The following is a 124,412-nucleotide window of genomic DNA, read 5'->3' as shown; positions in this document are numbered from 1 at the left end:
TGCCAAGAGTGTGCAAAGCTGTCATCAAGGCAAAGGGGTGGCTATTTGAAGAATCTCAAATATATTAAATATATTTTGATTTGTTTAACACATTTTTGGTTACTACATGATTCCATATGTGTTATTTCATAGTTTTGATGTCTTCAATATTATTCTATAATGTAGAAAATAGTAAAAATAAAGAAAAACCCTTGTTCTAAAACTTTTGACTGGTATTGTAAGTATCAGACTAAAGCAGAAAGTACCAGTGACTCGCTCAATACGGAAGTGGTCAGATGATGCGGATGCTACACTACAGGACTGTTTTGCTAGCACAGACTGGAATATGTTCCCGGGATTCATCCAATGGCATTGAGGAGTACACCACCTCAGTCATCGGCTTCATCAATAAGTGCATCGACGACGTCGTCCCCACAGATTCTGTACGTACATATCCCAACCAGAAGCCATGGATTACAGGCAACATCTGGATCGAGCTAAAGGCTAGAGCTGCCGCTTTCAAGGAGCGGGAGACTAATCCGGACCCTGATAAGAAATCCTGCTATGCCCTCAGACAAACCATCAAACAAGCAGAGTGTCAATACAGGATTAAGATTGAATCCTACTACACCGGCTCTGATGCTCGTCGGATGTGGCAGGGCTTGAAACTATTACAAAGGGAAACCCAGACGCGAGCTGCCCAGTGACACGAGCTTACCAGATGAGCTAAATGCCTTTTATGCTCGCTTCGAGGCAAGCAACACTGAAGCATGCACGAGAGCACCAGCTGTTCTGGATGACTGTGTGATAACGCTCTCGGTAGCCGATGTGAACAAAACCTTTAAACAGGTCAACATTCACAAAGCCGCTGGGCCAGAGGGATTACCAGGACGTATACTCAAAGCATGCGTAGACCAACTGTCAAGTGTCTTCACTGACATTTTCAACCTCTCCCTGACCGAGTCTGTAATACCTACATGTTTAAAGCAGACCACCATAGGCCCTGTGCCCATGGAAATGAAGGTAACCTGCCTAAATGATTACCGCCCTGTGGCTCTCACATCAGTAGCCATGAAGTGCTTTGAAAGGCTGGTCATGGCTCACATCAACAGCATCCTCCCGGACACCCTAGACCCACTCCAATTTGTATACCGCCCCAACTGATCCACAGATGACGCAATCTGAATCGCACTCCACACTGCCCTTTCTCACCTAGACAAAAAGAACACCTATGTGAGAATGCTGTTCATTGACTACAGCTCAGCGTTCAACACCATAGTGCCTACGAAGCTCATCACTAAGCTAAGAACTCTGGGACTAAACACGTCCCTCTGCAACTGTATCCTGGACTTCCTGACGGGCCGCTCCCAGGTGGTAAGAGTAGGCAACAACACGTCTGCCATGCTGATCCTTTACACTGGGGCCCCTCAGCGGTGTGTACTTAGTCCCCTCCTGTATTCCCTGTTCACCCACGACTCCATGGCCAAACACGACTCCAACACCATCATTAAGTTTGCTGACGACACAACAGTGGTAGGCCTGATCACAGACAACGATGAGACGGCCTATAGGGAGGAGGTCAGAGAACTGGCAGCGTGGTGCCAGGGCAACAACCTCTACCTCAACGTGAGCAAGACAAAGGAGCTGACCGTGGACTACAGGAAAAGGCGGGTCGAACGGGCCCCCATTAACATCGACTGGGCTGTAGTGGAGTGGGTCGAGAGTTTCAAGTTCCTTGGTGTCCACATCACCAACCAACTCTCATGGTCCAAACATACCAAGACAGTTGTGAAGAGGGCATGACGAAACCTTTTCCCCCTCAGGAGAATGAAAAGATTTGGCATGGGTCCCCAGATCTTCAAAAGGTTCTACAGCTGCACCATCAAGAGCATCCTGACCGGTTGCATCACCGCCTGGTATGGCAACTGCTTGGCATCTGACCGTAAGGCGCTACAGAGGGTAGTGTAAACGGCCCAGTACATCACTGGGGCCAAGCTCCCTGCCATCCATGACCTATACAATAGGCGGTGTCAGAGGAAAGCCCTTAAAATTGTCAGAGTCTCCAGTCACCCAAGTCATAGACTGTTTTCTCTGCTACCGCATGGCAAGCGGTACCAGAGCACCAAGTCTAGGACCAAAAGGCTCCTCAACAGCTTCTACCCCCAAGCCATATGACTGCTGAACAATGAGTAAAATTGCCACTCGACAATTTACATTGACCCCCCCCTCCATTTTGTACACTGCTGCTACTCGCTGTTTATTATCTATGCATAGTCACTTCACCCCCACATGCATGTACAAATTACCTCAACTAACCTGTACTCCCGCACATTGACTCGGTACTGGTGCCCCCTGTATATAGCCTTGTTATTGTTATTGTGTTACTTTTTATTATAACTTTTTATTTTACTCTACTTGGTAAATATTTTCTTAACTCTTCTTGAACTGCACTGTTGGTTAAAAGAGCTTGTAATAAGCATTTCACTGTAAAGTCTACACTTGTTGTTTTCGGCTCATGTGACAAATAAAGTTTGATTTGATATTCACACCCCTGAGGAAGTACTTTGTGTAAGCACGTTTTGCGGCAATTACTGCTTTGAGTTGTCTTTGGTACGTCTGTATCAGCTTTTCCCATCTGGATTTGGGGATTTTCTCCCATTCTCCTAAATTCAATGGGGGAGCGGCGGTGAACAGCAATCTACAAGTCTTTCCACAGATTTTCAATGGCAATCAAGTCTGAGCTTTGGCTGGGAAACTCAAGGACTTTTCACATTCTTGTTCGGAAGCTATTCAAGCGTTGCTTTGGAATTATGCTTGGAGTCATTGTCCTGTTCGAACGTTAATTTTCACCCCAGTCTAAGGTTGTTTGTACTCTGAAGCAGGTTCTCATCAAGGATTTTCCTGTATTTGGCTCCATTCATTGTTCGCGTTATTCTTGCCAGTATCCCAGTCCCTGACAGTGAAAAGCATCCCCGTAGCATAATGCTGCCACCACCATGCTTCCCGGTAGGGATGGTGTTAGACAGGTGATGAGTTGCACCTGGTTTTCTCCAGACATAGCACTTTGCAATCAGGCCAAAGAGTTCAATTGGTCTCATCAGACCACAGATTTTTGGGCTTGCGGAGCGTCCTTTCTTGCAAACTGCAGGCGTGCCGTCGTGCCTTTTTCTCAGGAGTGGCTTCTGTCTGGCCACTTTCCCATAAAGCCCAAATGTTGTACTTTTGGCTGGTTCTCCCATCTCAGCCAAGGAACTTCTGTAGTTCTGTCAGACTGGTCAATGGGGTCTTGGTCACCTCCCTGAACAAAGTCCTTCTTGCCCGGTTTTTCAGTTTGGTCGGACGTCCAGCTATAGGCAGTCTGGGTAGTTCAGTATTTTTTTAATTTCCCAATGATTGAGACCACTGTGCTCTTGGAAACTTTCAACACTCTAGCAAGTGTTATTTATACCCTTCCCCTGTCACGTCCTGGCCAGTATAAGGGTTAATTGTTATTGTAGTTTGGTCAGGACGTGGCAGAGGGTATTTGGTTTATGTGGTTCGGGGTGTTTTTTTTTCTAAAAGGGCATTTGATTTAAGTATTCCGGGGTTTTTGGGCACTGTTCCTTGTTTACGTATTTCTATGTTGATCTAGTTGGTTGTATGTCTATGTTTGGTTAATTGGGGTGGACTTCCAATTGAAGGCAGCTGTGTGGTGTTGCCTTTGATTGGAAGTCCTATATTAGTTGGGTGTGTTTGTCTGTGTAATTGTGGGAGATTGTTTCTTGTTTAGCGTGAGTGAGCCTAACAGGACTGTCCAGTATATCGTGAGTGAGTTTTGTTATTTTGTATGTTCGTTTTTGAGTTTATTAAATGTTCAAAATGAACTATCTCAACTCTGCTGCATATTGGTCCTCATTTTCCGACGATGATTTCGCCATATCGTCTGACGACGAAGAAATCCCTGACAGAATCTCCCACCAAACCAGGACCAAGCAGCAGAGGAAGGAGCAGAGGAATTTCGAATTGGACAAACGGGAGAGATGGACATGGGAACAAGTTATGGCCGGAGAGGGCCCATGGAGAATGGCTGGTAAGGACCGGGAACGTTTCCGAGGATCACGACTGGCTTTGAAGCACGAGAGGCACCCCCAAGAATTTTTTGGGGGGGGGCACACGGGTAGTTTGGCTAAGCCAAGGAAGAGCCAGAAGCCAGCCATGTTTCGCTGAAGAGCGCACTATCTCACCCATACGCACGCACAGTCCGGTGCGCGTTATTCCAGCCCCTCGCAGGTGCCGTGCTAGAGCGGGCATCCAGCCTGGTAGGAGGATGCCTGCGCAGCGCATCTGGTCGCCGGTACGCCTCCGAGGACCAGGCTACCCAACTCCCGCTCTACGCACGGCTACCATCAGGCCCCTGCACAGCCCAGTCCGCCCTGTACAAGCACCCCGCTCGTACAGGGCTACTAGTTCCATCCAGCCAGGACGGGTTGTGCAGGAGGTAAGATCAAGACCGCCTGTGCGCCTCCATAGCCCTGGGTTTCCAGCTCCTGTCTCTCGTGCAGACCCGGAAGTGCGTCAGCCCAGTCCGACTCGTCCTGTTCCCGCTCCCCGCACTAGCCTGGAGGTGCGTGTTCCCAGTCTGGTACGTCCAGTACCAGCACCACGCACCAGGCTTCAAGTGTGTCATCCCAGTCCGACGTCGCTAGAACTGCCCGTCAGTCAAGAGTCGCCCGAACTGCCCGTCAGTCAAGAGTCGCCCGAACTGCCCGTCAGTCAAGAGTCGCCCGAACTGCCCGTCAGTCAAGAGTCGCCAGAGCCACCCACTAGTCAGGAGCTGCCAGAGTGGCCAGACTGCCCGGAGATGCCAGAGTGGCCAGACTGCCCGGAGATGCCAGAGTGGCCAGACTGCCCGGAGATGCCAGAGTGGCCAGACTGCCCGGAGATGCCAGAGTGGCCATACTGCCCGGAGATGCCAGAGTGGCCAGACTGCCCGGAGAGGCCAGAGTGGCCAGACTGCCCGGCGATGCCAGACTGCCCGGCGATGCCAGACTGCCCCGACTGTCTCCGGGTCTGCCAGAGTGGCCCGACTGTCTTCCGCGCCAGCCCGAGTGGCCCGACTGTCTTCCGGGCCAGCCCAAGTGGCCCGTCTACCCGGAGCTGCCGGGGTCGGTCGTCTGCCCGGAACTGCCTGAACCAGAGCCACCTCCAGATATAGGTGGGTTGGGGAGGGGGGGTGTAGCACAGTGCCGTCGTTGACGGCAGCCACCCTCCCTTCCCTCCCTTTAGTTAGGGGGATTTTTTTGTTTGTTTGGGGTTTTTGTTATTTTTTGAGGTGCTTCCGGGGTTAGCACCTTTAGGGGGGGTACTGTCACGTCCTGGCCAGTATAAGGGTTAATTGTTATTGTAGTTTGGTCAGGACGTGGCAGAGGGTATTTGGTTTATGTGGTTCGGGGTGGTGTTTTTTCTAAAAGGGCATTTGATTTAAGTATTCCGGGGTTTTTGGGCACTGTTCCTTGTTTACGTATTTCTATGTTGATCTAGTTGGTTGTATGTCTATGTTTGGTTAATTGGGGTGGACTTCCAATTGAAGGCAGCTGTGTGGTGTTGCCTTTGATTGGAAGTCCTATATTAGTTGGGTGTGTTTGTCTGTGTAATTGTGGGAGATTGTTTCTTGTTTAGCGTGAGTGAGCCTAACAGGACTGTCCAGTATATCGTGAGTGCGTTTTGTTATTTTGTATGTTCGTTTTTGAGTTTATTAAATGTTCAAAATGAACTATATCAACTCTGCCGCATATTGGTCATCTTTTTCCGACGATGATTTCGCTATATCGTCTGACGACGAAGAAATCCCTGACATCCCCAGATATATGCCTCATCACAATTCTATCTTGGAGATCTACGGACAGTTCCTTGGAGTTCACGGTATAGTTTCTGCTTTGACATGCACTGTCAACTGTGGGACTGACGGGTGTGTTTCTTTCTAAATCATGTCCAAACAATTGAATTGGCCACAGGTGGACGCCAATCAAGTTTTAGCGACATCTCAAGGATATCTCAAGAATGACCAAAGGAAATTGGGTGCACCTGAGCTCAGTTTGAAGTGTCATAGCAAAGGGGTGTGAATACTTATGTAAATGAGATATTTCTGCATTACATTTTCACTACATTTGCTAAACTTTTAAACATGTTTTCACTGTCATTATGGACTATTGTGTGTAGATGGGTGATAGAAAATATTTAGTCTATTTTGAATTCAGGCTGTAACACAACAAAATGTAGAATAATTTAAGGGGTATGAATATTTACTAAAGGCACTGTAGCTATTGTAACGGAAGTACTCAGACAGGAATTGAGTGTGCATGTATGTGTGTTTCTTTGAAGAGTGTAACTGTTTGTTTAAATCCTTTTGTATGGTTATTCCATATTCTATCTGTCTTGGGTCATTAAACATCCTTTTCTATTCAGATTCCATCCCCTTGATTCTGTGACATTTTCAAACCCATCCATAACTGGACTCTTATTGCTGTGCTAAAATAGTTTTTTTTTACTTGAAAGCTAGTAAATATCACGACAAACTAGCTCTTGTTGTTGAAGGCCAGTGAACATCACGACCCACCAAACTCCTTAACGGGGAAGTAGGCGACACTGAAAGATGCAGTAACTGACCTAGGATTTTCCCATGGCTTTCCTTAACTTGGAGACTGCCCCCCCTCTGCTGGTCATTTATGGTCCTGCCAGTGTCTCCAACCAGTAACGTACACAGGAGACGGATACGACAGGAAATATCAGTACTATATTATTGAATACAAAATCATATTGAATTGTTTTACAGAGTTTTATGATGGTTATGTAATTATAACTATTATATCGTTCTATAGTAAATACTAGATGAAATAGGACTGCAAAATGCATTGTTAGGGCTACCAGTCCTTGTTAAATGATGTATGCACGTACAGATTTTGCATACAGATATGCTGTCCTCTAAATGGGGAGAAAGGGGCTGTTTGAGTCCAGAAATGTACAAAAAGTGTCCTTTAAAAATGAAGATATGTCCTAATAAAAGGAAAAATGTCCTCAATTAAGATCATAAAGCCTAGTTTAGTTGTCCTAGAGAGAGGTCAGGTGGCCACTCCATGTTCATTGAGGCAAAGGGTGAGAGGGGACATTCCGGACTTTAAAACATCCACTTTTTACGTTCCTTATTTGTGATATTTATCCTTTTATCCGAGAGACATGTAAGTGCTTAAAATGATATAAAAGCTACAACGCATTGCTTGTTACTTTAACTTGACTAAATATAAACAAGTCTGCCACTCAAAACACATACCAAGAGGCATTTAAGGACAGACATACACATTTAAAATCTTAAGATAAAAAGGCTTTTATGATTGGATAATTACATAATAGATGCTGCATTGTCAAAATGTATCTGAGGGGAAATGGCCTGTCTTGAGTCTGGATGTGTCAACATGCTTTTTTGCAGGACCTTTTGCAGGTTATTCAGAGAACCAGAAGATGGTCACGACAAAACTACCCAAAACCTCACCCGTCCCTAGCCTTAGGAATAATGGATATTATATCACTCTAAAAACATTGCAGAATATCACCCTTTCATACCTTGCCGTGTTCAACGCTCCCTCTATTAGCCCTGACACTTCCTCTTGCTTTAGGACCTGTCCCAACAACATGTAAATGTATCTCTTCTCTCCTCTCTGCTTTTATAGCCCTATCAGACTCCTCCTCCATCATCGTCTCTCACTGTCACCTCTCATTGGAGCGAATGTCATCAGGTGATCTCTCCCTGCTCTACATTTGCCAGTCTAACTTTTATCAAATCTTATGCAGAGCAGCTCACCAGGGGGCTGCGTTCCACAAAAGTTGATTGACAGGACACTTTGAGCTGCCCGCTGGGAGGGTTTGTTGCCTGGCCCTAGGCTGAGGGCAGAGGTCAACATTTTGAGAAGAGATGGAGGCCGGGCCCGAAGAACAAGATCACAAAGACTGCTAATTATCCTCAGTTGTGTGTGTCGCCGTAGTAACCCACTGTTTTATACTCTCACTAACTCAACACAGACGGATAATGTTGTGTGTCAGCTAGTGGGTATAGCAAATACATTGTATATTTTGTGCAAAAAAATATTGAAATTATTTATTTGACAGAACTTTTCTGTGATTGAGGAAACTAGTTGATAGAATGGTAGCACTTACATTTTTTTTTTTACAGTAGTTTTATAAAAAAATAAAAATTCTACACAATTGGTAACTACATAACGTTAACAAAATGTATTTATAATTAGCAGAAACAAATAAGTTATTCAAAGGTTATTAAAATGTAATTAACATGATGTAGTCAATATGCAACTATGTGCTGTAAAATAAAGTTATATCAATAGAACTGTGGGCCTTGTCTGCCTTGTGGAGGTCTATATCAAATCAAATCAAATCAAATTTATTTTTATATAGCCCTTCGTACATCAGCTGGTATTCTCAAAGTGCTGTACAGAAACCCAGCCTAAAACCCCAAACAGCAAGCAAAGCATGTGAAAGAAGCACGGTGGCTAGGAAAAACTCCCTAGGAAAAACTCCCTAGAAAGGCCAAAAACCTAGGAAGAAACCTAGAGAGGAACCAGGCTATGAGGGGTGGCCAGTCCTCTTCTGGCTGTGCAGGGTGGATATTATAACAGAACATGGTCAAGATGTTAAAATGTTAAAATGTTCATAAATGACCAGCATGGTCAAATAATAATAATCATAGTAGTTGTCGAGGGTGCAACAAGCACGTCCGGTGAACAGGTCAGGGTTCCATAGCCGCAGGCAGAACAGTTGAAACTGGAGCAGCAGCACGGCCAGGTGGACTGGGGACAGCAAGGAGTCATCATACCAGGTAGTCCTGAGGCATGGTCCTAGGGCTCAGGTCCTCCGAGAGAAAGACAGAAAGAGGGAAAGAGAGAATTAGAGAGAGCATGTTTAAATACACACAGGACACCGGATAAGACAAGAGAAATACTCCAGATGTAACAGACTGACCCTAGCCCCCCGACACATAAACTACTGCAGCATAAATACTGGAGGCTGAGACAGGAGGGATCAGAAGACACTGTGGCCCCATCCGATGATACCCCCAGACAAGGCCAAACAGGCAGGATATAACCCCACCCACTTTGCCAAAGCACAGCCCCCACACCACTAGAGGGATGTCTCCAACCACCAACTTACCGTCCTAAGACAAGGCCGAGTATAGCCCACAACGATCTCCGCCATGGCACAACCCAAGGGGGGGGGCGCCAACCCAGACAGGAAGACCACGTCAGTGACTCAACCCACTCAAGTGACGCACCCCTCCCATGGACGGCATGGAAGAACACCAGTAGGCCAGTGACTCAGCCCCTGTAAAAGGGTTAGAGGCAGAGAATCCCAGTGGAAAGAGGGGAACCGGCAAGGCAGAGACAGCAAGGGCGGTTCGTTGCTCCAGCCTTTCCGTTCACCTTCACACTCCTGGGCCAGACTATACTTAATCATAGGACCTACTGAAGAGATAAGTCTTCAGTAAAGACTTAAAGGTTGAGACTGAGTCTGCGTCTCTCACATTGGTAGGCAGACCATTCCATAAAAATGGAGCTCTATAGGAGAAAGCCCTACCTCCAGCCGTTTGCTTAGAAATTCTAGGGACAATTAGGAGGCCTGCGTCTTGTGACCGTAGCGTACGTGTAGGTATGTACGGCAGGACCAAATCGGAAAGATAGGTAGGAGCAAGCCCATGTAATGCTTTGTAGGTTAGCAGTAAAACCTTGAAATCAGCCCTTGCCTTAACAGGAAGCCAGTGTAGGGAGGCTAGCACTGGAGTAATATGATCAAATTCTTTGGTTCTAGTCAGGATTCTAGCAGCCGTATTTAGCACTAACTGAAGTTTATTTAGTGCTTTATCCGGGTAGCCGGAAAGTAGAGCATTGCAGTAGTCCAGCCTAGAAGTAACAAAAGCATGGATTAATTTTTCTGCGTCATTTTTGTACAGAAAATTTCAGATTTTTGCAATGTTACGTAGATGGAAAAAAGCTGTCCTTGAAACAGTCTTGATATGTTCTTCAAAAGAGAGATCAGGGTCCAGAGTAACGCCGAGGTCCTTCACAGTTTTATTTGAGACGACTGTACAACCATCCAGATTAATTGTCAGATTCAACAGAAGATCTCTTTGTTTCTTGGGACCTAGAACAAGCATCTCTGTTTTGTCCGAGTTTAAAAGTAGAAAGTTTGCAGCCATCCACTTCTTTATGTCTGAAACACAGGCTTCTAGCGAGGGCAATTTTGGGGCTTCACCATGTTTCATTGAAATGTACAGCTGTGTGTCGTCCGCATAGCAGTGAAATTTAACATTATGTTTTCGAATAACATCCCCAAGAGGTAAAATATATAGTGAAAACAATAGTGGTCCTAAAACGGAACCTTGAGGAACACCGAAATTTACAATTGATTTGTCAGAGGACAAACCATTCACAGAGACAAACTGATATCTTTCCGACAGATAAGATCTAAACCAGGCTTCAGACGGTATGCATCTATAGAACTCCAGCCTATTGCATTATGGGTTACATAGTGTACACTTGTCCTTGCCTTTGTTTACATCACATATTGTTCTCTGCTATTTTTTGAAGCTACCTCCATTATAATCATTTTCTGAACAAAAGGGGATGGTTACATGGACCCAAGGTAAGCCTAACCTTGGAGTACAAAGCATGTTCAATGTACAGTTTACAGTGAAAGTACTTTTATTCCAGGGTCTTTGCAACCAATTGGAGACATAGACTGCATCAAGCCCCTTTTGTAAACAGAAACTCAAAGCCCAAGAGCTACTGTGTGCGTGAGAGCATACTTGTGTGCAGCAGTATGCTTCCGTGTGTGTGTGTGTGTGTGTGTTTGTGTATTTAGGGAGAGAGATTGGCCTGGACAGCATGTGAGCCAGATCCCTGTAATCGGGATTCATTACCAGTGTGTCATGTGAATGGGAGAGCTACTTTTCTAACCTGGCCAGACTCACCACTTGAACTCTGCCCATAGTAGCAGCGTTGCATGTTAGTACATGTTTACTGTATGCTATCTCCTCTCTGTCCATGCAGATGTCCTCAGTGAGTCAGTGTCACAGAGGGATTGAGCTTTCCCACATAGCTATGCGTTTATGTAATGTGGATATAGGATTTTTGCTTTCCTACATGTAGTATTTATCATGCTCCTAAAAGGGCTCTGAGAGAAGAACAGGATTAGGAGTAATGGGTTATGATGCAGCTATAATGCATTGTAAGACTTGTCATGCCCACGCATAGTCCCCTTATAAAGCCTTATAATCATCACATAATGATTTTGACAAATTGCTTTTTAGAATGATTTGAAAATAGTATGAAATAATATAAGCCTTATTATAAGTCATTGTATTGTTTTTGTTCAGAGTTATAGACCTTTATACCTGCAGGCTTTACTGTAGGCTAAATGTTACCAGATTACTCAACGAGCTCATTCAAAAACGAGAGATTCTGTATGATGTTTGCATCTCTATGTCGCCGGTTTATGAAATCCTTTCTCAAAGTTACTTCTCTCATATTCTGTTGTCCTACATTTCTGATGATGCGTAGACACTGTGAATGAACACAGACTGCTGAGAGACTGCAGTGCTCTACCCATCAAGGCGTGGAACTGTGTGTGTGTGTGTGTGTGTGTGCGTGAGTGTGTGCGTGCACGTACAGCGTGTGTGTGTGCGCGCATGTGCAGTATGTGTGTATGAGCCTGGTATGTAGGCCTATGAATGCGCATATATGTGTATGAGCTTGACATGTGTGTATGCGCGTCCATGCATGCACGTATGTGTGTATGAACCTGCTCTGTGTGTGCGCGTGTGTGTGTGTGTGTGTGTGCACTTCCACGCACAAAGGTTACGAACCACCCTAACATGTTATAACTACATGGTATGTGCGTGACAAACATACTTCATTGCCGCAGTAAGCAGAACTATACTGTTGACCAAAACCAGTCCGCTCACCATCTGTACATGCAGGGAACAGTGCACGGTGTGTTGCACTGCTACAAACCAATCCATACGAACATGATACCCATCATCATTATGAAATGTTATAGAGGAATATATATGGCTCATTCCCTTAGGAACAGTAATCCTAGGTTTAGACTCATTTACTCTGGACCCTTCCTGTTTGGCTCAGCTGATGGCAACAAGCATGATGACCTCATCACAGTACTTGGTCATTGGCCTAGAGACCCTGTATCATTTGGCCAATCGTAGATTGATTTGGTGACGTTAGCTTTATAGTCAACCGTTGGATGGGGAGGCGGGACAAAGCGCGCACTGACGTCAACGATAGTATATAGAGCGCTGTGATTGGCTAGATTGGCTAATGTAAAGGAGAAGAATGAAAATATCAAAGGATACAATAGGGAAAAAACGATGGATAAAAAACGTATATTCGAAATAAATAACAGAAATTGACATTCATAATGTCTAGGTTTTCGATGTCACTTGCGTGAGCGCATTGATTAGCGAAAATAAACCGCTCTAAACTTTTTTCTATCCCATTCCCCTCCCCATTTACTTGCTGGTTGAACGTCACTTGCCTCTTCTATACTGGTCATGTAAGCTACAGGTTAAATGTATTATTATTTTTTACAACAGATGTCCTTATATTACCACAACTGCAAAACCGAGCGTTAAAGAACATCAGGTCCCAAATTCCAATTTTTATAGGACCGTTATCTCCTCTGTGTGCGTTTGTAGACTGGTGAAGAGAGTTATTTTTATTCCATTCGCCCGCCTACTCCCTGTCAGCAGACCTCCCCTAAAGCACTATTGGATGCCGCAGCCCTGTCATAAACAGCTGTTTGGTGTTTTGCCACAGCACGATTCGACTAAACACGGTGTCAATCAAATACACATTGCCATGTAGTTCCTTGGATTCGTGAAATCTACTGGCTACTGTACTCAAATGTGTCCTCTGATTGGCTACATGGACTAGTGTCAAGGCTTTGGGCTTCATTCACCATTTTGCGACTGTAGAGTAGAATGTACAGAGCAGTCAGTAGTTTTTCCTCCTTTAAGTTGCTTTACAGAAGAAAGATAATGTGACAGTCTGTTAAATGTCAACCCTGGATTTCCGACTATAGGCCTACTAACGATTCCCCTACTGACTCGATAAATATCTGCATTGAAAATAATTTTGTGGTGAGTAAAACCTACAAATCTTTCTTCTGCAGCACTGCAGTAGCCTGTTTTGCTTTGTCGACCTGCTACGTTGTAGACGTTGCCAATAATAAGCACCCTTTGTAACTACTAATACAAATATATTTTCATTTTTTATAATACTCCACGGAGAGAAGTAAAGAGGGGATTGGATGCCACACTTCATGAAAAGGGAGCGGTGCGGGTGGATTGTCAGCCTAAAACTTTTCCCCCAGAAAATATTCAACGCCATAACTGCCATTATAAGACTGAGACTTCCTAGAAGTGTTTTTCTTAGGTCGCGATTGAAAGCAAACATTGAAGCGATCTGCATCACCTACATAGTTATTCGCTTTATTAACTCTACATAGGCTACTATTCGTGATACAAAATGTCTATTTGAATCTGTCCTTCGCCTGCAGGCTTGTGGGCCGCGTTTCTACGTTGTGTCCACATTTTTTGTTTTTTAAAAACTTTTTATTGTAACTTAATGTACAATGTTGCAGTTTGCACTCGCCGGTAAATTACTTTCTAAGTTGCATCCAGTAATGTCGACATTTTACAACGGTTGTCACGAATGAATTCGCAGCATAATTACTTTGGCTGCCCGTCGCACGATGTAACGTTAATGACATATTGTTAGATTGATTTAAGTAAAGCCTAAATCTGTTTGCAATACCTTTCGATGAGTTGTTCCACAGCACCATATTTTGGAATGCCGGGCCTTTTTTAACTGTTTAAATTCCCCGTGTTAAATGTTGCACGAAGAAGATTTTTCTAAGCGGCCTTGTGTTGTTAGACCTGCGTCACTGGACTTCACGGCCCTGTTGTGTAGTAAGCTGGTTGTGTAGTAAGCTGATAGTAATCGCAAAGCGCTACGACCAATAAGAGGGGTTGACACATATACGGTAACGTTACTTATTCAGCGAAACTAACAGTGACGCCATTCTCGCGTTCGTTTCGCATTTGACATCGCTTCGGTTTTAGGGTTGTAGTTTGTTTTCGATCTATTTTCAGCCGAAGTGCTTTGGTAGGTAGGCCCTACGTGAAGTTTGTCAGTTATCCGGTAAGTTCCGCTATCAGTGCAACATTCTCCAGTAGTTATCATCGTTTTATAGTTATGTGTCGATGAATCGAAATTGTAGAGGTGTAAATTCACCCCACTGTGCACACACTGGTTGAATCAACGTTTTTTTTTATTCTCCCCCACGTCGTTTAAATGAAATTACGTTTAACCAACGTAGACTATACGTTGAATTGACGTCTGTGCACATTGGGATGTTATGTGAATATTGATTTTTCATTATGGTCACATAGGATATTACCACAAGTTCTCCAATGGTGACAAATGGCAAAGCTATAACATGGTAATAGTTCAGCATGCTAAGTTTCTACAGCATAGATATGAGCAACATATATATATTTTTTTAACCTTTATTTAACTAGACAAATCTGTTAAGAACAAATTCTTATTTACAATGACGGCCTACACCGGCCAAACCCAGGACGACGCTGGGTCATTTGTGCGAGTCCCTATGGGACTCACAATCACGGCCGGTTGTGATATAGCCTGGTGTCTGTAGCGATGCCTCTAGCACCAGAGATGCTGTGTCTTAGACAGCTGTGCCACTCTGGAGCCCGAGTGAACCTTGACGGAACAGAAGATTGAACATTGACGCAATATTGATAAATGGATAAGGCTCATACATTTAGAAGGGAAATGCGTTGTACCTTCATTTATCGAAATTGTTTTAATTATGACACTCACCCACATACTTGCCGGTGTGCACTATTGAGTAAACAATGTGCACACTTCTAACTTGAAAAAAAGCGAGGCAACAAATGACATTGTGATGACAGTTCTTTGGACGCAATCTCAAGTCTCCCAAATATAATTTGTTTAACACAGGTACTGGGTTGTAACTGTGTGTATTATCAAACAGCAGTTTACGTGGAGTGTGGTCACAACAATACAGGTCTGTAGTTTCTCATTACAAGTAGATAGGTACCTTGGAGTTCTGTAGAGCTAAATGAATGAAATTACTAGACGTACATGACATTGTAAGAACCTAATATTCAATAAATATCATCATTTCTCCATGACATGTAGCATTAAATCCCAACGTGATAAAAGCAAACTCATACGCCACAATATCATTTTGTCTAGACTTTGATGTTTGTCTTTGGTCCTGCTTTGTTAGAGGATTGTTAGGCCTACAACACATGGCGCTGCCTGTTCCAATGGAAAACCCAAACCAAACCTGTTGGTTTTCAGTTTGTTTCTGTCATCAACATTTGTCAGCGTTCGAGCGACATAGATGTTTTCCCTGGCAGTGAAAAATGCCTCTAAATGAGAGAGTGGTTGTTGGTATGAAATCTAAGGAGAAAGAGAGGGCTAAAGACAGAGGATAACGAAGCAGCAGGAAGTTAGGTAATGGTCCATAACAGGAAGTGTGGATTGTAAGGGCGGATTGGTTCAGCTACGAAATAGATGAAGGTCACCACCGAGAACCAGAGAGAGAGAAAGAACGAGTGAGTAAGAGAAAGAGAGAAATGCGAGTGAACAAGAAGGAATTCCCCCTCCTCAACTGTCATAGCCAAGAAACCAGAGAGAGAGATAGAGAGAGTGTGCGTGTGTGGGTGCAGACTTGTCTGGACAAGCACTTCCAAATGTGCTCGCCACTATTCTGCTATATTGTTCTATTACTTACCACACTATGGCACACACACACAATCCATGTCTCAGTTGTCTCAAGACTTAAAGCTTTCACCTGGATTCATGTGGTCAGTCTATGTAATGGAAAGAGCAGTTTTGCCTAATATTTTGTACACTCAGTGAAATTCATGTGAAATGATTTTGTAATAAAATGGTAATACCCATTACTTCTTGAGTAGAATGATACATCACTCATATCATTAATGAATGCATTACCAAGGACACAAAATACATGGTTTTATAGAATAGGTCTGTATTCGAAATGATTTGGAAAAACTGGGCCCAGTTTTTCTTTGACAGTCACTTCTCCCCACCGCTACCTTAGCTGGTGAATAGGCTTTGTATAATGTCACAATGCATTCACCACATGAATAATCCATCCCTTGTTACGCTCTGCTCTGTTTCAGGGTCTGGAATAAGGTGGAAAGAGCTGGAGAAACAGAAAGAGGAAAGGGCGGGAGAAGAGAGAGAGAGGAGCTGGAAGAGCAGGGAAATAGAGGGAGGAGAGAGGAACAAAGATTCTGGACTCTGGAAAAATTAAGCCACTGTAAATAGTCAAGAAAACTCCCAATGCAGAGATGAAGCCGATTAAAAAACAAGGAAGGCGCTCGCCCCCGTCGACCCGAGCCAAAGGGGGGAAGAGACGGGGGACGGGGGACAGTGGAGAGAAAAGAGACTCGGACGAGAACAGAGACCGATCCCCCAAAAGTCAGACCTCACCCCAAACCTCATCTCACTCAGAGTCTTCTCAGGAGGAGTCGGTGACACTCACAACGATGGCCACGCCAGAGAGGGAGGGCCACAGAGAGGGGCCCCGGCTCCCAGAGACAACGGCCGCAGCAGCAGCTTCCCTCCCTGGGAAGTCGGAGGACTCCCGCCCGGGGAGCGTCAAGTCGCTGAGCGCCCACAGCACAGACAGCAGCAGCAGCACCGCCAGCGCCGCCAACAGCCCCAACCCCTCGTCAAACCGCAAGACGGCCACCTTCAAGGCCCGCGTCCCCAAGAAGAAGTACACCTCTGAGCACTGTGCTGCCGCCGCCGCCGCCGCCGCCAACCACGGAAACCCCGGCAACACCGGCGCGCCTCCACTGAACAGAAATAGTGCTCACTGTGACAGTAACGCCGGAAGTCAGTTGTCCAGCTTATCTTCGGGGCCCGGGTCGGCGGCGAGTGAGGGCGGTTCGCTCACTGACATCAACAGTCAGACCAGGAGACCAGTGGAGGACTACATTACCACTATAGCTCCACCACAGGACAGGGACAACACACCTGGACCCCCTCCCACAGGGGACAGAGACAGGAGAGGCCCAGAGGGAGGCAGAGAAATCTCCCCCAGCCCTGTCCGCTGCTCCTCTACAGACACGGCCAGCGAACACGACCTGGACGTGAGCGAGCCACACCGCTCAAACTCTCACCACACCAACCCCACCACCGAAGCACACACCCTGGCCCTGGTGCAACGTAGCACCCCGCACACGCCGACCCCACAGAGCCTGTCGGACGCGCTCGCCGACGCCCTGGCCAAAGGTCTAAAGAACCAGCGGGTGCTAGCCAGGCAGGCTCGGAGGAGGACTGGGAAGGGGGAAGAGGAGAACGGAGGAGGGGGGAGGGAGAGCATGGACTCAGTGTTCAGAGCGGGCGTGGTGCGGCGGGTGAGCGGCGAGCACGGCAGCCTGGAGGTGCAGCTGAACGGTGAGAAGGAGCTTTACCGCTACCCGTTCCGTGAGGGCGCCCAGGGACCCGTGGACATTATCATGGATGCCCCGCCGCCCGGCTCCCAAGCCGTCCCCATCGGCACCCCTGTGTGCGTGCCCTTCGGAGGTAACGAGGACGGCGGCACCACAGAGGCCCAGCGCCAGTGGTACCGAGAGGGCCTGGTCACCCAGGTGGACTCCCACCCGGCTGTGTCCTACCCCTATAGAGTGTTGTTAGAGGATAGAGTGCCCCCAGGGGATGAGGAAGGGGATGGCAGGGTGGGCACTCCGACCGCTGTGTGGGTGTCCCGTCAGAGCCTCCGCCTGCTGGTGCCCCCCTGGGACCTGGACCTGGGACCCTGCGGAGGGGGGCGAGAGGAAAGCGATGCCGCCGCCAAGAGAGGGCGAGAGAGGGAGAGAGAGAAAGAGGACAGGGACGAGATAGAGGTGGAGCAGGAGCTGTGTCGCCTCAGCCGTGGGATGGGGCTCAGCGCAGCCGTGGCTGGGTCCGTGTTGGGGAGGCTTTCATACCCTGGAACGGCCCCCGCCTCCTCGTCTTCCTCCACTGTCAGCTCCCCCGTCACCCCTGCCTCGGTGCTAAGTCTGGTGCCCGGAAGAGACTGGGAGCGAGAGAAGGACCTGGTGGACAGAGAGCGGGAGCTCCAGAGGAAACAAGAGAGAGATAACCGAGAGAGGGCCAAGCAGCACCACCACTTCATGCCCCTGACCCCCGAGGAGGACATAGAGGTGTCCCACTTCAGCATGGTGCCCATGGGGGCGGCGGGAGGGGCGGCCAAGGCCCTGACGGTGTCCCAGCACAGGCACATACTCTCCAAGCCGCCCCCGGGCTACCTCAGCCCCCACCTGTCCGTGGTCCGGAGCCTCGGAGGCACCCCGCTGGTGGGCCCCCACCTGGCCCTCAACCCCCACCCCCCTCCCTCCCCTACGGTGCTACTGGGGCTGGAGTCGGGAGCCCTGGCAGCGGGGGCGGCCGTCATCGCCACCCCTCAGCTCCCTCCTCTGTCCTCCTCGTCCTCCCGCGGCTCCCTGGATAAGCCGCCCTCTTCAAACTCCAACTCCCACGGTGCATCTGGAGGGGGTGGAGGCTCGTGCTCGAGTTCAACATCCTCGTCGCGCTCCCGCACCCCGCTCACGGCGGCCCAGCAGAAGTACAAGAAGGGCGACGTGGTGTGTACCCCCACGGGCATCCGCAAGAAGTTCAACGGCAAGCAGTGGAGGAGGCTGTGCTCCAGAGAGGGCTGCTCTAAGGAGTCCCAGAGAAGAGGCTACTGCTCGCGTCATCTCTCCATGAGAACTAAAGAGATGGAGGCCAGCGGAGGGGGCAGAGACCGTGGCGGGGCCAGCAGTACGGGCACCCTAACCCCGTCAGACCTGAGGCTGGGCGGCGGCCGGACCAGTTCGGAGTTCGACTGGGACAACACGTCGCGAGACAGCAGCGAAGCGAGCAGTAGGGGAGCGGATTCACGCCCCCGCCTGGTCCTGCCCTCGCTCCTGCCCCAGGACTTATCACGCTTCGACTTTGATGAGTGCGAGGCGGCCACAATGCTGGTATCTCTGGGCAGCTCCCGCTCGGGCACGCCTTCCTTCTCTCCCATCTCCAACCAGTCGCCCTTCTCACCCACGCCGTCGCCCTCGCCTTCCCCGCTTTTCGTCTTCCGCCCGGCCACCTTCAGCCCCATCACGGCGCCGCCTTCGCTCACCCCTCGCCGCCACCGCCACCTGAGCGGCACTAAGATGGGCACGCCGGGCTCGGAGCGCGAGCGCCACCTGTCGGGCATCGTACCCACCTTCCAGACCAACCTCACCTTCACCGTGCCCATGAGCCCCAGCAAGCGGAAACTTGATGCCCTTCCTCCGCCCCTGCCCCTCTCTGCCCAGGATTACACTAAGCCCGACCAGCAGTTAGGGGAGACTATTGGCCTCAGCCCAGCCGCCTTCAGGGTGCTCTCTCCTCAGAGCCAGACCACCACCCCCTCCTCCCTATCCTTCCCCCGGCCCCGGAGCGCCACCAGCCGCCCCCCATCCTCCGCCGCCTCCACCCCCCCGCCAATGCTGGTGTCCCCCACCCCTCCCTCCCCCCTGCCCCAGGACCCCAGTCCCCGCCGTGTCGTGCCCCTGCGAGACTCCCCTGTCATCGTGCGGAACCCCGACGTCCCCCTGGCCAAGTTCACAGATGGACCCCTGGTGAGGAGGGGAGGAGGAGGCCGCTCCTCCAGAGAGCACAGCCAGCCCCTGCACCTTGCCACCGGCCTCCAAGCACCCGTGCCCATCAACGGCACCGCCACCAATGGCGCAGTCCTCCTGCGAAACCCCGCCTCCACCCTTGTCCTTGTAACCTCCTCCCAGTCCCTGACCCCAGCCGTCGCCGGACACCCTGCCCACTCCAGCCCCACCCTCAGTGGTGGCTCCGCCTCCATCTCCTCTACTGGCTCCGCCCTCTCCAGCTCTGGATCGGGAGGTAGGGAGTGGGAGAGGAAGCCCGGCGGGCACCAGGATGCCATTGGAGGGGCATTGCCCCAGCCGGTAGCCTGCCACCCGTCTCCAACCGCCCTGCTGCCCCTCATCCTACCAGCCGAGTCCCCTCACCCTGCACCCCGCAAGGACATCATCATTGGACGGCCCGGGACAGGTAAGACAACAATTATTATTGGGGTGTATAGGGGTTAGTATATAGAGGTGTTTAGGATAGGGGTTAGTATATAGAGGTGTATAGGATAGGGGTTAGTATATAGAGGTGTATAGGGGTTAGTATATAGAGGTGTATAGGGGTTAGTATATAGAGGTGTTTAGGATAGGGGTTAGTATATAGAGGTGTATAGGGGTTAGTATATAGAGGTGTGTAGGGGTTAGTATATAGAGGTGTATAGGGGTTGGTATATAGAGGTGTATAGGGGTTAGTGTATAGAGGTGTATAGGGGTTAGTGTATAGAGGTGTATAGGGGTTAGTATATAGAGGTGTATAGGGGTTAGTATATAGAGGTGTATAGGGGTTAGTATATAGAGGTGTATAGGATAGGGGTTAGTATATAGAGGTGTATAGGGGTTAGTATATAGAGGTGTATATAGAGGTGTATATGGGTTAGTATATAGAGGTGTATAGGGGTTAGTATATAGAGGTGTATAGGGGTTAGTATATAGAGGTGTAAATAGAGGTGTATATGGGTTAGTATAAAGAGGTCCTCTATATACTAACCCCTATACACCTCTATATACTAACCCATATACACCTCTATATACACCTCTATATACTAACCCCTATACACCTCTATATACTAACCCCTATACACCTCTATACACTTACCCCTATACACCTCTATATACTAACCCCTATACACCTCTACATACTAACCCCAATGCACCTCTATATACTGTCATGACGTTGGCCTCTGTGAGTACAGGGAGGACAGTTGACCCCTCCCCCCTTGCACCATCCCCCAACCTACCTTCCCCTACGCAGTCCCTGTTTGAATGGGTTGTAAAACTCTAAGCGGAGAATCTCTTGCAACATGTCCCATAGAGAGACACAGGAAATTCTTCCAACAGACAGAATTGGGGAACCGAATGACATTTAGGTTCTGGAGAAGGTATGAAAGATTGGTGAAGAATCCAGCTACGAACTGGTCCGCTTGGTACAATTTTGTGATACTCAGAAGAGACAATATAGCCATATTACCATAAAACTGTTTATATAATAGCCTCAGCGATGAGACTTGCATCCACATGGTTGTATAGAATGTATTAATAAGGATAAAGCTATTTGTAATACATTGAGATGCTATGTACTGATGTTAATGTGATAGAATTGTATTTCTGTACCAAGCTTAACTCAGTCATCGGCACGCCCCCAGGGACACAGACAGGACCAGGCGTCATGTGACATGTTCACTATAAAACTATACCCTGATCTACTTTCTTCAGACCAGGCCTCCACTCCATTGCGAGTTGGCCAATAGGTTTGACCATCCAATCCATCTACTGAAAGTGAACTATACCACGTGGTTAACTTTTAGACTATTGATATTGACAGAATAAGAACAAGTCTTTGATATTAATTAATAGTCTGCAGCTAGAAATTATATCATTGAACGCGAAGACCAACGAAACATCCATTCTATGACGACATTAATGAATGTCGCTTTGAAAGATCCATTCTAACTGAGAGAGAGAGAGAGAGAGAGAGAGAGAGAGAGAGAGAGAACTCTCCAACAGAACGACTCTTCAACAAGGATCCCGACGACACACTGAGCGTAAATATATATTGATTGCAATTGTTCCCAAATGAGTGAGCTTTCATGTGCAAAGGATTAGCATATCAATTGTTAACCTCTCTAGGGTAGGTGGCACCAAATCGTCCCACCTACATAACAGCCAGTGTAATCCCGTGGCGCGTTATTCAAAAACCTCAAAAATGCAAAAACTTCAATTTTTCAAACATATGACTATTTTACACCATTTTAAAGACAAGACTCTCGTTAATCTAACCACACTGTCCGATTTCAAAAAGGCTTTACAACGAAAGCAAAACATTAGATTATGTCAGCAGAGTACCCAGCCAGAAATAATCAGACACCCATTTTTCAAGCTAGCATATAATGTCACATAAACCCAAAACCACAGCTAAATGCAGCACTAACCTTTGATGATCTTCATCAGATGACAACCCTAGGACATTATGTTATACAATACATGCATGTTTTGTTCAATCAAGTTCATATTTATATCAAAAACCAGCTTTTTACATTAGTATGTGACTAGCATGTGACTAGCATTCCCACCGAACACTGCCAGTGAATTTACTAAATTACTCACGATAAACGTTCACAAAAAGCATAACAATTATTTTAAGAATTATAGATACAGAACTCCTCTATGCACTCGATATGTCCGATTTTAAAATAGCTTTTCGGTGAAAGCACATTTTGCAATATTCTCAGTAGATAGCCCGGCATGACAAAAAAATTCTAAATATTCCATTACCGTACTTCGAAGCATGTCAACCGCTGTTTAAAATCAATTTTTATGCCATTTTTCTCATAAAAAAAGCGATAATATTCCGACCGGGAATCTGCGTTTAGGTAAACAGACGAAAGAAAATAAAGCATTCGGTCGACTCGGGCACGCGCCTAAGCCCATAGTACTCTGATCGGCCACTTGCCAAAAGCGATAATGTATTTCAGCCAGAGGCTGCCTCGATATCGTTCAGCTTTTTCCCGGGCTCTGAGAGCCTATGGGAGCCGTAGGAAGTGTCACGTTAGAGCAAAGATCCTCAGTCTTCAATAAAAAGAGCCAAGATGAAACACAACTTGTCAGACAGGCCACTTCCTGCATGGAATCTTCTCAGGTTTTGGCCTGCCATTTGAGTTCTGTTATACTCACAGACACCATTCAAACAGTTTTAGAAACTTTAGGGTGTTTTCTATCCAAAGCCAATAATTAAATGCATATTCTAGTTACTGGGCAGGAGTAGTAACCAGATTAAATCGGGTACGTTTTTTATCCGGCCGTGTCAATACTGCCCCCTAGCCCTAACAGGTTAATATTAATGAACTCTGTGTGCATCCTCAGCTGAACATTTTATGACCCATTGTTCTACAAGACACCAGCCACGCCTGTTTAGACCACTAGGGCACATTACTCTACCAATTCTTTGTGACGATAATTACTGTTTGTATACTTTCTGTGATTTACTTAGTTTAGTAGATAAATGATTTTAAGACAATTGATGTATGGATGACTCTTAGTAAAGACTGGGTTCGTGCAGATACAACAATTTACGAAGTTTGGAATGAGACTGGACGCGAGGTAAAATACACCATTTAAACCAGAAGATAATCGGCCTATACTATAATAGAATATAATATATAATGTTATAATATAGGAAACTTATATTAGGAAAATTATAACTTTGTAATCTGAATATTTTCCTTGGTGCCCCGATCTCCTAGTTAATTACAATTAAACGATTAATCAGTTTAATCGCGTGATAATAAGGACACGACAATACTAACCCCTACACACCTCTATATACTAACCCCTATACACCTCTATATACACCTCTATATACTAACCCCTAAACAACTCTATATACTAACCCCTATAGACCTCTATATACTAACCCATATACACCTCTCCATACTAACCCCTATACACCTCTATATACTAACCCCTATACACCTCTACATACTAACCCATATACACCTCTATATACTAACCCCTATACACCTCTATATACTAACCCCTATGCACCTCTAAATACTAACCCCTATATACTAACCCCTATACACATCTATATACTAACCCCTATACACCTCTATATACTAACCCCTATACACCTCTATTTGAGGTGTATAGGGGTTAGTATATAGAGGTGTATAGGGGTTAGTATTTAGAGGTGTATAGGGGTTAGTATATAGGGGTTAGTATTTAGAGGTGTATAGGGGTTAGTATATAGAGGTGTATAGGGGTTAGTATATAGAGGTGTATATGGGTTAGTATGTAGAGGTGTATAGGGGTTAGTATATAGAGGTGTATAGGGGTTAGTATATAGAGGTGTATATGGGTTAGTATGTAGAGGTGTGTAGGGGTTAGTATATAGAGGTGTATAGGGGTTAGTATATAGAGGTGTATAGGGGTTAGTATATAGATGTGTATAGGGGTTAGTATATAGAGACCTATAGGGGTTAGTGTATAGAGGTCTATATAGAGCTGTATAGGGGTTAGTATATAGATGTGTATAGGGGTTAGTATATAGAGGTGTATAGGGGTTAGTGTATAGAGGTGTATAGGGGTTAGTGTATAGAGGTGTATAGGGGTTAGTATATAGAGGTGTATAGGGGTTAGTATATAGAGGTGTATAGGGGTTAGTATATAGAGGTGTATAGGGGTTAGTATTTAGAGGTTTATTGGGGTTAGTATATAGAGGTGTATATGGGTTAGTATGTAGAGGTGTATAGGGGTTAGTATATAGAGGTGTATAGGGGTTAGTATGGAGAGGTGTATATGGGTTAGTATATAGAGGTGTATATAGAGGTGTATAGGGGTTAGTATATAGAGGTGTATAGGGGTTAGTATTTAGAGGTTTATTGGGGTTAGTATATAGAGGTGTATATAGAGGTGTATAGGGGTTAGTATATAGAGGTGTATAGGGGTTAGTATATAGAGGTGTATAGGGGTTAGTATTTAGAGCATTTATTGGGGTTAGTATATAGAGGTGTATAGGGATTAGTATATAGAGGTGTATAGGGGTTAGTATATAGAGGTGTATATAGAGGTGTATAGGGGTTAGTATATAGAGGTGTATAGGGGTTAGTATATAGATGTGAATAGAGGTGTATAGGGGTTAGTGCATAGGGGTTAGTATATAGAGGTGTATAGGGGTTGGTATATAGATGTGTATAGGAGTTAGTATATAGAGGTTAGGGGTATATAAACATCATAGTAACATACATCAGTGATAAGGGAAATGGGAAGAGTTATTATTGCAGTTATGTGACACCATTCTTCCACAAGAAATTCCATCATTTAGTGTTTTATTGACGGTGGTGGAAAAAGCTCACTCAAAGCGCTGCTCCAGAATCTCCCAGAAGTGTTCAATTGGGTTGAGATCTGGTGACTGAGACGGCCATGGCATATGGTTTACATCCTTTTCACGCTCATCAAACCATTCAGTGACCACTCGTACCCTGTAGATGGGGGCATTGTCAACCTGGAAGAGAGTGAGACCACTCCCATCAGGATAGAAATGATTCACCACAGGTTGAAGGTGATCACTCAGAATGGCTGTGTATTTATTGCCGTTTACCTTGCCCTCTAAGGGGTTGTGTGGATCTAAACCATGCCAGGAAAATGCACCCCACACCATAGCAGAGGCACCAGAACCCTCATTTACTCAAGTGTTTTCTTTATTTTGGCAGTTACGTATGTTTAAAAATGAGTGACTTCAGTGACAATAATTGTACATTTGAGTGTTGGTGAAATGGTGCAACATGGCTGCAAGAGCGCTGTGTCAGGCATAAGGTAGTATAACGTTTGTGGTTCAGTCGTCTGGTATGTCTTTCAGAATGTTTGTAGGGGTGTGGCTCAGTGTGTGTGTGTGTGTGTGTGTGTGTGTGTGTGTGGTGGGGGGGGGGGGGGGGGGGGGTCAACGAGTGTGTGATACGGGGTGTTGGTCTGTGTGCTTCAGTTTCAGTTCAACTTTGAAAAAGGGACGTGTCTAAACATGCAAGGCTGCTGTGAGCAGGGTGGACACACACAAACACACACACAGCGCTCAATATAGCAGACAATACACAACCTCGGGCAGAGTACCAAGGGCAAGTCCACCGTTTCTTTCATCCAACTGAAATAGAAAGGAGTAATAGTATTACCGTGTTGTCATGGATACTTGGTCTCTCGATAGAATTATTGCAGTCAAGTGTAGAGCTCTCTTTGCTTATTGGATCGTGCTTCTCTCCGCTCTTCTATTATACTCTATGGGGGCGAATCCTAACTTCCACTTCAAATTTTCACTTGGTCCCATTGAAGTCAATGGGAGATTAAGTGAATGTTTAAAGCGAGCCTGTCTAGACCAGTAGTCTCAAAGTGCGTGTATGAAGTAACATGCTACGCCATGACCCTGCCATATGTCATGAGGTTATTTGAGGAGGGCTCGCAGGTTCAAGACTTCAAACACTTCTGAGAACAAACCCCTCTATCCTGTAAACACAACTCAGTCATCCTTCCTCATGTACAGTATCTCACCTGGCCAACATCAAATTAAATCAAATGTTATTTGTCACATAAACAACAGGTGTAGACTAACAGTGGAATGCTTACTTAGGAGGCCCTTCCTATCAATGCGGAGAGAGAGAAAGAAAATAGAGAAATAATAATAATTGAGGTAGATACACTATATATACAAAAGTATGTGGACAACCCTTCAAATTAGTGGATTCGGCTATTTCAGCCCCACCCGTTGCTGACAGGTATATAAAATCAAGCACACTGCCATGCAATCTCCATAGACAAACATCTGGCAGTAGAATGGCCCGTACTGAAGAGCTCAGTAACTTTCAACGTGGCACCGTCATAGGATGCCACCTTTCCAACAAGTCAGTTTGTCACATTTCTACCCTGGTAGAGCTGCCCCGGTAAACTGCCCCGGACAACAACGGCTCAGCCGCGAAGTGGTAGGCCACTGGAAGCAACGTCTTCTCAAGAACTGTTCGTCTGGAGCTTCATGGAATGGGTTTCCATGGCCGATCAACCGCACACAAGTCTAAGTTCCCCATGTGCAATGCCAAGCATTGGCTGGAGTGGTGTTAAGCTCGCCGCCATTGGACTTTGGAGCAGTGGAAATGAATCACGTTTCACCATCTGGCAGTCCGACGGACGAATCTGGGTTTGGCGGATGCCAGGAGAACGCTACCTGCCCCAATGCATAGTGCCAAGCATTTCGCTACACCCACAATATCATCTGCTAAATATGTGTATGTGACCAATAAAATAAAATTTGATTTGAACTGTAAAGTTTGGTGGAGGAGGAATAATTGTCTGGGGCTGTTTTTCATGATTTGGTCAAGGCCCCTAAGTTCCAGTGAAGGGAAATCTTAACGCTACAGCAAACAATGACATTCTAGATGATTCCGTGCTTCCAACTTTTTGCCAAAAGTTTGGCGAAGGCCCTTTCCTGTTTCAGCATGACAATGTCCCCGTGCACAAAGCGAGGTCCATACAGAAATGGTTTGTCGAGATCAGTGTGGAAGAACTTGACTGGCCTGCACAGAGTCCTGACCTCAACCCCATCGAACACCTTTGTGATGAAGACAGACTGCGAGCTAGGCCTAATCGCCCAACATCAGTGCCCGACCTCACTAAAGCGCTTGTGGCTGAATGGGGGTAGAAGCTGTTCAGGGTCCTGTTGGTTCCAGACTTGGGACTTGCCGTGCTGTAGCAGAGAGAACTGACACCGCCTGGTATAGAGGTCCGGGATGGCAGGGAGCTCGGCCCCCGTGATGTACTGGTCTGTATGCACTACCCTCTGTAGCGCCTTGCGGTCGGATGCCAAGCAGTTGCCATACCAAGCGGTGATGCAGCCAGTCAAGATGCTCTCAATGGTGCAGCTATAGAACTTTTTGAAGATCTGAGGACCCATGCCAAGACTTTTCAGCCTCCTGAGGGGGAAGAGGTGTTGTCGTGCCCTTTTCGTGACTGTGTTGGTGTGTGTGGACCATAATAGATCCTTGGTGATATGAAAATGTCAAGGGATCAATCTCAGTGTGACTCAAAAATCTTAAGCAGCTCTAATGTGCAAAACCCCATATAAGTATACGTAGTTCTTGACCAACTAGGTTGTCATTGTAAAAGAGAATTTGATCTCAATTATGTACTTACTAAATATCTAAAATAATGGAAGCATATTATATACTAATCAAGACCTATGTTGCTTTTCCAATGAGACCCTATATATTAGTTTTCCCTTTAACTGTTTGACTGTATGACTGTTAACCAGTGTACTCTTAGAAAACCCTTTTTTTCTGAGAGTGTGTGTTTTCCAAAATGGTGGGTCAATTCCCAATGGGGCTGAGAGGGGCATGACTAAAGACGGCTCAGACAGGAAATATTTTGTTTTCTTAAGAGTCACAAGAGAATTGAAATGGCGGAGAATTCAGTATGGTCACGCCGTCATGGCACAAAGATGTTTGGGAACCACTGCAGTTAACCCTCACTATTTGAGACTTAAAATAAATCACCAACTATTCTTCATATTTTTCTTCCGAATCTGCCTTTTCCCTCCCACAGTATGGACCAATGTGGAGCCCCGTTCAGTGCCAGTGTTTCCTTGGCATTCATTGGTCCCTTTCCTGGAGCCCAGCCAATCGAGTGCGGCTGCCCAGCCCGCTGATGGCCAACAGCTTGTCAATCAGAGCAAAGGTGAGGATTTGTTCAATACTTCACTCGTGTTGAAATAAATAGGCCTATTCTAGTCAGGTTGCATACACAACTCATGTGTTGTACGTACTTCATTTGTAAAGATATTTAGTGTACAGTATACCGTATTGCATCATTCACTATTTGCTGCAGCACTTAAATAACTGAACAAAAATAAATAACTCCGGGTACAAATCAAAAAAATACATTGATGTTGGTGACATTCGACCTGCGTGTTTTTGCAATTACCTTGAGATCTAGTTACATGGGTTACATTGAGTTGATTATTGTGTCCAATAATCATCATTTCTCTATTAAACCATTTTAGCTTCTTAATGTAAGGGATAATCAACAAGGGGCTATGCGTTCTCTGGAAATAATGCACTGTGCAGAAGGTGGGTGCCACGACACAGAGCAGAGTGATAATTACCAACCAGTTATAGATGAGGGATGAAAAACAACCAGCGTCCACCAACTAACTCCCCTCTCTCTTGGTCAGAGCCTCGTTGTGGGGTGGCCCTAGTGAGTGACGGATGGGTGGGTCCACCAGACGCAGAGCAAGGGTCTCCATCCCGCCCACCACCCTCCTCCAATGACAACGACCCCCCAGCTGGAAGAGCAGAAAGAGGTGGAGCCGACAGCGAGACGGAGAGCGACGCGGACGACCCGTACGTTTTTTTTATAGGTTGTTTAATGGTCGTTCCAAGGTGTGTCGACTGTTGTATTGCAGGTGACACACGACGAGTGGGATGTCAAAGGAAATAATGTCGTCTGTAATCTTTGACAGCCCCACTATGGCTTTCTAGAACAGTCCATCACAAAGGCTTGCATTGCAGTAGGAAAGACCAGTTCTCTTTCAATTGCCCTGGCATCATTGATTGTTGAATTCTCGTAGTTTGATGAGAAAATGTCATAGTTGTGTTTGTATACAATAGAATGTACCACTTAAAACCACAAAATTAGCTTGGTATTTAAGTGATGAAGAAGGATAAAAGCTTTTTGCCCTCCTCAACCTTTCTTTATCCACGTACAGTATGTTACTAATGGCATATTCTCTTCAAGAAATAGCTATTAGCACAGAATTGAAGATGATTGGAAAATCTGCCCTACACATTCATACATTATTAAATGTTTCTGATTGGCAGGCCATATTCACATTAAGTTTCTGATTGGCAGGCCATATTCACATGAAGTTTCTGATTGGCAGGCCATATTTACATTAAGTTTCTGATTGGCCGGACATATTCACACTGACTTTCTGATTGGCAGGCCGCTATCACATTGAGTTTCTGATTGGCAGGTTTTTTCCGGGTGTAGCCAATGATCCTGCCCCGTCTACGGGCCCTATCAAGAGGCGCACTCAGTCCCTCAGCGCCCTTCCCAAAGATGGAGACAGAAAGGTGAGCTCTCTGCTTGTCTGTCTCTGGCTTTTATTTTCTTATCTGTGTCTCTCAGTCCAATATCTCCCACTCACATACATTATGTGTCCTTCTCTCTGTGTGCTATTAGCTCAAACTAGAAATTGCCATTATCTACAGATCGAGGATCAGATTACCTGACCTCCAATCCCAATCTCACCATTAGGGGGCAAAAAAATAACTGACCCTGTATCAGTGATTAGGGGCAAATTCGACCTACTCCTTGTGGCTCATCCCTTCCATGCACCCTCTTATCACATATATCTTTCTCTCTCTCTCTCTTAGAGGGAAAAGGACCACATTCGGCGGCCGATGAACGCATTCATGATTTTCAGCAAGCGTCACCGGGCGCTGGTTCACCAGAGGCACCCCAACCAGGACAACCGCACGGTCAGCAAGATCCTGGGCGAGTGGTGGTATGCCCTGGGGCCCAAAGAGAAGCAGAAGTACCACGACCTCGCCTTCCAGGTACATACCAATGATGTATATAAACCCTGGATGACTGACAAGGGGCGCTGTATTGAAGCTACCGCACAGCCGTCTTGGTACTCCTCCATTGTGAAAACGATTTTGATAGCTATAGAAATGCATTTATTAATGTCTACATTCATCTTCTGTTACAGACACCTTAATGCAAATTCAATTATGTTAACTAAACATAAATCTAATAAAAATATATTAAATTATTTATTTGAGAGTACTAATGTTACTGTCCCCACTACAAAAAAAAACAACTTAAATACATGTAATTTTGTCCTTGAAACATTTAATTGAAATACTGTACAATTCCTTTCATTCCTATGTACTGCTCCTCCTGGGGAGTGCCAATATGGCCGACCGGTGGCTTCAAAGCCTCTCAGTGGCCAATACATAGCATCAGCAATCCAGGGTTTATATACATCATTGGTACATATTAGAGGTCGACCGATTATGATATTTCAATGCCGATACCGATTATTATAGGACCCCCCAAAAAAAGCCGATACCGATTAATCGGACGATTTGAATATATATATTTGTAATTATGACAGTTATCACAAATAAGACACATTGCTTTCCCTGGTGCCAATTCAATGTAATAGTCCCACACTGGTGCTCTGCTTTTCTCAGCCATCTGTAAAATGAATATAATTGTACACGCACAGCTCTCTGAAGTGACAAGGATACTGAAGAATCTGCTTAGGAGACACAAATACTCTCAACTGTTTGAATAATAAGAAACTAGAGTTTAAGTTACCTGTGATGAATGTTGAAAACAAAAACTGTAATTTCTATATGCAGGAAATCTTATTTTAATAATGGGTATGGTAAGAATTGACTACCAAAGTGTGAATCATAATTCCCATGACACCTTCCAGCAAAATCTGAAAAGCCGTTCCTTCATTCATTTATTCCATAGGATATTTTTAGATTCACTTCAAATAAGGTCTGTGTTTCGTGTAGGCGTACACCACCATGCCAGTTTGATAACTGTGTAGATATCCATAGGACAAGGTAACTCTGATCAATATTGGCTAAATATAAGCACTTTTAGTTTTTTTTATAGAGTGGATTTTATTAAAATATGTTGACAAACGTTACTTTATCCTAGCCAGATTTTCACAAGGTTCAAAACGCCGAGGCGGTTTAAGCACAAAACACAGACCTTATTTGAAGTAGATCAAGACATTCTCTATGGAAGACATGAACGGTAAAATAACGAAGGAACCCCTTTCAAGTTCAGCCGCAAGTTATTACAGGAATTATGACGCGTCGACTCTTTCTCTCTATACCATTTGTATTTCATATACCTTTGTCTATTGGATGTTCTTATAGGCACTTTAGTATTGCCAGCCTAATCTCGGGAGTTGATAGGCTTGAAGTCATGAACAGCGCTGTGCCTCAAGCATTGCTAAGAGCTGCTGGCAAACACAGTAAAGTGCTGTTTGAATGAATGCTTACGAGCCTGCTGCTGCCTACCACCGCTCAGAAAGACTGCTCTATCAAATCATAGACTTAATTATAATATAATAAACACACAGAAATATGAGCCTTTGGTCATTAATATGGTCAAATCTGGAAACTATCATTTTGAAAACAAAACGTTTATTCTTTCAGTGAAATTCGTAACCGTTCCGTATTTTATCGAACGGGTGGCAACCCTAAGTCTAAATATTGCTGTTACATTGCACAACCTTCAATGTTATGTCATATTTATGGAAAATTCTGGAAAATTAATTATGGTCTTTGTTAGGAAGAAATGGTCTTCACACGAGCCTGGCGGCCCAAACTGCTGCATATACCCTGACTCTGCTTGCACTGAACGCAAAGAACTGACACAATTTCCCTAGTTAATATTGCCTGCTAACATGAATTTCTTTTAGCTAAATATGCACGTTTAAAAAAATATACTTCTGTGTATTGATTTTAAGAAAGGCATTGATGTTTATGGTTAGGTACAGTCGTGCAACGATTGTGCTTTTTTCGCAAATGCACTTTTGTTAAATCATCACCCGTTTGGGGAAGTTGAAGTAGGCTATGATTCGATAATAAATTAACAGGCACCGCATTGATAATATGCAACGCAGGACAAGCTAGTTAACCTAGTAATATCATCAACCATGTGTAGTTAACTAGTGATTATGTGAAGATTGATTGTTGTTTTATAAGATACGTTTAATGCTAGCTTGCAACTTACCTTTGCTCCTTGCAGCCACAAGGTCCTTTTGATGCTGCATTCGCCTAACAGGTGGTCAGCCTGCCACACAGTCCCCTCGTGGATTGCAATGTAATCGGCCATAATCGGCATCCAAAAAGGCAGATTTCCAATTGTTATGAAATCGGCCCTAATTAATCGGCCATGTCGATTAATCGGTCGACCTCTAATACATATACCATACAGCATAAACAGATCTGGGACCAGGCGATAACAATGATGTTAATATCAATTGATTGTATTGTTTATTGTGCCTTTCAATACACCCAAGGACTCTAAACCGGAGAATAGGATATTATGTTTTCTTTCCGTCCTTCCTTCCATCCTTTTCATGTTATGACTCTGTGTCTGACTCCATTTTCTCTCTCTCTCTCTCCCTCCATTCTCCCTCCATTCTCCCTCCCTCCCTCTCTGTCTCCCAGGTGAAAGAGGCTCACTTCAAGGCCCACCCAGACTGGAAGTGGTGCAACAAGGACAGGAGGAAGTCTATCTCTGAGGGCCGAGAGACCCCAGGGGCCAAAGAGGCACGCGAGAGGAGCATGTCGGAGAGCACAGGTCAGAGTGCGTGTGTGTGTGTGTTTGCATGTCTTTTCACTATAGGTGTGTTTTATGTGTGTTTATTTATCATCTTAAGGTTTTACACTTGACTTACAGGAAAATGTACATAGTAATGAGAGCACTTTGATGAAAAGTGTTATCTACTTATTTGTATATTTCCGTGCTCCACTCCTCTGAGGGTGCATGTGTGTGGGTGGGTTTGTTTTTTCCTGTGCTTGTACAAGCTATTTTTAAGCTTCTTGGTTGTGTTATTGTGTGATTGTGTGCGTGTATGAGTGTATTTGCTATTTTGGTATGTCTTGTATACAATGTACTCTATTGGCCTGTTTCCTGGACACTGGACTAAATGGCAAACTCATTTGAAAATCTCCATTGAATGTGCTTTTTAGTCCAGGAGTACACTTAATCTGTGTCTGGGAAACCAGCCCTGTTTAATGTGATTTTACTAAGACTATTTTACCCCCCTCCTCCGCCGTAGAGCCTGAGTCAGTGTCTCAGGGCATGGAGGTGAAGGGTGCGGCAGGTCCGGACTGGCCTGGGGGTTCTGAGCGTCATGCGGGGGCCTACAGTGGCCAGCTCCCTCGCCCCCGGGCCTTCTCCCAGAGTGCAGTACACAGCCTGGAGAGGAGGGAGCGGGCCAGAGATCTGGAGAAGGTACAGAGGACTGATATAGTTAGAGGCATCACTTTTTCTTCTGTTCTACGTGTTTTGTATGCCATTTTCTCCCCTTTTTTGTCTTTCATTTTTCTTATTTCTCCATCTTTCTTCTCTCTGTTTAGTAATAGTTATCCAGTAAAATACTGCATTATATCTCAAAGCACTTAGCATAGTAAAAAGGGAACTCACTCACCTTCACCACCAATGTATAGCACCCACACCCAAGGGATGCACGTCAGCCATTTTGAGCCAAACCTTCTATATCAGTGGAGCTAACTTCTAGCTCTGTGTTTCACTCTCAGTTGTGTCGAGAAGGGGCAGGCTCATTCCGCAGCCGCCCCCCTACTCTCTCCCTGACACAGTGTGGGGCCAGCGAGGACGTGACCAGTGACGAGGAGCGCATGGTCATCTGTGAGGAAGAGGGGGACGATGATGTCATGGGTGAGGCTGCAGTCGTATTTAGTGTGGCTACCATAGAATTAGGAAGTAGAATTTAAAAAATAAAAGCAGGAAATGCATCACCTATGCCTCTACCGCCATTCATTTCAATTAGACTGGTTTGGATTTCTCCCTGACCAAAATGGCTTCCATTATCGTTCCGTTCAGGAACTTTGAAGGTTAATGACACAGCCTTTCTAGTAATTTAATAGGATCTCTATGGTGACTACTCTGTGTGTCCACTGTCTCATTTGCTGAAATAAAATAGAGTAGATTCCCTATTCTATTTACACTGCATTCGGAAAGTATTCAGCCTTATTCTAAAATTGATTAATTAAATGTTTTTAAACAAAACTGTTTTTTTATATATTTTATCAAATTATTAAATTTTTCAAATAAAATTAAAACATATTTACATAAGTATTCAGACCCTTTGCTATGAGACTCAAAATTGACCCCAGGTGCATCCTGTTTCCATTGATCATCCTTGAGATGTTTCGACAACTTGATTGGAGTCCACCTGTGGTAAATTCAATTGATTGGACATGATTTGGAAAGGCATACCCCTGTCTATATAAGGTTCCACAGTTGACAGTGCATGTCAGAGCAAAAACCAAGCCATGAGGTCGAAGGAATTGTCCGTAGAGCTCCGAGACAGGATTAAGTCAAGGCACAAATCTAACATTTCTGCAGCATTGAAGGTCCCCAAAAACACTGTGGTCTCCATAATTCTTAAATGGAAGAAGTTTCGAACCACCAAGACTCTTCTGAAAGCTGGCCGCCCGGCCAAACTGAGCAATCGGGAGAGAAGGGTCAGGGAGGTGACCAAGAACCTGATGGTCACTCTAAGAGAGCTCCAGAGTTTCTCTGTGGAGATGGCAGAACCTTTCAGAAGCACAACCATCTCTGCAGCACTCTACCAATCAGGCCTTTATGGTGCAGTTGGAGACGGAAGCCACTCCTCAGTAAAAGGCACATAACAGCCTGCTTGGAGTTTGCCAAAAGGCACCTAAAGGACTCTCAGACCATGAGAAACAAGATGCTCTGGTCTGATGAAACCAACATTGAACTCTTTGGCCTGGGCAGGGACTGGGAGACTAGTCAGGATCGAGGGAAAGATCAACAGAGCAAAGTACAGAGAGATATTTGATGAAAACTTGCTCCAGAGTGCTCAGGACTTCAGACTGTGGCAAAGACTTGAGGCTGTAATCGCTGCCAAAGGTGCTTCAACAAAGTATTGAGTAAATGGTCTGAATACTTATGTAAATGTAATATTTCATATTTTTTTCAAATGTATCTATGTATGTATGTGTCAAAACAAAACCTGTTTTTGCTTTGTCATTATGGGGTATTGGGTGTAGATTGATAATCCATTTTAGAATAAGGCTGTAACCTAACAAAATCTGGAAAAAGTCAAGGGGTCTGAATACTTACCGAATGCACTGTATATGGTCTTAATACTGTTCTATGGCTCCTCAATGTCTTGCACATTTAGTCTATATATGTTTTACTACAGTAACTATCCTAAAGTCAACTCCCATAGCTGCTGTGTTGCTTGTCTGTCTCATATTGGTCCGTTTTTAATGGCACATTCACTATTGTTTTATTTCCATGTCTTTACTGTCCTGTCATGTCTGATTGGACCTATCGGATTCTCTTTATTTCCAGAGGACTCGTGCCCTGAGGGATCCATAGACCTCAAGTGTAAAGAGCGAGTGACTGACAGTGACGAGGATGAGCCGGATGGACAGGTACCCTACCCGTTTAGACATATAGCCTCTTAGCCCTCTGGACTGTAGGTGCTATGAACTAGTTACAATTTAGATTTCATGGGTAATGGAACTGCCAAATGAAGTAGCATATACATACTGAATTTGAACAGATATCTAAAAGATAGATATTCAATTCCCACTCTTTCCTCCCACCCATGCTAAGATGGTGTGAGTCTGATCCGTTTCCTTCCCCCACCAGTTTTGAATTCTACATCGGTGCGCTGAGAGAGTTAATTCAGGAGGGACCTTAGTTAACGTTTCTCTTTGATCTCTCCCCTTCCAGCGAGCCTTCCAGCCAGTGGTCCGCTCCTCTCTCCCCTATGCCACCAGCACCTCCCACGCCGACTCTCACTCCGACTCTACCAAGGGGAACACAGGGGGGAGCACCGGAGAGAGCTCTGAGAGGAAGAGAAAACGAGGGATGGAGGGAGGAGAAGAGGGAAGTGGAGAATCCAAAAGAGGAGGTGGAGGGGGGCAGGTTCCCTCTAATTCCATCCCTGGATCAGCGCCCTTCACCTCGACCCCCGCTCTGGGTTATGGACTCACCCAGGTGCTCGGTGCAGTCCGGATGGCCCCCACCATGGTGACCAACGTGGTATGCCCCATCGCCAGCACGCCCATCCCTATCACCAGCAAGCCAATGGAAGGCCCCATCGCCCTCAGTGCCCTCCCTGGGGAGAAGAAAGCCACGCTTCTGATTGGAGGACCGGGAGCAGTAGGCGGGCCTATCACTTCAGGGGGTGGGTACTTGTCCTCATCCTCTCCCAATCCCGTGAGTGTGGGGCCGGGGGGGATGCAGGTCACCAGTCTAGTGCTGGGAGGCGCTTTCCCCAACCAGTCTATACAGCTTATAGCCCCGCCTCAGCCTCTCTTAAGCCCCACCCACAGCGCCCTGCCACTTCCCCTCCCCCTGCTGCAGCCCCAGTTCCTTCCTGCCGCCTCTCTCACCTCCGCTGGCGGTGCCAAGCCTGGCCTCACCCAGGTGCAGTACATCCTGCCCATCCTGTCTTCTGTCAGTGCCAACCCCAAGAGCCCCTCCCCTCAGCTAACCCAGCAGCCAACCGGCGTCCTCACGCTGCCCTCCACTCCGTCCACCCATGTCTCCCAGACCAATGGAATACATTCGGGGGCAGGAGCGGGAATAAGATATGCCGCAGTGGGAGGGGTCAGTCCTGGAGCAAGAGGTGAGAGAGAGGAGTGATTGGCTGACAGGGATGGAAAAGGGGTGGACCTATGGAAAAGGGGAGGGTACTTTGCTATATACAATGGGATATGCTTACGGCCATCCAAGATTCATACAGTTGAAGTCGGAAGTTTACATACACTTAGGTTGGAGTCATTAAAACTTGTTTTTCAACCACTCCACAAATTTGTTGTTAACAATCTATAGTTTTGGCAAGTCGTTTAGGACATCTACTTTGTGCATGACACAAGTAATTTTTCCAACAATTGTTTACAGACAGATTTTTCACTTATTATTCACCATATCACAATTCCAGTGGGTCAGAAGTTTACATACACTAAGTTGACTGTGCCTTTAAACAGCTTGGAAAATTCCAGAAAATGATGTCATGGCTTTAGAAGCTTCTGATAGGCTAATTGACATCATTTGAGTCAATTGGAGGTCTACCTGTGGATGTATTTCAAGGCCTACCATCAAACTCAGTGCCTCTTTGCTTGACATCATGGGAAAATCAAAAGAAATCAGCCAAGACCTCAGAATTTTTTTTACAGACACCTGAAGGTACCGCGTTCATCTGTACAAACAATAGTACACAAGTATAAACTCCATGGGACCACGCAGCCGTCATACCGCTCAGGAAGGAGACGCGTTCTGTCTCCTAGAGATGAACGTACTTTGGTTCGAAAAGTGCAAATCAATCCCAGAACAACAGCAGAGGACCTTGTGAAGATACTGGAGGAAACCGGTACAAAGTATCTATATCCACAGTAAAACGAGTCCTATATCGACATAACCTGAAAGGCCACTCAGCAAGGAAGAAGCCACTGCTCCAAAACCGCCATAAAAAAACTAGACTACAGTTTGCAACTGCACATGGGGACAAAGATCGTACTTTTTGGAGAAATGTCCTCTCGTCTGATGAATAGAACTGTTTGGCCATAATGACCATCGTCATGTTTGGAGGAAAAAGGGGGAGGCTTGCAAGCCGAAGAACACCATCCCAACCATGAAGCACGGGGGTGGCAGCATCATGTTGTGGGGGTGCTTTGCTGCAGGAGGGACTGGTGCACTTCACAAAATAGATGGCATCATGAGAAAGGAACATCTGGTGGATATATTGAAGCAATATCTCAGGACATCAGTCAGGAAGTTAAAGCTTGGTCGCAAATGGGTCTTCCAAATGGACAATGACCCCAAGCATACTTCCAAATTTGTGGCAAAATGGCTTAAGGACAACAAAGTCAAGGTATTGGAGTGGCCATCACAAAGCCCTGACCTCAATCCTATAGAAATTTGTGGGCAGAACTGAAAAAACATGTGCGAGCAAGGAGGCCTACAAACCTGACTCAGTTACACCAGCTCTGTCAGGAGGAATGGGCCAAAATTCACCCAAATTATTGTGGGAAGCGTGTGAAAGTCTACCGAAACGTTTGACCCAAGTTAAACAATTTAAAGGCAATGCTACCAAATACTAATTGAGTGTATGTAAACTTCTGACCCACTGGGAATGTGATGAAAGAAATAAAACCTGCAATAAATCATTCTCTCTACTATTATTCTGACATTTCACATTCTTAAAATAAAGTGGTGATCCTAGCTGACCTAAGGCAGGGAATTTTTACTAGGATTAAATGTCAGGAATTGTGAAAAACTGAGTTTAAATGTATTTGGCTAAGGTGTATGTAACTTAGACTGTAGGTCTAAGTGTTATTTTTTGGGGGGAAATTAGTTGAAATCCTCTTCAATTCCAGAATAAGTGTAACCTTCTATTTAGTCTCGCATATCCCTGCTCTTTAATATTACCTGTAAGTGAGTACGTTTACATGCACACTAATAATTCAATATTCATCGGATTATGGCAGTAGACAGATTATGCAACACTTTACGCTGCTTAACTTAATCGGCGTCAGGTCAAAATCGAAGTAAGCATACACCGATTAAAACACCTGGTTTTCAGAACAATCTTTCAAATTATTAGGACATGTAAACACCTTAATCGACGTTCCAGCGGTGTATTTTATCTGTGCTAGCACCAGCCGAGCGAGCCTCCCTCTTTAGCGTGAGTGAACAGCTGAATGTATGCAAAGTAGGTTTCCGATACAAACTTTAAATGTTCGAACTCGGAACCAAATGATTCGCTGTGGGTGATCATTTTATTTTGATTGGTGATTTTCTGCATTTATCAGAGTGCCATCGGGTAGCCTGATTTCAGATGTGTCCATGTGAACAGGATTATTAGGGAAATCGTTCTTCTTGCAAAGCATTAAATGTTTTAATCAAACTGTTATGCTAATCTAACTATCTCCAATATTCACATACTCGGTGAGAGAGAGAATTCATCACCTTATGATTGTCATTAGTTGTCATGTCAATACAGTCTTACCTCAACTGGTCTCTCTCTCTCTGTCTCTCTCTCTGTCTCTCTGTTTTTTTCTTTCTCTCTCTTTCATCAGTCCAAGCCCAGTCTCCAGTCTTGCAGAGCAAGATGTTGGTTCCCATGGCAACAGTGAGAACAGGCTCTACTCCTCCTCAGCCCATCTCCCACGTGGCCCCTCCCCTTCCTGTGCAAAATGGTGCTCTACCAGGAAACAAGGTAGCGATTATTACACACAAGCATACCACATAACAGCAACTTGTAGACCTCTTTCCGGAACAAAAGGCTTGAACATCGGTCAAATACATAGGCATACACTGTGATGATAACAATATAGGCATTAAATAAACACGATGTACAGTTCAATTTGTTGTTACTACGGGAATAAAACCAGAACGCTGATGGTGCAAGTATGCATGTGGACCACTAGCCTCCTGGCTGACCTGTGTGTGTGTGTGTGTGTGTGTGTGTGTGTTGTCCTGCACAGATCATCCAGATCGCCCCCATGCCAATGGTCCAGACAAATGTCCACCCTGCTGGAGCAGTGCATCCTGGGAGTCCTTTCCCTGTATCCATGGCAACAGCCACTGTGATGACTCCGGGCATCAAACCCCCTCAGAACGTGTTGCTGACCTCGCCTCCAACAAGGTACTCACTTTAAACCTACAATAAACGTCTGGTTATACAGTATGTTCAGTGCATTCGGAAAGTATTCAGACTCCTTGACTTTTTCCACATTTTGTTACGTTACAGACTGGATTAAAAAAATAAATTTCTCATCAATCTACACACAATACCCCATAATGACAAAGTGAAAACAGGTGTTTAGAAATGTTTGCCAATGTATTCAAGTATTCAGACCCTTTGCTATGTGACTCGAAATTGAGCTCTGGGGCATCCTGTTTCCATTGATCATCCTTGAAATGTTTCTACAACTTGATTGGAGTCCACCTGTGGTAAATTCAATTGATTGGACATGATTTGGAAAGGCACCCACCTGTCTATATAAGGTTCCAGTGCATGTCAGAGCAAAAACCAGGCCATGAAGTTGAAGGAATTGTCCGTAGAGCTCCGAGACAGGATTGTGTCGAGGCACAGATCTGGGGAAGGGTACCAAAACATTTATGCAGCATTGAAGGTCCCCAAGAACACAGTGTCCTCCATCATTCTTAAATGGAAGAAGTTTGGAACCACCAAGACTCTTCCTAGAGCTGGTCGCCCGGCCAAACTGAGCAATCGGAGGAGAAGAGCCTTGGTCAAGGAGGTGACCAAGAACCCAATGGTCACTCTGACAGAGCTCCAGAGTTCCGCTGTGGAGATGGGAGAACCTTCCAGAAGGACAACCATCCCTGCAGCAATCAGGCCTTTATGATAGAGTTGCCAGACGGAAGCCACTCCTCAGTAAAAGGCACATGACAGCCTGCTTTGAGCCAAAAGTCACCTAAAGACTCAGACCATGAGAAACAAGATTCTCTGGTCTGATGAAACCAAGATTGAACTCTTGGGCCTGAATGCCAAGAGTCACGTCTGGAGGACACCTGGCATCATCCCTATGGTGGTGAAGCATGGTGGTGGCAGCATCATGCTGTGGGGTTTTTCAGAGGCAGGGACTGGGAGACAGGATCGAGGGAAAGATGAATGGAGCAAAGTACAGAGATCCTTGATGAAAACCTGCTCCAGAGCATTCAGGACCTCAGACTGGGGCAAAGTTTTACCTTCCAACAGGACAACGACCCTAAGCACACAGCCAAGACAACGCAGGAGTGGCTTCGGGTCAAGTCTCTGAATGTCCTTGAGTGGCCCAGCCAGAGCCCGGACTTGAACCCGATCGAACATCTCTGGAGAGACCTGAAATTAGCTGTGCAGCGACGGTCCCTATCTAACCTGACAGAGCTTGAGAGGATCTGCAGAGAAGAATGGGAGAAACTCCCCAAATACAGCTGTGCCAAGCTTGTAGCATCATACCCAAGAAGACTTGGGGCTGTAATCGCTGCCAAAGGTGATTCAACAAAGTACTGAGTAAAGGGTCTGAATACTTGTTTAAATGTGATATTTCAATTTATAAAAAACAGTTTTTCCTTTGTCATCATGGGGTACTGTATGTAGATTGAGGGGGGAAAAAACGATTTAATCAATTTTAGAGTAAGGCTGTAGCGTAACAAAATGTGGAAAAATTCTATGGGTCTGAATACTTTCCGAATGCACTGTATGTCCCACTATTACTTTCACATGGCATGTTTTAATTACAAGAGAACTTCAGTTGTTTTTAGTTTGTTGTGGCTGGTCAATGGACCTTCATCAGAACATTGTGTTCATAGCTAACCCATCTGCTTTTTGTCTCTTCTTCACTCTAGGATCACTTATGTCCAATCCAGCACTGGAGTGGTCTCCACGGCAACGGTCCAGGCCCCTCTCTCGCCAGGACCCGCCTACCTGCCATCGTCCCTGACGACTCTGGGCTTCACCGCCATTGCTCCGGCCGGCCAAGCCCTGATGCAGCCTCTCGTAGCGGGCCAACCGCCCTTGCTAGCCCCGGCCCTTTCCCCTGGAGCACCGGGGACCGGACGTCAACTCCTCACCGCCATCTACCCGGCCCCAAGCATCACCCTGGCGTCAGGTGTGGTTGCCATGACCTCCGTGCCCCCCAATTTGGCTCAAGAAGTGTCCGGCCAATCGTCACCCTCGGCTGTCGGCGTCCAGGGTTCAAAGGACGTGACCCGGTCACATGAAGAGGGAATGCCACACCTGACTGCAGAGATGGAGCAAAAGTCACAGGTGGAGGTCCAGGCCCAACGGAAGAACAAGGCTCAGATAAAGAAAGAGGGCATAAAGAAAGAGAACACGACGGAGGATGTCGAGGCATATAGCAAAACCGGTGCTAACTCAATGGCTATGTCCAGCAGCAATATACCAACAGGTATGTCGAAACTGTACTTTCAGTGCATCTCTTATGCTATAGTTGCCTCTTTTATAACTAGCTATGTTACAATATATTATTACTAGGAATCATGAGCCACTATTCTGTATTTTCCTGCAGGGAGTGAAGAAGACGGTGGTCGAGCCAGCCACATGAAAGAAGAGAATACGGACCATGACCGAGATTATGCCAGAGGGAATGGGGAGAGGGAGATAAAGAAAGAGAGTGGGACGCCTGAACCAGAGGAGTCCAGGGAGGCAGAGGATTGGCCCCATGAGGGCCACAACAAAGGGGACAGTGGCAACGGGGGCCACAGCAAAGAGGTACGAGACTCTGGGTTTTGCTGAAGATTAAGCACCCATCGAAAAACAATGACTTCTGTAGAGATTGCAAAACGCAATGCAAACAATTGTATTATCGCGATGCAAAATGATATTCAAGCACTTATCAAGGACGAGGCTTTCTCTCTCTCTCTCCCTCTCTCTCGCTCTCCAGGCTGGACTGAGGGAACCTCTCCACCCTCCCACAGGACTGGACCCTCCTCCGCCTCCCCCACAGACTGAAAGGGACACCCCCCCCTCAGCCAAGAAGACCAAATTCCGCCCCCCTCCACTCAAAAAGCCCTCAGACGTCGTTGAAAAGTGAGTGACAGGGATGGGGGGGAGGGGTGCAATGGGAGGAAATGAAAACACATCACCATTGCGTTGCTTCTCTCTGTGGTCACTATGTGGTAAATTGTTGACAGTTGACAGTTATTACCAAGTGGAGAAGAATTTGTAGCCAGGGAATCAGTTGGTTGGAGCTTGGTGCTTACATCACTAGCGTTGAGGGTTCGATCCAGACCCGGCGACAGGATAAAGTGACCAAGGGGGCAGTTGAAATCTGCATTTTTTGGGGGGGGCGGGGGGGGTCCTTGCATTTGGAATTACATTGGATTCTGTTTATATCACGCCGCACCACAATAAACATGAAGTTCAAATGCAGCGACTCTGAGATCATTGAGTGCTTTTGAAGTGACCGGTTGGCGCCGAAATCGGTAGCCTTTCCCCATTGCACTGCATCAGCGTCGAATAGGGGTCCCTCTAGCAGTCGTAAAGGACAAAGAGCCAACAGGAGGCATGCAGGGAGCAATTCAAATGACTGTTGGACTTATTCACACAGCGCTGGTGTTTCAAAGATGACGATGATATTTACATATGTATATATACCAAGTTCTGATTTCAAAATGTCAGCATTCAAAAGAAAAAGCCTCTCATCAGGTAAAACCTGTCTGAACCAATAAATCACAGCTGGGGGGGTACCAGGCTCAGATACAGCCTCTTAGAGTTACCCAAACATGTACTAACTACTACATCACCAAACGGGCACTTAAATACATTTGGCCACACATATATTCTTGCTCGTTCACACAACATTGAACATGACGGAGGAACCGGACACATGCTCTCCAAACGAGAAGTGGACAGGAAACTGGTAAATGCAATTCCATAAATCAAATGTTTGTGCGCTCTCCAAACAACGTTTCCACTTGGAGAAGGAGAATGGTATGAATGCGTATTATTCTGAATGACTTATCAGCGTTCCCTTAACCAACCTACATTAATGGTGGAGAATGTCGGGATTAAAAGTAACTTCCCTGATGAATATGTAGTTCACGGAGCATTGATAAACCGGGACAAACGATTGACACAATGGAACAAATGGTGCTCACGAATTAGCGCGCGTCAGTGCGCTAATAGTGGAGAGAGACGTGGCTATACAGCGTCTTCGCTTATTCTGGTCTTGGCATTCCTCACACATTGGCAGTAACCTCATAAACATTGTCAGGACGTAGCAGTGGTCATTCTCCCCTTCAACTGAAATCAATACGGTTCAGTATTTCTACCCCCCCCCCCCTTAAACGCACACACTACCCAAACTAATGGACATGTCACGGCGAGGCAGAATGGCACATTCCAAGTGAGCACTGGACACATGATGCATATTAACCAACATGGTATGGAGTACACTCCATACGGTTGCCCCCGGGGCAGATGAACACTTTGCCCAGGCCCTAAACACTATCCACTAATCTATTTGCGATGGGGCACAAACCTCCCCGCATGGGCCTTTGTTGAAGCAAGTAAGGGAGCATTATCTCCTGAAAGATGCACAGTGGACACTGGGGTTGTCTCCAGACGCCCCAGCAGTGACCCAACTTCCATGCCACACCCAGGAACATATTGCGGTGCAGTCATTTTCCCAGGGAAAGGGTCAGAGTACACCCTCTCCTCTCCAGGCTCCGGAGACACTCCTGCAGAGCCCCCCTCCCCCATTGGAACAGGAGAGAACCAGGAAGGAGACAGTTCAGTCTCCAACACGGCGTCCTTACCAGGGCCAGACTGGTAAACTTAAACCCTCCCTTACAGTATAAATCAAAAAATGACAGGCGGAGGCGTATCACATTATTCACTTAGCCTACCACAGATGAGAAGTGTTTCCCCCCCCCCCCTGCTTTTTATGGAAACCCAGAGGAGTCATACCTAACCGCCCCAGTGGTTTTCAAGAGCCCCCCTACACACACCGCGGCACTCTCTCCACAGCGGAGATCCATCTTTTTTTTTTGACCCAACCTGTCACAATCACATTTTTTTTGCTATTTTTATATAGTGAAAATAAAACTGAGGTGCACAAACCCCTTTTTTTAGCCCGACTGTACCCAACCGGGTACGGTTGGATCCCATCATGGGTCTCATAAAATCAAACTATATTTCAACTGTACAGGGTCCTGTCGGGGTCCTATTTCGAGGAGCGCTTTGCCGAGCTGCCAGAGTTCAGGCCAGAAGAGGTGCTGCCCTCTCCCACCCTCCAGAGTCTGGCCACCTCCCCCCGAGCCATACTGGGCAGCTACCGGAAGAAGAGGAGAAACTCCACAGGTGAGAGAGATTTGTTGTGATGTGAGGTTTGCCCTACATTTTTTCTTTTTAATCCGTCGTCCCCGCAGGAGGCCTTTTGCATCTTGGTAGGCCGTCATTGTAAATAAGAATTTGTTCTTAATTGACTTGCCTAGTTAAATAAAACAAAATGTTCAAAAAGTGCTTCTGCTTCCACGTAAATACATAGAATCAGTTGAGAAGAACACCCCATCATACACACTCCTCCCCACAGACAGAAAAAGTTAATAAGTTCATGTCAGGCAAGACTGCGAGTAGGTGGCAGTTCCACACAATTAAAGGGATACTTTGGGATTCTGGCAATGCTAGCACATACCCATAGACTTCCAGTCATTGCGCTAACGCTATATAACGCTTTCAATTTTGGGGCTCCCGGGTGGCGCCGAGGTCTCAGGCACTACATCTCAGTGCTAGAGGCGTAACTAAAGAGAACCTGGTTCGAATCCAGGCTGTATCACAACCGGCCGTGATTGGGAGTCCCATAGGGCGGCGTAAAATTGGTCCAGCGTCGTCCAGGTTTGGCCGGTATAGGCCGTCATTGTGAATAAGAATTTGTTCTTAACTGACTTTCCAGGTTAAATAAAAAGATATTTAGGATTAGCTCGCAAAACTTAACTTCCTTCATACTGGACACAGTGACATTAAAATGGTATCCGTAAGTTCATCTGACTTTGTGGAAGTAGATAAAGGGCTTCATTTCCAAAATCCCAAAGTATCCCTTTAAGGCCTACATGCCAGCTTCAGTACATCATTGCCGTCTACCTCTTATGTCTCCCCTGCTGTTAAGCACTTTTATTGACGGGGGACAAACTAATGTTTATAACTGTTCAGCCTGCATCTAGGCACAGTATAACGCCTAGATGCATTAGCTGGAAGTCTGCGTATGGGGTCCGATATGACCTTTCTGCCCTGTCTGACGGTCTCCTGGGAAATGAACTGGAGAGAGGAGAGGGAAGTGTCATGCCAATACTCTTCCCTGCTGTCTTGGTCAGTCTGAAGATGAAGGCCTTGAGCTGCACTGTCGGGTTAAACCTTATCCTTAAACAAGCATGACTAGGGAGAGAGTTGTCGAACATATTCAAAAGAAAATGTATTAAGAATCTAGCACGGCCACTGAAATGAATTTGAACAGATTTCTTTCCTCCGTTAAAAACAGAGGTAGAATATAATGTGATTCCGTGTTCTATTGGATTCTGTGGTTAAAACATCTTCTCTTCATCCTATATCCGCCGCCTCCTTCACTCACTCACTCCCATCTCCTTATCCTCTGTATCTTCTTCCTCCCCCTCTTCTGTATCACCCCCTTCTCATGTTCTTCCTCCTCTTCTCCTCCTCCCCTTCAGACCTGGACTCGTCTGCGGAGGACCCCAGCTCTCCCAGGAGGAAGACTGCAGCTCGGAGCCGTCTCTCCAGCTGCAGCTCGGAGCCCAACACACCAAAGAGCGAGGCCAAGTGTGAGGGGGACATCTTCACCTTCGACAGAGCTGGTATGTAGCGTGGAGTGTACGGCAGTCTGTTGTAGATTATGTCTTGTGTCCTAAATGGTACCCTATGTAGTGCACTACGTTTGGCTAGGCCCCTGTAGCTTTTTCCTTAGTTACTTTTCCCTTCCTCCTCGCATTCTTTTCCCACTCATCAGTTTGGATTCCCCCTCGGTGCCTCCTCTATTCTCCATTCTTCTCATCCCTCCCTTCTCTCAATCACCACCCTCTCCTCTCACTCCCTCTTCATAATACTCACGCTTCTCAACTATCTCTCATCCCTCCCTTCTTTCTCTCTCTCTCTCTCTCTCTCTCTCTCTCTCTCTCTCTCTCTCTCCCTCTCTCTCTCTCTCTCTCTCTCTCCTCTGTCCTGTCATTTCTTTACCGTAGGTGCTGAGTCTGAAGATGTCTTGGGGGAGATGGACAAAGTGCCGTACTCCTCTCTCCGGAGGACTCTGGACCAGCGCAGGGCTCTCGTCATGCAGCTCTTCCATGAACACGGCTTCTTCCCTTCAGGTAACCACCCGGCACCATCTGCTTCTCTCATTGGCTCATGTAGCCAAATTGTTGACTGTCATTGGTCACCTTGTATACTGGTTTTGTGGTTGAGCAAGGCCAGATTACAACCAACTAGTCCCTGATACAACCAGGCAAAGGTTGCACTGCAATTATTTTTCTTCAGAAGGGGGCTCATCTTCTTTCCCTCTCCTCTCGTCCTCTGCCCCCCCCCCCCCCCCCCCCATCTAGCTCAGGCCACTGCAGCCTTCCAGGCACGCTACTCAGACACCTTCCCCACCAAACTGTGTCTGCAGCTGAAGATCAGGGAGGTGAGGCAGAAGATCATGCAGACAGCCACGCCTGGGACCCCCGGAATCTCTGAGCCCGGCGGGTCAACAACAGGGGTCATGGGTTCAACGGACTCCGCCTCGGCCGCCATCAGTTCCTCCAATACCAACACTCGAGATGGTACAGGGACGGAGCCAGGAGAAAGAGGGCGGAGTCCCGAGGAGCCCAGGAACGTGGGCAAATTGTAGGAATGGAAAGAAGGAGAGATGGAAAGAAGGAGAAAAGCAAGAGAATGGAGAAGGTGGAGAGAAAGTGTCAAAAGAGAGAGGGGAGTGTTGTTGTGACCCACAGCATGTCCTTGTACATGTAGTAACAGGACATCAGTTTCACTTCGGCACAGTTCTGTACTGGCTGTACCCTCAGCACATTTGTAGTTTGACACAGAACATTCTGTGGTACACACCAGTGGAGGCTGGTGGGAGAAGCTATAGGAGGACAGGCTCATTGTATTGTCTGGAATGGAATAAAAGGAACGGAGTTAAGCACGTGGTTTCCATATGTTTGATACCGTTCCATTTATTCCATTCCAGCCCTAACAATGAGCCCGTCCTCCTATAGCTCCTCCCACCAGCCTCCACTGGTACACACATTCTTACTGTCTCTCTCTCTCGCGCACACACACACACACCCCACCAACTCAGACTGTTACTCTTGGGTGGCAGTCACAAGCACTGTCACACAGAAGACGACCGTACACAATGGCACTTTGTAACAATTTGTGAGGATTCAGTTTGCAGCCCTCTGTTGCCATTGACTTGACTTCCCTCCCTCCACTCCTCAGCACAGTGGTTGGGATGTATCCAATGTAACAGCCACTGAAATTCCACAGCCCCTCTATGCTGCAACAACAGACAGCACTGAACTGGACACAACGCTGCACACACACAGTCTGCCAGTCAACTCAACACTCGCCTGACAAAGCCTTTGGCCTGCACAGTTTTTAGAGATTGGAGAAAGTGAGTCAACCATTGGCTCCCGAAAAAGGGAGGCTGGACGCAGCGTGACCATTGACCAATCCCTGGCCCAATCAGTAATCAACGTCACAGACAGGCTGGGTTCCTATTGGCTGGAGAGGATGTTGTATATTGGGGTTTGCCCCCTTGTGAACGCCGTTATGAGATATGAAATATGTAAAAATTGAAGGGTGATGCGTGACAAAGCAACAAACTCAACATTGGTTGGCTGTAAACGAGCACAGAGAAAGGCTGAACGAGACAAATCGTCCATTCATTGGTCAACTCAAGAGGCTGCGGATTCCACCAAGGACTCCGGAAGCAGATGATGCGACTTGGCTCCCAAGTGACAGTTGACAAGCAAAAGTAGATTTATAACCAACGTCTAGGAGTCACCCAGTGGATATATTGCTTTATCTTGTATTGTTGCAGTGGAAATAACACGTTTTTTCTGTGGCCTGTTTTCTCTCTTGTGGCTCTCATTGGTGTTTCTCCAGCATAAACTTATATAAAAGGGGTTTGGAAACAGCCCACGCAACCCCTCTTCTAAATTTTACTTTGGGCCATTCCCCCTCTCCCATGACTGCTCAGTAGACACATAGAGGAGGGGGCAGGCAGTTTGTTTTTAAACGTTGAAATCAGGTGTTTGCACAATGTGTGGTCTTGTGACTGCAATTTAAATCAGGAAAGTATTATTTTTAGAGATTGTTTCATAGAAATAACCTTGTTGTTCAATGTTATCAATCCCCCTTCTTCCATTTGGAGCCCCTTTCCCCCTTGCTTCCTTTCCTTGCCCCTCTAACCAAGTGTTGTTAGAAAGTGCCCTTAAGCACTGGTCCAGGGTCAGTTCTGTTACGTAGCTCAGGATGGCTCTGGTTAGAGTTTAGTTCAGGGAAAACAGATCCTAGACCAGCCCCGTAGGGCATTCTCTGGAGCCCTCTCTCTTCCCTCTCTGCCACTTTATTTTTTCCTTATTAAATGGTGCAATAGGACATTTGGAATGGGTGGGTTATGTGGGTCTGTGCCATAGATATTTACAGTACAGTCAGAAGACCCATTCTAACAACTATGGCATAAGAAGAACTCTCTGAGATTGCTATATTTGAAGAGATAGAGCATAGCTAACTAACTAAAGTCAAAGACATTCAAATAGCACTTTTTGCCTCTTCACTTGTTTTTGGGAAGAGTTGGGGTAGTTATGGGTGTACCTTTATTTCTCTGTATACAGTTGGATGTGTGAAAAATATCTATATTTCCATATGTGCAAATAGATGTTGTGTGTGTGTTTGCGCACATGCATGTATGGACTCGGCCACACCCTGGTTCCTTCACATACCATACAATGACATTATCAATCATATGTTCTTCACATATACTGGAGGCAGTATTTTTACAGTCACCAGGACTATTATATGCCACCTTGACTGTTATATAATGAGATAGTCCAAGATCAAACACATAGAATTTATCAAAGATTTGTTAAGTCTTGCAAAGGTGAGGCCTGAAATGTTTCCATGAACATGCATGTGTGCACGCAAACACACAGACATACATACACACACACACATGTATGCGTGTACACTGTATGATTGTGCTTAAAATAAACTGTCCATACTTTGGAGAAGGAATTTTAGAATGAGAGAGATGAGTGTGAGCTCATAAACAGGCATGTTGACCATGTGCAATATTTCTAAGCAAAATAAACAACTAAATATTGAAAATATTAAAGACCTAACACAATATCCTTGGTCTTTGACTTTGTTCTGAGTCAGATTAGTGAAGGTGAGTGTGCTGGTTTGATGGAATCCATCTCTGTACAACTGACCCAAGATTCCAACGGAAGTGCCCCTGTAAGGTCGGTAATGACAAATAACTACTTTATCCTATGTAGATGATATGCCTAAAGGTTTAGCGAGTACTGATACTTGAAATGATGACTAGAAGAGAATCTGAATTCAGTGAACTTGAACCTGTGACTCCCCCCACACAGTCGATTATGGCTGCTTCCACAAAGTGAAATCACCAGGATTTTGAGATTCCCTTTGTTGATTGATTTTCCATACACAAGTAGACATGTCACACCAGTCCATCAGTCATGTTAAAGTGGGATTACCTGGAATTACCCGCAATTACAATGTCAAGATCTTTCCTGCCAAGGTAGGTGGAGATATGAACTCATAATCTCATGCTTGTTAATCCAAACTTAAATTGGTGTACCAGACCATTCAGAGATCTTGGGCAGTGTGTTGATTTAAAGAACCAATACCTGGGTGACACTATTTGCATTGTCCTTTAGTTGACATCAGGCACTACATTTGAGTCACTTTCCACTTCTGACATCATTGTTGTGAACCAGACACCTGGGTTCAAGGCCAGGTCAGGAAACCCCCGAATTTGCTACAATGGTGTGAGAAGTGGGAGGGCTCTGCTGTGAGGCCACCAGAGGCATGTGAAAGGTATTGAAATAAATATTAAGGATTATTTTTTAAGTCTGCTATTTGGGATTCTTTACCCCCCCCCCCCCCCCCCATTGAAACCTTAACTTTAACCCCAATGAAATGTAAAAATGGTTACAGTTAGGTAAGGGTTAAGGTTAGGCTAGGGTTTAGGGTAGCGACGTCCCAAGGATGCCGGAAACCAATGACCCTTATTTTTATGTGAAATTCTTACTCTCCTCTTATCTAAAACATAATGGGATTTGTAGTTTTCATGTCTGTACTCCCTTTCGTGTATACATTATTTTGACAGTCACGGTAGAAATCCCAGACGGAAGCGCCACCTCTGGTGAAACTCAACACTTATTTTAGCAGTGTAGTTCTATAGGTATTTTCAAAGACAAGGGAACAGTCAAATCGAACTTCATTTCCCAGGAGAAAATGCAATTTGTCAGTTTCTGCTGTCTACGAGCTCAGACAGGCAGTGCAACGGAGAACTCGTCGGAACGGTTTCAAGTCTGTCTGTTTTACAACGATTATAGCATTTGCAGTCAAAAGAGGCAACATTTAAACTCACTTGGTGTGAATCCCTAGCCCCCCGCCCGCTACCCTTGCACAGAGATATGAGCGGCAGCGGGCGGCCCAGAACTAGCTCGTTTGCTGAGCCACAAGGTAATCCCGGAGCCGCTGCAGCATCCACCGGATCAGCCGCTGCGGTGGGGAGTAGCACAGGAAAGACCGGGGTCCAGCAGGCCTCGGGGAGCAGTTCGTCTGGATGCTCTAATTTAAAGCTGGCCAGTAAGTTTATTATGATGTTTTGTGAAAAATATTGCCTTGGATGATTTTAAGACACACTGTAGTTACAGTCCAGTGTCCAATGTTGTAGCGAATGTGGTCAATTTTGAAAAAACGAGTTAACTAGTTAACTGCTTTGATTAACTGTCGTTGTCTGAACGGTTGAGTTGTCAGTTAGCAAACTAGTTACTGTAACTTGCTAACCCACGCCAAAAACCAAGTAATTCGCGCTAGCTAGCTTGCTAGGTCTAGATTAGTTATGCTAAACAAAAATAACAATTTCAAAGATTTTACTGAGCTGCAGTTCATATGATTGAGGAAATCAGTCAATTGACAAATTCAATAGGCCCTAATCTCTCGATTTCACATGACTGGGAATATAGATATGCATCTGTTGGTCACAGATACCAAAAAAAATGGGCCTCAGGCTCTCGTCATGGTATTTCTGTGCATTGAAATCGCCATCGATAACATGTAATTGTGTTCGTTGTCCGTAGCTTATGCCTGCACATACCATAACCCACCCACCACCATGGGACACTCTGTTCACAACATTGACATCAGCAAACTGCTTGCCCACACGACGCCATACACGTGGTCTGCGGATGTGAGGCTAGTTGGACCTAATGCCGAATTCTCTAAAACGAAGTTGTAGGCTGCTTATAGTAGATCAATTATCAGGCAACATCTCTGGTGGACATGCCAGCAGTCAGCATGCCAATTGCACGCTCTCTCAACTTGAGACAACTGTACATTGGCATTTTATTGTCCCCAGCACAAGCTGCACCTGTGTAATGATCATGCTGCTTAATCAGGTTCATGATATGCCACACCGGTCAGGTGAAAGGAGAAATGCTCACTAACAGGGATGTAAACACATTTTGTGTACAACATTTGAGAATGTGTATGAAACAGTTCTGGGATCTTTTATTTCAGCTCATGAAAGATGGAACCAACACTTTACATGTTGCGTTTATATTTTTGTTCAGTGTATATTAGCATGCTAGATAATTAATGACCTCGCGGTACCATACTGTAACAGCTAGCTAAATATAAAGAAAGCATAAGCAACATAAACAACCTTAGCTACGTGTGCTAAGGCATGCCAGCTAACTTGTAAGCAGCAGCCATAGCCGATGGATAACTAGCGTCTAAGATGGGTTTTAGATGGCTAGGTGTTAACTAGTTTACAAGGGGATTCAATCTATTTAGCTAACCTAGTTACAGTAGCTAGCTAACAATAGGTACATCATTTAAGTTATATCAAGCAAACGAGTCAGTGATAACTAGCTAGCTAGTTCAAACAACAATCATCTTTACCCAACGAGCTAGCTACGTGACACTACAAACGACAGGCTAACGTTAGCTATCACAGACTTGATAGGCAAGGTAGCCTAATTGTTTGTTCATAAAGGTTGACAACTAAGCTAGCCAGATAACTAGCTTTGTGCTTCCCAACACAGATTCATGTTAAGCACACCCTTACCTATTGTTCAAATTAGGTCGATAGTGGATACTTATCTATCCAGTAGCCCAGATAAGTAACCAGCCTAGAAAGATAACTCTAGTTATACAGTGACTGTTAACAGGTGATACAGAACTTGATAAAAAGTGGTGAAACATGTAACTACTAGCCAGCTGTATAATATATTATGAGCTAGTAATTCTCCAAGAAGTAGGCTAGTAGATATACAGAAGAAAGATGACAAGCTGAAATACTTGCTTACATAGTACATCAACAACTTCCATGCATCCTTTGCACGTTTTTTTACCTAGAGCATGTTTCCACTTTGCGCCTTGTAGTGCACACTGGAATTGGATGGCTTTATCCACCATGATGATCAACGTTTGTCGTGCAGAGTACATGTTGTTGGTTGTGGATCTGACTTTTCCCAGACCTTCTTCCCCCTGACTAAAGGTCTCGAAGCTTCAGCGTATGTGCAGATCACGTTCTGCACGTGTGTCTTTACTGCACAGATTTGTGGTCCCCTTCACATTTCTCACTGTCAATGGTGAATGATAATTCTTCAAGTTTTACTGGTGAAACGTCCGTATGCAGATCTCCTTGAGTTAGTGTTATTTTCGCAGTAGCTTACAGTGTTGTTTTGAGTGATGTACAGTGAGCGAATTTTGCCTGTCTTACAGTAATGTAATACTATGCAATTATATTCGGTTATGTTAGGTAGAATACTATCATTATGTGATCTTGCAGACATGGATTCAGCTTTTATCCATCTTTTATTAAATGACCACCATTCGCCAAAGTAGCCTGTTCTCTACGGATAGAGCAGAGACTGTGCGTAAAGTAGAGAATAAACACATGCGCAGAAGCTTTGGGATCTTTAGTCCGGAGGAAACAAGTTCTGGGACAAGTCTGATCTGCAGCCACATCGTATTATATGTGATGATGAAAGTTGGAGCTCAAACCTCATGGTATAAGTCAATCTTGGCGAAACACTAAGCAAAGATGTGGACAACAGGACATGCTGATGCTTTTGAAATGGTGAAGTGGTGTTCCAAATGATGACAGGTCTCCTTTTTTGTCAAGGTTTTTTAATGCTTCATGCGGGACAAGTCATTAAGATTTCTGTGGTTTGGATTTGACACTAGCAAGAATATAGGCTACTTGTCTAGCCGTTGATTGCTTTTGACTAAATTAACCTAAGTCAAATTTTGCCTCAGATCTCTGGTATTTATGGCACAAGTTCTCAGGTCCATAAATTCAACCATTTCTTTAAAAACAACAACTCCCTCTTTCTGCACGTCCAGGTGTATCAATTCCACACCCTCACATGTCTTTCTGCACGAGCACACTGTATTATGTCATCACCATTAGAGGTCGACCGATTATGATTTTTCAGCGCCGATACCGATTATTGGAGGACCAAAAAAGGCCGATACCAATTAATCGGCCAATTTTTTTTATTTATTTGTAATAATGACAATTACAACAATACTGAATGAACACTTCTTTTAGCTTAATATAATACATCAATAAAATCAATTTAGCCTCAAATAAATAATGGAACATGTTCAATTTGGTTTAAATAATGCAAAAACAAAGTGCTGGAGAAGAAAGTAAAAGTGAAATATGTGCCATGTAAGAAAGCTAACGTTTAAGTGCCTTGCTCAGAACATGGGAACATATGAAAGCTGGTGGTTCCTTTTAACATGAGTCTTCAATATTTCCAGGTAAGAAGTTTTAGGTTGTAGTTATTATAGGAATTATAGGACTATTTCTCTCTATACGATTTGTATTTCATATACCTTTGACTATTGGATGTTCTTATAGGCACTTTACTATTGCCAGTGTAACAGTATAGCTTCCGCCCCTCTCCTCGCTCCTGCCTGGGCTCGAACCAGAAACACATCGACAACAGCCACCCTCGAAGCAGCGTTACCCATGTAGAGCAAGGGGAACAACTACTCCAAGTCTCAGGGCGAGTGACATTTGAAACGCTATTAGTGCGCACCCGCTAACTAGCTAGCCATTTCACATCGGTTACACCAGCCTAATCTTGGGAGTTGACAGGCTTGAAGTCATAAACAACGCAATGCATTGCGAAGAGCTGCTGGCAAAATGCAGTAAAGTGCTCTTTGAATGAATGCTTACGAGCCTGCTGGTGCCTACCACCGCACAGTCAGACTTCTCTATCAAATCCTAGACTTAATTATAATATAATAAACACACAGAAATACGAGCCTTAGGTCATTAATATGGTCAAATCTGGAAACTCCGGAAACTATCATCTCGAAAACAAAACTTTTTTTTTTCTTTCAGTGAAATACGGAACCGGTCCGTATTTTATCGAACGGGTGGCATCCCTAAGTCTAAATATTCCTGTTACATTGCACAACCTTCAATGGTATGTCATAATTACGTAAAATTCTGGCAAATTAGTTCGCAACGAGCCAGGCAATGAACGCAAGAGCAGTGACACAGCAGTGAATTTCATGTTAGCAGGCAATATTAACTAAATATGCAAGTTTAAAAATATATACTTGTGTATTGATTTTAAAGAAAGGCATTGATGTTTATGGTTCGGTACATTGTTGCAACGACAATGCTTTTTTCGTAAATGCGCTTGTTAAATCATCACCCGTTTGTCGAAGTAGGCTGTGATTCGATGAGAAATGAATAGGCACTGCATCGATTATATGCAACGCAGGACACGTTAGATAAACTAGTAATATCATCAACCATGTGTAGTTAACTAGTGATTATGTTAAGATTTGATAGTTTTTTATAAGATAAGTTTAATGCTAGCTTGCAACTTACCTTGGCTTCTTGCTGCCCTCGCGTAACAGGTAGTCAGCCTGCCATGCAGGCTCCTCGTGGAGTGCAATGTAAGGCAGGTGGTTAGAGCGTTGAACTAGTAACCAGAGGTTGCAAAAACGAATCCCCACTGAACAAGGCAGTTAACCCCCGTTCCTAGGCTGTCATTGAAAATAAGAATGTGTTCTTAATGTTTTGTCAAGTTAAATAAAGGTGGGGGGGGGAAAATAAATAAATAATTAAATCTGCAAATCGGTGGCCAAAAATATCGATTACCGATTGTTATGAAAACTTGAAATCGGCCCTAATTAATCGGCCATTCCGATTAATCGGTCGACCTCTAATCACCATGGTGGTGTGTGTGTGTGTGTGTGTGTGTGCGCACAATCATTTGTTTGTGGGAGGCTGTGTGATATGAGCAGAGTTAGAGCAGGGTCATTCTCCGTGCAAAGTGCTAAGGTCTCCAGTTCAACCAGCGAACTGGCCCTGTCCTCATACAGGGAATGAATCTCACATGAAGTAGGCCTGCCTCAGAACTCTCTGACCCAGGCCACCAAACACAGCTCTTTGCTTCCCTGTGGCTCAGTTGGTAGAGCATGGTGTTTGCAATGCCAGCATGGTGTGTGCAACGCCAGGGTTGTGGGTTCGATTCCCACGGGGGGCCAGTACAAAAAAAAAAATGTATGCATGTATGCATTCACTACTGTAAGTCGCTCTGGATAAGAGCGTCTGCTAAATGACAAAAATGTAAAAAATGTTTGAGGTGGCCTGGAGGTAACTGTTGTTTTGAGTTCAAGTGTATTAGATGAGATCGATGATGGGCCTATTGGAGGATCGCAAGTCTTGTGTTCCTTAGGTCAAATGATGTTCAAAGGAGCACAAAATAGCCCTGTTCATCCTCCAACAAAGCAGGCGGCTACTCTAGTGGTTACACAAACATGAGGTAGTTAATAACACGGGCCCTTGGTTGAGTTCAGTAGGACATTCAGTAACTCATTTTGCAATGGCAAATAACAATTTATTGAAACAAGTCTAGATTGTATTTCACCCACTTTTAAAATGTTTTCTCCTTAACATGATCCTGTAGGCCTATTTTTCTATGCTGAGAAATTGCTTACTCTGCCTGCTGCTTGTTTTGGCTATGTAAAGGCCTGTTATCATTTGACCTAAATGCTGTCAATGCCATAAGCCTCAGCTATTTATTTTTTTAAGCATAGGACATTTTCAGACTTTTTATTGAAGAGACAGGGCGTTTAGAAGTAAGGAAGTCAGTGAGGGTATGTGAGAAAGTAGCCGTGGGTAGAGCATTCCGACCCATACCGTCACGAGCGTTGAAGGCGGCGATGTTAACCACTACACCACCCCAGGTCAAAAATGTCAATACACTTGAGCACTTGTTTACGTCACAATGTTAGAATAGGTCACTGTGACCCACATTAAGCCTACATTCCTTCAAAAGACCATGGTTCCTAATAACTGTAGAAATTAACCATATATTAGCAACAATGTCCTTGGTCATGTTCATTATGTCACGCCGTAGCAAAACAGCTTTTCTTAGAGTTCAGATAATAAGCCTACATCCCTGTTTTGGAATGTTTTCATCAGTTTCGTACCTACTGAACAAAACCCTCTTAATCTCCTCTCTTTCAAATCTGAAAAGAGGACTATTTTTTTGACACGACTTGTCCTTGTTTCCCAGGGGACAGTGGGAAGGTGACTACGGTGGTGGCCACATCTGGGCAGGGTCCCGACCGCCCACAGGAGGTGTCCTACACGGACATTAAGGTGATCGGGAATGGCTCCTTCGGTGTGGTGTACCAGGCGCGCCTCATCGACAGCCAGGAGATGGTAGCCATAAAGAAGGTGCTGCAGGATAAGAGGTTCAAGGTATGGCGGCCAGTCTCTTGGAGAAATACAGCCTTGTTGTCACCCAGAGTCACATTTGTTTATTTTCAAATCTGTAGCACATCATTTACAGTGCATTTGGAAAGTATTCAGACACCTGAATTTCCACATTTTATGTTACAGCCTTATTTTAAAAAAAAGTAATTATTTATTTTTCTCTTCCATTTACACACAATACCCCATAATGACAAATGAAAACTTGTTTTAAGAATAAAAACAGAAATACCTTATTTACATAAGTATTCAGATCATTTGCTATGAGACTCAAAATTGAGCTCAGGTGCGTCCTGTTTCCATTGATCATGCTTGAGATGTTTCTACAACTTGATTGGAATACACCAGTCATAAATTCAATTGATTGGACATGATTTGGAAAGGCACACACCTGTCTATATAAGGTCCCACAGTTGACAATGCATGTCAGAGCAAAAAGCCATGAGGTCGAACAATTTATCTGTAGAGTTCCTGAGGCAGGATTTTATTGAGCATTGAAGGGCCCCAAGAACACAGTGGCCTCATCATCTCCATCATTCTGGAAGAAGTTTGGAACCACCAAGAGTCTTCCTAGAGCTGGCAGCCTGGCCAAACTGAGCAATTGGAGTAGAAGGGCCTTGGTCAGAGAGGTGACCAAGAACCCAATGATTGCTCTGACAGAGCTCCAAAGTTCCTCTGTGGAGATGGGAGAACCTTCCAGAAGGACAACCATGTCTACAACACTCCACCACTCGGGCCTTTTATGGTAGAGTGGCCAGGGAAGCTATTCCTCAGTAAAAGGCACATGATAGCCCGCTTGGAGTTTGCCAAAAAGGCACCTAAAGGACTCTCAGACAATGAGAAACAAGATTCTCTGGTCTGATGAAACCAAGATTGAACTCTTTGACCTGAATGCCAAGCGTCACGTCTGGAGGAAACCTGGCACCATCCCAACGGTGAAGCATGGTCGTGGCAGCATCATATTGTGGGGATCTTTTTGAGCGGCAGGGACTAGGAGACGAGTCACGATCGAGGGAAAGATGACCTGAGCAAAGTACGGAGAGATCCTTGACGAAATACTCCAGAGCATTCAGGACCTCAGACCTTCCAACAGGACAACAACCCTAAACATACAGCCAAGACAACGCAGGCGTGTCTTCGGAAAAAGGCTCTGAATGTCCTTGAGTGGCCCAGCCAGAGCCCGGACTTGAACCCCATCGAACATCTCTGGAGACCGGAAAATAGCTGCAGCGACGCTCCCCATCCAACCTGACAGAGCTTGAGAGGATCTGCAGAGAAGAATGGGAGGAACTCCCCAAATACCAGTGTGTCAAGCTTGTAGCGTCATACCCAAAGGTGCTTCAACAAAGTACTGAGTAAAAACCTGTTTTTGCTTTGTCATTATGGGGTATTGTGTGTAGGGGAAAATAACAATTTAATCCATTTTAGAATAAGGCTGTAATGTAACAATGTGGAAAGTGAAAGGTTCTGAATACTTTCCGAATGTACTGAACAAAAATATAAAGATCTATGAATGTCACATGACTGGGAATACAGATATGCATCTATTGGTCACAGATAACAAAAACGGTAGGGAGCGTGGATCAAAACAACAGTCAGTATCTGGTGTGACCGCCATTTGCCTCGTGCAGCACGACACATCTCCTTCGCATAGAGTTGATCAGGTTGTGGATTGTGGCCTGTGGAATGTTGTCCCACTCTTCTTCAACGGTTGTGCGAAGTTTCTGGATATTGGCGGGAACTGAAACACGCTGTCGATCCAGAGCATCCCGAACATGCTCAATGGCTGACATGTCTGAGTATGCAGGCCATGGAAGAACTCAAATCAAATGTTATTGGTCACATACACATGGTTAGCAGATGTAAATGTGAGTGTAGCGAAGTGCTTGTGCTTCTAGTTCCGACAGTGCAGTAATATCTAACAATTCCACAACAACTCCCTAATACACACAGCCATTTTAAGGCCCAGATCACTCAGCTCCCTGCCTAGCAATGATGATGCAATGTGAAGTGGGTGGAGTCTCCTCTTTATCAAAGTTGGGTTTGCATACTACCACAGGTGAAACCATGTTTTTGTTTGAATGCAGCTCTATTGGCCATCTGGGAAGAATAAACTTGGTTAAGCTTCTATAGTGTCCGTAGAGTTTTGTTAGTCTGAAAATTAGAACCTAACAGTACATATAAATATATGGATGACTGAGCGGCATAGGCAAGATGCAATAGATTGGTAACCGGCACATTTACACCATCCACGAATTGTGTACAGATCCTTGCCCCATTGTCGTGCCCATGCTGAAACATGGGCACGACAATGGGCCTCAGGATCTCGTCACGGTATCTTGGTGCATTGAAATTGCCATCAGTAAAACGCAATTGTGTTGCCCATACCATAACTCCACTGCCATCATGGGGCACTCTGATTACAACGATGACATCAGCAAACCGCTCGCCCACACAATGTCATACACGTGATCTGCGAAATTCTCTAGAATGATGTTGGAGGCAGCTTATGATAGAGAAATTAACATTTAAATTCTCTGGCAGCAGCTCTAGTGGACATAAATGCAGTCAGCATGCCAATTGCGTGCTCCCTCAACTTGCGACATCTGTGGCATTATGTCGTGACAACTTCATGATCATGCTGTTTAATCCGTTTCTTGATATGGCACACCTGTATGTCTTGGTGAAGGAGAAATGCTCATTAACAGGGATAAACAAATTTGTGCACCACATTTTGGAGAAATGTTTTTTTGTGTGTATGGAACATTTCTAGGATCTTTTATTTCAGCTTCTGAAACAACACTTTTTACATGTTGTGTTTATATTTTTGGTCAGTGTGTGTATATATCAAAAGACACCCAGCAAGTTTAGCACTCACCAAAGTCAGATTTACTATAAGAAAAATGTTATTACCTTTGCTGTTCTTCGTCAGAATGCACTCCCAGGACTTCTACTTCAATAACAAATGTTGGTTTGGTTCAAAATAATCCATAGTTATATCCAAACAGCGGCGTTTTGTTCGTGCGTTCAAGACACTATCCGAAAGGGTAAATAAGGGTGACGAGCATGGCGCAAATCGTGACAAAAAATGTCTAAATATTCCATTACCGTACTTCGAAGCATGTCAACCGCTGTTTAAAATCATTTTTATGCCATTTTTCTCATAAAAAAGCGATAATATTCCGACAGGGAATCTGCGTTTAGGTAAACAGACGAAAGAAAATAAAGCATGGGGTCGACTCGGGCATGCGCCTAAGCCCATAGTACTCTGATCGGCCACTTGCCAAAAGCGATAATGTATTTCAGCCAGAGGCTGCCTCGATATCGTTCAGCTTTTTCCCGGGCTCTGAGAGCCTATGGGAGCCGTAGGAAGTGTCACGTTAGAGCAAAGATCCTCAGTCTTCAATAAAAAGAGCCAAGATGAAACACAACTTGTCAGACAGGCCACTTCCTGCATGGAATCTTCTCAGGTTTTGGCCTGCCATTTGAGTTCTGTTATACTCACAGACACCATTCAAACAGTTTTAGAAACTTTAGGGTGTTTTCTATCCAAAGCCAATAAGTATATGCATATTCTAGTTACTGGGCAGGAGTAGTAACCAGATTAAATCGGGTACGTTTTTTATCCGGCCGTGTCAATACTGCCCCCTAGCCCTAACAGGTTAATGCGTTTGAGCCAATCAGTTGTGCTGTGACAAAGTAGGGGTGGTACACAGAAGATAGCCCTATTATGACAAGAACAGCTCAAATAAGCAAAGAGAAACGACAGTCTATAATTACTTTAAGACATGAAGGTCAGTCAATGTGGAAAATGTCATGATGTTTTAAAAAGTTTCTTCAAGTGCAGTCGCAAAAACGATCAAGCGCTATGATGAAACTGGCTCTCATGAGGACCGCCACAGGAAAGGAAGACCCAGAGTTACCTCTGCTGCAGAGGATAAGTTAATTAAATTTACCAGCCTCAGAAATTGCAACCCAAATAAATGCTTCACAGAGTTCAAGTAACAGACACATCTCAACATCAACTGTTCAGAGGAGACTTCGTGAATCAGGCCTTCATGGTTAAATTGCTGCAAAGAAACCACTACTAATGGACACCAATAAGAAGAGACTTGCTTGGGCCAAGAAACACAAGCAATGGACATTAGACAGGTGGAAATCTGTCCTTTGGTCTGATAACTCCAAATTTGTGATTTTTGGTTCCAACCGCTGTGTCTTTGAGACGCAGAGTAGGTGAACGGATGATCTCCGCATGTGTGGTTCCCACCATGAAGCATGGAGGAGGAGGTGTGATGTTGTGGGGGTGCTTTGCTCTGGTGACACTGTCAGTGATTTATTTAGTATTCAAGGCACACTTAACCAGCATGACTACCACAGCATTCTGCAGCGATACGCCATCCCATCTGGTTTCCCCTTAGTCCCACTATCATCTGTTTTTCAACAGAACAATGACCCAAAACACATCTCCAGGCTGTGGAAGGGCTATTTGACCAAGAAGGAGAGTGATGGAGTGCTGCATCAGATGACCTGGCCTCCACAATCACCCGACCTCAACCCAATTGAGATGGTTTGGGATGAGTTGGACCGCAGAATGAAGGAAAAGCAGTCAACAAGTGCTCAGCGTGTGTGGGAACTCCTTCAAGACTGTTGGAAAAGCGTTCCGCGTGAAGCTGGTTGAGAGAATGCCAAAAGTGTGCAAAGCTGTCGTCAAGGCAAAGGGTGGCTACCTTTTGAAGAATCTCAAATATATTTTGATTTAACACTTAATTTAAAAACAATTTTTGGTTACTACATATGTGTTATTTCATAGTTTTGATGTCTTCGCTATTATTCGACAATGTAGAAAATAGTACAAAAATAAAGAAAAACCCTTGAATGAGGTGTCCAAACGTTTGACTGGTACTGTATATAAAGTTGTTTTTTAACAGACCATAACTCTGAGTCTGCTTTAGGGGGTTTTGCTATAGAAAATGTAGTATCGTGGGTCTGTATCATGGCAACACTAAATTGTCTTATCCTTTACGTCATGAGATGATGAATATCCATTTTTGGATTGGTCTCGTAAATTCCTATAATGTTATGAGTAGGCTACTTTTCTTTTTCAATACAGGACACACCTTTGTAATTTTAGAAGAAACATTTCCATATGACTTTGTGGGAGGAGATTTGTATTGTAGCCTATGTTTTTCTGTGACCGAAATGAACACTATGTCTTTACCTTACTGAACAAACACATATCCCACGCATTGTAAAGATCAATTCACTTACAGGGCAATTAGAAACCCTTGACATTTTCCACTGTTCAATTCCAGAACTGTTCTTTTGTTTAACACGTTTCCTATGCAGAACCGAGAGCTACAGATCATGCGAAAGTTGGACCACTGCAATATCGTGAGGCTACGCTTCTTCTTCTACTCTAGTGGTGAAAAGGTAGGCTGTCGTCCATTGTTTTTGGCACACCTTAATGCGGAAATGAAAATGCCGAGGACCCGAACGGTCTGTTTCCTCTTCATATGAGTCGTTCTTCCCACTACAAAGTTGGGATTTTCAAAATGCATCATTTGAGTACATATCGAGTTATGACTGGTGCAGTCATTTGGCATATAGTGATTGTCAGTTCTCTTCCCCCTATACAGAAGGATGAGGTGTATCTCAACCTGGTGCTGGACTTTGTCCCAGAGACCGTGTACAGGGTGGCCCGGCATTTCAACAAGGCCAAAAGCATCATTCCTATCATTTATGTCAAGGTAAACTCCCTCCCTTCTTTTTTCTTTCATTCTCCAACTTTTGCTCGCCTCAACGTCTTTTCATTAGACTTCGATTGTCTAGTATAACACATTCAACTATGAACTATCATTTTTTAATTTTTTAATTTACTCTCCCAAACAGGCTTGGCATTGACACAAAATAACCCTCCTTATTGATTTGTTTATGGTTCTAATTGGTCTACGTCGGCCATTTTGTGTCTCCTCAGGTGTACATGTACCAGCTTTTTCGCAGCCTGGCCTATATCCATTCCCAGGGTGTCTGCCATCGAGACATCAAACCCCAGAACCTGCTGGTGGACCCTGAAACTGCCATCCTAAAGCTCTGTGACTTTGGGAGGTAAGCTGGTCAGGTATTTCCCATTTCCCTCCACGTAGACAGTGTTTTATATACTATTGAACCGATGTGACTGACTGGTACCGAAATATTGAAGTAAACCGGGGTCATATGTGTCCTGACTGAATGTGTTGAATAAATGGGCTCAACCAGACACAATGTAAAATGGATCTATGCCCTCCCTTGAATGGGGTTGTAACACTGATCCAGTTGTATCCTTAGTTACAATCTCCTACTCACACCCTTTTCATTGTATATTTTGCCCATAATACAGCCATTGCTGATACCGTGCAGACACAGGGCTGCTTTCTATAGAAAGTATCCTGTGAACTTCTTAATTATAAATCAATAAGTATAAATCTCACTAAGATATTTACTTCAGCATGAAAAAATGATTGACACTGAGACGTGTGAGCCCCACCCCTCATTCATCGGGTTTATCAAGCACTATATAACAGTTTCCACCAATGTCAACGGGTCAGGTGACCTCATGTGGTCAGGTATAATCCTATACCGCATGGTTAGACCTGCAGGGCTCAGTATTAGCCTCTACTGCTGAACATCTACTGCTTATCTTACCAGTGACAACTGTTGCAGTGGGTAGAGATGGAAGTATTGCAAGACGACTGTATTAGAATAACCTAGACTCGCCTTAGAAGACTGCATTAGCTTAAGCTAGATTTATTTGAGAGAACTAGAATCTGTCACAGAGTGGATAGCGTTTTGTAGACTTTACCCTTTGCCAAAGCTTCATAAAAAAATGGTGGGGTTTAGGACGAATTGAGTTATTGCACACATACACTTCACAGAGTAGGTGTTCCCTTATGCTAATAAATGCTAGAAAGCACCAATGGGATCTCACTAGCTCGTGCTTGGCTCTGCCCACCTCCTTGCTTGTTCTTCCCACTATGATTAATTTTCTCCCATTGGAAACGACAGGCTCTGTTCTATCTTGGGTTAGTCTTTGGTATTAGCCTAACCTGGACTTAGCTTAGAAGACTGTATTAGCCTAACCTAGGTTTAGCTTAGAAGACTGTGTTAGTCTAACCTTCAACCTCTGCGGTTTACCCTAACTTCAGCGCGAAGCAGCTGATTCGTGGGGAGCCCAATGTGTCGTACATCTGCTCGCGGTACTACCGCGCCCCAGAGCTCATCTTCGGCGCCACCGACTACACGGCCAACATCGACATCTGGTCGGCGGGCTGCGTGCTGGCCGAACTGCTACTGGGACAGCCCATATTCCCCGGGGACAGCGGAGTGGACCAGCTAGTGGAGATCATCAAGGTGAGTAAATAGGAGGAATGTGTTTTCCTGTATGTGGTTTACACTACAGGGATAAAAATACCTGCCATTCTGATTGCGTACCAACGTTAGGACATTTGACTTATGAGAATGTTTTGTGTGACTGATGGGGGGGAAAGCTAGGGAAGTAATAATCCGTGATATAATTAAGCAATAAGAACAGCCCCACGGCTGTCAGCCAATCAGCATTCAGGGCTCGAACCACCCAGTTTCTAATAATCAGTGACGTGGAGAGATTCCAAATGATAACCATTGTGCGCTAATAACTGTGTACTTTTATGTCTGCTACTCAGGTTTTGGGAACTCCGACACGGGAACAGATCCGAGAAATGAACCCCAACTACACAGAGTTCAAATTCCCCCAAATCAAAGCACATCCCTGGACAAAGGTAAATGGTTATAAAAAATATATATAGTTATGTTTTTGTCTTTCAAGTAATGTCTTTGTTTTTTTCTGAAACTGTTTTTCATGTTGTGTGTGTGTGTACTTTTACCTCCTCTCGCAGGTGTTTAAGCCTCGCTCCCCTCCGGAGGCCGTCGCCCTGTGCTCGCGCCTGCTGGAGTACACCCCAGTCACCCGCTTCTCGCCCCTGGAGGCCTGCGCTCACGCCTTCTTCGACGAGCTGCGCCAGCCCAACGCCCGGCTGCCTAGTGGCCGACAGCTGCCCCTGCTCTTCAACTTCAGCACCACCGGTCTGTACACCTTGTTGACCCCCTGACCTTTTTGTTATCCAAAAGTGGTTGATTCAATTTCAATTCAGGGAATCAATTGAAACTCCCATTCAAGAATTGAAATAGACCTGACCGCAACTTTGTTTTGTGACCCATGCATATATTCTGCACGTCCTTTTAGGATATCTACAAACGAAGTTTAGAATATATTTGTTTGTTTTCAATGTCTGTTGTATGGCTTATGTGTTGGGATGTTTAAAATTGTAAGACTTTTACCCAATTTCAAACACTATGACCTTGCCACAGTCTTTTACCAGTTCTTTCTTATAAATCTAATGCTTTTTCCTATCTTTCTTTTTCTCTCCTATCCTTCCAGAGCTGTCAATCCAGCCCCAACTGAACTCCACCCTAATTCCTCCTCATGCCCGCGCACAGACCAATTCATCTGGTATGACCCCAATCCCCTATTCCAAACATAGTCATTGGCTACCCATGTCACTTCAGTACCACACAGTGAATAGAGTAGCTGTCAATCATTCATTCCCATATCTGCAGCTATTGTCATGGAGTAGTAATTGGCTTGCAGACATTCTAGGTTCGGTGGAGTTTTAGGCTAAATCCACATGAAATGAGGGAAATGGATAGTAAGATGACTGGTCTTACAAATGGCAAAAATAAAGTCTCTTCCCTTATCGATTCAAATATTCTTTGTCCATGTTTCTGGTCATTGTAATGCTTTCTGTAGAAGACAGCAGCCAACCAAAGGGGCACTAGCCTGAGAACCACACGTCTGTCTCTTTATGTTTTAGTAACCACACCTTTGTGCATTGTAAATGTTTGTAGTCTTCACTTAACTGGAAATCTGGAAAATGTTTTCTGATCCGTTTTAGTGGAGGTCTTACTACAATTTAGCTGCGTAGTTGCATATGTCTACAGTTTATTCTTGACTAGCAAAATCAATGTGTTATGTCCATTCAAAATATCTAACATTATCTGTCCTCTTCTCTACCACTATTCTCCACACTTCTCCCTCTATTCCTCTCATTCCTCTATCCCTCAGTAGATGGCTCTGGGTTAGACGGCTCCTCTCAGCACAGCTCAGTACCCGGATCACTCAACAACAGCACCTGAAACATCCCTGCAAACCCTCTGTTTGTCTGCCAGCCCCCCCACACACACACTATATTGCTTCTTTCTACTTCGCTGCTTGTTATTTCTCCCCATTGGTTACAAACATACCTTTTTGTACTGTACATACATTGAACAAACCATTTATAGCATTAGAGGGTATCATTAGCTGACAAGGTAGTTTTGTTACATTCAATTGAAACTAGATCAGCACTACAGGCAGAATTCGACACACACACACACACACACACACACACACACTTTCTCATGTACTGACGACACCTTAAGTATTATTCCACTCCCTGGCTGCATCTCCTTTGGCCCAGCTCTCTCTTTCTCTCTGGCTGTTTATAACACTCATGTTCCTGCTGTTGAGGGTGGCATTCGAAGGTTCAGTAGGTGGGGCAGGTCCTCTCTATAATAACGGTTGAATTTTTTTTTAAATCAAGTTTTTTTTGGGTGTGACTTTTTTATTCTAACGTGTATTTATTTGACTGAAGACTTCATGAAGAGTTCTTCCCACAACCACACACAAAGTCTACAGGAGTTTGTCTACAAGCTAATTGAGGTGTTTCCCAGTTAGTCATTTGTAGACAAATGGGATAAAATGGTTCTGGTTACCAGATGGAGGAAGAGGCTGTGTTTGTTTTAATACTTTTTATAAAATTATATTTCAAAATATGAAATGACAGCTGCTTTTTTTCTTTTTAATTGTACATTTATTTTTTATTTTTTTATTTGCTTCGATGGCACTGTGAATTTTTACATGGAAGGGGGGGTTGAAGTTTATAATTGGTAGCCATACTTGCTAGCAAATTTCCAGTGTGTGTGTGTTAAGGATCTGAAGGAAAGGTTTTGACAGATGGTGAGGCTGGTGGTGTTCGTGTGGAGACTGAGACATCCCATGATGCACATCTGTGTAGCAGCATCTCTCAAGACAGTCCCAAACTGAGCCTCCCTTTACTGTCCATGGGAAGACAAATCAAATACAGGAATGATGGTTAAGACTGCTGTGGTAGTGAAATGTCACCTTCCTATTGACTTCAATATATGGCATACCATAAAAATCTTGTATGGTGAGGTTACAAGTTGGATTTCAAAATCTGGTTCTGGCTAATTTGGCACTCATAGCATGAACTCTCCAGAACTCCTGATTTGTAAGAGGGACCTTTTTTATTTTATTTAAGTATATACACGCTGTGCTGTCAGCACACTTGTAAGAATCTTTGTCAGTGTCGCACCCATCTAGATTGTAGAGGACAAAGGGATGATCAACTATGGGTTCAGCCATGTGGACATAAATGTATCCTGTATGGAGTAGCTGACTCCAGTTTGGACATTTGAAACAGACCATGATTCCAGTTCCGTTCTGTTAATTCGAGGTTGTGTGTGTGTGTGTGTGAAGACGCGTACTCTGTTACTGGTGTAGTGTGGCCGACAGGGAGTTCATAGTAGCCCTACAGTCTTGTGCTTGTGGGAGTAAATGAGAAATTGAAGCGGGTGAGGGAATGGCTGAGTTTTTCGTTGTGTGTGATGATAATGTGTTGTTCGTGTGAATAATCGTACTCCGATCCAATCTGCACCGTTTTAAAAAGCCAGTGTTGTAGGTTTAGATCAGTTCTCAGTACTGACCACTTGAAAGCTTTCTAGTACAAGCGTGTTATGATATTGTACCACCTCTACCACCCACTTGTAGAAACAACCCTCATATGTGCTGACGTTGATTTAAAGAACACATTTTTCCTCCTTTTATCTCTCTGAAGCCATCTTCTTCCTAGCCCGGAATCCCAATTGATTTGCGTGAAATGGAGCATATTGGTTTGGATTCCTTTATTATTATTTTTTTCGCCCTGTAAATATCACCAACTTTTAATTTCCCCTCATTTATTTTTATTACAGTGTTTTTTTATTTTCCGTTACCTGTTGAAGTCGTCACGGACCAGTTTCAGTTCCATTCAAAAGTCTGTAAATACAATTAGTTTCAATGCCCTGATTTCAAGATGTAAATACCCCCCCTAAAATGTTTTTTTTTCTCCCACATTTTCCCTCCCTGTTTGTTGATGTCTCTCTCTCCGTCTCTCTCTGGTTGTTCGTCCCCCATAACGTGTGATTGTACTGTGTCTCGCCGCTTTATTTATTACCTCACTTGGTGTTCTCGTGTAGGGAGGGGTTGAGGCACCGACTGTTTTGTGGGCATTATGTAGAATGTTCCAGAATACATGTACTGTACTTGGAACCCATGACATTGGTATGTTTGGAAAGTTGGACTGAAAATGTTTGGTTGGATATATCCAGATTTGATCAGACTATCTGCGGTACGATTCCAACTAATACATTTCCCTGGTCTTTTTTATTTATTTAATTTGTACTTTTTAAATCACCTACGTACTGACCTTTTGACAGGGGAAATGTGATTCTGGGCTGTTTGAGTTCACCAGACAACCATTTGGCCAATGCACTGCCCCTGTACCCATTCATTACAATGGGCGCCCAATGTAAGAGATTTAAATTGTGTGAAAGTGTCATGTTGTGATGCAGAGAAGCCATAATAAATGTTTAAAAAAATACCCGCTGAATGTGAAGGGTAAACGTAAGGGCCTTGATGGCGACACAGGTTCGGATGGTGCAGCCAGCCTCCCTCCCTTGACAATGCCCATCACGGACAATTCCGACTTTTGCTGCTTTCAAAATGTCAGCCACAGACAAAATGCAGCGACTGCCGTACGAACCAGTTATCAACCCCCCCCCCCCCCCGTTCTGTGTGTTGATGTACATGCCTGTTTGCTGGTTTCATAACTAAATCTCAGCAGGATCAGGCTACTAGCCAATTATACTAGAAGTACCCTGTTCTGTGTATAGCAAACCAAGTGAGGTCACTTTTTAGTGTTCTGTGAGTAAAATTGTTATCAGTAATTTTTCATTCCAATCCAGTTTCTATTGTATCTTCCTGGTCAGGAGACCTGGTGTGCTTTTGGGACAGAGGGAGGAGAGGGAAGGAGGGAGAGAACCCAACTGTCTGTTTTGTCTGTATGAAATGAGCTCATTTAATAAAGTGATGAAACTCCCGTGAGCCCATGTTGTTATTGTGTCAGACTGAGTAACATGTTCGAAACATCACTTTCACATTTCACCCTTTTCGTCATTTTTGATAAAAGAACAAACATATCCTACAAATCCAGAAGTATTGATTCCTAATAGACAGCCGCTCCAATGGAAGTTTATTTCTGCATATGTACCATTTCATTATCAGTTAATTGTTTTTGGTCAACAACTAGACAGGTGCAGAGGTCCCAACAATAGAACAGTGTTTATATGGAATCGTGAAATGCAGCCACTTAGGCCAACTCTTGCTGCAACCTCGACGAAGGGGTGGATGTAAATCTGGGACACTCAAATTAGTATTATATGGTGTCGGGGCTTTTTCTGGATCCAAATGGGGCTTAGGTGGTGGCCGTGGCTAATGGTACGGTTGCCGACCAAATTCTTTTGAGGTCCTCCTGTTGGACGCAGCGATAGTTTTGCAGTTTTAACGCACATTTTCTGCAATTCACATCTTGCCACGGGGCTGAGAGAATTTGCAGTTTTAATGCAAATTTCCATTTTTTTTTTTTACAGTTTTCCATCAGGCTGAGAGGAAAATGTGCAGTTTCAAAGCAAATGCCCTGCAATTCTACATTTAATGCCAGGGGCGGGTGGAAAGCTAGTTTACTGCAATGCTATCGGAGTGTCTCAAACATAACGAAATCCATTGGGGCCCCATGCCATGACAAAATAACTTTTATAAATGCAATTTCGTTTTTTTCCCCTGACTGTTTAGCTTTTATTTTAATGATTGTTAGTTCTCAGATCTTATTTAAAAATATATCGGTCCATTTATCTTTTCTACATATTTTATCTGGTTTTAGTTGTTTAAGTTTACACTGAAAACATTTACCATCCCAAATGTTTTTTTCCAAAATAAAATGTATAGAGCGCTGTGAAAAGGTATTATCCCCCTTTCAAATGTTCTCTACTTTTGCATATTTTTGATACTGAATGTTATCAAATCAAAAGTTAATATTGGATAAAGGGAACCTGAGTGAACAAATAACACAATGACATACTTATTTAATTTATTTAATAAACAAAGTTATCCAACACCCAATGCCCCTGTGTGAAAAAGTAATTGCCCCCTTACACTCAATAACTGGTTGTGCCACCTTTAGCTGCAATGACTCCAACCAAACGCTTTGTGTAGTTGTTGATCAGTCTCTCACGTCGCTGTGGAGGAATTTTGGCCCACTCTTCCATGCAGAACTGCTTAAACTCAGCGACATTTGTGGGTTTTCAAGCATTAACTGCTCATTTCAAGTCCTGCCACAACATCTCAATTGGGATTAGGACTAGGCCATTCCAAAACTTCAAATGTGTTGCTTTTTAGCCATTTTCGTGTAGACTTGATTGTGTGTTTTGGATCATTGTCTTGCTGCATGACCCAGCTGTGCTTTAGCTTCAGCTCACAGACTGTTGGCCTGACATTCTCTTATAGGATTCTCTAATACAGAGCAGAATTAATGCTTCCTTATTTTAAGTCGTCTAGGTCCTGAGGAAGCCAACCATCACACTACCACCACCATGCTTGACCGTTGTTACTGTGGAATGCACTGTTTGATTTTCGCCAGGCATAATGGGACCCATGCCATCCAAAAAAGTTATACTTTTGACTCATCGGTCCATAGAGTATTCTTCCAAGTATCTTGATGATCATCCAGGTGCTTCCAGGTGCTTTAAAAAAAATCTATGTTGTTTGATATGAATTACTATTTGTTGTGGCTAATGTTAGCAAGGCTAGGTGTTAGGGGTTAAGGTTAGTGTTAGGATGCTTTGTTATTGTTTCGACTGTTGATTGCCCCTTTAAGGTATTTTTGTTGTAATTCGAATTGAATACCACGTCAATTCTCCACTTCAAAAGTGATGTCAATAATTTAATAGGAATTTCTATTTTAATTGGCCCCAACCCTGGATGCAAATAACATTGCCATGAACATGGTATTTGAACTTTGTTCAACCTGAACACTACTGTAGTTCCATGAAACACCATTACTAGTTAATCATTTTTTTTTAATTGATAATCTTTAATAGCTCACACGATAGGTAAACATTCCAAAGAACACTGCCATGAAAAGCCATTCATATCTGGAATTTGAACACACATCAAATCAGTTCTATGGAACACCATTACCAGCTAACAGTTGTTTTGAAATTGCAATTTTATTGTAGCTGACAGTATAAAAGTGCTCCTCTTTCTCCAGATGAACAGAACCTGCAGAACTTACCAGTGATTCACATTAACAGGTAAGTCCTCAATCCATGTACATTACGGAATAAACTGTTTACTTTGCTGTTAAGCTGTTTTTCAGAGAATCCTGGATGTTTCTAGCATTATTGCCCTCTGATTGTTACAGTACCTTGTTTTTAGGAGAACATCACCACCACCATGGCAATGTTGACCATATCTCTGCTGCTCTGTGCTGCCGTTGCTCTGAGTGGAGCAACAGGTAAGACACACAGCAAACCAAGAATATATACTTTAGTTCACACTTTACAACATTCTTTACAAAACACTCCTTTCCTGTCGATCCCTGTAACTCCAGCTAGTTGAAGTTTTTGTTGTCCAGGTGCTGAGGCCCCAGCTTCACTCTTTTTTGTTTTCCAGTTCTTGTTTCAGAGCCGTTGCTAGAGAAAAACACTGAGCAAACTGGAGACAAACACTCAGAAAAGTGTGTGCCTAGTTAGCTGCACTTGTTTTGAATTTGGCCAGTACGATAGTAGCTTTTTCACACTACTGAGTCGAGTCGGACTGCACTGGGCTGGCCTGGTTACATATCCACCATAGTTGCTGGAACTGTGCTGGGAAAGGCAATGTGAAAATAAAATATCTGAGCCAGCACATTACAGTTCGGGTCAGAAAAGGGTATAGAACAGTCCCATGAACTTTGCAAAGGCAGCTTTGATTTCATGTGTTTTCTTGTCTTTAACTGCATCCTCTATAGAGTCCCTTGAGAAAACAATGGTCTTTGAGCAGGCTTTGCATTTGGGTAATTGTAGTTTTTAATCTCTGTCCATGAAATTTGTCAGAAAATTTATCTGCAGTACTACTAGGTAGACACCTCTCACAGGTTGATGATTCTACTAATCAGAATAACAGTTGTGTGCAGGAACGTTTGTTTGTGAACAACATTACTATGACTTGTCCATTTGAATTCCTGCCTGTCTGTCCTTCCAGGAGCTAAGGGGGCAGAGGAGGGAGTAGTGCCAGCAGAGACCAGGAACCAATGCCCCACAGGCTGGTTCCAATTTGGATCGCGCTGCTTCATGTTCGTCGAGACTGCAAGGTCATGGCCCCTAGCAGAGGTATTATGGTTACTCTCTACTGTGAATTAAAGGGAAAGTTAAATTGAAATCAACTCGATTATTTGGTTTGAAGTTACCCTTAAAGGTGATTTGGCCTAATTTTTTAAATAGGCGCCGCATGTGTCATGTAAAATATTGAACCCCCCCTTGAAGTTATTGTTTCATTGGAATTTTCTTTAAGTGTGGCATATTTATTGATATACACTGCTCAAAAAAATAAAGGGAACACTAAAATAACACATCCTAGATCTGAATGAATGAAATAATCTTATTAAATACTTTTTTCTTTACATAGTTGAATGTGCTGACAACAAAATCACACAAAAATAATCAATGGAAATCCAATTTATCAACCCATGGAGGTCTAGATTTGGAGTCACACTCAAAATTAAAGTGGAAAACCACACTACAGGCTGATCCAACTTTGATGTAATGTCCTTAAAACAAGTCAAAATGAGGCTCAGTAGTGTGTATGGCCTGCACGTGCCTGTATGACCTCCCTACAACGCCTGGGCATGCTCCTGATGAGGTGGCGGATGGTCTCCTGAGGGATCTCCTCCCAGACCTGGACTAAAGCATCCGCCAACTCCTGGACAGTCTGTGGTGCAACCTGGCGTTGGTGGATGGAACGAGACATGATGTCCCAGATGTGCTCAATTGGATTCAGGTCTGGGGAACGGGCGGGCCAGTCCATAGCATCAATGCCTTCCTCTTGCAGGAACTGCTGACACACTCCAGCCACATGAGGTCTAGCATTGTCTTGCATTAGGAGGAACCCAGGGCCAACCGCACCAGCATATAGTCTCACAAGGGGTCTGAGGATCTCATCTCGGTACCTAATGGATGTCAGGCTACCTCTGGTGAGCACATGGAGGGCTGTGCGGCCCCCCAAAGAAATGCCACCCCACACCATGACTGACCCACCGCCAAACCGGTCATACTGGAGGATGTTGCAGGCAGCAGAACGTTCTCCACGGCGTCTCCAGACTGTCACGTCTGTCACATGTGCTCAGTGTGAACCTGCTTTCATCTGTGAAGAGCACAGGGCACCAGTGGCGAATTTGCCAATCTTGGTGTTCTCTGGCAAACGCCAAACGTCCTGCACGGTGTTGGGCTGTAAGCACAACCCCCACCTGTGGACGTCGGGCCCTCATACCACCCTCATGGAGTCTGTTTCTGACCGTTTGAGCAGACACATGCACATTTGTGGCCTGCTGGAGGTCATTTTGCAGGGCTCTGGCAGTGCTCCTCCTTGCACAAAGGCGGAGGTAGCGGTCCTGCTGCTGGGTTGTTGCCCTCCTACGGCCTCCTCCACGTCTCCTGATGTACTGGCCTGTCTCCTGGTAGCGCCTCCATGCTCTGGACACTACGCTGACAGACACAGCAAACCTTCTTGCCACAGCTCGCATTGATGTGCCATCCTGGATGAGCTGCACTACATGAGCCACTTGTGTGGGTTGTAGACTCCGTCTCATGCTACCACTAGAGTGGAAGCACCGCCAGCATTCAAAAGTGACCAAAACATCAGCCAGGAAGCATAGGAACTGAGAAGTGGTCACCACCTGCAGAACAACTCCTTTATTGGGGGTGTCTTGCTAATTGCCTATAATTTCCACCTGTTGTCTATTCCATTTGCACAACAGCATGTGAAATTTATTGTCAATCAGTGTTGCTTCCTAAGTGGACAGTTTGATTTCACAGAAGTGTGATTGACTTGGAGTTACATTGTGTTGTTTAAGTGTTCCCTTTATTTTTTTTAGCAGTATATTTATATTAATTAAGGCCTACTGTATATTGGAACCCGCAGGACATTGGTTAAGACAGAGATAATGTAATATCTGGAAGAGCATTTTTAAAAGAGCATTAATTGCAATGGACAAGATTTGATTGTGAGAGTCCAGAAGATAAGTTATCACAGACTGGACTACTGATTAATACTTACATTATGGAATGTCTTTGTCCCTGTCTACCTCTCACTGTAGCGCCACTGTGTGTCCCTTGGAGCAAACCTGGCGTCTGTGCATAGCTCTGCGGATGATCAATTTCTACAGGCAATTGCGGGGTGCAAGACTGGCGCTTTCTCAACTACCTGGATTGGAGGATTTGATGCTGTTCAGGTGGAGTATACTCACAGATCAGTAATATCTTTGGTATACTCATCAATTTCTCAAGGGTCACTGATAAAATCAGACCTAGGTTTGGAAGATCTTATAGATGTAGTCAACAACAACAAAAAAGGTCACTGCAGTATCTATTGGCATACTATTATAATAATAATAATAACATGGGATATCTTTGATACTGAGACCTCACTTCTTCACCACAGGACAGGCTATGGTTTTGGAGTGACGGCTCCGAATTTGATTACCAGAACTGGGCGAAAGGAGAGCCCAATAATAGCGGTGGCAGAGAGCCATGTATAGTGATCAACTGGGGAGGTACAGTAGGCCCTGTTTCATTCACTGATCCATTCATCAAATAAAGATGACACACACACACCACAAACACACTATTCTATTGTTGTGTGAACACCTGAGATTATTTGAGAGGTCATTTCTGTTCCATGTTTCCTTTTAAGACGAATACCGCTGGAACGATATAAAATGTGGAAACAGCTTTCCCTCGGTGTGCTCCAAAAGAATCTGTGAAATCCAGAAAAACTGAAACCAAAAATGCTACTCCATAGTGCCAACATCCAAATGAACACTCTTTATGGTAAAGTCAAATATTCAGTAAAGATGATTTGTACTGGTTTCGTTGTTTATTGTCAATAAAACGGGTGTAGACATTGTGTTTTCTCTTATGAGTCATTATTAAACATGAATGATACTGCTATAATTGTAATAGGATTCTTAAAAGTACAGTCTAGGATCTCAGAGTTTGTTCAAAGAATCATACAAACAATTTCAGGATAAATACAAGGTGAGATAGCCACCAGCTAGCTATTAGTAGCTGCACGTCAGGACAACCAATTTTAGCAGTTTGCATGAAAAGAGCAGAAACATGGCAACCTAATTCAAATGGGTTTCAAAAAAGAGAAGAAGTACTGGGTCATTTATTCATCCAGTCTGGAAATTCCACGAGACTGCGATGAGCCAGCCTTCAGAAAATTCAACCGAACACTTGATACCAAATGTAAAACTCCTGGTGCTGTTAGAGCAAACGCCTTGATTGCTTTGCAAAACTATCCAGTAACCCAGAAAGTTAAGGAGATTCTGAAAGAGGCATGAAAAATAACCATGTGGATAGATGGATGGAGCAAGAAAGGACTGATTGCTTCGTTTATGGGCATAGCCTGCTTCTATCACCCCACCTCCATCAAGGAAATTGAGCAAGTTGAGGAGACTAAACTGCTCGGTGTAACCGTGGATTGTAAACTGTCATGGTCAAAACGTATTGATGCAATGGTAGGCAAGGTGGGCAGAGGTCTGTCCGTAATAAAGCGCTGCTCTGCTTTCTTGACAAGGCTATCAACAAAACAAGTCCTACAGGCCCTAGTTTTGTCGCACCTGGACTACTGCCCAGTCCAGTGGAGGCTCCGTACAAGAACAATGGGAGTACCATCCTCCTCAGTGAAATTTCATAAAAATAGTGAAACTTAAAAAGGTTATCCTTTTTAGATTATACTATACTAAATACATTCATATGTCACCAAATAATTGATTAAAACACATTGTTTTGCAATGAAGGTCTATAGCAACAGTACTCTCTGGGGTAGCACCATGGTGTAGCCGGAGGACAGCTAATTTCTGTCCTCCTCTGGCTACATTGACTTCAATACAAAACCTAGGAGGCTCGTAGGCCTCAACCCCTTCAATAGACGTACATGGTAATTATGACCACTTCGTCAAAGCTTTTGCAGTATGAACAGACATGTCGTCCATCCAATCATAGGATTAGAATTAGAGAATGAACCTAGTGTGTTGTATTCGGGTTGTGCCGAATACAGGGGACGGAAGAGGTAGATTATAAATTGTTTTCTTGGTTTTAGAACTTTATTTTTGTTTCCAGTTAGTGCAATTTATTTCAATTTGCCTTGCTAACTTCAGTAGCAGTAACTAGCTAGCTACCAGCTCAAGTGTGCAGTTTTCGCCAACGCTACCGAAAATGTTGTTGACTTTTTGTTTAAGAACCCCTTTCATTCTCTGGGGTACTCGGAAAAGGTGCGAATTAAAACTGATGGTCAACCTCTGCCTGAGATCAGTTTCATGAAGAAGGATGAAAAGGTGAGGGCGTTCAATACCAACTGGTATCAAATGTATAGCTGGTTAACAGGGAGCCTTTCATCAAGCCGCCTGCATTGCTGGCCTTGCCTGCTTTTTGGAAAGTCTGAGCCTTGGGCGAAAGGGGGGTACAGTGACCTGAAGTACATTGATCGTTCAGCTAAATGCCAAAACAAAAGCAGGGAGCATATAAATGCCGACATCAGATTTAAGCTTCTGGGAAAAAGCTGAATCAATCATGACGAAGGTCTGCGTATTCAAACCGCGCAACACAACGGGAAAGTAAGAAGAAACAGGGATGTTCTCAAGCTGCATATCAACACCACTGCGTTTTGGGTCATGCAATAATTGGCTATTAGAGGACATGACACAAGGGCAACTACAAGGAGCTTGCGGCGGTAATAGTGCGTTATGATGCTTTACTTGCTGAACATATTGAACTTTCGACTGTGTTTTCTGGGATTTCGAAATCAATTCAGAATGATTTGATAGTTTCCATCGCATCATCCATTAAAAGGATCGGACTCTTTGAACAAAAACAAATTCTCCTAAAATGACATACCCAAATCTAAAAGTTAGATTACATAGAGAGGTTGACGCAGCGTATTTTTTTGTTGAGCGCACTCGAGTAGGCTTTCCACTTTACTCCAGTATTTATTTAGCAAAGATGATAACACATAATCAGACCCAAGCAAAAACTCATTCCATAAATGTTGCATCACCCTAGGCTACACCTAAGCATGAGAGATCTGACATGCTGTATGGGATGAAAACGAGACTATTTTTCAGTCTGATCAACTGTAGGTTACTATTAAGAGCAGCTGCATACAGCCTGTGCGCCCTGTTCATCTGGTCAGGGTAAACTAATTGGTAACGTTATGTGTTTATAGTCCATTTGTGTGTCAGGAGAAAATGTGAATGCGATCAAATGTGGTTTATATTCAAAATTGGGCTGGCTAGACTGCCTATACATTTTCAATCCAAAAGTATTAAGTGGAATTAATCAGTCAATATAATAGTGATGACAGATAAAAACATTTATAAAGCCTGTTGCATAGGCGTGCATGATGCAAACATGAATAAAGCAAGCTTAGCCCTGTGAGTTATACTGTCTATCAGTTGTCTCTGTGGCTGGGTAGAGGAAATCCCCCTCCTAATCTAGTCTAAATATAATTCATATGAACAAGTATAAGGTTGCTTCAGTTTGACAGGGTTTTCATCCCCCCCAGGGCCAGGAGTTTTTTAAAACCATGTGACCTGATTAGGAAAAACTGGTCCCATTATAGCCCTTATAAAACATTTTTACCACTGATTAATTACTGTCATACCTTATAGGGTCCAGAGTTTTCCTGGTTAGGTTAATTAACAGATAAGGAAAAACTCTGGGCCTCAGGGGGTAAAAATTGCCCCACCACTCTGGGACCTATGGTGCCACCAGCCTGCTTGCAGTTGTCAGTTATCGTCAGGTATGTGGATGATCAGGGCTTTATTCAGGAACGTTTCTTGGGCTACTTTGATGTGTCATGTGGGCGAGATGCGCAGTCTGTGTTTGACTTTATGAATTTTGAGATGTTTGAGTTTAACTTCATGGGGAAACTTGTAGTTCAAACCTAGGATGGCGCAGCTGTAATGGAATGTATCTGCTATTTGTATTTACAGCTAAGTCCCCTCCTGTTCCCTGATTTAAGAGGTGATGACCACTCCACTACCATTGTCAACTCTCTCCTGACATGAACTGAAGCCACGTCCCACGTGCCCGCTGATCCACTGGTAAATTGAATGTTTCCTCTCCAAGCACTGTGAGGACCCCTATCAGTTTTCTCTCATTCCTGTATGTAGAGTCAATCACATGCACAATCACGTGATTACACCTCAATGATTTTACTCCTTGCTTGGACTAACTCATTCTTAGCACTTTTGTCTAACTGTGTAGTGTGTTGTGTTATTGTTTTTTGTCTTCCCAGTCAGATCCTGTCCTGCACTGAAGTCAAGCCTCTGAACACCTCAACTCATGCCTCATACCCTCATTCAATCACTGCTGTGATCCCTTCCCAACACTGTGTAAGTAACCCATAATATTGTAATATAAATGTCTTTATTAAACGCTTTAGGTTAAAATAATTCGTCTTTGAGGATTTTTGAAACACACTTTGTCGTCTCCATGCATTCCGCGCCTATACCCTGGGTCTCCCATCCTCCTCAATTCTTCAAGTCACCAGCCTCCACTGGCCCAGTAATATGGTCAAGTGCCACAAAGAGGAAAATTACAGTTGACCCAGAACAGAGCGGCTGGCCCTTAAATGTACACGGAGAGCTCACATTAATAAGATGCATGTCAATCTCTCTTGGCGCAAAGAAGAGGAGAGATTAACTTCATCACTACTTGTATTTGTGAGAAGTATTGACATGTTGAAAGCACTAAGCTGTCTGTTTAAACGACTAGCACACAGCTCAGACACCCATGCATACCCCACAAGACATGCCACCAAAGGTCTCTTCACAGTCCCCAAGTCCAGAACAGTCTACGGGAAACATACAGTGCTATATAGAGCAATGACTACATGCAACTCTATTCCACATCAAGTAACTCATACAAGCAGTAAAATCAGCTAAAAAAAACCAGTTACAATTACACCTTATGGAACAGTGCGGGTTGTGAAGAGACACAGACACACGCCTAAGCATACACACTCTACATATGGATTTTGTATTGTAGATATGTTGTAGTAGAGTAGTGTGTAATAATGTGTTGTGAAATGTAATGTTTTATTGTATGTAATTGCCTTAATGTTGCTGGACACTTGGAAGAGTAGCAGCTGCCTTGGCATAATAACATACAAATACAAAAACAAGGCACAGCATGCATTGGTCAACAACCTCCATTAGATTTAGCATCCCCACACCGGAGAGGTAATTGACCGCACATTGAACACATGGGACATACCAGAGAAGATCCTACTCTTCGTAACTGACAACGGGCTGAACATAGTCAAGGCTATTACAGAATAGACAAGAGAATAAGTGTGATCAACAACAACCAGTGCTGGCTATAGCTTTGAACGGTGCGGCGGAAATGTCTGAATCTGAGTCGGACCTCGACGATTATTCTTATAAGGCTAGGCACCACACCCTCATTTTTTTCCCCCTTTATCATATCACAATCAACTATTACCAGTTGGATGTAGACACAAATATCATACTTTATTGTATTACAATGTTTCTGAAATATAAAAAATAAATGCAAATAAATTAATATCTCATTAAATATGTGCATATCGAGCAAGCCGATTTTTCTGGACACTGGATGAAGTCAGTCTATATTTTGGTTTAATTTTGTTAAGACACTCCAGGACCGAACTTGTCCAGAGAAGATAGTGGATAAATACTTTTTTTCATCTTTCTATCTGTTAAATACTAAAGACATGCATGTGAATAGCATTTTTGGTGCAACAGCGCCTCTTCAACCTCAGGAGGCTGAAGAAATTACATTTGTCTTGGCACCTAAGACCCTCACAAACTTTTACAGATGCGCAATTGATGGTATCCTGACGGCTTGTATCACCGCCTGGTACGGCAACTGCACCGCCCACACATCACCGGGGGCACACTGCATGCCCTCCAGGATACCTACAGCACTCAATGTCACAGGAAGGCCAAAAAGTTAATCAGACATCAACCACCCAAGCCACGGCCTGTTCACCCCGCTATCATCCAGAAGGCGAGGTCAGTACAGATGCATCAAAGCTGGGACCGAGAGACTGAAAAACAGCTTCTATCTCAAGGGCACCAGACTGTTAAATAGCCATCACTAGCCGGCTACCACCTGGTTACTCAACCCTGCACCTTAGAGGCTGCTGCCCTATGTACATAGACATGGAATCACTGGTCACTTTAATAATGGAACACTAGTCACTTTAATAATGTTTACATACTGTTTTAGTAATTTCATATGTATATACTGTATTTTAGTCAATGCCACTCCGACATTGCTCGTCCTAATATTTAGATATTTCTTGAAAATATTCTTTTACTTATAGATTTGTGTGTATTATTGTGAATTGTTAGATTATTACTGTACTGGTGGAGCTAGGAACACAAGCATTTCACTACACCCGCAATAACATCTGCTAAATATTTCTATGTGACCAATAAAATTTGACTTGATTTTATTTAATGTCAAGAATTTCTATTTTAGTTGGCCCCAACCCTGGATGCAAAACTATTCCAAATAACATTATCAGGAATATGGCATTTGAACTTTGTTCAACAGGATACTAGTTCCATGGAAAACCATCTACTAGGTAACCATTAATTTTTTTGATAATCTTTAATAGCTCACACGATAGGTAAACATTCCAAAGAACACTGCCATGAAAAGCCATTCATATCTGGAATTTGAACACACCTCAAATCAGTTCTATGGAACACCATTACCAGCTAACAGTTGTTTTGAAATGGCTATTTATTTGTAGTTGACAGTATAAAAGTGCTCCTCTTTCTCCAGATGAACAGAACCTGCAGAACTTACCAGTGATTCACATTAACAGGTAAGTCCTCAATCCATGTACATTACGTAATAAACTGTTTACTTTGCTGTTAAGCTGTTTTTCAGAGAATCCTGGATGTTTCTAGCATTATTGCCCTCTGATTGTTACAGTACCTTGTTTTTAGGAGAACATCACCACCACCATGGCAATGTTGACCATATCTCTGCTGCTCTGTGCTGCCGTTGCTCTGAATGGAGCAACAGGTAAGACACACAGCAAACCAAGAATATATACTTTAGTTCACACTTTACAACATTCTTTACAAAACACTCCTTTCCTGTCGATCCCTGTAACTCCAGCTAGTTGAAGTTTTTGTTGTCCAGGTGCTGAGGTCCCAGCTTCACTCTTTTTCGTGTACCAGTTTTAGGACTGTTCCAGGGCTTTGGTTTTGAGCAGGCTTTGCATCTGGGTAATTGTCATTTTGAAATCTCTGTCCATGAAACGTATGTCAGTAGATTAATCTGCAGTACTACTAGGTAGACACCTCTCACAGGTTGATGATTCTACTAATCAGAATAACAGTTGTGTGCAGGAGCGTTTGTTTGTGAACAACATTACTATGACTTGTGCATTTGAATTCCTGCCTGTCCTTCCAGGAGCTAAGGGGGCAGAGGAGGGAGTAGTGTCAGCAGAGACCAGGAACCAATGCCCCACAGGCTGGTTCCAATTTGGATCGCGCTGCTTCATGTTCGTCGAGACTGCAAGGTCATGGCCCCTAGCAGAGGTATTATGGTTACTCTCTACTGTGAATTAAAGGGAAAGTTAAATTGAAATCAAATCACTTATTTGGTTTGAGGTTACCCTTAAAGGTGATTTGGGACTGCATTTATATAGGGACTGCATGTGTCATGTAAAATACTGAATCTCCCCTTCAAGTTTTGTTTCATTGGAATTTTCTTTAAGCGTGGAATATTTATAGATATATTTACATTAAGGCCTACTGTATATTGAAACCTATAGGACATTGGTTAAGACAGAGATAATCTAATATCTCCTAGAGCATTTTTAAAAGAGCATTAATTGCGATGGACAATATTTGATTGTGAGAGTCCAGAAGATAAGTTATCACAGACTGGACTACTGACGAATACTTACATTATGAAATGTCTTTGTCCCTGTCTACCTCTCACTGTAGCGCCACTGTGTGTCCCTTGGAGCAAACCTGGCGTCTGTGCATAGCTCTGCGGATGATCAATTTCTACAGGAAGTGGTGGGGAGCAAGACTGGCGGTTTCTCAACTACCTGGATTGGAGGATTTGATGCTGTTCAGGTGGAGTATACTCACAGATCAGTAATATCTTTGGTATACTCATCAATATCTCAAGGGTCACTGATAAAATCAGACCTAGGTTTGGAAGATCTTATAGATGTAGTCAAAGACAAAAAAAGGTCACTGCAGTATCTATTGGCATACGATTATAATAATAATAATAACATGGGATATCTTTGATACTGAGACCTCACTTCTTCACCACAGGACAGGCTATGGTTTTGGAGTGACGGCTCCGAATTTGATTACCAGAACTGGGCGAAAGGAGAGCCCAATAATAGCGGTGGCAGAGAGCCATGTATAGTGATCAACTGGGGAGGTACAGTAGGCCCTGTTTCATTCACTGATCCATTCATCAAATAAAGATGACACACACACACCACAAACACACTATTCTATTGTTGTGTGAACACCTGAGATTATTTGAGAGGTCATTTCTGTTCCATGTTTCCTTTTAAGACGAATACCGCTGGAACGATATAAAATGTGGAAACAGCTTTCCCTCTGTGTGCTCCAAAAGAATCTGTGAAATCCAGAAAAACTGAAACTGAAACAAAAAATGCTACTCCATAGTGCCAACATCCAACTGAACAGTCTTTATGGTAAAGTCACATTTTTTGTAAAGATTATTTGTTTCTGTAAACTGTAAGTTTGAGTTAGTTGTTGTTCATAAATGTTGAGTAATGGTTTTGTTGTTTATTGTCAATAAAACGGGTGTAGACATTGTGTTTTCTCTTATAAGTCATTATTAAACATGAATGATACTGCCATAATTGTAATAGGATTCTTAAAGGTACAGTCTAGGATCTCAGAGTTTACTCAATGGTCATTTCAATTCTTGATATTTATCCGTTCATTCAAGGTTATTATAGTAAACAAAAACTGAAAATAAAAATTTAATTTGAATAAACAATTTAGTAAACTGAAATAAAATAATTAATAAAAACATTTAAAAAAATAATACAACTATTCTGAAACTATTGTCTTTGACTGCAAAATAAAATGAAAACCATCATAAATTTTCCTCCATTGGGCAAAAATCTAATGGGGTTTTCAAGCTTTTTCTCTAACAGGGATTTCCAGCTACTGAATCTGACAGGTAAATGCTGCCAGTAAATGGCAACGTTTCAAATAGGCTTAGCTTGTGCATCACTATCACTAGCTATCAGTAGCTAACAGGGAAGAAATCCGAGGGCGAGCTCCAAGTGTGAACCATAGGTGTGAACAATGGCGGCAGCAAAAGGAAACGTGCTGTATGGGATTGTTTTGAGTACGTTGCTGGAAAGGACAAAATCAAATGTATTGTAGTGTCAGGAGATGGCAGCATGTGGAACAGAGATGAAAGTGAAAACCCAACCAACTTAAAAGTTCATCTGAACAGCGCCCACAAAGAATCATACAAACAATTTCAGGATAAATCCAAGGCGAGATAGCCACCAGCTAGCTATTAGTAGCTGCTCGTCAACAGCAACCAGTAGCTGCACATCAGGGTAGCCGTGCTGCAAGCCCAGCTTCAGATGCAATCGTTAGGCAAGGGTCATTTAAGTGTAGGAAAGGATGAAACAGCATCTGTGCCACCAGTAAGTACAGATAGTAGCGTTAGTATAAATCCCCTCGCACGGTCCCCGCAGCCAGACAATTTTCTCAAGGCTTCTGGAATTAAATGCTGTCGGCATTAAATGCTGCTCAACCGGTGTCACTCATTCAGCCGACAGAAACTTTCAACCAGTTCTCCCCATTAAACAACGAGTCGGAGTCAGAGGCCCGAGCCTTCTCTGATCTCTCCACCCGTTACAGGGTCTGTGCCGCCGAAGCTTCCCACCATTAGCTCTGACAATTTGAAAACCCTAGTCATTGGCGACTCCATTACCCGCAGTATTAGACTTAAAATAATCATCCAGCAATCATACACTGTTTACCAGGGTGCGGGGCTACCGGCGTAAAGGCTAATCTGAAGAAGGTGCTGGCTAAATCTAAAACTAGAGAGTGTAGTGTCATGTCTTTGGCTATGCCGGATTAAGTGATATGACATGCTATTCTATGAAATCATTTCTCTGTAATTAATATTACCTGATTAAGCTAATCAGGTAAATAATTAACTAGAAAGTCAGGGCACCAAGAAAGAATGTTTATAGAGCTGTTATCTTCCGAATAAACTCATAAAGACCTAGTCATCTTTTACATTAATAGCAGTCAATATTTAATCGTCACCTTGTTTAGTCTCATCTGAAAGTTGTAAATTCTTGGTTATCTTCACGAACCCTGGCTAACAAGTTGAATCAGCAATACAAAATGTGGTTTAATTATTTATTTACTAAATAAATAAATATTTTTCCAACCTAATTGAGGAGAATAAGAACAATCCAACATTTCTTTTTGATACTGTCACAAAGCTAACTAAAAAGCAGCATTCCCCAAGAGAGGATGGCTTTCACTTCAGCAGTGATAAATTCATGAACTTCTTCGATGAAAAGATCATGATTATTTGAAAGCAAATGATGGACTCCTCTTTAAATCTGCATATTTCTCCAAAGCTCAGTCGTCCTGAGTCTGCACAACACTGCCAGGACCTAGGATCAATGTAGACACTAAAGTTTTTTAATCCTGTATCTCTTGACACATTCATGAACATAATGTAGTCATGGCCTCTAAACCTTCAAGCTGCATACTGGACCCTATTCCAACTAAACTACTGAAAGAGCTGCTTCCTGTGCTTGGCCCTCCTATGTTGAACATAATAAATGGCTCCCTATCCACCGGAAGTGTACCAAAGTCACTAAAAGTGGCAGTAATAAAACCTCTCTTGAAAAAGCCAAAGCTTGACCCGGAAATGTAAAAAACTATCAGCCTATATCGAATCTCCCATTCCTCTCAAACAATTTAGAAAAAGCTGTTGTGCAGCAACTCACTGCCTCCCTGAAGACAAATAATGAATACGAAATGCTTCAGTCTGGTTTTAGACCCCATCAAAGCACTGAGACTGCACTGGTGAAGGTGGTAAATTACCTTTTAATGGTGTCAGACCAAGGCTCTGCATCTGTCCTCGTGCTCCTAGACCTTAGTGCTGCTTTTGACACCATCGATCACCACATTCTTTTGGAGAGATTGGAAACTCTAATTGATCTACACGGACAAGCTCTTGCCTGGTTTAGATGTTATCTGTCGGAAAGGCGATCAGTTCGTCTCTGTGGATGGTTTGTCCTCTGACAAATCAATTAAACATTTTGGTGTTCCTCAGGGTTCCTTTTAGGACCGCTATTGTTTTCACTATATATTTTACCTCTTTGTGATGTCATTCAGAAACATAATGTTAACTTTGACTGCTACGCGGATGATACACAGCTGTACATTTTGATGTAACATGGTTAAGCCCCAAAATTACCCACCCTGAAAGCCTGTGTTTCAGAAATAAGGAAGTGGATGGCAGTAAATGTTTTACTTTTAAACTCTGACAAAACAGAGATGCTAGTTCTAGGTCCCGAGAAATAAAGAGATCTTCTGTTGGATCTGACAATTAATCTTGATGGATGTACAGTTGTCTAAAATGAAACTGTGAAGGACCTCGGCATTACTCTGGACCATGATCTCTCTTTTGACAAACATATCAAGAATATTTCAAGGACAGCTTTTTTCCATCTTCCTAACACTGCAAAAATCAGAAACGTTTTGTCCCAAAATTATGCAGAAAAGCTAATCCATGCTTTTGTCACTTCTAGATTAGACTACTGCAATGCTCTACTTTCTGGCTACCCGGATAGAGCACTAAATAAACTATATAAGGCTGCTAGAATCTTGACTGCAACCAAAAAATTGGATCATATTACTCCAGTACTAGCCTCTCTACACTGGCTTCCTATTAAGGCTAGGGCTGATTTCAAGGTTTTACTACTACCCTGCAAAGCATTACATGGGCTTGCTCATACCTATCTCTCTGATTTGATCCTGCTGTACATACCTACATGTACACTGTGGTCACAAGACGCAGGCCTCCTTATTGTACCCAGAATTTCTAAGCAAACAGCTGGAGGCAGGGCTTTCTCCTATAGAGCTCCATTTTTATGGAATGGTCTGCCTATCCATGTGAGAGACGTAGACTCGGTCTCAACCTTTAAGTCTTTATTGAAGACTCATCTCTTCAGTAGGTCCTATGATTGAGTGTTGTCTGGCCAAGGGGTGCGAGGGTGAACGGAAAGGCACTGGAGCAACGAACCACCCTTGCTGTCTCTGCCTCGCAGGTTCCCCTCTCTCCACCCTATTACGGGGGCTGAGTCCCTGGTTTACTAGTGCTCTTGCATACCGTCCCTAGGAGGGGTGTGTCACTTGAGTAGGTTGAGTCACTGACGTGATCTTCCTGTCCGGGTTGGTTCCCCCTCGGGCTCGTGCGGTGGAGGAGATCTTCGTCAGCATTGTCTCAGGGTAGTAAGTTGATGGTCTGCGGATATCCCTCTAGTGGTGTGGGGGGCTGTGCTTTGGCAAAGTGGGTGGGGTTATATCCTGCCTGGTTGGCCCTGTCCGTGGGTAATATTGGAAGGGGCCACAGTGTCTCCCAACCCCTCCTGTCTCAGCCTCCAGTATCTATGCTGCAATAGTTTGTGTCAGGGGGTTAGGGTCAGTCTGTTATATCTGGTGTAATTCTTCTGTCTTATCCGGTGTCCTGTGTGAATTTAAGTATGCTCCATCTAATTCTCTCACTCTCTCTCCCTCCCCTCCTGGAGGGCCTGAGCCCTGGGATCATGCCTCAGGACTACCTGGCCTGATGACTCCTTGCTGTCCCCAGTCCAACTGGCCATGCTTCTGCTCCAGTTTCAACTGTTCTGCCTGCGGCTATTGAACCCTGACCTGTTCACTGGACATGGTACTGTACCTTGTCCCAGACCTGCTGTTTTCAACTCTCTCTCTACTGCACCTGCTGTCTCGAACTCTGAATGCTTGGCTATGAAAAGCCAACTGACATTTACTCTCTAGGTTTCTTCCTAGGTTCCTGCCTTTCTAGGGAGTTTTTCCTAGCCACCGTTCTTCTACATCTGCATTGCTTGCTGTTTGGGGTTTTAGGCTGGGTTTCTGTATAGCACTTTGTGACATCTGCTGATTTAAAAATGGCTTCATAAATACATTTGATTGATTGAGGACAACCAACTTTAGCAGTTTGCGTGAAAAGAGAAGAAACATGGCAACCTAATTCAAATGAGTTAAAAAAAAAGAGAAGAAGCACTGGTTAATTTATGCATCCAGTCTGGCAAGCCAGCCTTCAGAAGATTCAACCAAACACTTGATACCAAATGTACATTTCCTGGTGCTGTTAGAGCAAACAGGTTGATTGATTTGAAAAACTATACAGCAACCCAGACAGTTAAGGACATTCCTGTGTGCAGACGGATGGAGCAAGAAAGGACAGACTGCTTCATTTATGGGCACATCAGCCTGCTTCTATTACCCCTCCTCCAAACAAGGAAATTGAGCAAGTTCAGGAGACTAAACTGCTTGGTGTAACCCTGGATTGTAAACTGTCATGGTCAAAACATATTGATGCAATATTAGCTAAGATGGGCAGAGGTTTGTCCGTAATAAAGCGCTGCTCTGCTTCCTTGACAAGGCTATCAACAAAACAAGTCATACAGTTGTGATGGAAATCTTCTTGTGTATATGAACGTATGTTTAACACAATGTTGCTTTTCTAATAACCAACTTGGTTGGGTTCATGCGAGTGACTGATTGATTGTACGAAGTAGGAATCCACACTATCACTGATAAGCAATTTGTCAGTATGCCCAGAACATTGCTCTGGGAACAATAAGGAGTATCTCGGTTTCAAGGTAAGAAGCCTGGTGTGGTATCAATCAGTCTCATGCAGGAACCAACCATGCTTCTATGACTTGTTTGTGTAGCAGTATAAAGGGACTGGAAAGGGAAAGGGAAGGCTTGTATTGAGAGTGCTTTATTTACTTTGAATTTGAGTGCTTAGTGTTGCATTTCCACAACACAGGCCCTAGTGTTGCTGCACCTGGACTACTGCCCAGTCATATGGCCAAGTGCCACAAAGAGGTACATTTTAGTTGTCCCAGAACAGAGCAGCTGGCCCTTCAATGTACACGGAGAGCTCACATGAATAAGATGCATGTCAATCTCTCTTGGCTCAAAGTAGAGGAGAGATTGACTTCATCACTTTACTCCACATCAAATAACTCATTCAAGCAGTAAAATCAGCTTTTAAAAAAACAGTTAAAACTACACCTTATGGAACAGTGCGGGCTGTGAAGAGACACACACACAGGCACAGACACACATATAAACACACAAACATATGGATTTTGTATTGTAGATAAGTTGTAGTAGAGTAGTGTGCAATAATGTGTTGTGAAATGTCATGTTTTAATGTAAACTCAGCAAAAAAAGAAATGTCCTCTCACTGTCAACTGCGTTTATTTTCAGCAAACTTAACGTGTAAATATTTGTATGAACATAACAAGATTCAACAACTGAGACATAAACTGAACAAGTACCACAGACATGTGACTAACAGAAATGGAATAATGTGTCCCTGAACAAAGGGGTGGTCAAAATCAAAAGTAACAGTTAAGGCAGCTGGTGGCCACACCAGATACTAAGTACTGCAGTGCATCTCCTCCTCATGGACTGCACCAGATTTTCCAGTTGTCGCTGTGAGATGTTACCTCACTCTTCCACCAAGGCACCTTCAAGTTCCCGGATATTTCTCTCACCCTCACCCCGATTCAACAGGTCCCAGATGTGCTCAATGGGATTGAGATCTGGGCTCTTCGCTGGTCATGGCAGAACACTGACATTCCTGTCTTGCAGGAAATCACGCACAGAACGAGCAGTATGGCTGGTGGCATTGTCATGCTGGAGGGTCATGTCAGGAGAAGCCTGCAGGAAGGGTACCACATGAGGGAGGAGGATGTCTTCTCTGTAATGCACAGCATTGAGATTGCCTGCAATGACAACAAGCTCAGTCCGATGATGCTGTGACACACCGCCCCAGACCATGACGGACCCTCCATCTCCAAATCGATCCCGCTCCAGATAAATGCAAATCCGACCATCACCCCTGGTGAGACAAAACCACGACTCGTCAGTGAAGAGCACTTTTTGCCAGTCCTGTCCAGCGACGGTGGGTTTGTGCCCATAGGCGACGTTGTTGCCGGTGATGTCTGGTGAGGACCTGCCTTACAACAGGCCTACAAGCCCTCAGTCCAGCCTCTCTCAGCCTATTGCGGACAGTCTGAGCACTGATGGAGGGATTGTGCGTTCCTGGTGTTACTCAGGCAGTTGTTGTTGCCATCCTGTACCTGTCCCGCAGGTGTGATGTTCGGATGTACCGATCCTGTGCAGGTGTTGTAACACGTGGTCTGCCACTGCGAGGATGATCAGCTGTCCGTCTTGTCTCCCTGTAGCACTGTCTTCGGCATCTCACAGTACGGACATTGCAATTTATTGCCCTGGCCACATCTGCAGTCCTCATGCCTCCTTGCCACATGCCTAAGGCACGTTCACGCAGATGAGCAGGGACCCTGGGCATCTTTCTTTTGGTGTTTTTCAGAATCAGTAGAAAGGCCTCTTTAGTGTCCTAAGTTTTCATAACTGTGACCTTAATTGTCTACCGTCTGTAAGCTGTTAGTGTCTTAATGACCGTTCCACAGGTGCATTTTCATGAATTTTTTATGGTTCATTGAACAAGCATGGGAAACAGTGTTTAAACCCTTTATGATCAAGATCTGTGAAGTTATTTGGATTTTTACGAGTTATCTTTGAAAGACAGGGTCCTGAGAAAGGGACGTTTCTTTTTTTGCTGAGTTTATGTAATTGCCTTAATGTTGCTGGACACTTGGAAGAGTAGCTGCTGCCTTGGTATAATAAAATACTAAATACAAAAACAAGGCACAGCATGCATTGGTCAACAACCTCCATTGGATTTAGCATCCCCACACCGGAGAGGTAATTGACCGCACATTGAACACATGGGATATACCAGAGGAGAAGATCCTACTCTTCGTAACTGACAACGGGCTGAACATAGTCAAGGCTATTACAGAATAGACAAGAGAATAACTGTGATCAACAACAACCAGTGCTGGCTATAGCTTTGAACGGTGCGGCGGAAATGTCTGAATCTGAGTCAGATTATTTTTATAGGGCTAGGCACCACACCCTCATATTTCTTCCCCTTTATCATATAACAATCAACTATTACCAGTTGGATGTAGACAAATATCATACTTTTTTGTATTACAAGGTTTCCGAAATAATGCAAATTAAGCAATATCTCATTAAATATGTACATATTGGCATATCACGCAAATCCATTTTTCTGGACACTGGATGAAGTCAGTCTATATGTTGGTTGTATTCCTTGTATTCCTACCCACTGGGAAAAAAACTGATTGAATCAATGTTGTTTCCACATAATTTCAACAACAAAAAAATCATTGTGATGATGTTGAATCAACGTGGAAAACTGATTGTGTTAGTAAAAAGTCATCAATATACGGGAATGTAGTATTTTCTTCACCCAACTTTGAACCTAAATCCAATGAGATGGTAGTTTTGGGGGGATTTCATGTTGAATTCACGTTAGTTGTCACATCCTGACCAGCAGAGGGAGCAATTGGATTAGTTTTGGTCAGGATGTGGCAGGGTTTTTGTGTGTGTGAATGGTTGTGTTGGTGATTAGGACTCCCAATTGAAGGCAGGTGTGTTGAGTTGCCTTTGATTGGGAGTCCTATATAGGAGTGTGTGTTTTTCTTTGGGGTTGTGGGTAATTGTTTCTTGTTTAGTGTGGTTGCACCTGACAGGACTGTTGGCTGTCAGTTTCCTTGTTTTTGTTCTTGTATAGTGTTCGTTCTAATTAAATTGAAGGATGAATACTAACTCTGCTGCATTTTGGTCCATTTCTGAAGACAGCTGTGACATTAGTTGACAACTCAACCAAATATAAATCAAAACTGAATATATAAATGACATCTGTTCCCAATTGGGTACTTTCACTGAAACTAAAAGGAAATAATTCAAAATGAAATAGAAAAAAAACCTCAAACTAAATAAAAACTAGTAAATCAAGTCTGAAACCTAACGAAACTAAACAGAATTTCAAATAAACATCTAAAAACTATTAGAAAAAATGTAATAACCTAGCATTGATTCTTGAAGAATATAATTCATAAATTATTCTCCATAATGACACAAAATGTCAGGAGTGCGTACTGGCGGCACAGAAGTCAGGCGCAGGAGAGCAAACTGATTGACAACGGCGCAGTTTAATAAATAAAACCACCGTAAACAGTACAAAGTCAAATGGGTAAAAACCCGTCACATACCAGCATAACGTGCACAAGCACTAACAATAAACAATTCCCGACAAGGACATGGGGGAACAGAAGGTTAAATAGAACATGTAATGAGGGAATTGAAACCAGGTGTGTGGAAAGACAAGACAAAACAAATTGAAAATTAAAAGTCGATCGGCGATGGCTAGAAGACCGGTGACGTCGACCACCGAACGTCGCCCGAACAAAGAGAGGGACCGATTTCAGAGGAAGTCATGACACAAAAGGTTTTATTACTGGACAAACAAGAATGTAAACATCTTTAAAATCTGTTCAAAACTATCATGTGGATGTCATAGACTGTCAGTCTTTGCATCAAGAGCCAAATCTATGAATTTGAGAGGTGTTACATTTCCCTTCCCTGTATACTAAGTAGTTTGGCGAACATTTAGTTGTTTTTCGAATCCCAGAATGTAGCTTTACGTTTCCAAACTCTCACTAGGTATATACAGTTGAAGTCGGAAGTTTACACTTAGGTTGGAGTCATTAAAACTCCTTTTTAAACCACTCCACAAATTTCTTGTCAACAAACTATAGTTTTGTCAAGTCGGTTAGGACATCTACTTTGTGCATGACACAAGTCATTTTTCCAACAATTGTTTACAGACAGATTATTTCACTTATAATTCACTGTATCACAATTCCAGTGGGTCAGAAGTTTACATACACTAAGTTGACTGTGCCTTTAAACCTGCTTGGAAAATTCCAGAAAATGATGTCATGGCTTTAGAAACTTCTGATAGGCTAATTGACATAATTTGAGTCAATTGGATGTGTACCTGTGGATGTATTTCAAGGCCTACCGTCAAACTCAGTGCCTCTTTGCTTGACATCATTGGAAAATCAAAAGAAATTAGCCAAGACCTCAGAAAAGAATTGTACACCTCCACAAGTCTGGTTCATCCTTGGGAGCAATTTCCAAATACCTGAAGGCACAACGTTCATCTGTAGAAACAATAGTATGCAAGTATAAACACCATGGGACCACGCAGCCGTCATACCACTCAGGAAGGAGAAGCGTTCTGTCTCCTAGAGATGAACGTACTTTGGTGCGAAAAGTGCAAATCAATCCCAGAACAACAGCAAAGGACCTTGTGAAGATGCTGGAGGAAACAGGTACAAAAGTATCTATATCCACATTAAAACAAGTCCTATATGGACACAACTTGAAAGGCCGCTCAGGAAGGAAGAAGCCACTGCTCCAATACCGCCATAAAAAAAGCCAGACTACGGTTTGCAACTGCACATGGGGACAAAGATTGTACTTTTTGGAGAAATGTCCCCTGGTCTGATGAAACAAAAATAGAACTGTTTGGCCATAATGACCATCGTCATGTTTGGAGGAAAAAGGGGGAGGCTTGCAAGCCAAAGAACACCATCCCAACCGTGAAGCATGGGGGTGGCAGCATCATGTTGTGGGAATGCTTTGCTGCAGGAGGGACTAGTGCACTTCACAAAATAGATGGCATCAATGGGAAGGAAAATTATGTGGATATATTGAAGCAACATCTCAAGACATCAGTCAGGAAGTTAAAGATTGGTCGCAAATGGGTCTTCCAAGTGGACAATGACCCTAAGCATACTTCCAAAGTTGTGGAAAAATGGCTTAAGGACAACAAAGTCAAGGTATTGGAGTGGCCATCACAAAGCCCTGACCTCAATCCTATAGATAATTTGTGGGCAGAACTGAAAAAGCATGTGCGAGCAAGGAGGCCTACAAACCTGACTCAGTTACACCAGCTCTGTCAGGAGGAATGGGCCAAAATTCACCCAACTTATTGTGGGAAGCTTGTGGAAGGCTAACCAAAACGTTTGACCCAAGTTAAACAATTTAAAGGCAATGCTACCAAATACTAATTGAGTGTATGTAAACTTCTGACCCACTGGGAATGTGATGAAAGAAATAAAAGCTGAAATAAATCATTCTCTCTACTATTATTCTGACATTTCACATTCTTAAAATAAAGTGGTGATCCTAACGGACCAAAGACAGGGAATTTTTACTAGGATTAAATGTCAGGAATTGTGAAAAACTGAGTTTAAATGTATTTGGCTAAGGTGTATGTAAACTTCTGACTTCAACTGTACATACAGTATTTAAAGTATATAAATAAAGATAAATACGAGAATGGACTACATGTGTATTTATCCTACTGTTTTAACCAAACAAATGTCCAAACTCAGTTTGTGAGTACAAGATGTGCTTATTACAGCCATATGTATTTGACTCATATTGTATGGCATGGTACTCACAGGCATGGTACTTATTCCCTCCATGAACAGCTCGCAAGTATAATTACATCAACATGATCATGGTAATTAACCAATTCTGTTTTGTGAATATGATATAGTATAATAATATAATATTATAGCCTGTTATTATCATGTTATCATTACATTATTAAACACAAAAACTGTTTTCGGTGAGAATCTAGGTGGGTCTGAAGCCGAAAAATAAAGGAAATTCACGAGTACAAGGCTCCTGACTGGCGCAGTGGTCTAAGACACTGCTTCACAGTGCAAGAGGCGTCACTGCAGTACCTGGTTCGAATTCAGGCTGTATCATATCCGGCCGTGATTGGGAGTCCCATAGGGCAGCGCACAATTGGCCCAGCGTTGTCCGGGTTTAGCCTGGGTAGGCCGTCATTGTAAAAAAGAATAAGAACTGACTTGCCTAGTTAAATAAAGGTTAAATAAAAATATTCTAAAGGCCTAACTTCACCCATGCTCTACCAAGGTTTTCCAGTACACAGCTTGACCTACTACAGTAGCTATGTTGGTCAAATGTACTTCAAACAACATGTAGGCAGGTTGCTTAAGATTTAAACCTTCTCAACACCACAAAAAATATGCTGGTACACCTAGAGTAGCCTGACCCACACGCGCTTCACACCGGATGCCATTTTGAATAGTTCCCTGTGTGTTTATGCTGGAGACTTACCGCAACTCAATCCCCTCTTTCCATTTTCTTGTGAAAGTGGTGTTTTCTACACATGAGAGGATCCTGACAAGAGAATTGTCTCAAAATGGTCTGTAAAAAAATATAGAATCTACAGCTATCACTCCAGAACCACACCTGGTTCTGTGGGGAAGAACAGTGAAGTCTCAGACTCATTCCCATAGAGTAAAAACAAGGCCAGTGGATAATACATTGAGCATTTGCTCCAGTGTCTACCTCTCAAAGAGCTTCCAAACCTAGATTTGACTTTATGAGTCTTGGCTTTAGAGATATCGATAAGTACTCTACATGAACAGCATCAGCTCCTCCAATCCATGTTTTGGTGAAATCACCAGTACTGGTCATCACCACCACCTGTAAGAAATGATACTTGGCAGAGCTTTGCACCGATACAAGGTTCGCTCCGAAATGCACACAGTGTCGCTAGAGAGAGAGGTGGACAAGAACAGATTCATTTTATAGTGGAAATAAGAGTCGCGGCATCTGCATTGCTTGCTGTTTGTGGTTTTAGGCTGGGTTTCTGTATAAGCACGTTGTGACATCTGCTGATGCCATGTTGGTATGTATGATGGGGAGACAGGTGCAGGAATGCGTAATATGGGTTTTTAATTTACCCAAATTACAGCGTGCCATGTAAAGGCACGGGGACGAAGACCAATCAAACACTATACAAAACACAGGGTTGAAACCCAAACAAAAGAGCGAGGAGTACCTCGAATAAATAACACAAGCATACAATGATTAACACACGGGACGAGACCTGTAATTATCTGTGAAATCCAAAACACACAGCACAGGTACTCACACAAACCAACGGACATTGTAACAATAATCGACAGGACACTGGTAAACCAAGGGCACACTTGTACAATTACTAATCACTGGGAATAGGGGCCAGCTGATGTAAAAAGGGCTTTATAAATACATGTGATTTGAGTTAGTCTAAAAATTACGATCCCCATGGCAACATGCTCATAAAGACATTACGTCACTTTCGCCAATATTCTGTGAGCCTGAACCAGGCACGAAATAAATGTCTCAACCAAGTCCAATCAAACAGTAACTTGATTCACCGTAGAAGGTAAACACAATATGATACTGTACCTCAGCTGCAGCCCATGTCCCTGCAGTCTGGGAGAACTTGTAGCAGCATGACCTGTATTTGGTCCATGCCCTCCTCTGTCCACTCTGTTTCTGGAGGGGAGGACAGACACAAAATGAATTCAGTGACTGACTCACTGGTTGGGGCAATACAAAATATTCTATAGAAATAAGTTTCACTGGCAAACATTACGAACTGCTAACGTACCCAGAGGCAATGTCAGCACAGCGACCATCACCTCAAGGGGCTCTACAGTGAAACACGAGGGGGTACATTCAATCAAAACTGTCGTAGCAATATTTATGCAGCATCTTTGTTTGAACGTTTACTCCTCAACACATCTTACTCTGAAAACTGGAAGCATCTAGTGAAGAGAGTCTACCTAGTAAAGACTTACCAAGAGGTGGGTTCTGTTTTAAGGTGTTTCCCCTCATCATCCACTTGCGTAGCCTAGTGGTTAGAGCGTTGGACTAGTAACCGAACGGTTGCAAGTTCAAATCCCTGAACTGACAAGGTTCAAATCTGTCGTTCTGCCCCTGAACAAGGCAGTTAACCCACTGTTCCTAGGCTGTCATTGAAAATAAGAATTTGTTCTTATTAACTGACTTGCCTAGTTAAATGAAGGTCAAATAAAACATGGAGGGAAAGACATTGTTTCAATAATGTCGGCAGGACAATATAGACATACTGTATATGCACACACTTACCAAGGAGGGTTGTTCCATGTTTCCCTCCAATGAAGGTTCTGAAACAAGAACTGTCACACAAGAAAGAGTGAAAGTAGGGCCTCGGCACCTGGACAACAGAAACATTATCAGTCCGAAGTTGGCAATATCTTGTCAACTCAAGTGGAGTACGCATGGATATATGTCTTGCTGTGCGTTTTACCTGGTGCAATACTCAGAGCAAAGGCAGCACGAAGCAGTAGCGAGATGGTCAACATCGCCATGGTGACGATGGGCTTCTGAAAACAAGACATAAGTTTAAAATACATTACTGAGAAAAAGAAGGCCAGAAACAATCAGGAAGAACTCACTGAAAAAGAGATCAAAACAGCAACACAAAGTGCTGTCGGTGAGAAGAGGACTTGCCCATCTGCGGGTTCTGTTCAGCTGGAGAAAGAAGAGCACTTTAAAATAGTTAGCTCACAAGGGAAAAAATCTGCCAATTCCAAAAATTGTTAACTTGATATTGTTTCTTTTTCATGGCATTTTTTCCCCTGCTCCTTAGATTAGGTTTATTGGTGTTATTGAAGATTTTTGCTGAAACGTGAGCCAGATCATGATAGAATATCAATACAAGCACTTTATCTTTAGTCATCTATCTTTAATCTTTGTGAAATTAGGATGAATTGCAATATCCAATCAAGACCTGCCTAAATCATATTACACAAAGCCCTCTTGTTCTTATTAAAGTCAAATTAAAATGAAGCAGTTGAAATTAATTACGCTTACTCGAATTTGCCTACTTTCAGCACCATGAGCTGTCCATTTACGACTGATTTTTACGGAAGAAGCATTTGACTCTCCTCATGAACTGCCACCATAGCCCTACACAGCACAGATGTTAGTTAAGCAGCATACAAAAACAGTTTTTGTTCAGCAACAGAAGTCCGGGGCTCAGGGTTGGAATATCCATTGCAGTGTGTAATGCAGCCTAGTGTTATTTACACCATCCCAGCAGCTATCTTAGAAATATAACTTTGCTCTGTGCTTCTACGAGCATGTACTTCCTATTCTTTTAGGCTATGGATCTTTTGATTGAAACCACACTAAATAGCCTATAGGCTAATTGATATAAGGTATATGTTTCCCCCTGTTTTACTGACGAAGTAATAGTTTAAAGAATATTTTCGTCGTTACAGCATTATGTGTCTACATTTTCGCCTGACATTGTTAGGTGGTTAGTCTGATGTTGCTAGTTACTTGTGTTTTCGTTTCAGTCATCGGATTATTAAAACAGATGAGAGCTGTATATTTTGTTTTGTCATTGCTAAATGTATGTGCCTTATCTTAGTATTGATGCCATTTCTATTAATGTTTATTATTTTCAGACCACATCTTGTATGGATAAATGGACTGTTATTTGGATAATCACAGCTGAGTGACATGGCACAGAATGGCAAACATTGTTAATCCTCCAATCAACATTTATAGAACCCTAAAATGAGGAACTGTCTCTCTCGCCGTATTTCTAATAGGAGTACAATCTCCATAACTTCACCTACTCAATCAGTGTATAAATTCCAGAGGCATCACCCTCTAATTCAACCCTCCCCCATTTTAGTCATTGTGTAAATTTCGATCCGTCCCTATGCATGTCAGAACAGGTAATGTCAAGCCATAACGAGTGATATTTTTTTTTTCAATAACAAATTATAATCAATAACATCAAATGCTGCGCTGAAATCAAACAATACAGCTCCAACTACCATCGTATTATTCATTTATTTTAGCCAATCATCAGTCATCTTAAGAATTTGTTCTGAACCGACTTATCTATTTAAATAAAGGTTACATTTAAAGTATGCAGTACAAGTTGAGTGCCCTTCCCTACATGCCTGCTGAAAGTCAGTAGTTAGTTTAAAAAAAATTGCATTGTATTTGTTTGTAACGCCCTGGCCATAGAGAGGGGTTGTTGTTCTTTATTTTGGTTAGGCCAGGGTGTTACATTGGGTGGGCGTTATATGTTCCTTTTTCTATGTTTTTGTATTTCTTTGTTTTGGGCCGAGTAGGGTTCCTAATCAGAGGCAGCTGTCTATCGTTGTCTCTGATTAGGAATCATACTTAGGCAGCCTGTTTTCCTTTGGGGTTTTGTGGGTAGTTGTTTCTGTTGTGTGGTTTGCACCGACAGAACTGTTGGCTTTCGTTTTCCCTGTTTGTTTTTGAAGTGTATCATTAAAAATCATTATGACCACTTACCACGCTGCATCTTGGTCCCCTCTTCCAGACGATCGTTACATTGTTCAAACACAATTCTCTCCACCAGTTTACTAAGAACAGGCGGGGGGGGAGGGGCGTTGGAGCCAGAAAAGGGTGCTTACTATTGTTAAGTAGTGGAATTTCTTAAGCTTCCTTCCTCGCCTATGGACACTCACTCCTTTGGTTAAAGACATGGCAAATAGGGGTGGCAATACAGTCTGCTACCATTCTCAATAGTTTCCCATCTAGGTTGTCTATTTCAGGTTTTTCCACCTCTTCCACACAAACTTGACCATGTTGATTCAGTATATGAGAGTGTGCACACATTTGCTTGAGCGTAATAGTATGTTGTGAAATTGGGTAATTTGCAATATTCATTCAAGAGCTGCCTCAATCATTTTACAGTGTCATGGGAGTTCTAAAAGTAGGTTAAATGGGAATGCTTGCATTTGTTTACTACACTGTATACATACATAACCACGTGCATAGTTTATGGATGTGCATGTGTGGGTGTTCAGGAATCCTGTCACCTGACTAAAGATACAGTTCTTGTTTTGATCTTTGTCAAGGGGTCAAGTTTTAGCTACAATATTTAAGTACACCAATAAACCTATGGTACAAAAACATGTAATGAAAAAGAAACATCAATATTATCAACTAGTTCACATCAAGTTACCATAATAAAAAAAAAAAAAATAATTTCCCCCCCCCCAATTTCGTGATATCCAATTGGTAGCTAGTCTTGTCCGATAGCTGCAACTCCCCTTCAGACTCAGGAGAGGTGACGGTTGAGAGCCGTGCGTCCTCCTAAACACGACCCTACCAAGCTGCACTGCGTCTTGACACACTGCTTACTTAACCTGGATGCCAGCTGCACCAATGTGTCGGAGGAAACACCGTCCAGCTGGCGATCGAAGTCAGCTTGCAGGCGCCCGGCCTGCCACAAGGAGTCATTAGGGCGCGATGGGACAAGGAAAACCCGGCCGGCCAAACCCTCCCCTAACCCGGACAACGCTGGGCCAATTGTGTGCTGCTTCATGCACAGCCCGGGTCTGTAGTAATGCCTCAAGCACTGCGACGCAGTGCCTTAGACCGCTGCACCACTCGGGAGGTCCCCATTTAAAAAAATAAATGCATACATGTCTAAATTGGGTGTCCGTCCTTGAGAGTTGTTTTGGTCCATCTATTCATTCAATACCTCTCCTTTTACAGAACCCTTTCTGGATAATGATATTGAACAGGTTCCTCCTGTGGGTAAATTGATTATTTATCAGTAAATACCAAGAAGTTGTCAAATGGTTTCCCATCTCACTCCTTACTGGTTATGTCTCTGTTTTTAAAGAGGGTCTGGGTGATGAGGCAAACACCTTTCGAACAGAACCCAACTCTTGGTAAGTTTGTACCACTGTAGACTCATCTCCCTTCTAGAACACTTTTCCAAAGTTACGCGTGTCTGTGAAAGGAGTAGATGTGTAAAGAAGTATACTGCATAGACATTTCTAAGAAAAATGAAATGTGCTCCCTTTCACTGTGGTGCCCCATAAGAAGATAACAGATGCTGAGCAAAAGTTGACACTTGGTAAGTGGTTTTAAAAAAAATCTCTTATTTTTGTTGAATGAACATTTCAGTTTTTAGACTGTCACTCACCCAGGACTAAAAACCTAGAATTGTACATTCCATATAATGGTAGACTCTCGGTAGATTTGTACATGGACAGTGGTTTGTAAACAAAGATGTTAGCATTGCTACAGAAACCTGTTTCTGTCCTTGTCCTCCCAGAGAATAAGTGGAGAGACGAGGATGTGACTGAGGAGGTAGGGGATGGGGAGGAGGGGGTGGAGAGCAAGGAGCTATGCCCAGGAGGCTGGTCCAAATACGGATCAAGCTGCATCACTGCAAAGACATGGGCTGCAGCAAATGTATCATTATTGTTTTATTGGTATTTACATACAGCCTATGGGTCAAGCTTTCTGTACGCTGCATCCAACAGTTAGACTCAGGCTAAAACACTAATCTGATATCTGTTAAGGCACCATCTGCCATATTTTTAAAAATAAATAATTTTGTCATGTACAGTCTACTACAATGCACAGCTTTGAAATATGATTGAAACGTGTCATTCTCTTGGGACTGTCACTTTCATTATGAAATGTCACCTCCTGTACAAAAAGATATGTGGCTTTAAAAGCGTTGGTTGATAATCCTGCCACTTAGAGAAGTAGGCAAAAGCAAATGCCCGCTTCAGTATCCATTGGCACATCATATTACATTTTTTATATTCTTTATTTTCGCCTGGGGCCCTTCCCGACCTCAAGGCACCTGCTGCTGCAGGACAATCTGCATTCTCTTAATCTGCCACAGACGCTGCCGAGCAAGTTGTCGGACAGTCTGCAGACCTAGATAGACTGGGTCACAGTCGGGGACAATTACCAGTGCTTAGGGTTCTCTCAACCCTTCAATTGTGGTCTGTTACGGATTGATCTGCATATTGTTTTTCCTATCACAACAGCCCCTTGAAAAGTCTCCTTTTACAATCATTAACATTCATTTTCTGTCACATATTTGTATTGAAGATGATTTGTTGATCTAAAACGGAAGCTCTAAGTTTGTTTATGTAAATGTTCATTATTTTATTTATTGTCAATAAAAGGTGTGTACACATTTAATTCATTTTCTCCCATGAGTTATTAAACATATTTCTGCAGTATAAAGTCATATAGTATTTTATGGTAGGCCTATTGCAGTGTGCCATTATACTAGCAGTATATTAGTGACATTATGTAGTTCCCTTCATAAACAGTATCACTGTCAAATCAACATGATAATGAACCAAAGACAACAACATTATACAGATGCATTGGTTCAAATGTTTATTTTCAAAATACTTGTGCTGCAGCATCAGTACACGTGAGAAACTATTGTAAGGTGACACCAAGTGCCATTTTAAATAAAAATAAAAATGTTTTTGCAGTCATCTAACAATAACCTATGTTATGAAATACATAATTGAAATTGATGGGTTTTCTACATGTTTTTTTTGCCTGTGCCAGAGCACAGGGCAACTTTTTAATCAGCCCAACTTGCTCCCCCTATTGTTGAATCTCTGTCCAAATAAACAGTTAAACCCAATATAAGCCTATCAGATAATCACATTTAACAACTCTCACAAACATGATACTTTGTACTATGTTCAACTGATATGGAATTATGGGAAATCGGTTTCCTTGTGGCCATGTGAGCCAACAGTATGAAAGTGCTCCTCTTTGCTTTTTTTTTAGGGAATCATCAGTGAATCTCTAACATTTTTTTTTTTAACAACCAAAAAAATCTATTAATCAATTGAGGTGTCTGTCTGATGTGTTATTGATTGTATATGTCTTATTTTCAGGATCCCATTATCACTATGGCAATGTTTATCCTTTCCCTGTTTCCCTGTGCTGTGTTTGCTCTGAGCGGTGCAGCAGGTAACTCACACAGCAAACCAAGAAAACACCTCATCCACATATGACAATCTAAAATGATACAGCTCACATTATACACTGGTAAAATACAATTTCTTCATAGTATTTAGTTACATCTCTTTTCTAGAGGATCCCCATGTCATGGAAAACAACATGGAACAGAGCCCACCTGCTGGTAAGCGCTTGATGTTGTTAGCACGTCTTCAATGAATGAGCAACTTGTTTTGGCTTTTCTGAGTGTGGAACTACAACACTGTGATCGGTGAAACCTGGTGCATGAAGGAATCAGATTTCTCAACTTGCTCAACACAGTGCTTGCAATTTTGTACATTTGTAATGTTAGGCTTCAATGAGTTTGTTCTGATCACGTCTTGCCTCGTCACAGAGAAGGTGGAGAGGTTGAGCAGGAGCTCTTTCCCCCCTCGGCTGGCTCAAATATGGGGCACTGTGTTTTCTCTTTGTCCCTTCCGGCAAGATGTGGATGAATGCTGAGGTGCATTTGAACCTGATGCACCCTTTAAATGTTTTGGCTTAGCTATATTAGACTGATAGTATAGACATACACCAGGTATCACCAATCACAGTGTTGCAGTTCCACACTGGATTATACTTTGAAAAGCATCCAATTTGTTCTTAACTGACTTGCCTAGTTAAATAAAGGTAAAATATAAATAAAAAAATCCATGTGGCAAGAACACAAAATCCATGGCTGTAATTATTTAGTAGTTTTTTTAAACTTTCATTATAAAATATATATGTGATATTATATCCTGTCCTCTTTCTCTCTAGTGGGACTGTGAGCAATTTGGAGCAAAACTTGCATCCGTCCACACCTCTGAAGAGTGTAATTTTGTGCAAGAGGTGATCAGACAGAGGACTTTACCCCTGCCTGGATTGGAGGATCTGATGCTGTTCAGGTAGAATTTGTTGATTTTTATTTAACTAGGCAAGTCAGTTAAGAACACATTTTTATTTCCAATGACAGATTTTTACCTTGTCAGCTCAGGGATTTGATCTGGCAACCTTTCGGTTACTAGTCCAACGCTCTAACCACTAGGCTACCTGCCACCCCGGAATGTTCATCAATGCAGTCAGATCTAAGTTGGTGAAATCTTAATACAGTATTCTAGGCCAACACTAGAGCAATTTCTGCTTCTGTAATATCTACTGGCAACAATTTTCTATTCTATGGTGATGTTTCTTTGACACTGAGATTACTTCTTTCCCATGGAACCAAGAGTGACGGCTCCAAATTTGACTACAGGAACTGGCTCGCAGGAGAAACCAATAATGTTGGTGGCAGTGAGCCATGCATGATGACGAACTGAAGAGGTACAGTAATCATACTATGTGAAACCCTTATCACTTATCACCCTATCCTTAAATGACATTGAACTTTATTTATAGTGTGTTTACCAAACATGTCTGACATGGACATTAAAAACAAGACTCAATCAGTCATTGTCTGTTTTAAGTCCATTTCCATGCATCAGCAGTATTCTTTTGGGAAGTTTTCTGCAAGTCTAGCTCATGCACTTGTAATCAAGTGACGAGATCATGTATATTCCTTGTTTCCTCTTTAGTTGAAAAAGGCCGGAATGATGTTCAATGGGAACGTACACTTCCATCTGTGTGCTCCAAAAGGACATGTTAAATCTACCATCGTGACATCAACTGGACCTCAACTGAACCCCTTTTGTTTTTGTTGTAATAACCTTTTTTCATGAAAACTATACAGTATTCTTATAGAATGGGAATATATGGTAGGCCTATAGTTTTTAGGAATCATAGTCAAGCGTGAGACTTAACTTAAGGGGGCTTTTCTATCATGTAAGTAGGCTCTCGTCAATCTTTTCAATTCTGCTAATCGTGTCAAATGCCATTGTGAAATTCTTCTGATAATAAATAAATATTAGCCCTAATATTTTGTGTAGATGTCCCTCTGTGGTGAGGGTGCATTTGAAGACTAGGTACAGTACATTGTAACACTAAGTGCTGTTTTTAGACTAAGTCTTTAAACGCTGTCTTTATTGTTGCACGTCAAGATAAACTAAGCCAATGAAGAGGGGTACAGTAATGGTGATGCAATGTGCTATTGCATCACCAATAATTTACTGTACCCCTCTTGAGCCGTTCTCCCCTCAGCAGCCTCCTGTGATATATAGACATTCGACCTACAGAGGAGCAGCCATTGTACCATAGAGACCACAAGTAATAGTGTTTCTGAGCTCGATGGTATAGCAAGCAACTCCACCTGTCTGGCTTGCAGTACAGTCAGGCTACGTTGACACAAGAAAGCAAATAATGCAGCTACTAAGAAGACCTGCAAATGTTTTAGGGCAATTTAAACATGGTAAATATGCATCCATAAGGAATGACGCTTGACCAGACAAAGACAATATTAATTCCTGTCACTGGACAATAGATAATTGTGTCAATATCTCAAACAAAATGGGGTTAACCATCTGCACCAAATAATATTTGAACATAAATATCGATCTACACTTAGGCCTGCAACTATTTCTTTCCACGCTCATCTTTCCACAAGTTGTGAGGTTGTATCTAGCATGCCAGGGGGCGACATTGCATAAGGTTGTGAGGTTGTATCTAGCACGCCAGGGGGCGACATTGCATAAGGTTGTGAGGTTGTATCTAGCACGCCAGGGGGCGACATTGCATAAGGTTGTGAGGTTGTATCTAGCACGCCAGGGGGCGACATTGCATAAGGTTGTGAGGTTGTATCTAGCAAGCCAGGGGGCGACATTGCATAAGGTTGTGAGGTTGTATCTAGCACGCCAGGGGGCGACATTGCATAAGGTTGTGAGGTTGTATCTAGCACGCCAGGGGGCGACATTGCATAAGGTTGTGAGGTTGTATCTAGCACGCCGGGGGGCGACATTGCATAAGGTTGTGAGGTTGTATCTAGCACGCCGGGGGGCGACATTGCATAAGGTTGTGAGGTTGTATCTAGCACGCCGGGGGGCGACATTGCATAAGGTTGTGAGGTTGTATCTAGCACGCCGGGGGGCGACATTGCATAAGGTTGTGAGGTTGTATCTAGCACGCCAGGGGGCAACATTGCATAAGGTTGTGAGGTTGTATCTAGCACGCCAGGGGGCGACATTGCATAAGGTTGTGAGGTTGTATCTAGCACGCCAGGGGGCGACATTGCATAAGGTTGTGAGGTTGTATCTAGCACGCCAGGGGGCGACATTGCATAAGGTTGTGAGGTTGTATCTAGCACGCCAGGGGGCGACATTGCATAAGGTTGTGAGGTTGTATCTAGCACGCCAGGGGGCGACATTGCATAAGTTTGGGAGGTTGTATCTAGCACGCCAGGGGGCGACATTGCATAAGGTTGTGAGGTTGCATCTTGCACGCCAGGGGGCGACATTGCATAAGGTTGTGAGGTTGTATCTAGCACGCCAGGGGGCGACATTGCATAAGGTTGTGAGGTTGTATCTAGCACGCCGGGGGGCGACATTGCATAAGGTTGTGAGGTTGTATCTAGCACGCCGGGGGGCGACATTGCATAAGGTTGTGAGGTTGTATCTAGCACGCCAGGGGGCGACATTGCATAAGGTTGTGAGGTTGTATCCAGCACGCCAGGGGGCGACATTGCATAAGGTTGTGAGGTTGTATCTAGCACGCCAGGGGGCGACATTGCATAAGGTTGTGAGGTTGTATCTAGCACGCCAGGGGACGACATTGCATAAGGTTGTGAGGTTGTATCTAGCACGCCGGGGGGCGACATTGCATAAGGTTGTGAGGTTGTATCTAGCACGCCGGGGGGCGACATTGCATAAGGTTGTGAGGTTGTATCTAGCACGCCAGGGGGCGACATTGCATAAGGTTGTGAGGTTGTATCTAGCACGCCGGGGGCGACATTGCATAAGGTTGTGAGGTTGCATCTTGCACGCCGGGGGGGGGGGGGCATTGCATAAGGTTGTGAGGTTGTATCTAGCACGCCAGGGGGCGACATTGCATAAGGTTGTGAGGTTGTATCTAGCACGCCAGGGGGCGACATTGCATAAGGTTGTGAGGTTGTATCTAGCACGCCGGGGGGCGACATTGCATAAGGTTGTGAGGTTGTATCTAGCACGCCTGGGGGGGACATTGCATAAGGTTGTGAGGTTGTATCTAGCACGCCAGGGGGCGACATTGCATAAGGTTGTGAGGTTGTATCCAGCACGCCAGGGGGCGACATTGCATAAGGTTGTGAGGTTGTATCTAGCACGCCAGGGGGCGACATTGCATAAGGTTGTGAGGTTGTATCTAGCACGCCAGGGGGCGACATTGCATAAGGTTGTGAGGTTGTATCTAGCACGCCAGGGGGCGACATTGCATAAGGTTGTGAGGTTGTATCTAGCACGCCGGGGGGCGACATTGCATAAGGTTGTGAGGTTGTATCTAGCACGCCGGGGGGCGACATTGCATAAGGTTGTGAGGTTGTATCTAGCACGCCAGGGGGCGACATTGCATAAGGTTGTGAGGTTGTATCTAGCACGCCAGGGGGCGACATTGCATAAGGTTGTGAGGTTGTATCTAGCAAGCCAGGGGGCGACATTGCATAAGGTTGTGAGGTTGTATCTAGCACGCCAGGGGGCAACATTGCATAAGGTTGTGAGGTTGTATCCAGCACGCCAGGGGGCGACATTGCATAAGGTTGTGAGGTTGTATCTAGCACGCCGAGGGGCGACATTGCATAAGGTTGTGAGGTTGTATCTAGCACGCCAGGGGGCGACATTGCATAAGGTTGTGAGGTTGTTTCTAGCACGCCAGGGGGCAACATTGCATAAGGTTGTGAGGTTGTATCCAGCACGCCAGGGGGCGACATTGCATAAGGTTGTGAGGTTGTATCTAGCACGCCAGGGGGCGACATTGCATAAGGTTGAAATGGATGAATAAATCCCGGTCCTGTATTGAAGAGTGTCACTTGTTAGGCTTGGATGGATATCACAGTGAATTTATTTATGAGAAGTTTATAGAAAGGTTAGGCCACAGTTTTTTTTACAAGAGACTTGATGTACCATGAATGCACTGAAATGTTTAAGCCTGTGTAATATAGTGTTGTTAAGTCATTGCATCTTTCAGACTACTCATTCATAGCTAGGGGCTGAATTACCATATAGGCCTACAGACAAACAGAAGAGAATCAAGGAGGATTAAGGTTTGAATAAACCTAGGCCAGAGATGGTCTATAATTTTGTAACAGGCTTTGCCTAGAACTTTGTCATACACACAGGAACAATAGCGCTTTATGGTTTTTGCGGCTGCACTTGAAGAAACTTTCAAAGTTCATGAAATGTTCCGCATTGACTAACCTTCATGTCTTAAAGTAATGATGGACTGTCATTTCTCTTTGCTTATTTGAGCTGTTCTCACCATAATATGGACTTGGTCTTTTACCAAATAGGGCTATCTTCTGTATACCACCCTTACCTAGTCACAACACAACTGATTGGCTCAAACACATTAAAGAAAGAAATTCCACAAAGGAACTTTAAGATGGCACATCTGTTAATTGAAATGCATTCCAGGTGACTACCTCGTGAAGCTGGCTGAGAGAATGCTAAGAGTGTGTAAAGCTGTCATCAAGGCAAAGGGTGGCTACTTTGAAGAATCTCAATAAAAATAAAATATTAAGATTGGCAAAATGGACAGAGATACGGCTTTTTCTTTGCAACTCTGCCTAGAAGGCCAGCATCCTGGAGTCGCCTCTTCACTGTTGACGTTGAGACTGGTGTTTTGCGGGTACTATTTAATGAAGCTGCCAATTGAGGACTTGTGAGGCTACTGTTTCTCAAACTAGACACTCTAATGTACGTACTTGCCCTCTTGCTCAGTTGTGCACCGGGGCCTCCCACCCCACTTTCTATTCTGGTTGGAGCCAGTTTGCGCTGTTCTGTGAAGGGAGTAGTACACAGCATTGTACGAGCTCTTTCGTTTCTTGGCAATTTCTCGCATGGAATAGCCTTCATTTCTCAGAACAAGAATAGACTGACAAGTTTCAGAAGAAAGTTATTTGTTTCTGGCCATTTTGAGCCTGTAATCGAACCCACAAATGCTGATGCTCCAGATACTCAACTAGCCTAAAGAAGGCCAGTTTTATTGCTTCTTTAAACAGGACAACAGTTTTCAGCTGTGCTAATGTAACAGTGTAGGTTCCGTCCCTCTCTTCGCCCCAACCTGGGCTCGAACCAGGGACCCTTGCACACATCAACAACTGACACCCCACGAAGCATCGTTACCCATCGCGCCACAAAAGCCACGGCCCTTGCAACGTAAGGGGAACAACCACTTCAGGTCTCAGAGCGAGTGACGTCACCGATTGAAACGCTATTAGCACGCACCACCGCTAACTAACTAGCCATTTCACATCGGTTACACTAACATAATTGCAAAAGTGTTTTCTAATGATCAATTAGCCTTTTAAAATGCTAAACTTGGATTAGCTAACAAAACATGCCATTGGAACACAGGACTGATGGTTGCTGATAATGCACCTCTGTACGCCTACGTAGATTTTCCATAAAAAATCAGCCGTTTCCAGTCACAATAGTAATTTATAACATTAACAATGTCTACGCTGCATTTCTGATCAATTTGATGTTCTAAGTGACCCCAAACTTTTGAACGGAGAAGTATATATACACTGCTCCAAAAAATAAAGGGAACACTTAAACAACACATCCTAGATCTGAATGAAATAAATAATCTTATTAAATACATTTTTCTTTACATAGTTGAATGTGCTGACAACAAAATCACACAAAAATAATCAATGGAAGTCCAATTTATCAACCCATGGAGGTCTGGATTTGGAGTCACACTCAAAATTAAAGTGGAAAACCACACTACAGGCTGATCCAACTTTGATGTAATGTCCTTAAAACAAGTCAAAATGAGGCTCAGTAGTGTGTGTGGCCTCCACGTGCCTGTATGACCTCCCTACAATGCCTGGGCATGCTCCTGATGAGGTGGTGGATGGTCTCCTGAGGGATCTCCTCCCAGACCTGGACTAAAGCATCCGCCAACTCCTGGACAGTCTGTGGTGCAACGTGGCGTTGGTGGATGGAGCGAGACATGATGTCCCAGATGTGCTCAATTGGATTCAGGTCTGGGGAACGGGCGGGGCAGTCCATAGCATCAATGCCTTCCTCTTGCAGGAACTGCTGACACACTCCAGCCACATGAGGTCTAGCATTGTCTTGCATTAGGAGGAACCCAGGGCCAACCGCACCAGCATATGGTCTCACAAGGGGTCTGAGGATCTCATCTCGGTACCTAATGGCAGTCAGGCTACCTCTGGCGAGCACATGGAGGGCTGTGCGGCCCCCCAAAGAAATGCCACCCCACACCATGACTGACCCACCGCCAAACCGGTCATGCTGGAGGATGTTGCAGGCAGCAGAACGTTCTCCAGACTCTGTCACATCTGTCACGTGCTCAGTGTGAACCTGCTTTCATCTGTGAAGAGCACAGGGCGCCAGTGGCGAATTTGCCAATTTTGGTGTTCTCTGGCAAATGCCAAACGTCCTGCACGGTGTTGGGCTGTAAGCACAACCCCCACCTGTGGACGTCGAGCCCTCATACCACCCTCATGGAGTCTGTTTCTGGCCATTTGAGCAGACACATGCACATTTGTGGCCTGCTGGAGGTCATTTTGCAGGGCTCTGGCAGTGCTCCTCCTGCTCCTCCTTGCACAAAGGCGGAGGTAGCGGTCCTGCTGCTGGGTTGTTGCCCTCCTACGGCCTCCTCCACGTCTCCTGATGTACTGGCCTGTCCCCTGGTAGCGCCTCCATGCTCTGGACACTACGCTGACAGACACAGCAAACCTTCTTGCCACAGCTCGCATTGATGTGCCATCCTGGATGAGCTGCACTACCTCAGCCACTTGTGTGGGTTGTAGACTCCGTCTCATGCTACCACTAGAGTGAAAGCACTGCCAGCATTCAAAAGTGACCAAAACATCAGCCAGGAAGCATAGGAACTGAGAAGTGGTCTATGGTCACCACCTGCAGAACCACTCCTTTATTGGGGGTGTCTTGCTTATTGCCTATAATTTCCACCTGTTGTCTATTCCATTTGCACAACAGCATGTGAAATTTATTGTCAATCAGTGTTGCTTCTTAAGTGGACAGTTTGATTTCACAGAAGTGTGATTGACTTGGAGTTACATTGTGTTGTTTAAGTGTTCCCTTTATTTTTTTGAGCAGTATATATATATATATACTATATATCTTTTTTTTTTTTGCTTAGAAAACTTGGGGGGCCAAATAAAATGGGCCGCCAGTTGGGGAACCCTGCCCTATATACTCGTTTTTTTCCCCAATTACTTTCAGACACCTACAGTCCTGCGGGCCAGTTCAGTGTTTCTCCACTCAGTATGTAAAGATGTTTTGCCTGGTTACAACCTGTGCATGCGTTTAACTGCTAATGTTTTCAAAAAAACAAATCAAAATATCAGTAAAAGAAGATCTACCCTCAAGTACAGTGTTCGAGAGGACAAGCAAGCTCGAGTGCCAAAGCTTTTAGAGGATTAAAAATCATCTCCTTGGAAATTCCTCACCGTTTGCACATTATAAGCCTGGGGTCCTCATTGCACAATCCATCAGTATTTGCTTTGCACGCTGAAGGCTGCTGTCAGCGATGGTGCCAACTGCTTGTCATTCTGTAACTCTGTCAGCACAGGTGTGATGGCACAGCTGTCTACAATATTTCAACCTTTCTCTGTAGTTTTATATCACCTTCTACGAACTACAAACATATTTTTGCCAAGATGCAAAAGAAAAGAAAAGGCTTATATTCAACAAGACCCTCAGTTCACAAACAAGTGCACGAGCAGCACTTTTGACTGGAAGATGAATGTAAGATTAATAAAGTGAGTGATTAATAATCAACGAGTAAATAGATGAAACATTGTTGACAGACACGCTTTTCTCTCACACTGCCACACATATTATAATTCACCCAACCAAGGTTATCAAATATTGGCATTGAATTTAGGCTTTCAGATGTGTAGTCGATGCCCACTTTGTTAAACCGCGAACCCTGGGAGCAATACAGAGCTCTGAGGTTAAGATGACATTGTCAGTCAACACAGTCAAAGCGTTTTGAACTGGGAAACATATCAATCTAAGATCTCCCATATCCCATTGGAGTTTTGTTTGGTATTGCACTCTCCTGTTACACGGGAACGGGAAATTACCCCTGTTCCACAGCGTTTAAAACACATTTAGCTCCAAGATTCCCGAGTCCTATCAAGGTCACAATCAAAGTGGAATTGTTATTAATGGCACCAGACACGTGCAGACACTCATGCGTGCACACGGTCACACGCACACGCACACACGCACGCACACATGCACGCACACACACACACACACACACACACACACACACACACACACACACACACACACACACACACACACACACACACACACACACACACACACACACACACACACACAGTCCAATGGAAACCAAATGGTGCAGCATGTGTCTGTGTGATCCACTCTGCTGTCAGGGTCATAGTCTGTGTATTGTGTGTGTGTGTGATTGTTTGTGTGTGTGTGTGCGTGTGCATGTGTGTGTGTGTGTGTGTGTGTGTGTATGTATACGGAGGCGCAGGCAGAGTGGGTCCCTAGCCAAACAGTTAGTGAACGGCCATCTGTTTTACCCTCAGAAAACTCACACAGAGAATCCAAGGAGAGAGCGGGGAGGAGGGGTAGAGAGAGACAAAAGATAGAGAAATTCACACGGACTGTTTCACACCCACTGACCCCCTAAAGGGAAACAGCTAATGTGCAGCCAACCTCAGTATGTCAGCTTATCAGCATTATCCATCACTAAGCATTCACTGTGATAGGGAGGGAGAAGGCTGACAGCTGTATGTGAGCCAATTTAACTGTGTGTCTGTGTGTCTGTGTGTCTGTTTGTCTCCGTCTTTGTGTGTGTGTTTTAATTGGGTTGCAGTCTTGTGAGTGTTAGCGTGTGTTTAATGTGTGCATTCCTCTCAGACGTAGGTATGGACCACTCCTCCCTCTACTTGTTCTCCACCTGCTGCCCGATATTCATCTCTCTGGAGCTGGTAAACTCCCATCAGCTCATCTGCCAACCTGTCAACACACAGGAGACTGCCCCTGTAGCGCCTCCTACACCACAGGCTGAGGTACTGCACCCAAAGGAGATGTCACTCGATGGCCATGTATGAAAGGACCAAAACGGCAACGTCGACAGGCGTTATGGTCAAGATCACAAACATGAGCTATTTGTTCTTTGTGTAGAATTAGGAGTAAGGATAAGTTAAGGGTTAAAATCATGGAAAGTGGTTCAAATTGGATTTGTTCGATGAATCCGTCCTTTCTTGCATGGTTAGATATAGTGATGACTAAGAACTCTTTACAAGGAAAAAGTGTTGGTATCATCCTAGCCTGCTTTCATCAGATTTTAGACCTTGGGTGTGTCCCAAATGGCACCATATTTCCTTTATAGTGTACTATTTTTGACCAGGGCCCTAGGGTGCCATTTGAGATGCAGCCCAGATGTATGTAATCTCTAGTCACTGAAGAAGAGTAGGGGAGGGGGGGGGCTGGCAGCCCTTGAGGACTGTGGTGCGTGACACACCGTGAGCTAATGCATTATGTTGCTATGAAAACTAGTCCCTAGCTACCTATTATCCTTAGCAACAGACTAATCAGCTAGCAACAGGTTTGCACTCATGACAAGCATTCAAACGCCTCCGTAGCATCAAAACACTCATTAAGCGAACACAAAGAAAACTCCAGGGCCTCACATTCAATACACTGTCAGCGGATGAGAGTTTGGGTCCGGGTCTTGTTCTGGGTCTGGAGGCTGTTGAACTTAAACAGAGAAGATCCAAGATCCAAGAGTCTGGAGTCAGTCGGACGCCCAGTCACTCTCTTCTCCATGAGGTTGTGCAGGTAGGGCAAGTTTGGGTTCGTCGTGAAGACGAACACTTTTTGAAACGGAAGGGGTGCCCCAGGAAATGATCCAATGAGAACAAAGATTAGCATTTTCTGTTTCAAAATGGTTTGCTACATTGTACTCCACTGAACACAGTTTCTTTAGGAAGCCTACCGTTGTTGCTTTTCCACTGGAACATCGGCTTAGCTATATTGCTGTCTACCCGGTGTGTGGAGCCCTCTGAGTCCCCTTCCCCTCTGTCTCAGTGCTGCCTGCGGTGGTATAGGTACTTGGTAGTGTTCATAAAGCTCTCTCTACACACGTCACAGTGATGTAGCGCCCCCACCAAGCTGTGGATGGCCTTTCGGTGCAGCTTCAGCGCCAAATCAGTGCTGAAGCCACAGGCCGTGCAGAAGGAGGTCTGGCTCGAGGAGGAATCGGTTGGATTGGAACTACAGGCAGCAGGGTTTGTAAACATGGGAGTGTTGAGGAAGGAATTCTGTTTTTGATTCTAATTCAGTCTCGATGCTATCCACGGCTTGGCGGGGGCGCTACATTACTGTGACGTGTGTGGACAGAAATGTATGAACACTACCAAGTACCTCTACCACCGAGACAGAGGGGAAGGGGACTCAGAGGGCTCCACACACCATGTGGACCGCAATATACCTAGGCCTCTGTTCCAGTGGAAAATCAACAATGGTAGGTACTAGGTAGGCTTCCTAAAGGAGCATGGAGAGCTGTGCTGTGTTCAGTAGAGTACAAAGTAGCAAAACCTTTTGAAACGGAAATGCAAATCTGTGTTTTCATTGGATAATTTCCTGGGGCACCTCTTCCGTTTAAAAAAATGTTTCTCACGTTTTGTGCCTACTTATTTATGTGGATGAGTTTATTGACTTCCGGAATTCTTTCAGCTGTGGTGTGTGGCAGAGAAGAGACCCCAACCCATCCACCCCTCACCACCACAACTACCTCCAACCTCGCCAACCCTTCCACTTCCCTAAACTGCTGCTTGCGCACCCACATCCAGGCCCACACTGGCCTCAAGCCCTTTATGTGTGACCTCTGCCCCAAGATGTTCGCCTGGAACAGATTGTTGACGCTCCACTGTATCACCCACAGCGCTCGCAAGCCGTACACCTACCTGCGCTGCGGCAAGAGCTATACACTGTTGAACACGCTCAAAGACCCACCACCTGCTCCACGAGCCCCAGGACTCCTTCAACCAAGATGGCGAAGTGGTGAAGGAGGAAATGGTCAAGGATGAGGGCATGGAGAAGGGGCACAGTGTGGTCAATGATGCAGACTCAAAGAACCCAAAGTACCCAAACAATTTTCGATACAAATGCCCCGATGCTTCCGATGTCCACGCTGCTTCCGATTGTCCTCCCAGGTGCCTGTTCGCAACATTAGTTCCCTTAAGGGCAATTATGCCCCTCTCTATGCCTGCTGAGATGTGGCCTCTTAGTTGAGGTGTTTCAAAAACACTGGTAATTCCATTGTAACACAGCACAAAACTGGGTTGATTACCGATTGCTCTTCATTCAGACCAGTACAATACTCTACCACTTTGGGGCAATTGAGAAGGTGTTATCATGGAGAGCACAAGAGCATAATTACATATATCCTTCTCAGTGGTCATACAATACATTTGAACACAAAGGCAAGGCCTGTGTTCATACATACAGAACCATCAGACTGTACATTTGACAACATTCTGTATTAATTCATGTGCACTGAGATACAAGGTAGCATATACAATGACGAAATGGGAAAGTGTTCAGTCAATGATGGAATTCTGCTAGTAATACTCTAGTAATACTCTTATTATTACTAGACGTATGACTCGATAGTTACGCAACATTAGTTCCCTCACCATCATGGACAAATTCCAGTCTAATACGATACGTAAACGGAATAGATTATACGTCGATGTACAATTCCTCGCTTGCGGTCAAAAGTATTTCAATAGTGATTGGTGTACTCCGATGCCATTCTTTGATTTATCTTGCCTGCGGATATGATTTGACAGTGTAATCACATTGAGAGACCTGTCTGGTGGACGTACCATTACATGGCTACACAAGACTGCCACACACACACACACGGACCTACCATTACGTGACTAGCCCCTTAGCAACATGGCTGAAGGCCTCGGTTCTCTTTTGCTCTTCCCCACCCATCATAGACACCAGGGGCGTCTTCATTATGGCACACGGTAGCAAAACTTTTTTAAACCGAATACAAATACAAGCCGTTCTTATTATACTAGTCCTAGTAGTCCCTCCCCGTTTCAGCCTGTTTTCTTCTATTTGGTGCCTATTGAACACAATCCAGCACAGTGCCAGGGCCTGCCCGCAGCTCTGCCCAAGCAGAAATAACCCCGAACCAACCTCTCACTCAAGAGTTACTGTGTAGGGAGGTGGAAGGAATGACACTGCGCCACGACTCATTAACTTTCATTGAGAAGGTTTGTGATTGCATTGCAGCAACTATAGCTAATGAAGTCCCTTTAACAAAGAGTTGCAGTCTGTTTTGGAATGGGTGTCCAGTAATTAACTGGTCCTGATGATCTCTAAAACTAAGAGCATTGTATTTGGTACAAATCATTCCCTAAGTTGTAGAACTGAGCTGAATCTGGTAATGAATGTATGGGCTGTTCATTTGAGCAATATGAGATGAAAGGGACTTCCATGCAATAATGGCTCTATATAACACTGTCCGCTTTCTTGAGGTAACACAAGTAATTTAAAAAAACAGATAAAGAAACACCTCACAATGCCTCTCCACCATTTGACCTAGATATTTTGTGTGTATGTATTGATATGTAGGCTACGTGTGCCGTTTTAAAACGAATGTAGTTCTGTCCTTGAGCTGTTGTTGTCTATTAATGTTCTGTATTATGTCATGTTTCATGTTTTGTGTGGACCCCAGGAAGAGTAGCTGCTGCTTTCACAACAGCTAATGGGGATCCTAATAAAATGGCAACTACCAAATTAGACTGCCTCATCATCCACTAAGACAGTTTACCACAAACACACACAGACAACAACACCACTTTAATTATACAGTGCATTCGGAAAGTACTCAGACCCCTTGACTTTATCCACATTTTATTGCGTTACAGTCTTATTCTAAAATGGGTTAAATAAATAAAAAAATCCTCATCAATCTACACATAATACCCCATAATGACAAAGTGAAAACAGGTTTTTAGATTTTTTTTGTATTCAGACCCTTTGTTATGAGACTCGAAATTGAGCTCAGGTGCATCCTGTTTCCATTGATCATCCTTGAGATGTTTCTACAACTTGATTGAGTCCACCTGTGGTAAATTCAATTGATTGGACATGATTTGGAAAGGCACACACCTGTCTATATAAGGTCCCACAGTTGACAGTGCATGTCAGAGCAAAAACCAAGCCATGAGGCCAAAGGAATTGTCTGTTGAGCTCCGAGACAGAATAGTGTCGAGGGATAGATCTGGGGAAGGGTACCAAAAGATTTCTGCAGCATTAAAGGCCCCCAAGAACACAGTGGCCTCCATCATGGAAGAAGTTTGGAACCACCAAGGCTCTTCCTAGTGCTGGCCGCCCAGCCAAATTGAGCAATCGGGGTAGAAGGGCCTTGGTCAGGGAGGTGACTAAAAACCCAATGGTCACTCTGACAGAGCTCCAGAGTTCCTCTGTGGAGATGGGAGAACCTTCCAGAAAGACAACCATCTCTGCAGCACTCCACCAATCAGGCCTTTATGGTAGACAGAAGACACTCCTCAGTAAAAGGCACATGACAGCCCTCCTGGAGTTTGCCAAAAGGCACCTAAAGGACTCAGCCAATGAGAAACAACACTCTCTGGTCCGATGAAAACAAGATTGAACTCTTTGGCCTGAATGCCAACCGTCACATCTGGAGGAAACCTGACACTATCCCTACGGTGAAGCATGGTGGTGGCAGCATCATGCTGTGGGGATGTTTTCAGCAGCAGGGACTGGGAGACTACTCAGGATCGAGGTAAAGATGAACAGAGCAACGTACAGAAAATACTTCATGAAAACCTGCACCAGAGTGATCAGAATCTCTGACTAGGGTAAATGTTCAGCTTACAACAGGACAACGATCCTAAGCACACAGCCAAGACAATGCAGGAGTGGCTTCAGGACAAGTCTCTAAATATCCTTGAGTGGCCCAGCTAGAGCCTGGACTTGAATCCAATTGAACATCTCTGGAGAGACCTGAAAATAGCTGTGCAGCAATGCTCCCCATCCAACCTGACAGTGCTTGAGAGGATTTGCAGAAAAGAATGGGAGAAACTTCCCAAATACAGGTGTGTCAAGCTTGGGCTCCCGAGTGGCGCAGCGGTCTAAGAATCTGCATCTCAGTGCTTGAGGCATCACCACAGACACCCTGGTTCAAATCCAGGCTGTATCACAACCGGCCGTCATTGGGAGTCCCATAGGGCAGCATACAATTGTCCGGGTTTGGCCAGTGTAGGCCGTCATTGTAAATAAGAATTTGTTCTTAAAGACTCCAGTCACTCAAGTCATAGACTGTTCTATCTGCTACCGCATGGCAAGCGGTACCAGAGTGCCAAGACTAGGTCCAAAAGGCTCCTTAACTTGTTATGGATAGGGTATTATTTTCACGGCCGGATAAAAAACGTACCCGATTTAATCTGATTATTACTCCTGCCCAGAAACTAGAATATGCATATAATTATTAGCTTTGGATAGAAAACACTCCAAAGTTTCTAAAACTGTTTGAATGATGTCTGTGAGTATAACAGAACTCATTTGGCAGGCCAAAACCTGAGAAGATTCCAAACAGGAAGCGCCCTCTCTGACTATTTCTTGGCCTTCTTGATCATCTCTATCCAAAACAGGGGATCTCTGCTGTAACGTGACATTTTATAACGCTCCCATAGGCTGCTCTCAGAAGGCGCCAGAACGTTGAATGATGACTTTGCAGGCCATGGCTGAAAAACAGTAGCGCATTTGTATAGTGGTCGATCTGAGAACAATGAGACTGGGGGCGCGTGCACGAGACGACTCCATGTTTGAATTTTTTCGTCTTTGAACAAAAACAGGGTTTCCCGGTCGGAATATTATCGCTTTTTTACGAGAAAAATGGCATAAAAATTGATTTTAAACAGCGTTTGACATGCTTCGAAGTACGGTAATGGAATATTTTGAAATTTTTTGTCACGAAACGCGCCGGGCGCTTCACCCTTCTTTACCCTTCGGATAGTGTCTTGAACGCACGAACAAAACGCCGCTATTTAGATATAACTATGGATTATTTGGAACCAAACCAACATTTGTTATTGAAGTAGAAGTCCTGGGAGTGCATTCTGACGAAGAACAGCAAAGGTAATCCAATTTTTCTTATAGTAAATCTGAGTTTGGTGAGTACAAAACTTGGTGGGTGTCAAAATAGCTAGCCATGATGGCCAGGCTATCTACTCAGAATATTGCAAAATGTGCTTTCACCGAAAAGCTATTTTAAAATCGGACATAGCGATTGCATAAAGGAGTTCTGTATCTATAATTCTTTAAATAATTGTTATGTTTTTTGTGAACGTTTATCGTGAGTAATTTAGTAAATTCACCGGAAGTGTTCGGTGGGAATGCTAGTTCTGAACGTCACATGCTAATGTAAAAAAAGCTGGTTTTTGATATAAATATGAACTTGATTGAACAAAACATGCATGTATTGTATAACATAATGTCCTAGGAGTGTCATCTGATGAAGATCATCAAAGGTTAGTGCTGCATTTAGCTGTGGTTTTGTTTTTTTGGGACATTATATGCTAGCTTGAAAAATGGGTGTCTGATTATTTCTGGCTGGGTACTCTGCTGACATAATCTAATGTTTTGCTTTCGCTGTAAAGCCTTTTTGAAATCAGACAGTGTGGTTAGATAAAGGAGAGTCCTGTCTTTAAAATGGTGTAAAATAGTCATGTTTGAAAAATTTAAGTTTATGGATTTTTGAGGAATTTGTAATTCGCGCCACGCCTATCATTGGATATTGGAGCAGGTGTTCCGCTAGCGGAACGTCTAGATGTAAGAGGTTTTAACAGCTTCTACCCCCAAGCCATAAGACTGCTGACCAATTAATCGAATGGCCACCCAGACTACATGCATTGACACCCCTACCGACCCCTACATACATGTACAAATGACCTTGACTAACCTGTACTCCTGCACATTAACTCGGTACCGTGTTAATATGAACTTTTTTCGTTTTTGACTTTAGTTTACTGAGTAAATATTTTCTTAACTCTATTTTCTTAAAACGGCATTGTTGGTTAAGGGCTTGTAAGTAAGCGTTTCACGGTAAGGTCTACACCTGTTGTATTTGGCGCATGTGATGAATAACATTTTATTTTATTTACACGTGTCATGTCTATTGTTGTGTTAGTCAACAGAGTCATGACCTGTGGAGCAAAACTTTAATAGAGCTAGGGCCTATTTTCCTGAATTTCCGCCTGACTTGACATGCCCAAAGCAAACTCCAAGTTCAAAATCAGTCTGTTGGCGCACAATGAAGGGGACAAGCGCTTACTAATTTTACTTATCTATTGAACATACTTCTTTCCGTGTGAAATATTATAGTTTATTTACATTTCAGGATAGCTGAGGATTAAATAGAAACGTAGTTTGACTTGTTTGACAAAGTTTAGCGGTGGCTTTTGTGACTCCTTTGTCTGCATGTTGAACGAGTGGATTACTGAAATCAATGGAGCCAACTAAACAGACTTTTTGGGATATAAAGAAGGATTTTATCTAACAAAACGATCATTCATGTTGTAGCTGGGACTCTTGGGATTGCAAACAGAGGAAGATTTTCAAAAGTAAGTGATTTATTTAATCGCTATTTGTGATTTTATGAAGCCTGTGCTGGTTGAAAAATATGTTGATGTGGGGCGCCGTCCTCAAACAATCGTATGGTTTCGCTGTAAAGCCTATTGTAAATCGGACAACGCAGTTAGATTAACAAGAATTTAAACTTTTAAATGATATAAGATACTTGTATGTTCATGAATGTTTAATATTACGATTATTTATTTGAACTGCGTGCCCTCCAATTTCACCGGATGTTGTCGACTGGTGTCCTGCTGACGGGACGCCTACCCCTAAGTTTGAAAGCAAATGTATAAGGATATCCTATGTTGATTTGGATGAGGTTGTAAACATGCTGGCTTATTGTGAATTGCATATAGGACCATGATTAGTGTCGGGAGTATTTCCTGGTCTGGTCATGTGGTAAGGAAAGACTCCTGGCATTATGTTGAATTGGAAATACACTACATGACCAAAAGTATGTGGACACCTGCTCGTCGAACATCTCATTCCAAAATCATGGGCATTAATATGTAATTGGTCTACCCTTTGCTGCTATAACAGCCTCCACTCTTCTGGGAAGGCTTTCCACTAGATGTTGGAACATTGCTGCGGAGACTTGCTTCCATTCAGCCACTAGCATTAGTGAGGTCGGGCACTGATGTTGGGCGATTAAAGCTGGCTCACAGTCGGCGTTCCAATTCACCCCAAAGGTGTTCGATGGGGTTGGTCAGGGCTCTGTGCAGGCCAGTCAAGTTCTTCCACACTGATCTTGACAAACCTTTTCTGTATGGACCTCGCTTTGTGCATGGGGGCATTGTCATGCTGAAACAGGAAAGGGCCTTCCCCAAGCTGTTGCCAAAAAGTTGGAAGCACAGAATCGTCTAGAATGTCATTGTATGCTGTAGATTTCACTAGACTGGAACTAAGGGGCCTAGCCCGATCCATGAAAAACAGCCCCAGACAATTTTTCCTCCTCCACAAAACCTTAGTTGTCATTTACATTTTAGTCACTTAGCAGACACTCTTATCCAGAGCGACTTACAGTAGTGAATGCATACATCTCATACATTTGTTTTGGTACTGGTCCCCCATGGGAATTGAACCCACAATCCTGGCATTACAAACACCATGCTCTACCAACTGAGCCACACAGGATCACTATGCATTCAGGCAGGTAGCGTTCTCCTGGCATCCGCCAAGCCCAGATTTGTCCGTCGGACTGCCAGATAGTGAAGCGTGATTCATCACTCCAGAGAACGCATTTCCACTGCTCCAGAGTCCAATGGCTGCGAGCTTTACACCAATCCAGTCGACGCTTGGCATTGCACATGGTGACCTTAGCCTTGTGTGTGGCTGCTCGGCCATGGGAATCCATTTCAGGAAGCTCCCGAAGAACAGCTCTTGTGCTGACGTTGCTTCCAGAGGCAGTTTGGAACTCGGTAGTGAGTGTTGCAGATGGTTTTTACACGCTACACGCATCAGTAGTTGGCGGTCCAGTTCTGTGAGCTTGTGTGCCTACCACTTCGTGGCTGAGCCGTTGTTGCTCCTAGACGTTTCCACTTCACAATAACAGCACTTACAGTTGACCGGGGCAGCTCTAACATGGGAGAAATGTAACGTACTCACTTGTTGGAAAGGTGGCATCCTATGAAGGTGCCATGTTGAAAGTCACTGAGCTCTTCAGTAAGGCCATTCTACTGCCAATGTTTGTCTATAGAGATTGCATGGCTGTGTGCTCAATTTTATACACCTGTCAGCAACAGGTGTGGCTGAAATAGCCGAATCCACTAATTTGAAGGGGTGTCCACATACGTTTGTATATATAGTGTAGGTGCTTTTCGCTTGAAATATTATCTCCATATTTCGAAGTGTCTCTTTTTATTCCCGTCAGATACTCTCATATGGGGAAGCAACCGTTCACCAGCTCCATCTGTGGTGAACACCTCTTCCACAAGAGCAGCCTGAAGCATCCTCTGACACACCATGCTCAGGGTAATACTAATGGGGTGTGTGTGTGTGTGTGTGTGTGTGTGTGTGTGTGTGTGTGTGTGTGTGTGTGTGTGTGTGTGTGTGTGTGTGTGTGTGTGTGTGTGTGTGTGTGTGTGTGTGTGTGTGTGTGTGTGTGTGTGTGTGTGTGTGTGTGTGTGTGTGTGTGTGTGTGTGTGGCGGACGTGTGGATTTCCTTACCAGTCTGTGCCCTCAAATCTTGATTTAATCTTTTATCTGCATGGTGTTGATAGCCCTGCGTGATGTCATCTTGTGTGTTTGACTTTGTGTGGGTGGCTCTTCAAGATGCTTGCCTGTTGCTTTGCATATGCACCCGTATCTACGCCAGTCTCTGTGCCATATGCACCTCCCTACGTCTAGTCTGTCTTCTGTTCCCTCGGCTAAGCAATGGATCGTGCCCGCACTAATAAAGTCAGCTAGCATTCACATCCGTTCATATCCATATGAACTGTTATCTGCTAACTTAAAGTATAAGAGAAAAGACTCGGAGGAGCAGAAAATCCGAGCGAGGACGTCCCCACTACCCACAATCCCATACAACAGCCGCCCTCCCTGCCGCCCTCTGTCACAACACACAATCTATTTTATTACGGCGCATTGTGCGTTTCACAGGCCATGACCTGACGATTTTTATGTTATTTATTTTGTGATTTATTATCCTTATTAAATCACGCCGGCTCGGGCACCGAAAGCGAGGTCATCGAGGGCAATGTTGCAACACAACTTACAAGGCCTCACGCAGTCACCTCGGTCTTGAGCATATTCCCCCTTTTTCACTTTGTCTAATGAATTTCCCCACCACCACTTTATTCACCCCTTAATTAATTATGTTGGTGTATCTAGTAGAAGTTGTTGCCTGAATAGACGGAAGATTTTATACCTTTACCTATTTCAATGCATTGAAGTCTTTGACCTCTGACCTGAAAGGGCCTCTCCCCCATGTGGATTCTAAGGTGGGCGATGAGTGATGCGCGGCTGGGGAAGTCCTTACCACAGTAATTGCAGTGAAAGGGACGGGGCTTGGGGCCACCGCCAACGGGCAATGGGTGAGGAGGTGCTCCTCCAGTAA

The 124,412-nt window shown here is 43.9% G+C and overlaps 4 protein-coding genes across 7 annotated transcripts; all 4 read left to right on the top strand.

Moving 5' to 3' along the window:
• The first annotated feature begins 12,983 nt into the window (after positions 1-12,983).
• Positions 12,984-50,477, top strand: cica (capicua transcriptional repressor a). The gene is made up of 20 exons (XM_045709883.2): positions 12,984-13,174; positions 16,295-20,231; positions 28,382-28,513; positions 29,010-29,178; positions 29,811-29,910; positions 30,214-30,396; positions 33,046-33,178; positions 33,660-33,835; positions 34,141-34,279; positions 35,945-36,027; positions 36,332-36,788; positions 39,685-39,824; positions 40,093-40,253; positions 41,960-42,522; positions 42,643-42,845; positions 43,018-43,163; positions 45,286-45,437; positions 46,799-46,942; positions 47,327-47,452; positions 47,684-50,477. The coding sequence occupies exons 2-20, from the start codon at positions 16,466-16,468 to the stop codon at positions 47,968-47,970; spliced, it is 7,260 nt and encodes a 2,419-aa protein (XP_045565839.2). The 5' UTR covers positions 12,984-13,174; positions 16,295-16,465; the 3' UTR covers positions 47,971-50,477.
• Positions 50,478-51,601: 1,124 nt separating this feature from the next.
• Positions 51,602-70,414, top strand: LOC106588417 (glycogen synthase kinase-3 beta). 2 transcript variants are annotated; one of them, XM_014177370.3, is made up of 10 exons: positions 51,602-51,968; positions 57,941-58,128; positions 63,487-63,570; positions 63,777-63,887; positions 64,115-64,245; positions 65,322-65,526; positions 65,838-65,933; positions 66,051-66,237; positions 66,593-66,664; positions 67,280-70,414. In XM_014177370.3, exons 1-10 carry the CDS (start codon positions 51,794-51,796, stop codon positions 67,345-67,347), a joined length of 1,317 nt encoding a protein of 438 aa, XP_014032845.1. In that variant the 5' UTR covers positions 51,602-51,793; the 3' UTR covers positions 67,348-70,414. The 2 variants fall into 2 exon arrangements, with proteins under 2 accessions (XP_014032845.1, XP_014032844.1); XM_014177369.3 differs by having other exon boundaries at positions 51,604-51,968; positions 67,277-70,414.
• A 2,085-nt stretch (positions 70,415-72,499) lies between these two features.
• LOC145864336 (ladderlectin) lies at positions 72,500-76,528 on the top strand. Of its 2 annotated transcripts, XM_082970008.1 has the most exons (7): positions 72,500-72,678; positions 72,803-72,881; positions 73,377-73,421; positions 73,610-73,737; positions 75,720-75,854; positions 76,064-76,175; positions 76,316-76,528. In XM_082970008.1, exons 2-7 carry the CDS (start codon positions 72,821-72,823, stop codon positions 76,399-76,401), a joined length of 567 nt encoding a protein of 188 aa, XP_082826134.1. In that variant the 5' UTR covers positions 72,500-72,678; positions 72,803-72,820; the 3' UTR covers positions 76,402-76,528. The 2 variants fall into 2 exon arrangements, with proteins under 2 accessions (XP_082826134.1, XP_082826135.1); XM_082970009.1 differs by lacking the exon at positions 73,377-73,421 and having other exon boundaries at positions 72,506-72,678.
• A 5,778-nt stretch (positions 76,529-82,306) lies between these two features.
• On the top strand, positions 82,307-84,503 carry ssl-2 (Lactose-binding lectin l-2). 2 transcript variants are annotated; one of them, XM_082969944.1, is made up of 7 exons: positions 82,307-82,507; positions 82,632-82,710; positions 82,869-82,916; positions 83,104-83,231; positions 83,643-83,777; positions 83,985-84,096; positions 84,237-84,503. In XM_082969944.1, the coding sequence occupies exons 2-7, from the start codon at positions 82,650-82,652 to the stop codon at positions 84,320-84,322; spliced, it is 570 nt and encodes a 189-aa protein (XP_082826070.1). In that variant the 5' UTR covers positions 82,307-82,507; positions 82,632-82,649; the 3' UTR covers positions 84,323-84,503. The 2 variants fall into 2 exon arrangements, with proteins under 2 accessions (XP_082826070.1, NP_001117041.3); NM_001123569.3 differs by lacking the exon at positions 82,869-82,916.
• Positions 84,504-124,412: the final 39,909 nt, after the last annotated feature.

Source organism: Salmo salar, chromosome 27, assembly GCF_965601325.2.
Source record: "Salmo salar chromosome 27, fSalSal1, whole genome shotgun sequence".
NCBI lineage: Eukaryota > Metazoa > Chordata > Actinopteri > Salmoniformes > Salmonidae > Salmo > Salmo salar.
Note: the sequence above shows the minus strand (reverse complement) of the source record. Positions and strands in the feature narration are given on the sequence as shown.

Bases quoted from the DNA above. Each gene is read 5' to 3' on its own strand.
- LOC106588417 (XM_014177369.3), top strand. From the start codon at position 51,794: ATGAGCGGCAGCGGGCGGCCCAGAACTAGCTCGTTTGCTGAGCCACAA. The intron at 64,246-65,321 runs GTAAGCTGGTCA...CCCTAACTTCAG, and splicing joins AAGCTCTGTGACTTTGGGAG to CGCGAAGCAGCTGATTCGTG. The intron at 66,665-67,276 runs GTATGACCCCAA...TCTATCCCTCAG, and splicing joins CGCACAGACCAATTCATCTG to TAGATGGCTCTGGGTTAGAC.
- cica (XM_045709883.2), top strand. From the start codon at position 16,466: ATGAAGCCGATTAAAAAACAAGGAAGGCGCTCGCCCCCGTCGACCCGA. The intron at 29,179-29,810 runs GTACGTTTTTTT...TCTGATTGGCAG, and splicing joins GAGAGCGACGCGGACGACCC to GTTTTTTCCGGGTGTAGCCA. The intron at 40,254-41,959 runs GTACTCACTTTA...TCTTCACTCTAG, and splicing joins CTGACCTCGCCTCCAACAAG to GATCACTTATGTCCAATCCA.
- ssl-2 (XM_082969944.1), top strand. From the start codon at position 82,650: ATGGCAATGTTGACCATATCTCTGCTGCTCTGTGCTGCCGTTGCTCTG. The intron at 83,232-83,642 runs GTATTATGGTTA...CTCTCACTGTAG, and splicing joins GGTCATGGCCCCTAGCAGAG to CGCCACTGTGTGTCCCTTGG. The intron at 83,778-83,984 runs GTGGAGTATACT...TCTTCACCACAG, and splicing joins GAGGATTTGATGCTGTTCAG to GACAGGCTATGGTTTTGGAG.
- LOC145864336 (XM_082970008.1), top strand. From the start codon at position 72,821: ATGGCAATGTTGACCATATCTCTGCTGCTCTGTGCTGCCGTTGCTCTG. The intron at 73,738-75,719 runs GTATTATGGTTA...CTCTCACTGTAG, and splicing joins GGTCATGGCCCCTAGCAGAG to CGCCACTGTGTGTCCCTTGG. The intron at 75,855-76,063 runs GTGGAGTATACT...TCTTCACCACAG, and splicing joins GAGGATTTGATGCTGTTCAG to GACAGGCTATGGTTTTGGAG.